The following is a 144179-nucleotide window of genomic DNA, read 5'->3' as shown; positions in this document are numbered from 1 at the left end:
ATCATGAAACACACATTTTGTGAACCTTATCATCAGTTTACAAATTTTTCACTCAACAGTGTTACATATAGAAGTTTACAAGGCTCACTACATGGTAGAATTAAAAGAGTACTAAATATATAATTTTGGATTTTCGTTACAAAATTATAGGATTTTTTAATTTATTTTTCCAACCAAAATAGCTACATTGTTGTAGTGTCATAAATTGTATACCTATACAATTTCACACTTAGTTTGAACCCACTTTCATAATTGTGCCTAATTTATCCCTAATTGTGCTCAATTTCATCATCATTTTTGTAAACTTGGTGAAAGTGTGAGAGTTGAGAAATACAACACCATAGGAGCCCAAATGATCTCTGCAAGCTGAATAAACTTGTTACAAGGAGAAGCAAGGAAGCAACAGAGAAAATCATAAACACAGGAAAAATGCTCAAGAATATGAGAGCTCTGTATTCACAAAAATGTGTAATAGAATAATAATACAAAGAAAAGAATTCAACCTCTAATAGGTAAAAAAAAACCTAAAAGGGAAAACCCTAGGCTTGCACATAATAATTAATAAAAGAATTAATTATTATGCACCTAATGTTAGCTTAAGTGTAAAAGATATAAAGGGGAACTTAATTAATTAAACAAATATCATTTAATTAATCAAGTAAAGACCCGATTACTCTAACACCCCCCCTTAAGCTAGACTTTGGGAGAAGCTAAAACCTAAAACAATTACTGGAAGTAGGAAAGATGGGTCTTGGCAACAAGGCCTGATCAAGTACCCAAATACAAGGAAATCTCTATGAAACGGAGAAAAATGAGAAAACCTCGTGGGAAAAAACTCCTCTCCAAAAAGAGATAAAAGAACATGTTGAAAGAAATAAGAAGGAAGGAAGGAAGGCCTCAAAAGACCCCCCAAGGACAACTTCCTTCAACCCAAGCATAGAGCGCAACTGAAGATAGCGCGGCGATGCAAAAGGTTTCATGAAGATGTCTGCAACCTACTTGACAGTGGGAATGTACTCCAAAATGAGAGAACCATCCTGAATCAACTGGCGGATGAAATGCATGTGAATCTCAATGTGCTTCATCCGCTGATACTCCACTGGGTTGCGAGAAATGTGAATAGCACTCTGATTATCACACCAAAGAATAGTGGGACTATCAGGAGGAAAACTAAACTCAGTCATCAACTGTCGAAGCCATAAGATCTCCTGACTTGCGAGCACAGCAACTCGGTACTCAGCCTTTGTAGATGATAATGCATGAGTAGTCTGGTTCTTGCAAGACCATGTGATACGACGAGAGCCAACACAAAAAAAAAAACCAGAAGTAGACTTTCGATCATTGACATCACCAACCCAATCTGAGTTAGTGTAGCCAACAATGTGAGGTTCCCTTGATGTGTAGTGAATGCCATGAGAAATAGAGCCCCAAATGTACCACTAAATATTTTTGGCAGCTTGCCAATGACTCTCATGAGGATCATGGGAGAATTGAGACACAAGGCCAACCACAAAGGAAAGGTTAGGACGAGTGTGTGTTAGGTACAACAAATTTCCAACCAACTACATGTAAAGTGTAGAATCTACTAAAAGAGTGGGGCAAGTAGTAATCAAAACAACCCCTGACTGAAAAGGAGTGGGGGAAGGCTTGCAATCAAGCATACCAAAGCGCTGAAGCATGTCAAGAGAATACTTCTACTGGTAAATGAAGATCCCATCAGAAGACTAAATCACCTGAAGACCAAGAAAATAGTGCAGAAGACCAAGATCTGTCATCTCAAACTGGTCCATCAAATTTCATTGAGCATGCTGAATCATAGAGGATGAGATACCTGTGATGAGGAGATCATCAACATATAGTACAAGAATTGGGATCTCACCCTCAAGATATTGAATGTACACTGTGTGATTGGAATAATAGTATGTGAAACCAGTGGAGAGAAAGAAAGAGTCCATCTTCTCAAACCAAGCCCGAGGGGCCTATTTGAGACCATACAATGAACGGCGAAGTATGCAAACCAAAGAGCCATCCTACACAAATCCCTGAGGCTGCTCCATATAGATTTCCTCCTATAGGTCCCCATGCAAGAAATCACTCTTCACATCCATCTGAAAAATGGGCCATCCCCTAGAAGTTGCAAGGGATAGTATAAAGTGAATAGAGTTCATCTTGGCGATAGGGGAAAATGTCTCGGAGTAATAAATACCCTCAACCTGCGAGAAACCCTTCGCAACAAGACGTGCTTTGTACTTATCAATCGAACCATCAACAACATACTTGGTGCGATACAACCATCGGCACCAAACCATCTTTCTGCCCTTAGGAAGAGGACAAAGATCCCAGGTATTATTCCTCATCAAAGAAGAATACTCCTCCTCCATAGCACAATCCCACTCAGGGTGTCTTATTGCCTCTGGAAACTTCAGAGGATCATCTGAAATGGCATGACTCAAAATAATAGAACCCACAGTATGAGAACGGGTGTGATGAGTATCTGAAGGATCACCGGTCATAGATCCTGCCGCCTCAACAGTAAAGTGAACCCACTTGGGCATCTGAGGTGGAGCAGGTGGAGGTGGGGATGGTGGATCATGAGCAGCATCATCAGAATCATCCTCAAAATAATCCTAAAGATATGCAGTGGGAGGAGTAGGTAGAGGGGTAGACACTAGAGACAGGGTATCCATTGTGCGAAGGCGCTCATCAAACTGAACATCCCGTCGAAATAGGACCTCTCTAGAATCAGGATCAAACAACTTGTACACCTTAACATCCTCACAATAGCCAACAAAAATGAGGGGTCGACTCTTCCACTCCATTTCTCTCCTCTGAGCATCAAGAATAAATGCCCAAGCCTCACTGCCAAATACTCAGAAAAAAGAAACATCAGGCTTGTCATGAGACCAAGCCTCCTCAAGAGTCATATGTCAAATCGCCTTATGAGGCATCCAATTCTGAATGTAGTTGGTACAATTGACTGCCTAAGCCCAAAAAGATGAATCCATGGACCTAGACTGAATCATACAATTCACCATCTCTCGTAAAGTCTCGTTCTTTCTCTCAGCGACACCATTCTGCTAAGGGGTGTAATGAATAGTAAACTGATGTTGTAAACCATGCTCAGTGCAAAAATCTCTGAAAGCCTGATTCACATACTCCCCCCATTATCTGTACGTATCCACCGAATAGAACAACCAGACTGCTTCTCTACAAATGTCTTGAAGATTGGAAATGAATCAAAGACATCAGACTTATACTTAAGAAAGTACACCCATGTGCGTCTGGAGAAGTCATCAATAAATGTGAGTACATACTTGGCCCCAGAAAAAGAAAGAGTAGGGAATGACATGAGGTCACTGTGAATCAACTCCAAAGGTGCCAAAGCACGAGGGGCTCTTCCCTTCGGAAAGGGATCCCTGTGATGCTTCCCAAGCACACAACCATGACAAACACCATCAATGCAGGAAATCTGTGGGATCCCAAGAACAAGTGCATGTGTACTCATCTGCTGAAGATATTTGTAATTGACATGGCCCAAGCGCTCATGCCAAAGCTTACTCACTGAATCTGCATTTGCTATAAGAGATGAACCTATACCCACAAAGGGCTCAAATCCATAAAATCTATAAAGACGAGATGCAGTATCAACACTCCCAGTAGCCACAACCAAATCAGAGTCATGGAGGTCCCGAATAACCACATCATGTGGTGAGAACTCAACTGTCTTACTAGAGCCAGAATGGAAAATCTGATAAATGGACAAGATGTTCGTCGATATGTCAGGAACAACCAAAACATCCTGTAGAGTACCCCCATCCAAAGAGACAGAACCTGAACCCAAGACTGAAAGTTGAACAAAGTCACCCACTGCAATCTATGAAGTACCACAAGAGGCAAGAGAAGTAACCAAGTGTTGAGTGTGAGTCATATGGTGAGAAGCACCAGAATCTAAAATCCAAGTGGACCCATAGGTTGAAGCTCGAGCAGTGAGAGCATGACCTTTCCCTATGGAAGGAGAAGACGCCTGAGGTGAGGAGATGTGATGTTGTTGCATGGCTTCCTCTAAAGCCTCTAATTGTTTCCAACACTTGGAAACTGGATGTCCTTCCTTGCCATAAAAATTGCAAGTATCTCTTGATTTCTTCTTAGTCTTGGAGGAAGACTCACCAGACTGCAAAGATTTCCCTTGTTTTAGATTAAATGGTGGTTTAGAATCAAACTTAGGAGGTGGCTTGGAGGAATTCTCATTGCCTGCAGAATTTTTCTTGGGCTTCGGTTTCTTCTTTTGCTTCTCCTAAGATGACTGAGCAACCAATACTTTGTTCTTGGACCCTAAGAGCATATCCAACTAACAAAGGTGAGACTACTCATGAAACAAATACTCACAAAACACATCAAAGGTAGGCATGGTAAAATGAGCACCCAAGCCATCCATGGTGGAGTAGAAAGCAGAGGCAAAAAACTGAAAGGGACCCCGAAGCTTCGAAAGGATCAAGTGAATGCACTCTAGGTCTGTCTTGATCTTTCCCCACCCTTGGAGACTAGATCTAGCAGTTTTGAATTTGTTCAAAAAATCCTCAATGGTGGGAAACAAATAAGGTGACAAGGAAACCAACTCTTCCTCAATCTGTAATGCCTAGATCTCATTAACTCTCCTGAAGAGAGTCTCAAACTTCAACCACATAGCGCAAGGAGTGAGAAAAGCATCAAGGTGAAACAAACACTAATACATTTGGACTAGATTTTCGACTGAGGTTTCCGACAAAGAAGGTATATTGTGGCCAAATTTGATTTTTTTTGAAAAAATGCCTGCATTTATCGTAATTCCGACAGAAATTTCCCATTTGGTTTCGAAGAAGGCATTAGCAACAAGAATTTTCTTTTTTTCAAAAAAGTGCTCGGGTTCGTCGTAATTCCGATGATAGCGGCCATTACAAAATAAAAAAAGAGGTGGGGAAATCATTTGTGAATTGCAATCCCGTGTAGGCGCCCTAGTTTTTAATTTCATGTTGCAAAAAATATACATGTGGTGGTTAATTGTCCTAGTTTAATCTCGTAAAACCATAGAATTGTGATTGAGGAGTGAGCGTTCAATTTTGTAGCAGCAATCCCTTCCTCCCGTATACGCGCGTGTTGATTATTCACATGAGATCGCATCTCTTTGCGGCATCGTATTAAACAATTCATGAGCCTTGTCCATGTTTCCACATTTTGCATTCATGTCAAGCAAGGGATTTGCAAGTACAACACCTAACAAAATTCCTCTATCCGCTATGCTTTGATGGATGTCCATACCCTGTTCCAAAGCTCCCATTTTTGCACAGGCAGGGAGGATGCTAGAAAAGGTTGTGGAATTTGGCATTATGCCTTCCAATTTCATTTGCTTGAAAGTGTCTAAAGCCTTTTTGACAAATCCAATTTGTGCATTTCCAACAATTATTGCAGTCCACGAGACAACATTTCTTTCAGGCATTCTATCAAATAGTCCACGTGCCTTGTCTATGCTTCCACATTTTGCATACATTTCTACCAGGACAGTTACAACTACAACATCTGACAAAATTTCTCTATCTTTTATGCTTCAATGAATGTCCATACCCTGTTCCAAATCTCCCATTTTGGCACAAGCAGGGAGGATAGTAGCAATGGTCGTGGAATTTGGCTTTACACCTGCCGATTGCATTTGCTTGAAACTTTCTAAAGCCTTCTCAACAAATCCATTTTGTGCAGTTGCAACTACATCTGACAAAATTCCTCTATCTTTTATGCTTTGATGGATGTCCATACCCTGTTCCAAAGCTCCCATTTTGGCACAGGCTGGGAGTACGCTGGCAAATGTAACTAAAGAAATGCAATGATCAGCTCCAAAGACATCAAACCACTACTAACAAAACCGAGAGTCTAAAATATGATAGGGAATAGTGTGAGCTATCCTAAAATAAAATATTTTATTTTCAATTTCAACTAAAACATAATTACTCAGTCATTTAATGTTATTAATAAGTGTTTAATTTATGAAAGAGATAAATGGTTGGCGACAAGTACATGAGTTAGTAAATGCACACAAATAAGTGAATTTGATATTCAAAACTATCTACAATGAATTCAATTCTTGTCCATTAGTCATTTATGTTTGCAATAAGCATGTTTCTTTATTTTTCTTAATCTTTATTCATAGTTATGTGCATATTTTACATTCTATAATTAGGATATCAATTGCTATGGTTGAACACTAGCATGATGTTTGTGTTGTGGTATATATGCATGGAAACATAATTATGGGATTGTTATATTATAGAGATCATAAATCTAGATATCACATATTAGTTCTAGCTCTTCTTGGATTGAGTCTAAAGTTGACATACAGTCATAAAGTCATTATTAGCAGATCTATCCATTTCTAGTAAAGACAATTGAGAAAGTCATTTTGATATTGAGAGTTTCTTATCTGTTTACCTATTGATCATTATTAAGCCATGATATTTAGGTCTATTTCTCTCTCTTGCAAAACCTTTGTAAGTGTCCTAGATTGTCCCTACTACTCACTCTTCAATGAAATAGTGGAGTTCTAAAGATTTGTTGCACAAGATGGTGTTGAACGTATCAACAAGGCTAGCATGGAAGGCATGTTCAAGCTTCCACTTGTACAACTTACAACAAATGATTTGTTGATAGAAGAAATTCTTGAAATAGGAATACAATCGAAAGACAAGTAAGTACATACAAACCTCCTCAGTTGAAAGTAAAATCTGTGTATAAAAAGAGTACATTGTGTTAGAGTATTCGGGTATGTACTTGATTAATTAAACAATATTTGTTTAATTATTTAAGTTCCCTTTATCTCTTTTACACTTAAGCTAACTTTAGGTGCATATAATTAATTATTATGTGCAAACCTAGGTTTTCCCTTTTAGGGTTTCTTGACCTATTAAAGGTTGAGTTCTTTCTTTTCATTGTATGAAGAAGGATTATAATTGACAATACATTTTTGGAGAATATTGTGGTCTCTCTTTTTGAACATATTTTTCCTCTATTTTTGTTCCTTCTGTGATTTGCTTCCTTGCTTCTCCTTGTAACAAGTTTTTCAACTTACAGAGATTATTTGGGCTCCTGTGGTGTTGTATTTTTGGAAAGCGTGTGTTGTGTACTTTCCAGCCATCTGAGTTTTATTTCCAAATTCTACTCCATGCATATTTTATTCAGTTTTTTGGTTTTCAGCACTCTGGTGGATATCTTGGTTGTTTCAGGTCTTGGGATCTCTTCTCTGAGTAGGATGTCTCTATTTTGGTTCTTGTTTCTATTTCCAGTCTTATTATAATTGTAGCTTGTATTTACGCAAACGCACTGAGATAAAGTGTCATCATGCATTGTTTACTTGGAATCTTGCACATCTTGTGCCTTGTTGTACATGCACTATTGATAAAGTGTCATGAGGGGGTTGATGTTTGCCTTGTTTGCCGTCTACCGTTGTGCAGTTCTTCTTGGTTGTTCTTTTCAGTGTTCTTGTCCCTCTCCCTCTTCAGCATTATGGGGAGGTTTGTCCTGTTGGTTCTAATACTTCCGTGGTTCGATTATCAACTCTTCAGGCTTTGGTGTTTTCATGCCATTTGTATCTTCGATTTCAGTTGTTTGCCTTGTTTGCCTTCTGATTTGAGTAGTGTCATTTGAGGGCACTCATACAGATTACAATCTTCTCTACCTGGTCATGTTCTATTTCAATGGAGGTTCTCCAGATCAGCAGTTATTCTTTGACAGAGTTTGTAAGTTCTTCATGCTTCAATGGTGTTCTTTTCCATCTCTTTTTGGAGTAGAGTTTTGTTCCCACGTGGTTTTCTCTATTTCTCCAGTTCATAGATATTTCATTGTATTTGGGTACCTGATCAGGCCTTGTTGCCAGGACCCATCTTTATTGCTTTCAGTAGCTGTTCTAGGTTTTAGCTTCTCCCTAAGTCTAGCTTAAGGGGGGGTGTTAGAGTATTTGGGTATTTACTTGATTAATTAAACAATATTTGTTTAATTATTTAAGTTCCCTTTATCTCTTTTACACTTAAGCTAACTTTAGGTGCATATAATTAATTATTTTAATTAATTATTATGTGCAAACCTAGGTTTTCCCTTTTAGGGTTTCTTGACCTATTAAAGGTTGAGTTCTTTCTTTTCATTGTATGAAGAAGGATTATTATTGACAATACATTTTTGGAGAATATTGTGCTCTCTCTTTTTGAGCATATTTTTCCTGTGTTTTTGTTCCTTCTGTGATTTGCTTCCTTGCTTCTCCTTGTAACAGGTTTTTCAGCTTGCAGAGATTATTTGGGCTCCTATGGTGTTGTATTTTCTCAACTCCTATGCATTGAATCCCAATCCATAAACACAATAGAGATACCAATGGAGACTTAATTGGATGTAGCATGTCGCACCAAAGTTGTTAGAGTATGCTAAGCTAGTACATAATGTTTCCTAAAGCCACATTAGTATTTTACCGAGATCATTATCTACCAAAACTAACTATAGTAATCCTTTTGAGGATTCATTTCATGGTGCTAGATCTTCATTTAGTTCCACTTCTTGTTGGAGAGAAGAACAATTATTTCTTGAGGTAGATGAATATCACATCAACAAAGGACAAGACCCTTTCTAGAATATAACAAATTCTACTCCAACAAAAGATCATGGGGGTTTCACTAGAGATATTGAATAAGAGATAGACTTCTACTGCTGTATTAAAAGCATTGGCATGTTCTTCATTTATTGATGTAAACTCTCTGTGATGCCACCACAACCAACAAAGGTGTAAAAAGTTGTTTGCAATGCATGGATTTTTAGGATTGTCCTTTGAGAAAACATAATTAAAGTATGGAAGCAGGATCTGCCAGCTCCTGAGGGAATCTTGATGAAAAATAACTGTAAAATATTTGGGCGAGCTTATATGCAAAATAAGCAAACTAGAAATCTAAATTCAATAAGATGCTCTGTTCAATGATGATAATTTCTATTTTCTTGCCTGTGAAGAAAGACCATGCCAGGCAATATCAATAAACAACAAAATAAGGAGACAATTCCTAGATTGTGGTCTAACTTGAAAAGAAAAGGTGATGGAAAATGTTATTGTCTGTGCAAAATTTGTAAGGGGTTAAAGACTAGAAGACTTCTAATAAAAACAACGAAGAAATATTGTAGGCTGCATGGTCACATTGAAGGTGGACATGATTATCATCCATTGGTAATTTTTTCATTATATCGTGGCGACAATTTATATACATAATAAATCACGTGATGATGAGATCATGTTCATGGTTTATTTGTTCTTATCAATTTTATCTAGGTCGAGCACCCCGGAGCACATGGTATGGATCAACACAACTCTGAGAGTATGGTTTTCGAAGTGGACGAACATGGAGGTGTGAATATCGAAGCTAAAGATAATGATCCCATGGAAGATGACGATCATGAGCCAAAAAACACAATTGAAGATGATGGTACAAATACATTGATCCATGACTCATTTAGTACTCGTGCGACTGATCATGATGATGAAGATGAATTTGATGTTTTTCATGATGTCCCTCTACTTGAGAAGGCATCTGAGGCCCTTTACAAAGGCTTGCAGGCAACTCTTCTCTCCAATGTATTGTTGTTGGTGAACTTGAAGGTTATGAATGGTTTATCCAACATAACAATGTCACATATGTTAAAGTATGTCATATATGTCATAATAATCTATGAATCATGTTGTACCATTAATATTCTTTATTATAACAAATTATATTTTTTCGTTGTAGATTGATAGGTGAGTTTTTGTTACCACCATCAAATATTCTACCTCGCTCATACCGAGAATTATCTGTCATTGTGAAAGATATTGGAATGTAGTATCAAGCAATAGATGCTTGTCCCAATGATCATATTATATATCACAAATAACATGAATTTCGAACTGAATGCCCTGAATGTCATATCAGTAGATATTGAACAGATCAAATAACAAAAAGGGTTCCTCGCAAGGTTCTTCGCTATATTCCCATTATTCCACGTATGCAAAAATTATTCAAGTGCACTAGCTTGGCACAATTTATGGATTACCATGCACGCAATAGAAGTCAAGATGACATTATTCAAATGCCTATGGATGGTTCAGCATTTATGGACATAGAGGAAAAGTGGCCACACTTTAAAGAAGAACCTTGTAATCTCAGGCTTTCATTGGCAGCGGACGGTGTCAATCCATTGGAGAGATGAGATCTGTTTACTCAGTGTGGCCTGTTTTTGTTATCAATAATAACATTCCTCCATGGATGTCAATAAAGAGGGAGCACATAATGTTGGAAATGATTGCTCCAGGTATTTTATCATTTAAATATACTCGTCTAAATTTAATTATAAATATTGTAGTAAAATGGTCATAATAATTATGTAATGTTTTTGTTCATTCGATTAGGTAAGTACCAAGTTAAAGATATGAATGTATATATCGAGCCTCTTATCGACGAGTTGCTGGAGTTATGGAATGGTGTCACTATGTATGATGTCTCTAGACCAATAGGACAAAGACAATTTCAATTCTGTGCGATGCTTCTATGGACAATACACGATGCCCCGAGGATAACACATTTTTGTGGTATGTTATAGTGTTTAAGTTGTGCATGAACATTATAATTCAAAAAATTATCATATTTAATCCAATTATATATTATCTTGTAGGTCTTCAAACAAAGGGAAAATTTGCATGTCCTATTTGTGATCCAAAGATGAAATCTCGTCATTCAAAAAGTTTACGAAAGCAGGTGTTTGATGAGTATAGGCACTTTCTTCACAAAAATCATAAGTATTGAAATACTAAAAAACATATTTTCAATGGGAAAGAAGAGAATACATCAAAGCCACGAAGAATGACACCTCACCTGTGGAAGTTGGAATATAATAGAATTAATCGTCAAGGTAATGTCATTCCATCTATTGGTTTCTCATAAAACATCTTTTCTATTTTGTTTTGTTTACTGATGATGTGATTGATGATCATGAACGTCGTGAAGGCATAAATGGCCACCTTCCTAAGGGAATAAAAAGTTATCCCCGACAATTTAGTAGGTTGCCCTACTACGAGCAGTTACAAATTGTTCATTTGTTTGATAGTATGCATATTGGAAAGAATATAATAGAGACAGTATGGAAAATAGTAGATGGAAGGCATGACAAAGAAAAAATTGTCAAAATATGTAGTGACATTCAGGATTCCAATCATGCAATGATAAATGTCATTCAATCAAATAGCCATGGAGACCAAATTAATATAAGTGAGCTTCCTTGGTTATTAACAAACCAGCAAAGCAATTCTATAAAAGAAGTCATACGAAAAATTTGATTTCCCACAGGATTTGCTGCGAACATAAACAATCTCATATCAAAGAAAAGTGAATTTGGGCCAGGGTTGAAAATGCATGATTGGCATACCTTCATTAAGGTAATTCATGTTCTTGTGTTTTTAGTATGTATTTAAGTACTACGCGTACGTGTACTTTTCATTATGTTACAAAAAAATGAAAAGATAATTTTATAATTGTTGCAGTATGTTCTACCTCTATCTCTCCCAGACGACTTCGACAATAATGTCAAGCAAGTCATATATGATCTTGGAAAATACATGAGGTAAGTAGTGATATTTGTTTAGTTTGTTGTATAGATATTATATTTGCGATTTGTTTTACTTGTTATGTAATATATTTTTTTGCGTCTTGAATACCTTGTGGGTGGTTGTCATGCAAAGAAATCCATAAAGACAATATAAAATATTGGAAGAGAAAAATTCCTCATTTAATGTGTGAAATGCAAAAGTGTCTAACTCCAGCTTTTTTCAATGCACAAGAACACTACCTCATAAACCAAGTTGAGGAGATTGAATTGTGTGGACCTGTACACACTAGGTCAATGTGGATGGTTGAGAGGCACTTAAAATTTTTGAAGGCTATGGTTCAAAAAAGAGCACATCCTGAGGGTTCTATGGTGGAGGGATATATGGTATACCAGACTATGGTGTACATTTCTGAATATCTTCCTAAGTTTGCAGCAAAGATCCACGTGGATCACATTTGGGATCCCAACACCATTAACAAATTCGAAGGGGAGTACTTGACGAGGAAAGGTAGATTGAGGAAAGTGAGAGGTAATTATAAGATGTTATTATATTTAATTAATTCTTAATCTTCAAAATAAATTGATTGTAAGACGTCTATTTATTTTTTGTACAGTTGGTCGAGAGTGGGATGCACTACATTTGTATATTGCAAACAATCTTGATTGGATGACAGTATGGATTGAACTTTGTCAACATTCTGGACGCACATTAACATGGGAAGATGTGGCTTCATTGGTTAAAGAAGCACATCGTAATGGAGATTCCAATGTTACGCAAAGGGAAATTGATTTAGCACATGGTTTAAGAGGTAAACAGGTACGTATAAATTTATTAATCACCCATATGTTTATCAACTCACAATGCAATAAATTTTACATGTTTAACATATCGCAGGTCAAACACCACAACGCTATGTGCTGCAATGTTCATAAATTTCACATAAAAAAGTTGGATGACATGAAGAAAACTTGTGATTCTGGTATCACTGCAGTCTTTGAGGTGACAAATATTTCATCAAGAAACGATATTCATCCTCAACATTCTCAAAATCGATACTATGACATTTTGGATGATATACTTGAGTGTGACTTTAATTCCTTCAAATTAGTTTTGTTCGACGTCAAATGGTACAGGCTACGATTGAATACAAATGATCCTGATAGAACTATTATTGAACATGATAATGGTTTTATATTGCTAAATACAAGGTCATTTGAACTAGTTGGGGATGAGCCCTATGTTCTTCCAAGCCAATGTGAGCAAGTATTTTACTCAGAGGTTCCACATAAACCGGGTTGGTCATTTGTTGTTAGACATGATCCAAGAGGAAGGTCGATAAAGTATAATGTGATGGAAGAAGAAGATACCAAAGAAGTAGAAGATGAAGTGGATGATGATCACAATCGACAGTTTCTCAATGACGATGAAGAAGAAGAAGAAGAAGAAGAGGATGATGATGATGATGATGGTGATGGTGATGGTGATGGTGATGGTGATGGTGATGGCGAAGATGTTGATGATGATGATGATGATGACAACGACGATGACGATGATGATGATGATGATGATGATGATGATGATGATGATGATGATGATGATGATGATGATGATGATGATGATGATGATGATGATGATGATGTTGGCGATTGTTTATTACCTATGTGATGGATGTTGATTTATGATACATATGTGATGGATTACATGTTTATGATGACACATGATATGTGATGCTAATTGTGATGCTCAATTACGTATATGATGACACATCATGTGATGCTTCCGATGCTTATGATATGTATGTATTTATTATTTATCAACTTACAAATGTAGTAATGCTTATGATTTTCAATTGATGGTGTTGATTTCAGGTATAGTCCCTGTGTGACACTGTCACCCTTGGTGGGAACAGGTCGTTGACTACAGACATCGTCAACCATTTAGTTGAGGATCCTGCATAGTCTACATAAAGTAAAGGTAAGGAATTAAAAAATTTACAATGATTTTGATGACAACATCTTTTTATTATTTAATACTCTTTTTGTCTACAAATTTCATGTTGTTCATGTTGTGTACTATGTAATTTTGCTAGCGTTTTTTATACTTTTTCTTTGTCACAGGCTGACATGAATCCATCACATATCGCAGACAGAGATGTAGCTTGCGACACTTCTACCGAGCAGGTAAACCTCATTGTAATTGTACAAATTAGATAGAAGCAAACTATTACATTATTATGTTCTTTTTCTTAGTGATTTATACTAATTTTGTAATTGTTAATGATATTCTTGACACAGATGGATGTTCGGGGAAAGAGAAAGGGAGTTGCAGTACCTGAGCACCTTTCTATGGATGTGGAATCATTAGGGTTAAGCAATGATGACCCTGAAGATCCCACAAACCTTGTAAAATTCTTTAAAATGCCTCTTATAAAAATTAGAAAAGAGATTGTTGCTTTGGCAGCTGTGCATCCTACCACTGATGAGATATGACAGAGGGTGGAATTATTGTTTAAGACATCAGAAAAATTGCAAGTAAGCAGTAATGAAAGCTTTAATTATAATGAAAGTTCAATAATGGTTTATATTTTATTCTCTTTTATGTCATTAACTAAAATATGTACGTATTGTTTTTACAACAATTTATTTGGCCTCATGAAAGTCATTCCCACGATCAGGGTGTTGCAGGATCTTTACTTGATGACGATTTTCTTGTATTATCACTTGCTTGGCTTATCACTCTGAGTACCCAAAACACATCATACTTGATACTATCAATTTTCAAAATAAAAGTTCATCCTTGTTTACAATTCTTGCACTTTTCATACATTTAATGTTTGATATATTTAATGTATTATTCTTTAGGTGCTGGCAATGTTACTATGCAAATGCTGCCACCGTGTCATCAGAGGTCACCCTCACCTGTATTTCCGACTGCAATGTCGGCAACACGTAGCATGCAGACATCCTCTAGTGCACGTCATATTGGCCCGCCCACTGTTGGTAGATCCCTCTTTTGCTCTATCTTCTGTCATGTGTTTATTTCCCTTCAAGTGTTCTTCCTTGAATTCTAATGCCATTTCATAGTGGATTCATTTTTTGCAGGAGGAGATGCACATGAGGATGTGCCAGGGGTGACTACTGCTGATAACATACCATCATTTCCTGGATCTTCTCGTATTGCTAGTACGAGAATGTTGCAGGCCACATTGGTGGTGAGCGACGAAGAAATGATTCCCTTAAAGATACAAAAGGTTCCAGGTACTTTAAAATTATTATTATATATACTCTAATTATAATTTCCTTTATGATCACTCATTTTGGACTAATGATCCCATGAATTTTTTGCAGGCAATGATATTTTCTATAAACATCTTAGTGACATTGCATTGCAGATATTTGGGCCCACCATACGTAAAAGGTGGTACATCATATGTGAACCAACCCTAATCCACTATTTTCATTTCATATCATTGCAACAATAGTTTTTCTTTGATCCGTTTCTTGAAGTGTAATAAATGTACCTTCAGTTCATTTCTGAATCTAATAGGTTTGTTTTTGCTTTAAAAGGTGGAATGACCAAGAAAAAAGGTTAAAAGATGAATTGACAAACCAAATGGTTGAGTGGTTTGGAAATGACACCTTTGACAAAACCAAGCTCCTTGAAAAAGCTGGCACATATCTAAAGTATGTGAGGGACCAATACATGACCCATTTGGAGAGGAACCCAAAGTATTAGCATCCCCCCATGATTCCAAAGAGGAAGTGGAAGGACCTGATTTTGGATGCCAAGGAGAGAATTGAAAGGAAAAAAGGAAATACACCACTAGACGCCAGAAGAAGGTACGGGATACTATTAAGAATGTAATTATGTACTAATTAATTACTCTTTATATTTATATAATCTAACATATTTCAAACTTTTTATAGACTGAGTGACACGTCAAAGGCAACCAAGGCAAGGAAAGAAAAGCACAGGCAACACAAACTCAGCCCTGGTGGTTACATGAAACTTGCTACATGAATTGTAAGTATCTCATGTAAACGAAATATTGCATCAAAATATTAATAAATTGCAAACATTTTTTTTTTATCAAACAATGCAAGCAAAATTCACGGTATCAAGCAAAAATGCAGGGCTCTGAATTCAATAGAGCGCCCACAAAAGATGACAAGAGAATTGCCTACCAGCAAGGCTATTTAGCCATGGCTAATCAGCTACGAGAATTGAGTGGGCATACACAACATTCGAGTGCATCCGTCACATAGGTAAATACGGTAAATGGAAGTTGTTTCAAATTGAATACTTTACCAATAATCTAATTGATGTTGAGCTCCAACATAAAGTGACTATATTTGTTTTAAATAAGCAAGCAATGATAACAATGTGCATGTCATTGGAATGCAGCCTGCTAATTGTGAAACACCACCTGCACATGAAGGTCCGAATGTGCATCCCAATAGTGGAGGTATTCATTTGTTATTCAAATTTATTTATTTAGCTATTAATACAAGTATATATATCTTAATTTGTAATTAGAGTACTAGTTAATGTAACCTTTTTTGTTAATATTTTAGAGCATGTAGTCGATGGTGAGCAAGTGGAGCATGATCTGGGTACACAACCTCAAGAACGTGATGTTCCCCACTCAGGTAAAGAGGACCACTATTATTACTTTAAACAAATATAATTGCAATTGGTGTTCAGCATTAATGTAACCTTTAGTATTTCAACTCCAGATGATCTAGAGGGTGTTCAACATGTTGAGGTTGAGGCTACACAAAATGATGTGGCCCCATCAGGTAAAGAGCACAACAACTATGTTCTCTAAATTAATGAAATACTTGTAACAATAATAAATTTTTTTTGAATTTAACCCATTTCTTTGTTATTGTAGAGGACCCCCCTTCGCATCAGTGTCCTCGTCCTCGGTATAGGACTACGCATACATTGAGATCGCGGGCAGTTTGTGGAACATCTGCAGAGGGGGGAAATGATGAAGAAACCGATGTTCCACTTATTCTTTTCATAGCTTCAAAGAAAAAACAAAGAAAGAAATGATTGTAATCTAACTAATTTGATAATGACTGATTTTTATGTGTTAGTGAATGTAATTATGTGCTAATTAATGGTTATGGATGATATGTGTTAATTAATATTGATGAATGTTGTGTGTTAATTAATGTTAATCAATGTTATGTGTTAATGAATGTTATGTGATATTAATGAATGAATGCTATATTTTATTAATGGTAGAAATAATTAATGAATGAATGTTATAAGATGTTAACGGGGAATTTAGAGTGATGTTAAGGGGGGGGGGGGGCGCAGGGGCCAAATGAGCTTCCACCTTCACGTGGTTGGCCCTGTTAAGTAGAGAATATTAGACTATTCTTGAAACCAAGCGAAGCTCAACAAGGTAACACACTTTTCAATATTTCATTATGTTGCACAGTTAATATTATTGAATCTTAATTGCAAGGTGCAAGTGGAGCAAACACGAACAACAACACCACAAGTTGCTGGGTATAATGAACTCCCATATTGTCTTGTCTGTACACGAACAATATGAGTTGCTTCTAGTATTGATATCCAAGGTAGGACTGCAAAAGTTATGAATATGCCTCATCCTTGTAAGTTTTTTTATTACTTGTAAGTAATGAATATGCCTCATCCTTGTAATTTTTTTATTACTTGTAAGTCATGAATATTGCTCTTTAGTTGATTAAAATTAAATGAAAATCTTTAATGAATACACAAAACTATATACATATGAAGGCGCACCATGGTTGAGATGGTCCAACTCCCTAGTCTCTCTCTATGACTAAGCTCATGCCATATCTAAATCAAAGACATCTCAAATACATGGTCGGTGGAAAGCTGCAAAATGTCATTTTCATACATAAGCAAGACATACACAATTGGGCAAAATCACCAAGAGAACGGTAAAAAGTGTGTTTGAGATTGTATCATGGATGCTTTTAAGGATTGTATCATGGATGCAAAAAATCTCTTCATTAATCCTTGACTCATGATTGCTATAATACTTCTTTAGACTTCTCATGTCATTTGTTGCACTTCTTCACTATTTTGGATTGAGTTTCAACTATGAATTTGCCTTGACTTATGATTGTACCTAGCTTTGTCCTATCTTTGTAAGCTTCCTCTTTGAATTGTGGTTGTAGCTTTGATAATACCTTTTTAATGTTGCACTATTTGTAAGGATGACAACTCCTAATGAATTTTGCAAATTGTGTTCTAGTGACTGAGACTAACCTAATGCATCATAGAATGGCATAAATTGCTAGGATGGAGATATAGCAGATGAGTTCAAGATTGTTGTTGTAGAAATTATTCGATTTTTGTGCTTGAAATTTATGTATATACACTATTTATAGTCTACTCTATATTTCCTACTCAGCTACTCCTATTGCTTTAAAATAAAATTTGAACTAATGAATTGTATTCTATAGATGACCAGTGCCTTTCTTCGCTGTTCAATTGAAATAACCCTAAATTACCCAAATGAAACCAGTAAAATATTTGAAAGCATACCAAAAGACAACACAAATTTTAGGCTCAAAGTTAATGCTCTGTATATTTATATTCAATTTGGAAAATCTTACAAAACTTAGATAGTTTTTTGTGAAACACTAGAAAAAACGCAGATAAATTTCTGCAGAGTTTCTTTACAAATTCTTGTGATCATTTTTCCTCTGTCCTGGTATCCATTTATAACATTATGGATGCATACAAGCTTTGGACATCCCTAAGCAAAATTATTTACAACCATAGCTTCTTTCAAGAAGTAGTTACAAGTCTTTTTTTGTCTCAACGGCCTTTTCGGTTGGTAACCCTTCTGCAACATCTTCTAACTGTCCCAGAGTATCTTCCAACTCTTCTGGAGCATCTTCTTCTTGCACCGCATACCTTTTGGTCCACTCTTGGAACACATCATCAGTAGGCCATGAGTAGTCAACAATCTTTTTCTCTAACTTAAGTAACCTTTTCCAAGAGTTTCTTATTTTCCTCACCTCTGATTCCAAAAAACCATAATGTGATTTTATCTTTTCTATCTCCTCAATTGTTTTAACAAACGGAGAGGTGTCATCTTTGTTAACAATTTCATTTACCCTCAAAGACAAATTAGCTCCCAGCTCATCAAGCCATACCTGTTTGTCCTTCAACTGATTTTGGCTGACAAAACCCCTAGGAAATAATTCAAATTTATGATCAGTATATTCTTTCCTGTACAAGTTAGCTTTCCTCTCTACATTGGCTCTTCCTTCTGCTAACTTGGTCAAACCTTTTGCCAACTCACATGTGGATTTGATAGTAACATCAGATCTTGCTTCATCATAGGATGCACACATAAGTTCTAAATCCACTTCTCTTGGCATCCACTTATTCAAAATAGGCTCTAAAATAGCCTTATCCTCATTTAACTCACACAGAGTGTCTAAAATTCTTTTCATATTAGTGTGCACAGTGGGGTCCTCTACTGTATCAGCAAAACTCAAAATGGTGGCCTTTACCTTCTCTTCATACTTACTTGCAAACAAGGCTTGAGCCTGTTTCATTTTTTCCAACTCATGTTGAAAAGTCTCAGCTGTTGAAAACCAGAAGGCATAGGAGAAGGGGGGAATTCTATAATAGGACTGGTAGGTGGAGGTCTTGCTAGAGAAGAAGAGATCGCCAGGGTAGAGGACTCATTTCTTTGGTGTTGTCCTACCAACTGACTCTGAAGTCTAGCAATAATAGTATCCCTGTTGGCTACCTCCTTTTTGGCTTCATTATAATCCTTTAAAATTGTCTCCAACTTGACTTGGAGATCAGCTTTTTCCTTTGCTTCTTTCTCTGCTACTGCCACATTAAACTTTGCAGTTTCTAAGATTGTACTGGCAGCTTCTACCACCCCTATATCCTGGACTCTTTTTACTATCATACCTCCTAGAAGATTAGATCTCGAGGTATCTTTCCTTCTTCTACTTTCATCCCTCTTGAGGGACCACATGACCAGAGAAGCATTATCTTTGCTAAATGTCACTCCCTTCATTGGCTTGGTTTCTTTTCTAACTGCTTCAAGAACCAATGCATCTGCTATATCCCATTCAGGGAGGATTAGAACACCAGCCTTTGACACCATCTCTCTTCCAGCTTCAGGAGTGATATCTTTGAATTCAGCCATCATTTCTTGTTTAACCTCTTCTTCCACTGAATTTGTATCTTTGTGATGTTGCTCACTCATTCTCTTTTCACATCTAGCCTTGAATTGTTCAATGTTTTGTTTCCATACAAATTGCATGAAAGCCCCTATTGTGACAAAATTGTTGTCAGCTAGAAACTCTTCACTAGCTTGTTTGACAGTGAGGTCTAATTCTTTTCCCTTTATCTCACCATTAGTTATATTCATTTCAGCACTAGGTGGCTCTTCTGGCATTCCCTCTTGGGTCTCATCATAGGTGTATGCAATTTCACCGAGACTCCCTAATTGTACCAATTGTTCGGCCACTGCTTGCTCATCTCCTATGTGAATAGGGGATTGAGATGGAGAGTATTGAGGCTCATCAGTTTCAACTTCCTCCCCTACTCTTTGCCTTTTAGGGGAATCTTGAATATCAATGACATCTTCAATGGCCCTTTTTCCTCTTGAAGTGGAAGGCTCACTTGTCACTGGCATCATCACAGTATATTTAGATTTTTTATGCATCATATAATTACCAGGTGGGATAGCCTTAGCAAAGGCAGGCTTAGCTAAGACCAATTTAGCCCTATCAGGATCATTTTGCATTATAGCCTCCCTTTTTTCTTTCAGGGTTTGCATTAGGTCTTCAAAATAAAGAATTAAGAATTTAACCTTCTCTTAAAAAGGGGTAAAACTAGAAAGAGGGTCATAACTAGAATCAAATTGATGAATAAAATCAAGTCCTCTTTTGTATGCAACCCACTTCTCCTTTCTTAATTCCTGCTCATCTAAGCTGAATTCATTTCTAATTAAATCTTTAGGAAATTGAAATTGGTGAGGCCTACTTTTACATACTACCCTCTTTCTAAACATGCCATTGAAGAAATCCTCAGGGTTTGCACACCTTGAAACTACAATTGACAACATATATGGCTTAAATAATTCTTCAAAGTATTTCCAGCCACCTTTGGTAATTACAAAATGATGGGCCATGGTAATAGTTGGGAAAATGGTCCCTTTACCCCTATTGGTCAGCTCAGCCTCTTGTACTCCTCCAATCTGTCTCAACACTTCTGCAATCCCTATCTTCAATGGGACTTGATAGGGAAGTAGATAGGGGGTTCCTCTGAAGCCATATACTCTGAAAATAGTAGAAATATAGTACAAATACATGTCTCCCCATTTGTGAACAATCTTGATATCTTCTGCAAACTCTTTAGGCCTAAGGAATTCCAAAAGAGCCTTAGGAATCCTAGGGTTTTCTGCACATAAAAGAACTCTAATCTTAGATGCAAAGCATCTATCAAACTTCAGAAAACTAGCATCCTCTCTATCCCAAGATAGAACAGTGCTCCAAATTTGCACATGCATCTCCTCTTTATCTTTAACCTTGACCAAATCCATATCTTTTGCAAAATAATCAGCACCTTTGAACAAAAACATGTGCATTAACAGGGAGTACCATCCAAATGGCCTATCCACCTTACCATTTTTAATCCCTACAAGCCCTGCATGAATAGCATCAGTGAGGTATGTGGCAAAATCAAATGTTATTACCAGGGAAGGGTTTAGAATTTGGGCAATCATCAGCATATAATGGGTTGGCATATGTTTCTCAGCATCTTCTCCAAAGATCTGACACAGTGTCCAATACATACCCTTAGCTCTTAAAGTAAACAAATTTGGGGAAAATGGTTCCATTGTACTGGGGCCTACAACTGTTAACCCTCCTATTTTAACAAAGAATTCTCTCAATGGGCCACTCCTAAGATGATCTCTTTGTGCATTGTAGACTTGAGCTAATGCTTCAAAATCAATAGGCTCAAGATAATTTGAAGCTTCACTAAGCTTGAAAACATTTCTAAACTCATCATCTTTAATTTCAACTAGGTTTGATCCCTTTATATTTCTAATACATTTGGCAGCAGGGTCATAATTCTATGCGATCAAGGTCAACAAATCTACATCCATGAACACACCAGGGACGACAAGATTCCCCACATCCAGTTCCCTGATGCTATTCAAAGGGGCGGGGGCATGTCTTTGACCAAAACCAACTTTAAAAAGACTTAGACCTGATATCCCTATTTCGGGGTCCCTTAACCAATTTCCTTTGTCATACAGGCCATCCCCAATTTTCAAATGAGGGTTTTTTGGTACTAACTCTTTGGCCCTAGCCCCGACATTAGTTGACATGCTTAACTACTCTAGAAAGTCATCACAGATGTTTCTGTCCTGATAGTTCACCTTTCCTTTCAATTCCCATCTGGGTGCCATTTTGAAAGTATGCAACTATGCCAATTATCAATCAAAGCAGTTCTTTAACAAAACAAAACCACAATTCAACAATTTTCAAGCAATGGGTAAGCAAAGAACAAGAAAACCTGATTTCGACTTGAAGAATTCTGCTCTGCACCAACTTTCTCTGCAACAACTTCTTTGAAATGATACCTTCATTCAATTGATGCGAGAGTATATACGGCAATTGGGCTTCTTAACTACGACATTAACACCACAGGCTTTGGCCGTCCCTTAATGCTGCATGCTTCGGCCATCTCTTCAGAATTGAATTCATGAAAGAATTCAAAAATTCAGCTCCAACGGGTCAAAACCATCCTGAGTATTTTTTCTTTTCACTCTTTCGCTATTTTGCAGAGCATAAAACCCTTGCATGTTCATCTAGCGAAGTCACGCCAACCATCCGATCAGATAGAACTTGCATTGCTTTTACCTTTTGACTTTTCCTCATCTGGCAACGGGCTAAAATTCCTTTCGCTATTTTGCGAATGATAACCATCGTGCACTTTAACCCAACGAAACCGCGCTAGCTGTCTGATCAGATAGAACTTGATCGGTCTTTATCATGTCCCGACCTGATAGTTTACCTCACTAACCATGCACCAAGCGGTTAAGGCTAACAGTCTTCACTGTTTCGCGAACGGTAACTATCCTGCTCCTTCGGGCTGTGAAATAGCGCCCACTGTTGGATCCTCCTCGAGATACCCGCTCTTTAACAACTTTAATCTGGTAGATATGGGCCCTCTAGTTCGGCACTATCCACCTTGGCATTCGATCTCCTAAGAAATCAATGTGGCAACTTCTTACTTGCCGAAAAAAATTTTAGTCTCCTCGAAACTCATATTCTCATCGAAATCTTTTTGATGTCCGTCGGGTTTCATGTCGAAGAGACTTTGGACTTTGGTGACTTTTTTTGTCCTCCCATCGAAACTCATAGCCTTATCGATATCATTCATCGATGTAGTTTTCTTCTGTTTTATCGATATCACTTTTTCGATGAGAATGCTTCTTTCGGTGAATCTTCTTTATCTTGCATCAATGATATTGTTTCTTCGAAAGCCTTTTCTCATCGATGGGGGCCACCTCTGCTCTCTTCGATAGCTTTTGTTGGTGGGACCATCTCTTTCAGTGAGTCTTTTTGCACCGATAGTGTTATATCCTCGAAGACTTTTCCACTTTCGAAAAACTTTTGTGGGATACACTTCTAAACTGCCACCTGTGCCTGACAGGTCACCTCTTCATTGGCGGTATGATTCAATCTATCTGTTGGGCCCACCACCTGGTCGCCAAGTTTATTATTTGATTTACTTAACCTCAAGGCCACGTGTGACTTTCTGATTTGCCACCTAAACCACCTGGACCGCTAACTAGACTGCCATGTCATTTCGCTACTTCGTGAAGGCTAAATCTCAAGCACCTTTTGGCCGCGAATCAACGTGGGCCGTTGATCATTCTCTGAACCAGCCACTCTTTACTCTTTGGAAAACCTACCTGCTTCTGGGACCCGCCACTTTTTTCTATTTCGTGGAGGGTAAAACTCGATCATCTTCATCCCACGAAACCACACGATCCGTCCGATCAAAAGAGAAATGATCAGTCTTTAACTTTAGCTTTACTACCGCATGGACCCACTTTCCTTTTCACCATTTCGCGATAGGTAACTCGCGATCATCTTCATCCCACAAAATAACGTGGGTCGTTAGATCTCAGGGACTTGCACTGCATTTATTCCTTCTATTGACAACCTCGCCCGGGCCTACCATCTTTTCGCTGCTTCGCAATAGGTAAACCACGAGCATCTCCTGGCTACGAATCAACGCGGGCCGTTGGATCAACAAAGAGTTGCATGACACTTACAGGGCCCGATAAACATTAGAAAAAAGGCAAAGTAATAGGCGTATAAAATTTAAAATATTTAAGGGATCGCCTAGGTAAATAACAATGGGGGGACACTTCTCATGACAAACGGACCCATCACTTAAGTGGTAAAAAGTAACGCAGAATTAGAACCAGCTTTTTACTCAGACAGTTTAAAGGTTAAAACTTAAAACCCTTAAACCTTCCCATTGGCTTACAACAAACAAAGGTAACAAGGCCAATACCAGACTCAAAATTTTGACAAAATTAGCCAATTATGGACCGAGAACATCCATTTTTTAAAATAGTGATAACAGGACCATCTCTTTTGGTGAGTCTTTTTGCACCGATAGTGTTATATCCTCGAAGACCTTTTCTTGTTGATGAGAACCATCTCCACTTTCCTCGAAATCTTTTATCGATGGAGTTACTGTCTTCGATGAGTCCTTTCTGAAGTTGATCGACGTTTTCTTTCTTCGATGCCCCTTTTACATCGATGAGACATCGCTGGGTCTCATCGATACTGTTTGAATCTTAGATACTTCGATAGAATGCTTTTAGACTTGTTCGATAACTTATGGGTTATTACGGTATCAATGAAAATGATGATTTCTTCCAAAGAGAGATGGCTTCTATGATTTAATTTCTCAAATCAAGATATTTTACTTAATTCAGATTTGATGCTCAACAGAATGACTACACTATCACCAATCTATCTTGAAGATTTGACTACTCTTTAGATTATGATTATGACTGTCATGATATTTCATGAGACTGCTCTATTCCCATATGAAACCCTTTTTTCCCACAAATCAATGCTTTGAACTTGACTGCAACTTTATAGTGATCATTGTCTTTGTACAGTAAGCTTGCTACTTTCTCAACTTTTGATATATTGGAGGCTCCTAGGATGGTTTCTATCTTATAGTCACAATACCTTGCTATAATCTGTAGCTATTGTATGTTTATTTGTTTTCTATATTTATTTGTTTTCCACTCTTAACTCATAGTTCAACTAAATATGGTTCATCTTGGAATCAATGCACATTGGTTATAATCAGATTATAACTAGTCTCCATGGTTGCAAGACCTGAAGAAGGATTCTTATCATCAATTAGATGCATACTTTTGGGAATATAGAAAGACAAAAAAATATATTAGAACCGTATTTTTTGTTGAGTCATAATATGATGTGTTAATTTAGCTAAATAAGGGAACCAATGTTGTATTAGGTTTAATTCCATGATGACAGTTGAAGCTTGTTAGAGATAGGGGATTTGTAGTAGTTGGCTTGTTAGGTTATGTCACAATCCTATGAAGGTCCTTGTAAACCGTTAATGTTAGTAGACATGAGACTATTATGTAACGAATTGGATCAGTTAAACCTAGAAGTTTTGTAACCAATGAATCAATTGACTCAAGTGTATGTTAATTATCTTATGATGGTCATTTATGACCGTTATTCTTAGTAGACATTAAGCAGTTCGCTAGATAGTTGGTTAATAAACCAGTGAGTTAGTTGGCTCAAGTGTATGCCAGATGTGGAATATTACATGTGGTATCAGAGCAACCAAGTTCAACATTGAACCTCAGGCTTTCCACCTATAAACAAAACTATATACATATGCAGGCGCACCATGGTTGAGATAATATGCAAGCGCACTATATAGAAAACTATATTCGCAAGTAAATCTTTTATTCAAATCCACAATATGAAACACAATTTTACTGGAAGAACACAACTAACCTTATCTCCTTTAGATAATATCACAAGCAACTACCTACAGAAAGATTTAGTAATCCACAACATATACACAAAGGAAAGACAACTGATTATATTATGTATGTTCACAAAATGGTACAATAGTAAGCCTGAGGCTATATTTTACTTCTTCTCTAATGATCCTTATTGTTATAAAAGTTCCCTCATTTATATGAGGGTATACATTGTCACCAAGCATCATGGCTTTTCAGCACATAACTATTAATTAGCACTTTTGTTAACAAACTAGAAGATAAACAAGTTCAGCATTCCTATGTGTTCAATGTACTTATCACCTTTATACATTAGAATGTCATTGTTTAGTGTCCTCATGTCACTTTCTGTCTGAAAATGATTGGATAGAATATGGTTAACACAAAGTGACAATTCTTTGTCCCGATCCAACTCTGGTACTGCTCGATTATTCTCATCAATGAACTCTTGTTTCCACTATTCGAACGATACTAACTCACCATTACTGTAAAAAGAGGGCACCCTAGGGGTATTCCCATCATCCAGCCTCTGAAGCTCTTTCCTTAATTGATTTGCCAATTCATCATGGGACTTCAAGTAAGCCTCGGCTTCAATTTTCTCACCTGGATTAATCAGACTATTGTCATTCATCATGTCTCCCAACCGAGACCTGAGCCTTTCATGCTCTTTCAAAGCTTTGACTGTTCCAGTGTATGTTTTCCAATAGATTTCTGCAACTTGCATCATACTTCTAAACCTATGTTCAATGATCTCCAAAATCAACTTATCCATCTTTTGTTGTACCTTTTCTACTTGCCGAGATGTCTTTTCAGCCCTGTTCCTCCAATACATAGTGTCTGTCAAGGCATCCATGGCATCTCTGTCAACACCGTATGCCATCCCTATTTTACTGGTACCTGTATCAATGTGAAGCAATCTTGCTTGCAGCCTCTATTTTTCTTCATTGGTTTTCTCATATAGGCTTTTGTATGTAGAATTTTCTCGGACCAGAAACTCTATCTGATCTTGGTTCAGTTTAGCGACATCCAAATTTAGTTTGGCAATCATTCTAGGGTCAGTCTTTCCAACCTGCTGCACCATCAAATGTCCAAAAGCTTCTTCTATATCAACCAATATAGGTCTTTTATCTTTGGGATAGATAGCCCACTATAGAAGAGCCTTCTGATCTGGATCATATCCTGATCCTCTAAAGAGTTTATCAATCTCTTTTGGCATCATTTGCCTACTTGGGTCCTGTTTCTTGAGGAATTCATCAAACAACAAGGCAGAGTTCATGTCCCATCCAGAGTATAATAGCACACCAGCTTCCTTAAGAAATTTTCTTCCCTTCTCAGGTGTCATTTCTCTCATCACAAGATCCATCTCCTCTTGTAACTTTTGAAGCTGCTGCTCTTCTTCACTATTTCTCATGTTATTCCTAATTTGAGATCCTTTATGTTGATAGAGGAATGCGGTGAACTCCTTGGGAGCAATGAAGTCACTATCAGAAATGAAATCCTCATGCTCTAGGAATCTGATGTCGGCCACTTCTCGGACATTTAGTTGTCTTGTTGCCAAGTCTATCGGTGTATCCTCTTCATAACCAGGGGGGTATTCCTAATAGTATCAATGTAATCCCTAAAAACATGAGGCGGGACTCCCTCAAGTATTTCCAATTCATGCTCCACAAGTTTGTTGGCCAAATCCAAGGGGTCTTCAATCTTTTGTAGCATGTTCTCATCCATTTTCCTTCTAAAAAGCTTCCATTCATAAGCCTGCATTGCTTTCTCAAACTTTATTCGCTTCACTCTGGCCTCTTCTCTGCCAATGTTCTTAATGAGGTCATCTGGTAGGTAAGATTTATGCTCTCCAGCCTTCAGCTTTTGTGATGACCGGGCTATCCTTATGTATCCTTCAGGATCGAAATTGGGCCTTGGATCCCCCATAGCCATGCCATCATAATCCAATTTTGTCTGCAAGAAGCCATAACTCTTTGAACTTTTCACAATAAAATCTGAAAATACTAACAACCCAGGTACAATTGATTGTTTCCCATGGCTTATCAGATGTTCTGTACTCACTATTGACAGTTGCCTCATAATTTCTAGACAAGCCACTCTATTAGGGACTGTAAGTGGTATTAAGTATGGTCTCCCTCCGAACATGTATACCCTGACTTGTGTACAGTCTGAAAAACAATACCAATCTCCCCAATTGTGTTCAATTGAGGGATCTTCAACGAAATATTTTGGTCTTAGGAATCTTTGAACCTCCGGTGCAAGGGCATGATCGCATGGGCATCCCAACAGTCTATATAATGGCTTGATAAAGAACTCCCCAAAATGCCAATATTGATTATTCACATACCTCTAGTCCCATGAAGAAACCCATAGTTGCACTGGTTTTCTCCTCCCAGCATTGTCATATGTCCTGACACATAACTCTTCCGACCATAACCCTTCATCTTGGCCCACATACAATAGCATATGCATAAGTAAGGAATAATGTTTGAAATGAACATTGATGACATCCCCCTTTAACTTTTCTAACCCACGATCAAAACCTCAACCAAATAAGCAGAAAAATCAAAGAAGCGGGGGTCCTTAGACTGCAAATCGACACAAATGACCATGGCTGCAACATCCACCAAAGGATGGGATTTTATCCCTAGCACTTGGGAAACATAGTAATAGGTATACTTGAAATATGGATGGAAAGAGTTGACATCATAGAGAGCTTTGTCATCCTGACCTAGTGGCACTAAGGACCCTGCATTCCTAGGTCTATGTATAGGGAGTCTCCACGTTTTGTAATTGTGCTCTAGGTTAAAATATTCACTTGTTAACTTCTTGAGGTCAATCAATTCTTCAAATCCCCAATCCAACTCGAACACGGTGTCAATAACCTCCTTTTTGATTGCAAGAATTGGCTCACCCATGTAGCTATATATGATCCTGGTTTTAGGGTCATAATTATTTGCCAATGCCTTCATGAGCTCCACATTCATGAATACATTAGCCATAGCTAACCTTCCTAAGTTCAATCCCCATAAATTGTTGATATGTTGAGGGGCAACTCTTCTGTTGTACCCATATATGAATAATTCATACCCTCACAATTATGTCCATATGTCTCCAAGATCCTCAAACCGGTCCTCTAGGCCTTCCTCATCAGCTCTAATCTTCTTGGACCTCAAACTGGATGATGGCCACTGGTCAATCAGGTCCTAGGCCAAAGAACGCCCTTCCCTTTTCTGTCTTTTAGGTTTTTCTTCTGCAGTGATAGGTTCTTTTCCCTTTCTGGTCATATTAGTTTTAGATGATGATTCCATTTGAATTTTAAAAAAGAGGTCTATGTGCAAACAACTTACTTTGAATTACTGAGCTTTATCTGTGAATTCACCCAATTCCTGCTTTTAGTTCGTCGCCTGTGAATTCCTTAATGTTGTGTCCTTTGATGTTGATCCACTACTTATGGCGTATTTAATCAGTTAGTAATGGCAGTTTGGACAACGGTCACTCGGGCACACATTTGAATTTAATGGCGATGTGACCTTCCGTAGGATTTGTTTCTGATTTTGGCAGCAATCAATAATCATTTCGATGAGGATATGTCTTTCGATCATTTGTTTCTTTAGTCCATCAATCTCTTTGTTTCTATCGACAATACTTTTGTTTCAAATATTACTTCGATCAAGTATTTTTTCCCTTCATCGAAATATTGTATTCGATCAGTATGGTTGTCTCCTCATTGAAACATATCTGATATCCATTAGGTCTTATGTCGAAGAAACCTTGGGCTTCGGTGTGCTTCTTTATTTTCCCATCGAAATACTTCTTTCATCGATATTACTATGCCCCGTTGATGAATGAGTTGAGGAAATAATACTATCGGTGCAACATAAAAAGGACCCACCGAAAGGAGCATTTTCATCAAAAGAATAATATCGATCCCAATTCAAAAGGTATCGATGAGACCCAATGATGTCTCATCGATATAAAAGAGCCATCGAAGGAAGGAAATGCCAATGAATTCCAGAAAAGACTCACCGAAGATAATAACTTCATCGACAAAAGATATCAAAGAAAGCAGAGAGGGTCTTCATCGACGGGAAAAGTTCTCGAGGAAATAATACTATTGATGCAACATAAAAAGGACTCACCGAAAGGAGCGTTTTCATCAAAAGAATAATATCGATCCGACAAAAGGAAGCTATATTGATAAAAGATATCGATGAGGATATAGGTTTCGAGGAGGTTAAAAGGCATGTTCTCGATATGCATGGTTTTGCCGATGTAACTTTATCGGTGAGATAATAGACTCATTCATCGATGGGGCATAGTGATATCGATGAAAGAAGTATTTCGATGCAAAAATAAAGGAGCACACCGGATCGATGAGACCCAGCGATGTCTCATCGATATAAAAGAGCCATCAAAGGAAGGAAACGCTGACATCGATAATAATAATTATTTTTTGATAAAAATTATCATCGTTGGAATTACGACGACTATCAAGCTTTCGAACGACAATGTAATCGACGGACATATAGCGTTGGCAAAGTCCATTGGATTGTCGTATTTCTGACGGGTATGGCATCGTCGACCAATCCGACGCTGAGTTTTCGATGGTTGATTTTGTCGGCACTCCGACGAAAATTCATCGCAAATCCGACAAACGGTCGTCAGAAATTAGCTCCGAATGTACTAGTGAAAAGACTATTGGAGACATGCAATGAGAGCAAACTCATGGCCTCATCCATCTTGTTTATGTGTTGAAGAATCTCAAAAGGGTGCTGCAACAGAAGCTGAACCTCATCCAAACAAGACCACAACCACCGTGCCCTGAGAAGCCTCGTGATGCGAGGCTTCCAAGTGTGATAGTTGTGTGATGTCAACAACTCAACTGAAGAATCTACCATGAAACTCTGCACCTGTACCTGCTTGTGTTTTTTATTATTATGTGCTCTTTCAGAATAGACAGAAGATGCAGAAGGGTTTGTTTGTTTTAAGAGTTTTGGTGTTTTAGATTTCTGATATAAATGACAGAAAATGAGAAAAAAACACCCCCCCACAAGAGATAAACCCAAACCCTAGTACATACTGGTGAGAATGAAGCAGTGCATAAGCAAAAAAAACTTCAAATTCAAATATCATGTACCTAATGAAATATCTGAGAAACAAGATCACAAATCTGAATAGAGCATGCTAAGAGATTTCCAATGGCTATTCATTTTCGAAAAACAAAGTCCATTTGCACATTCTATGGCCCCAAAAGTGCAGAAAATTGACCCCACTTTAACTGGAAAAAAGTATAGTTAAACAGAAAAATTGGAAAAAAATTCCAATACCATGAGGTCCAGCTCAGAACCAACTTTCCGACGCTTATTAATTTTTGAAAAAATGACTCTGTATGCTCAAAACCAACCCCCCCTACAAAGGCAAGAGGGAGGTTGTCTGGTGGCAGGGTCAGGCGGAGGTGGCCTGGGGGTGGCACTCTAGTGGTGGAGTGGCAGAGTAGGGACGGCGGTCGGGCTACGGCGGTGGCTAGGGTGGAGGCCGGTGAGAAAGTGACTGGTGGGCGGGGGCTTGACCTATCAGGGCTGGTGGCAGTGCAGGTATGGGCTTGTTGCAAGGCAAGGGGCCCACGATACCCTACGTACCGTGGGTTGACCCAAAAAAATTGAATTTAAAAAAAACAAAAAAAAACGGCCTGCATGCCATAAAAAGGCAACAAAAAAATTCTCAAACTGCGTGCCAAGGTTGTACGACCTGGTATGGAACAAAAGAAAATACCCCGAGAGGTTCAAGTGTCGAAAATGACCAAGCTTTATATGACCATTGGGGTTTTTGGGCCTTCTGAGAACGATGGTGAGGTTCGTTTAGGCCCAAAGTGCTCAAAAGAAAGGCCTATCCCTAGGTGCACAAAAAAACTTCTGAAACCCCAGATCTGCTTCCAATGCAAAAAAAAACTCAAAACAAGAACAGGTAGCTTAGATCTGAAGCTCTGATACCATGCAAGAGTTGAGAAATACAACACCACAGGAGCCCAAATGATCTCTGCAAGCTGAATAAACTTGTTACAAGGAGAAGCAAGGAAGCAACAGAGAAAATCATAAACACAGGAAAAATACTTAAGAATATGAGAGCTCCGTATTCACAAAAATATGTAATATAATAATGATACAAAGAAATTAATTCAACCTCTAATAGGTAAAAAAAAACCTAAAAGGGAAAACCCTAGGATTGCACATAATAATTAATAAAAGAATTAATTATTATGCACCTAATGTTAGCTTAAGTGTAAAAGAGATAAATGGGAACTTAATTAATTAAACAAATTTCATTTAATTAATCAAGTAAAGACCCAATTACTCTAACAACATGCATTTCCCTATTCACTTCCTTTTTCACAACTCAAATTGTTAGGACTAGGGTGCTAGGTTCTCTATCTAAGCAAATTAGACCCAAATTTTGAAATATGAATGTTGCTTTGCAAATAGAAATAATTTTCCCTCATAACTTGGCCTTCCCCAAAAAAATTATTTGAAAATGTGTAATTTTCATAAATACAACTCCCTCTCTCATTTCAAAATTTAAGTCTTTCATCTACATCCTACTAGCACATTCAATCAAGCAATTCAATTACAAATCTACAATCAAGGAGAAAAAGAATTCAAGCATACAACTTTGTTACAACAATCATGATCAACTATATTTTGTTTCTCCATGATGATAGCATGAAATAACATGTTGTAAGACTTCATCTCAAGCCTGACTTAATCCAAGGGTTTCATACTTGAGGTAACATTTGTAAATTCCACCATTTTGTTACTACTTAGCCTTTGTCCTTCTGAGGAAACACACTCTTTTTCATCATCATAGTTGTTGTGGAGGTAGGAAAACCAACACGAGATTTGTCTTAGGAAATCCCCTATATAACACAACCCTTCTTTCCCATTTTTTGTGCGCACAAGTTTGTATTTGATAGTGAAAGTTGTACAAGAGTGCAAAGAAAATTGTTGCATGTGACTACAAATTTTGAGCAAACAAAAATGCCTAGAATATGGTGCCCAACACCCCTATCCTACTATTTTGAGCTAGATTTTTTAGAGAAAAATATTTAAAGCCTCTTGTCTGCATTCCTGATCCTCTCTGTCAAATTTGGACACATTCAGAATAGGGAACCCAATGTTTGTGTCTAGCACTAAATTGACTATAGTTTTTGGATCTGGGTCCCTTTTTGTATCTTCATTCTAGATCTAGCTTATTGTGTTTGTTTTCCTTTATGTAATTCACTATTTATGATGAAAACACTCATTTATTTTATCATTAGCCCTAGACCTCATTCACACACTTCACAATCTCAATTCTCTTGCAACAAAATAATATAATTTTAGTATTTACCTCTCCTATCAAGACTACAACTAAACCTATTCATGTCCAATGCTATACTATGATATTTGAGATCTTAGTTTGCATTCATGGGCCTAGGATCTCATTTCCATACATATCGTTTTGATAAATCTAACATGAATTGCACTTTCATGCATTTTGATATTAAAGCATAGATCTAATTGACTTGCATATATTTCTTATTTGGATGCATTCATTTGTTAAATTAAATTTTTTTTGTACTCACATTTAATTAATTTGTTAATTCATCATATAATTTTTATCTCATATCAATTAATTTATTGGTTAATTAATCACATCACAATATTGCATATCACTTAATTAATTGGTAAATTAATTACATCAGTGAAATTTCATATTACATTTACAATTAATTTTGTGAGATAAACCAAAAAATTAAAAAATGTATAGAAACTTCCCTTATACTTGTTTATGAGTTTTATAACCCATTGTTCTAAAACTGTGAATCTTGTGAGAAAAAGTTACTGACTCCTAGCTTTTGATTATGATTTGAGTAGTAATAGTGTTGAGCGTGAGTTGCATTTTGACTTGTTCCCACCAAGAAACTCAGGAGAACAATCATCTCTTGATCCAACACACATCTTTCCTAATCTCATGATTCTCATGATGAAGATTACCTTACAGTTGAAGTGTTTAATTAACAATTGAAGAAATTTGAAAATAAATTGGAAGGATTTAAATAATAAGTGCAAAACACTTGGTTGGAGAGGCAGACCCCTTGATTATTAATCTAAAAAAATAGTACAAGGTGATTCACACGGTGTGGATATTCTATGTAGCACAACTCATATAGTGGATGAAACACTATGACTGTAGCTAGTTGTGCATAAGGTCTTGGATAAATAGCTCCTCAAAACCAAACAAATATGCAAGTATTGATACCCATAATGATAACTTATATTCCTACATTCACTTCCTATATCATGTCTACCATTTCCATGCTAATTTTGGGCCTAACCCTATTAACCAATATACCTATGTTCCACCTTCATCCACTCTCCCTTTTGTTTCCAAAAACAACCACCAACCTTTACCTCTCACTTACCACAATTTTCCACCTACCTATCATAATGTCCCCTCACCTATATATTCAATTCCAATCCACTTTCACATTCCAACTTCTCACAACTCAATTCATCATTCGATTCTCTCATTAACCAATTGTTGCAAAATGTGTCGTCATTACAACAATAATTAGCCAACATAAGCCAAATCCAATCCCAACCAACTCTTCCATCATATTGCATGAGTATCCCACTTCATATACTATCGTAAAAACTCCTATCCCACAACACATAGAGGTACCACAATTTAAGAACTACAATGGGAAAGAAGACCCTAACACTCATGTTATAATGACCTCGAGTCGTTTCACACAAATTATGGGTATTTTTGGGGCCCTTCTTCTCTGTTTTCATCTATGGGGTCAACATTTTCTTATAGTTTTCCTATTATTGTTCTAGGTGTTTACTAAGATGGGTGGTGATAGGAGCAGAGTTGAACCACTCTCATGTGATGACTTTAGGTGTAAAGGGATTGTTTGGAAGATTCTTGAGGAAAGTGGAGTGACTCCCTACCTAGAAAAACTCCATGGGCATGACCCTGAGGTGATGAAAGCCTTCATGAAGGGCTGGATGGACCATACTCTTTTAGTGGATAGTCAGGTGATTTCCATTTTTGAAGACCTCATTGCAGAGATTAGTGGTCTCTCTACCCAAGGGGGGAAATTTTTAGGGATAGAAAAACTTTTGAGGATGCTATCAACTAGTTCTAGAAGGACAATGGGCAGAAGAGATTAGTTCAGATTTCATCTAGCAGCTATGATAGACTCTCAATCAAACCTATCTAGGCAAAAAATTCCAAGGTAATACTGTGCTTCTTCACCCTGGATGGATTCCATTATACTGAATGATTTCTACCATAAGTATCTCATTTATTTTCCTTTTTACCTCCTTTCTTTTTTAGAATTTGGTTTAAAGGAGCACAAAAAGAATGCTAAAATGCTTATTTTACATGAGGGTCTCATACTATTTATTATGGAGAATTTGAAAACCTTTCCCTCTCCTATTGAGATCAAGAAACATAAACCTATTTGTAAGAAGCATGCCAATGTTGTTTCCTCTAATACAGAGACATAGATAGTGGAGTTTGATGAAGAAGAGGATTGGAGGGTTGATGATGAGATTGAAATGTATTCCAATCTTCTTTTGGAGGAAGATAAAGATAAGAAGGTTAAATCTTTAAAGAAGACAAACAAGATCTAGATGTCTTGGACAAGTGGATCCTATATGGATCAAGCCTACACCAGTGAGAACTTGATTTCAACTACAGAGAAAGGTAAAAAGAGTAAGCCTAGTGATGGAAAGGAGAGAGCCCATTCCAAGGGAAATGTGAAGATGGATGAGATTGGTAAAATCCTCACTAGTAAAACAAAAAAAGCCCAATTTTACAACCTAATAATGCAAGAGGGGGTCAATGTTTTTCTCTTGAAGATCTCTCAGAGAATTTACCTCAACTTAACACAAATAGAGAGGAAATTTAGAATGTCCTTGGGCTAGCTATAGATGGTGTGGTTGGTCAACTCAAGGTTACTAAATGGTTCTTTTGGAACTAAATCAAATTAATTTGAAGTTATGCTCAATGTAAAATAGGACTGACTCTAATAGGGGTGTTGAAAGTTCTCTCAGGGACAACAAAGAGGATAGAGAGATCCAATACACACTAGATGCATTAACTACAAATGTTAACCTAATGATAAGTGAATTTGAGAGCCCCGTTAAGGGGCTAGAGGAGAAATTACAATAGGTAAATCAAAATTTGGAAAGAGTTATTAAGGTCAATCTATGCACTATCCATAATAGTGCAAAAGGAATCCAAATCTTGACTAAGAAGCTAAGGGAGCTCAAAGAAGAGCATATTGTTGGTATTAATATTGCTAGGGAGAAGACCAATGATAATAATAAGACTATGGGTAAACAAAGTAGCTCTTCCCAATAAGGGCCGAGAGCTAAAACTCATGGAAAGAAGAAGTCTTTTGAAGAGGAATAGAAAGATTTGTTGAATCTGGTCGATCTACATAAAAATTATCAACAAGAGTTGGAGTGACTAAATACTCTTAAAATTTTACAAAATCTTCTTTGTTGTTGTTATCTCTTTTTTGTTGTGTTCTTCTTGCTTGTCTATTATCGGTAGGTTGGTTGGATTTTATTATCTTTTAAGAAATATTCTATGAAAAGGGTTTTGGGTCCCTTCAAAACTTGTACTCTTAATAAAAAATACTCATGTGTTGATAATTATTGCCCTATGCGGTGATTTTATTCTTGAGGACGCTCTTCTTACAAAAATATTTCTTAGTTAATTGAAAGAAACAACTATGGAATGGTTTCTCTCTCTACATAGTAACTCAATAAACTCTTTCTTATAAATTGTTAATCAATTCTTACAACATTTTCAAAATAAATTAGACCTCAAGTAGCATTAACTAATTAGGTGAATTGTAAACAAGGTGTAAAATAAAAAGTGATTGATTTTATTGGTTGATATCAAACTTTGTATTCAAAAAGTTCTTATTCTCTTCTTGTGTTGATGTTTAAAGATTTTTTATTGGTAATTTACAACAAAAAATTAGAGATCAGATGTTGTTTATGGAATTACCTTCATTTACACAGTTGTGTATAGTCCTTCGTGATTATCAACTTTTGGTTTATGAGGGTGCTTCCTCTATGAATCAAATAGAAAATTTCAAGGAGGCTCCTCAAACTTACCAAGAATTTAAGAAAAAAATAAGAAGTTTTTTAAGATAAATTCTCATTCTTCTAATAACATTGAAACTCAAGTGGTAGTTGCAACACCTCTTAGTGCAACTCACCGTTCTTCTAGACCAAAGAATTGATACTTTACACAACTTTTTGAGTCCTTATGCTCTATGATGCTTCAATTTCTAAAGAACAACTTGATTAAACTTCCCCCCCATCCATCCTATAGATACTTCCAAACCTTTACCTCCTTCATCTAATGTGAAAGCCTTTTGTCAATTTCATTGTACGCTTACACATGATATTGAGCAATGTATGCATCTACAACATGAAGTTCAAGACCTTATTGACTCTAATATCATACAAGTGGCTGGTGTGAATGATAAATGCAATAAATCTGTAGATCAAAACTTGAAAATTTTCGCTAATCCTTTTCCTTGTCATTCCATAAATGTTGTTAAGCCTAATTCTAATTACGTATACAATGATTCCCAAACCAACCCAGTTGAGCATCTAGTTAATATTATATAACCTTATCCTAAACAAGAGAAATATAAACCTAAGCTTGAACCTAGTATCACCTTTACCTAAATTGATAATCAATGCATGCACCCGATGGACCACTATATGAATTATTATTGGAATTAATGGCAAACCCACATGTGGGGTGCACATTGATCCAATATGCATCATGAATGTCATTACAAAAGAATTTATTTATGCATATGAGCTGTATCAAGACACTTATGATAAATTTGAAGATTTGATTAAGGTGCATGACAATTTCACTTGTCCCACTATTGAGTCTATAACCTTTCAAATACTTGAAGTTGGACCTAAAATCTTAGATGTTCCCTTTACCATAATCCCTACCTTGACTAATTTCATGTGAATTTTGGTCATCCTTGGATCACCTCCATGAAAGTAGTCTGTTTCATAGTCCACAAGTGTTTAAAATTATCATTTGAAGGAAAAGTGCATACTATATTGTTGTAGGTTCCATCCCTTGTTTGAACATGGAAACTATACACTTGACCACTTTTGGCCTCAACAACCTCAATCCAGTCGACCCCGAGAAGACTTGTTTTTCCTTTCCTACCAAAAGTTTAAATCCAAAAGAATAGCTAATTTATCCTTAGGTAGTTCCTCTGGTCCTACTCGAACTAATACTCCTATGGATCCTATAATGTCTATGGCTATTGAAGAAACTCTTCCTACACCATAGGTAATGAGTGAACCATATCTTGGATTGGGAATCCTTCCCCTTCCTAGAGTTTCTACTGTCTATGTTGTGATTCCACCTCCATGGTCCTATAAAGTAAAATGAGGCGAATGCCCAACACCATTTGGACCTCCTCCTATCTCTCAATTTCTAGTTGTTCCTTATGTTCATCTTACTCCTATAGAAAAGGAAGAAAAGGAATTGATGTTGAGTGATATCCTACCTCCTTCTACATAAATTCTAAAACATAATTGATGAAATTATAGTGCAAGAGAGCATCACATAAAATGTTATGCTATGGCTCATGGGATTACTACAAGAAGTGATTCTTCCCCTAAGTAGTTGGATGTTGATTTCACCTTGCCTCCTCAACCTTCCTTACCTTCACCCTCTCCTAAAGATGATCCTTACTTCACCCAACTTAACTAAAAGATAGAGTCGTCAATTATAAGGAATTATTTTCCTCCTTCTATTGTACCACCTATGGTAATAAATTTGGATAATGATCTAGATGACATGGTTGAAATTGTAGAAAATGATTCCAAGTTGTCCTTGATTTTTTCTAAAGCATTTACTCTAGCTCCTAGTGACACACATAGTGATCCTTCCTTAGGGAATGGTCCATGTTTGGAACTAGACATAGTTCCTTGTATTGTACTATCCATAACTCCTTTAGCATCATTCTCAACATCTCTTTATCATTATTTTATCTGTCATATACATTTTATGAAATAGATGTGTTTTTTATTGTAAATATGCTTTTGCATTGTCTTTTAAGGACAATGCAAAGTGTTGATTCATTTTTGGTCTCTTCTATGTTGACCCAAAATCTTTGTGTTCCTTCTCACATGCTCTTCCTCCTATGTAATCATAGTTCCACTACATTTTGGGGATGATGTCAATTCAAAACAATCACATTGATATACATTATTTATCCTATGTGCATATTGACCTTAGATCTTTAGATCCTTTATGTTCTCTTACATGATCTAATTTGTATGTGATATCACCTATGTTTGGGAGCATTTTGTTATGCAACATGATTGTCTTTGAAATTATACTACCTTAAAGGAAATGTCTCTTGTTTGGCGTGTACAATTACTTTAAGATGGGGACATACATTCCTCTACGTGTTCAATTCGTGCATAGACCATAAGATTGGTTGTACACTTTGACCAAACACCATGAACTTGTTTGTGCTATCACAACATCCTTTTGGAACATTCTACCAAGATTGCCCAACAAACAAAGACTTTTTTGGTCTTGTAATCTCCATTTCCAGGAAGTTCACCTAGCATAACACAACTTGCTAACCCTTGTGAGGTCTTCACTTGTTCATGAGCCACCTAGCATAACACAACTTGCTAGCTTTGTGAATCCTTGTGGATATGACACCTAGTAAGTATCTAAGGATCTTACTAGTCCTAGATGTCATGCCTTGTGTTTTTTATACGGCTCATAGTGAGAGTTTGTGGATCTTACTTGTCCTAGATGTGATATTTTATGTTGTGTATGCTCCATTTATGTTACCAATGTTGATCATATTGATCACTTTGTTCTTCCCCTTTTATCTTGATATTGTAGATTGATAAGATCCCAAGTCTTGGGGACAACCACTTTGCCAAATTTAGAGTTGCCTTGTCTCTTCAATGTCTTGATGAAGGAATGTTTGGCTTCTCCATACTTTATTGAGGGTATGAGCGTAAGTTCATACTCCCACTAAAATGGGGGCTAAATGTAGTGTCGTAAAACATATACCTTTAAAATTTCACACTTAATTTGGACTCACATTGGTGATTATGGTTAATTTTTGGGATTGTTTTTGTAAACTTGGTGCAATCCCCTATTCATGACCTTTTTTATGACTCAAATTGCTAGTACTAGGGTGTTGGGCACCCCTGTATGAAAAATTTGGACCCAAATTTTGAAAGACAAATGTTAGCTTTGTAAATAGAAATAATTTTCCCTCTCATGTCAGTCTTCTCCAAATATTAAACTCTTATTTCAAACTCTAAGTCTTTCATCTACACATTCAATCAAGTAATTCAATTACAAATTTGCAATCAAGGAGAAAAAAAATTCAAGCATACAACTTTGTTATAACAATCGTGATCAAATATATTCTCGTTCTCTATGATGAAAGCATGCAATAACATGTTGTAGGACTTCATATCGAGCCTTGTGTGAGACTTCATGCCAAGGGTTTTGTACTTGAGGTAATATTATTCAATTTGGCATTTTCATTTAGTTTAGTCTTTGTCTTTCTAAGGACACATTCTTTTTCACCATCATAGTTGGTGTGGAGGTGGGAACAACAACATGGGGTTTGAATCAGGAAAGCCCTGTACAACACAAACTAACCGTCTCTAGAACAAACTAACAATGAATCTAGAGAGAACTCCAATAGAAAAATAAATATTTGGGTGGGTAGTTGTTGCATAAATGAAACTTCCAGCAAGTTGCCTATGTATTTGCATCAACCAATGTTGTAGGGTCATTTAATGTGAGATCTAAATTTCGTTGCCAAACTTATTGAGTTCACCAATATATTTTTGCTGGGTGATGCAAATATACTTGGATTTTTGAATCACTTCAATACCCAAATAGTAATGAAGGTTACTCAAATTAATCACTTCAAACCCTTGCTTCAATTGTTCTTTCACATTTTGATTATACTCCTCATTATAACTAGTGAGAAATAAATCATCCACATAAACTTCAAGATAGACAACAATGTCATCAACCTTTTTAACAAAAACGATTGCATCATCAAATTCAAAATACTTGATGTTCAACATAAAGAAATACTTGATGAGTTTTTCATACCAAGTTCGGGGTACTTGTTTTAAGCCATACGTGATTTTACAAGCTTGCATACCTCGTGTTCTTTACTATTGAATATGGAATATCCTTTTGGTTGAGTCATATATATTGTTCCTTTGAGAATGTAGTATTGGTATCTATTTGATGAACTTTCTAGCCATTTTGTGCTGAAAGAGTCAATGAAGCATGAATGATAGCCATTTTACTATAGGTGTGAAAGTTTTATCATAATCTATGCTCTCTTTTGAGCATAATCTTTTGCAACACATCGGGCTTTATGTACATCAAGTGAACCATTTGTTTTATCTTTGTTTCTAAAGATCCACTTGCAACCAATAAGTTTACAACCAAGTGGAGGATCAACCAACTCCCACGTACCATTTTTCAAAAGTGTCATACTCATTTTCCATAGGTTGCCTCCACACTGCAATATCATTAGCTTCTTTATAGAAAGTTGGTTATCATTCCTTTGTGATATTGAACTCGAAATTCCTTCAATATTAGATTGAGCTTGCTGACTTGCTTTATAGGAGCTTCTTGTGTCCGTTTTACCTAATTGTCAGGTCTTAAATATTTCAAAGTGTGTTACACTTGTTTTGCCACTTGTGGGAAGATTTGGGTTGGACTAAATGTGCTTCCATTTCTTGACTAGAAGCTCCATCAATGTTTAATTGATTTGAAATTTCAAGCTCATCTAAAGAGGGAAGGCCTTTATTTTCTTAAAGATCTTGAGGTTAAACATCTTGTGTTGGAGATTCTATAGATAGATCCAACAAGGGTGGTTCTAAATGACTCCCCCCTCCCCTTTGTGCAATGAATAGTGAGGGATTTCACGTGGATGTTCTCTCAAAGTAATAAACTTAGCAAATTTGTCAAGTTGTTTTAACTAGCAATCAACAATTGCATCATTTTTGGAAGATTCACAAAATGCAACATCTAGTGCAATAAAGAATGTCTTCTTAGCTTCATCATACAACCTATAAGATTTTGAAGACTCAAAATAGAAAAGAAAAATGCATTTATAACTTTGGTGATGAAACTTAATTATTTTTTCCTTGGGAACCAAAGCATAGCAAGTGGAACCAAAAATTCGAAGATACCGAATAGACGAAGGATAACCAAACCAAACTTCACACGGAGTTTCTTGGTGAAGAGCAGATAAAGGAGATCTATTGCGAAGATAAATTGTTGTTCTTGATGCTTCTTCCCAAAAATATAACTTGATGTCGTTGAAACATAACATCACTCAAACCATATTCATGATAGTTCTATTCATTCTTTCAACAACACCATTTTGCTGAGCAATACCTAGAATAGTGAGATGGTGTTGAATCCTATTTTTGATGTAGATAATCTTGCAAAACTATGGAAGTAAATTCTCCACCATTGTCTATTTGAAGAGTACCGATTTGAGATTGTGATTGATTTTCAATTATTATTGCAAAACTTTTTAAAGCTTCTTATTTTTGTTGCAAGAAATAAATCTGTGTCATGTGGCTATAATCATCAATGAACAACATAAAATACTTACATCCTCTAGCAGAAGTCACTAGTAAAGGCCCACATAAATCGAAATGCATGAATTGCGATTTTCTATGTGCTCACCAAGTGGAGCGAGGGAAAGTCTCTATGTTGTTTTGCAAGAGTACAATCTTCACATTTTTCAATTATCTTAGGTAAAACGGACAAAACTACAACATCATTCTTTTGCATAATATGAATGCTATCATGATTAATATGCCTGAATCTCATATGCCATAAAAGACTATTAGATAAATTACCTTCTTTGGTAGGATATGCAAAACTCCTAGAAAGGGCTGAAGTGCCATGGAGTTTTAATAATTTGCCATCTTCATCACCAGTAAATGCAACTTGATTATTTGACTTCTTCCCAACAACCACTTGTACATCTTCCAACGAAATGGAGTGGCCTTGTAGTCAAATCAATACTAGTGACAATAAATTGTGTTGCAATTGAGGAAGATAGCATACATTGTGAAGTACAAAATCTGGAAGGTTTGTCAAATTGATCTGAACGGTTCCTTTTCCAATAGGCTTGAGGCTTGATTTATCTACCAAATAGATTGTAAAACAAACACCTTCATGAAATTCTTCAAAATAATTACGCCGAAATGTCATATGTTGTGTGGATCTACTATGTAACACCCAAGCATCATGCCATGAAGTATTAAATGAATTATAATAGGCAAAATCTGAAACAGAAAGTACATATTGATCATTATCAATACCACATGCAAATTAGGATGTTCCTGAAATTTTATGACCACTATGCATTTTATCTTTTTGTTTAAAAGAGTTTTCTATTTTATCCCATGAAACCTTGCATTCATGTGCTTTATGACTACCTTTTTTATCACATCATTTACAATACAAGTGGTGCCTATCATTTTGGTTGTCATGTTGGGAGTAGCCTTTGTCATGTGCACATTCTCTTCCTCTATTCTTCCGTTGACCTCTATCATTTCCTCTATCACAACGACTGTCTCTAGAAGAGTTATTGTTAGGAGACTTGCCTTTTTGGTGAGCAAACAAACATTTTCACCAATGTTATCAATTTTTTTCCAAAATCTTTCTCACATTCTGCCAACTTGTCAACCAATTGACCAAAACTGATGATCTTCAATTGGTTGGAAGAAGTGCCTTTATGAAAGCAGTGAGATAAATATCAACTTTCACACCAGCAGCATCAACATCTTGTTTTATGACTTGAAATTTAGAAGGCAAACTCATGACATCTCCTTTCTTCAATTCAAGTTTAAATAATTTCAATTGTAACTAAATAAACTCCAATTCAGAATGAGAATCATATGGATCTCCCAATTTTTGAAGGGCATCCAAGCAAATTTACACCCTTGTATGTGTCTAAACAGATCTCCATTGATAGGAACTCTAATCAAAGCCAAAGCTTTGAGTTTTTATATTGCCATATTTCTATCTCTTTAACTGAGTCGTGTTGTAGGTTAGACATCTTCATCACAAATATTACACCATAAATCATTGAAAATGAGACTGTTTTCTATTTTTCTATACTATTTCTATCCAATTATCCTTTCTAGTTAATGTTTCCCCAATCATTGATACAACAGATTGCATTGTGAACTGTAAAAAAATGCACACAGCTTGCACAGTTTGCGGAATCAAATTTATCTATTAATTTTTCTTGCTTAAGCAAGATAAAAGAATCTCTGTGACAAAAGATAAATAACAGAAGATTAATTTGATTTCACCTGAATCAATTTTTTCCGTGTCATCTTAAGCAATTTCTGTAGCAGGGGCAGTCAGTTACCATGCGCCAGAATATCCTTTTGTGGGCAGTTAAGAGAGAAGATGAACATTTCTTTTAAACTTCGAAGAGCCTCTTTTGGAAATTATAAGCAGGCGCCAAATTTTGATATTAACAGGCATTGTCTCCTTTTGTTGTAATGGACACTTTATGAATTGGCAACTGTTAGGGGGAATGTAAATCCTGTGCTCTGATACTGTCAGACCAGGAGTTACGAACGGAACAGGAAAAGGCACAAAACATTATTATTTAATTTAAACTTGAGGATAAATTTAAAGGCAGTGAGAAGACACTTAAATTGCCTGAACAGAAAACTGCTAGAACAAACAAAAAATTGAAAAAGAAACTAAAACCCGATGATTAATACATTAACAATAAACGCCATGCAACTATCCAGTAACAGAAACAAATTGGTAGCAGTATATTAAGGGTATGTATAACTAATTTACAGAATGCAGGTATTGCGATGGCCATAAAAAATTTACAAACTGAGTAGAAGATGCAGATACAAGTCTATGGCTATAACACACCAAATTTCTGCATTATATATGTTAGGTACAGTGAAATTTTGCATTTAGACAGTACAATTTTCTTAAACTCTTAGTAAATCATTCTTTGGACTCTCTAAATCAATAATGGATCACATATTTTTAAAATATAATACAAAATTGGGCATCATGGAATAGTCCATAAGATTCTAGTAGTATACCACTCTAAACGAGAGCCTATCACAATCCCTATGAGAGAGGCGATTATATACAAAAACGATTAGAACTTCTAAACATGGAATTTGGGATTATTCATTGTTCACATTTACTTGCCTGGCTTAGCTCTGCTTTCAATTTCTATAGATGGTTTCTTATTGATTTATTTTCACAAGGCATTAAATATTGGCCATTGTGATGCATCTGTTGTATGTAAATAATCCAGAATATCAAGGAGAGGATCACACCAACTGATATAAGTGCCAGCCCAATGTATACCCACTTAGTATGTAGCTGAAGATGAGGACAATAGAAATGAACAATTACTGTGAACATCTCATGCACAAACTTGCAGTCAATTAGGTCTAAAAGAAATGGAGTGAAATGTTTCAGTCCATAACTAACATTGACTGCTGCCACTAGTTGTGCATATAGATCTGGTGTTAATCTACCAGGTGTAATACAAACACCATTGGAAATAGTGCAAATATAATTTTTCCAGACCTGCAAAGAGCATCTACATACATCAGAACCTAATTATCGTGTGGGAAACATGTGCTGAATAATGCGAAAACAAGGGAGTCTTAAGAAATATTTAAATATAAATACCTGAGATGCACTCGTGAAATTTGCTACACACTGCTGCTTATTGTGTATCAAATGAAATGGTCTACAGAGCTCAGGTAATTGTGGACCAGATTGGTTGTAATAAGCAGGATTGTTTGGTGGTACATCTGCATTTGCAACATTACCTATCACTTGGTTAACAATATTCAACAAGTCGTTGGTGACTTGTTTGCTTCTATACAATGTTTGATTTGTTATGGATTGATTTACGCAAGAAAGAATGTGATCAATATTAGTATATGCAGTGGGATTGACCGCCCATTCTTCCATGGCCACACAGGTATCAGCAATAGCACTGGAAAGAAAGAAAAATCAAGATAACTTAGTCTCATGTTTTGCAAAGCATAAACATTTTGCAATTAATTTGTCAAAAGAGAATCAAGTGAACAAATTAGGTTCTCTTGGCCACGCAAACTAGCATACATTAAAAACCCATGGTAATGCTTAGTTAAAGATAGAGAAGGATAATAAAGGCCTTAGTTTATTTGTATGGGAGATGAAAATAGAATTGTAAACTTTTTTTTTTGTAGAGTAGTTTTTGAATCAATGACAATAGTAATAAATAAATGTCATCTAAATTTCTAAGTATTAAAAATGACAACGTAAACTATTTAGCATCTAGCACATATCTAGAATTATCAAAACTTCTATCTGCAAGAGCAATAGCAAGATTGTTAGAGGTCACATCTGGGACATGAAACAAAGGGTTTTGTCTCAACATGCATATGTTATTTACTAAACAAGGAATATTTATACATGCGCATACACTTGGGGCATAGCACATATCTTCATTTATTCATGCAACCTCGTAGCAGAAAAGAAATTGGAATGAAAAGTCAATTAATGTCCTCTACTAACTAGAAATAGTTTGACGTACTGTAGATATATCATATAATGCACAGCTGGTAAGGTCAGGGGAGTGCTCCAAGCATCTCCAAGACAACAATTTTATAAGGAGAAGCGACAAATGAGTAAACAAGAGAAGAAAGCTAAGACATCACTAGTTGAGTGTCTTCTTACAAGTTAGTCCAAGCATAGGCTTCCTCTTTCTAACACTTGCTCTTTTATGTTTTTGTATCCAGCTCAGCCTGATGATGTTATTCCCAAACTACATTTCCTTTTTCTTCTATTTCATGCATATTCATATGGTAATCTCATTTCCATATGTTAAGCTTGAAAAATATTACTAATAAAATTGAGAGAAAATAGCCTTTGAGTAGGAACAGAGAGACAAGAACTGAAGCTGAAAGACTGTGAATGAAGGCTCTCGAATCTGAGGATGAGGGGAGGAGTCACTGGACTATGGAAGCACTCCTCTCCTAAAAGAGGAGAATATCACTTGTGTGACCCTAAGGTTGCTTGGCCTCTTTTCTGAGATGAAATGTATAGTATTTCCAACTTTTTTACCTGAGGGGCCTGTCTATTTTGCTTTTGGCTCTCTTGAATTGCAAAGATAGTTGCTTTGCAGAATCTTCAGCTTCTCTTTTTTTGTCAGAGCTTGTCTTTCTTGTAATTTAGATTTTTTTCAGAACTGTGTGGCTGATTTTGGCTTTTTTGTTATGGGTGAGGGTCCCCATAGATTCCCTCAGTTTACCTATAAAAATAGAGAGAAGAATTATTCGATAAGTCATTTCTCATTGTTATGTTTATCACTGCTATCTTCTCTTTTCTGGCAGAATAGTATGACATATGGTCTTACTAGAATTCTCTATTCAGTGTCACTAGCCCTATCTCTCCTAAGTCCTAACAAACAGGCTAGGATTTGAAATAAAAGTGACACAAGAAATGTAGGCATTAAAGCTGAACATTAATATGGAATGCACATAAATAGAGTAGCAATATGTATAGAGTCTATAGACAGAGACAATGATTTTTTTTTTCAAATTCTAATATAAACATCATCACAATTTACTGGATCACAAAAAATAAAGAAATATTAATGGAATATCCTCATCTTGTGTCTGTTTTGTGTATGGTTGCCAATTAGAACCAGGCCTTACATACATAATAATCTAGCAGTAGAATTTGGATGGAGATCCCAGCTCCATTATCCACACCCCACAGATATGGGATCACTGTGGGAGTAGGTGGTATAGTTGATCCCCATGGCCCCATTAACAACTACTTCAAACTAAAAAACCAAATTAACACTAACGTTCGTAATTTCAACACCATAACACAAAGGCAATGAGACTACTTTATTATGTTTTATTCATTCTTTTTTTTTCCTTTAGTAGGGGCATATGCCATTTACAATGATAATGACAAAGTACATGCTGTGATATAGATTTGCAAGATCTTTGATAGTTAACCACCAACTCTTTTTTGATCAAACTATCTGTTGACGTGGCTAAAATCGCGGAACTACGACTTCATCCGGCCAACGCAGAATAGAATGCTAAGTATCCTATCCGCTCTTGAGATAAGGAAATCCCTAATGCTATTTTAAATTGATCAATGGGGGATGACCTCAAGGTTTCGGCTGCCAGGTCTTGACTGCAGATAGCTCAGCAGTTGATGTGTTTTGCTGGAAACACAAAGGGGACTTACGGTTGGACGGAATTGGTTTTGTATAGGTTCCCTAAAATCTTACAGTCTTATTTCATCTAATTTGCTTTTAACTTGATGCTGCTTCAGCTTGACTTGCGGGTTTCTTTTTTAAAAAAGGGAAAAAAGGGGGGTAAGGATAGAGAGTAATAAGAACGGCTAGCTAATCTTAACTAAGACAACATATTTGAACACATAGACGGAAATCTTAAAATAACCAGAAATTACGAACTTTGAATTTTCAAGCTGCTGAATAAAAATGCTGGACTTCTACACCCATTCATTCAAATTTAACAACCGAACTTAGCATAAAATTGGGCTCAAACTAACCATGTAGAGGGAATAAAAATCAATTATTTCCCAATGGTATGAACCGAGATTTCCATCAAAGACATGCATAAACAAACTGTCTGAAAATTAAATACAGTTGCATAAATTTAAAAGAGGTGGAGAAGAGGACCATGCACTCACAGTAAAAAGGACACATCTTTAACATCCATTAAAATCTATATATATTTTGCCAGAGTTTTTGCAACAATCTTTTTTTTTCTGCCTAGAATAAAGGAGAAATTAACTCCTTTATATAGAGTTCTCAAAATGGATGGATGGCCAAGATTAAACTTAGACAAGTGCGCCAGATTCATCCTCTAAAGAAAGCTGCCCATACCCATAAATGGGATGCAAAATATCAGCAACAACCAAAAGGTAACCAATAACTACCAAACATAAAGCTGCTCCAAAAAGTGCACTTGCACGGAGCTCGAAATTTACAATAACTTTGGTAGTTGGGAAAGAAACTTTATGTCTGAAAAAGTGCACTTAAATTTTAAAAGAAAATATATTTTAGGAAAGCACTTTTTCCTTCCCCTTAATGGATTTTTTCTCCACAAATTCGTCCTCTTCATGCAGGTAACCTTCCCAAATGTCCCGGTGTGCTGCACGTTCCTCCCGAACGTACTCTTGGAATTTTATACAAATGGGAAACAATTCCTCATTAGGAGGAAAAGGAGGATTGCGCATTTTGAACTTTGTTCCTTCAAGATTAGATTCGACTATCCCTAGTCGCTTGCGCCAATCCGATTGCTGATCCTCGAAGCGCAATATGTCTGAATGCAACTTGCTGATGCACTCTCTGTCCTCCACAGAGTATGCAGTTTTACCGGGCCTCAACCTGGCATCCCATCTTGACAATACATCTACATCCTTAATGGCATCCATCCAACCAATGACCAGGGCCTTATGAACATCTTCACCGCCATTTTCAATATGGGATAGGTCCATCTCACATTCCTCCTGTATCCTCTTAACAGTAGCCGCCATGTCCATCTTCATGCAAACAATCCAATACCACTCAATGAAAGTATTGATATTATGGGGATTTAGGATAGACTGGATTGCTAGAACCCAAGCGTGAGTCCAAAAAAGGGCTCTCATGATTGGTTGAGCTAAGGCAACCACCTCCTGGATTTTGGCGTACTCCTCTTTTACCTCCAACATTTTGATCTGTGTTGCTTGTATTTCCATTGCTACTTCAAATACATCACCAATAATCTTCTTTCCTTTCCTTTTAGTGCTCTGGACCCACTCCCTGACGGCCATGGCAGTGTCACGCACTTCTTCAAATTCAATTGTAGTCTTTTGTGCCAGTGCCAATGGGGAAACATGGGATTCAGAGGCATGCTGCAGCGATTTCAACAGGTGATCAATGTACCCTTCGGCTTGCTTAGCACGAACTTGGTACATATCTCTCTCAGCGGTCATTTCGTCGAGCTGTCTGAGCATATTCTGCACAGCACCTCTGAATTCTTCCCTCTCCTGCTCTTTGGTGGCTCGCCCTATTGGGATGGTCGCAACATTGTAATCAGCCAATGCAATCTGATCTATTGGTTTATCTGCAGGTGGGGTGGAAATATGTATCGTGTCGTTCCTTTGCTCATCTTTAGTGATCCTAGAGTAAGTCTTTGGCTTTTTCTTGCCTTTGGATTTTATTTCTCCTATTTGAGAAGATATCCACCAAGTTAATTGGTGGATTGACAGCTGCCTTTCGCTGTGCACGAGCAATTAGCCAGTCCTGAGGGATGGTCTGTCCAGATGTAATTGCCAGATTCCCATTCTGTTCCTTGGAGGCCTTAGTTGACTCACTGTCTACCTGCAATTGATCGGTCATAGAAGGAACGGATGCAGTATCCAATCCCTTAGTCATGGCTGAGTTCTCTCCTACCTCACTGAACAACTGTCGAGTATCCTCCTGTAATGGTTGCTCTTCAGTTTTGTTGGGTTCTTGAGTCTCATCCCCTTTCTGTTCTCCCTCAACAGTGGTGTCATCCTTGTCGCCGCTATTCAGTTGCAACTCATGCCTACTTCCCTGTGTGAGCTCATGCTTGCTAGTCTCCTGATCAAGTGCAATCTCTCCCTCTTCAACCTGATTTCTAGGTTCATCAGGGCCAATTACCCTTACCTCTGCTTCTTGCTCACTTTGTGTTTGAGGATTATTTGCCTCAAATGCAGCAAGATCACACTGTGAAGGCGGAGTGGGTATGTGGTTAAGTTCAACCACACCATCCTCTGAACTGGGGTCCCTGGATGATGAAGTAACCTCCGGCCTTCTGATGGGGATCTTTTCTCTCCTTGTTCTTTTTGATGTTCGAGTCCCTCTATTGGCCCTTGCTTGCTTTCTTTCTCTTCTTTTCAGGTTTCTCAACCTCTTCCTTTGGCACGATTGAGGTTCCTTCATCGTCTGAAGACTGGGAATCGAGACTACCCATTAGATTGTATGTGAATTGGGTCCCTTCATGGGCCAGTCTCTCAATTTGTTGGGATAACCAGTAATTGATATACCTCCTTTGAGCTTCCATCACTGCCTCAAAATCTGTGATTGGGTCCTAAGTCCAATCAATGCCTGGCAAGAGGTTCTTGACTGCCTCAAATTCTCAGACTTGCAAGCAATTTCCATAGTCCATCACCTGATCTGGGACCTAGCGGTACTCATAAAGCCGCATTTGTTGAACACTCAGCCTAGAATATTCACGCTAACGGACCTCAAAGTCATCAGAACAGTTGCTCCAATAGTCCTCTATCGACGCCTTGGCCCTGTAGTGCCTACCATAGGCTCTTTTTGCCAAATTATCACGATCAAAGCATTTCCTAGGGAAATGTTCCTGTAAGCCATAAGACGCCAATTCAGCAAATGACTCTTCAGCTTGCACCGAATTTTTGAAATGTGCATCAAGAGTACCCAAAATCATGAGGAAGGTGAACCCGGATTTCTTCTTATCTCTGAGTAGACTGCCTGCTGGGTGTGTCTGTCTTGCTACCTCCATGAGGACTATTTTATCTAATGGATAGCGCGGAAGCCGGAATGGTGTTCCCTCAAAGCTTTCTATTCTGATGTAAGTGAACCTGGGAAACTGGATGAACCACACACCATATCTCTGGATTAGAGTAATAGCCTTCTCTAAGAGCTTTATATGCAATCCTCCTTGCATTAATCTGACCAGGCGCATTGTAAAGGCATCATTAACACGCTCATATTGACCAATTGCATATGCAATGTTATTCTTTTCTCTTTGGGCAACGTCATAATAATGCAGCTGAGGGTAGAATTTGTACACCTTTACCTGATTCGGCCCATTCCGGATCTCACCTTCCTTAATTAACCTCGTCAACGGCTGGTGTCGGGCAAACATGTAGACCAAGTAGGAAGTCATGGCAAAGTAATTTTTTACTTCAAGCTCAATCAACTGTGTATGGATATTGTCGCTGATGATCTAAGCCCAGTCGAACTTAGACTGATGAAAGTATTGTCATTGATGTCAAAAACAAGATGAATCCAGAATATTAATAATACATTTCCAGAATATCTTATCATCAGCACATCAGCAATACATCAGTCACAAAAGCAGATCGAATCCTCTCAGACTTATATACAGGCAGCATACAACATTTTGAAATATACAGGTTCTATTAAAGACTCGGATTTATATATATACACCTACAACACTATATATATCTTGCTGGCAGCTTAGTTGTATTGTACAGTTCCAGACTGTATTATTATACGGTATTATATAATATGATTACATTAGCAGAATATAAAAATATTGTTGCAGATCCGGATGCAGAGGATTGAAGACGTATATCCACAGTGTGATGGGTATGTCCAACATGATCAAATACAACGATTCCATAATACAGGGTGCTGGGCTATACGAGATGATATGGTACGTGGCTAAAGAATGAAAGGAAACTGATTAATATTTGCCATACAAACATAGTAGACAGTGGTTCAGTATATTCACAAAGCCAGTATGACTATATACGTACAATGTATTAATGATAACTATATTCCATATCCAGCATGGCATACAGAATAACTATATTCACACAGAATGACTGCAAATGTCACACAAAGCCAGTATGACTGTATATATTCAGCACGTCACACAAAATTCACACAGAAAATACTGACCAATATGATTACATACATCACACAAAGCCAAGACCAAAGGAGCTCGTAAAAGTTTTTGAAGACATATACAGTGCTGTAATAAGAGACAACTTTTTGTCAATTCCCAGCAGTAATAAGGTTATTGATTATTGTTTCCCAGCATGATGTAGTATCGAAACATTTATAAATTTTATAAGTATCGAAAATACTTATAGTAGACCAAACTTATGATCACTTCCAAACAAATCATATTCAGTCTAACCGATAATTATCAATAAATTGGTAATAGTTAGTGAGGGGTTGCAAATATCAACCATTGCTATGATTCGATGGGAAAATAAAAAACTTGTTAAGAAGAGACGTGTTTGTTAAGGAAATGTTTATATCAAAAGGTTACGCTCTTTTAAAAAGAGGTATAGGAAAAGATATAAATATAGATTGATTGAAGGATGTACCTTTTTTTAATATATGAAACTATACGTTGCTTAAAATCTGGAATTTATGATAAGGAGGCAGACCACAGAAGAAGTAAATTTCAGGTGTATAAAGAAGAGTGGATATGAATTAAGATAAGGAAGTATATGCAAAGTGTATGCGTAAGAAGATAATGAAATAATTCTGTAAAAAAAAATACTGAGAGGATAATACCAAAATCAAAAAGGGCTCTCAGACTACATGCTGATAAAATAATCAAAAGAAGATACTGCTGTGTTTAAAGTACAAATCAGGCTGAGAGTATATAGATCAGTCTCTTGTGAAAGAGTAAATGGAAATAAATAACAGACTTAACTGAAACTGTGGGAAGTCCATCTATAGGCATTTGAACAGTTTTGGAGAAAGTCACAATCAGATCTACACAGCAGAGTCATGACAGAAAGTAGAGAAGTCATTCATATCAGAATTAGGTATTGAGGTTGGTGCCTCAAATTTGTGAAGTTGGTGCTTCATATAATAGAAGTTAGTGCTTCATTTTGCAGAGGGTTGGTGCTCATAAATCAGTGGGAGTCGGTGCTTCCAGTGGGTTGGTGCTCACAAACAGAGTTAGGGGTTGGTGCCTCCAGTAGGTTGGTGTCTACATACATTGTAAAAGAAGAAATATATATATATAACATTCATTTTAGTGGTTTTCTCCCGCATTGGGTTTTCCACTCAAAATTATTGTGTTCACGTGCATAACTATTTTTCAGTGATTGATTCTATCATATAAAATATTGAATTGGCAAAAAGTTTCATTATACTGATTCACCCCCCCCCTCTTGGTATAACTGTGTGCTCTTCATAGACTTCCCAGCGAAGACCTGCTCAGTAAAGTAGAATATCCATTCCACAAAAAGATTAGATTGAGGAAGTCCCATGACCCGGCTGAGTAAGGTAACCATATCACCATACTCGTTGTGAAAATCACTTCTGGGGGTCTTTTTACTGATTCTAATGCTTGGGGGTCTTCTTTCTTTGTACCATTCTTCGTTTATCAATGTTTTTGCATTTATCAGGATTCATGGCATAAGCGACCTATGCCTCATCAATAGTTGTAGCAATGGGATTATCTAGAAATGGGATATCAAATGCCTCCCAAGGGCTTCAGGCGTGAAGTCAGCTAGTACCATCCCCTCTAGCACCACTAATCTGGTTTCTGGTTGATAAAGTTTAACAGCCTCAACCACTAATTCATAATTTTGCACGACCAGAGGGAAACTAGCTACCTAAGCAATACCACTCTCCATCATTCGTCTGGGCCTGCCATAGGTGTTTGGAGAGTACACCCTGTTCCTGAACTCTTGGATATCTATGTGGCCCAAGTCCGTGTCTCCTATGTTCTCCCATACACTCTGGACCTTCGACTCCCTAACTCCCCCCCATTGGTATTGGTACTTCATTTCCTACACAACTCGACATGGATTACGAGACGAGATAAGGCAACCAAAAGAGGTTAGCCAAAACAGAGGACGGCGCTAGTGCTTAAAATTAACAATCAACGAGGAAATCGGAATTTGAAAATATTGCTAAAAGCATGACATTTCAATAAATAGAGCCTGATCATCTGGAAACTAGATGCTATTTGAACCTGAAAATCAGGTTGCTTTTGTTTAACTATTGCTGCTTGGAGCGGATTTCAAAAATGCTACTTGATCGATAATGGCAGAAAGTTGCCAACATTCTGACTTGCAACTCAGTGTTTGAATATTTTGATGATTGCTGATCTTTCGAAAATGTACTTGGAAAAGAGTTATTCTAGTTCAGACTTGAATTTCCAAAATATCTTTTTAAGTCTGAAATTCCAGTCTAAAGGTTGATTTCCCTAGCTGGTTGTTGTTGCATGCTATGCTTGATGTTTCTTAAATCATAACCTGCAAAGTTTACTCTTTCACCTTACACTCTAACCCTTGTCTAACCATCATGGCCATTTTGCACAAATTTAATGACTTAAAGGAGAAATCCGAACTTACCCAGTGGAAGAGCTTTGCCCAATGTAAAATGATCTTCGGCCAAACGCTGATGTTTGCGATTTTGGAATCCCTGGACGCTCTGGTGAATGAGAGGATAACCCCGTGCTTTTGTAAAGACTTCGGTCTGGAAGAAGCGCTTGCAAATTTGACCCCCTCCGTTCTACAATTTGAACACCCCTCTCTTGCAAAACTCGGTCTTAAAGAGGTTTTCGGGAGAACTCGTGCGACTATGGAGATTTCGGCCAAGAATGACACTCAAATTTCGGAGCTAAAATGCCCTCTCTTGTGCGATTTCTTCAAATTGGGAGACTTGGGCGATTTTGCAAAGCTTTTTATCTCTTTTTGTAATTCGGCTAACTTAGTCGGAATAGTCTCCTTTGTGAGAATTTTAAACATTAAATTGCGAGACTTTCTGACATTTTCTCCTTTGCATTCACCCTTCGCCTTGCAATTTAAATTAAAAAACACCCTTTCTCTTCATACGGTTCATGATTCAACCTTCTCTTTACAAACGGGACCATGCTTGACATTTAACACGAACTTCTCAGGACTTAAGGAAGTGGGCAGGCTTACTCTCCTGTAGGATCATCTCCTCATACTTCCAACTGCTGCATCTCCTTAGCGAATAAAAATCAAAATTTCCCACACCGGGGGTGAGACGAAAACCAAAATAAAGGGGGACCCTGTCGGTGACGGGGAGTGTGTGCAGAGCACAACACTATCTTCTTTAGGTATAGTGGAGGTAGCAAAGGAATAAGCTTAGAAGATAATGCTGTGAATTTCTGGTCCAAACCTAGAATAGTAATGAATTTCAAGAAATCTTTGCTCATAACAAAGTATGATAGGTTGACATGACTCTAAGGCTCCCAATTTTTTAACGTTTGATTACCAAAGCAGTTACCTACCATTCATATGAACTAAGAAATGGCTGATCTAGGATAAGTCACTCAGATTGTAAGAAGAGGAACAACTCTTCAACTTAGATTCAACAATTTCAAGAATACACAAAGCAATGTGACAAATGATGAGAGATCAAAACCTAAGGGTACAGAAATTGAACAATATATAACATAATTATTTCTTCTTAAGTAATTACTTTTGTGTTAAGGTAGAATTGATAAAAAATATTGAATGCATATGCTTAGTAAGTTGTCCTTCTTGCTAAGTTAGTTTACCCCACATGTTTGGATAAAAATACTCGTGTTGGTAAGTAATAGTTATGTTGGATAGAATTAGTATAAATAGAGGGTTTTGCTAGTACAAAGGGTATCCATGAATTTTAATGTATTGAATAGTGCTCAAAGGAGGCTGCCCCCTTGAAGAGGCCAATGATATTTTGTGATATTGTCCATTGTGTTCTTGTTAATTTATTGCAAAAAGAAACATCACATCTAGTATCAAAGCTCTTTCAAGGGCCATGTTTTACTGCACTTTTTTTCCCATGTAGCACCTTACACAATTTCCTATTTTATGCTCTCACCTTTCCCTCTCAAGACATTAGTGATCCAAAAGTAGCTATAGAGTTATGGAATTGAACAATTGCCTGAAAATTGTCCTTTTTTTCCTTTGCTAGTAGTTACTTTTTGGTTTTTAACTTTTTAGGGTAGATACTCTATATCAAGAGTTCTAAAATATCATAGAAGAGTTTTCATTGTAGAAAAAGCCAGATTTGTAATAGAAGTTCTAGTGAAGGTCAAAGGGGTTAAACTACCAAACCATGTCATTATATAGCCTTTGTTTACCATCTTGTGCTTCCACATACCCTTAGGTATATTGGAAAACCCCTTAGGATTGTTCAAAACCTAGCATTAGGAGGCCATTGTTGTTTGCCCCTATGATGAACTAGTAAGCAATTAGCTCCAAGAAGTTACTCATGCCATACTAGATCCCTCTAGATCTATATGTTTGTATGCTCACAAACTTGACAAATCACCCTTTCACGTATTCTCTCTTCCCACCCCAAGCTTTTTGGAAGATGGAGAAAATCACCACTAGCACCTATTGTTTTTGGTATTGGTAGAGAACTATTTATAGAGACAATATTCTATAGGGGTGTTGTAGCAAGAGTAGATACCGATCAATAATTGTAAAATTGAGAGCTCTACTATAATTTTGACAACAAATTTCGCTTGAAGGAATTTGAAATTGAAAAAAAAATTATAATATTATTTTTTTCCATGTGTTTGATAGTCTCATTTCAATCCTTGTTTCAAGTTGATCATTTGGCATTTACTCTAGCACACATTTTTAGGCCACCTCAAGACCCCTTAAATGACGACTTGTTCTAAGGAAATGGATGGAACAATAGCAATAAAACTAGAGGAATTTGACTCTTGTATATGTTCCTTCAATGATGGACAAGCCCAAATATTGGAAATTGTAAATGGAAAAACTTGTCATGACTAATCCCATGAACACTCTAACACTCATAAATCTAGCTTCTACTCTAGCCACCTACCTTACAGTCCAAAGCTTGATTTTGCTAGTTTCCATGGCATAGACCTTACTAGTTGGATCTACTGAGCTAAACAATATTTCACTCTCCATAACACTCCTTGGGGCAATATGGTCCCTATTGGCATATTATTCCCCCTTGTGGTTCATCAACTATTAGGCTAATTACCCTCAAAGATACTTGTTGTGATGTTTTCACACATCACCCCATTGCAAATGGGGACCCCCTACTTTTTAGGTCCTTTTGGTCTTTTGGTTTTGGATTTTTAGGTCTTTTTGCAGAAGTCCCTTCAGTCTCCTTGGTTTGAAAGTGTTTTTGATGAAATTTGATCAAGTCTGCAAGTGCTTTTGATGAAATTTGATCAAGTCTGCAAGTGTTTTGAGCAAATTTGACTAAGTCTAAAACTTGTTTTGCTTAATTTTAGGGTTTTGCCCCTTCAGACTTAGGTTTGAGGTCATTTCCTTAGGGTTTTTGAACATATGAACATTGTAATGAAGCCAGGACCCTTCAAGGAAGTTACCAGTGAAATTTGACTGAATTCTAAGCACTTACTATTTTTAGTAAGTTTCACTGCATCCCAAATTGGCCTATCTTTGCCAAAAATCAAACTTACTCCTTTTAGTAGTTTTTATTTTTAGTAAGCTTCTATTTTTAGTAAGTGTCACACTGTCCTGGTTTGCCCTAATTTGAAGTTTGGAAGTACTTACTATTTTTAGTAAGTCTATTTTTGGCAGGTCCATCTTAGGCAATGGTCACGACATTGAAGGCAGAACAATCTTGAAAATCTTTGTCTAAATCCGGAAAGTTGAAAAAGTAGACAGATGGTCAGAAAAAGCAGCTACGTATAAAGTTCTTTCTTGAAGTGGAAAAGCATGAAAAATCATTCTAAGGCAAATAAATCTACTTCATTCCAGTAATAGCATCCAAATCTGGAAAATGAGCAAAAATATCTAAGGCAGGGAAGAATTTCTATATTTGTCATCTTTATCAAAAGGCATATCAACTCAGGATTGGGCGCCAAATTAGGGAGGTGAAGGAATTTTCTTCCAAAGGCAAATATCCAACACATAGTGGAAATTCCGCCCAAGGAAAAGCAAGAAATATTCAAAATCTTCCACATCATGAAATTAGCGCCCAAGTCTTGGTGAGAGCGCCAAATTGGGGTCATGGAGGAATTTTCCTCCAAATGTCAAATTCCCGCATGAGGTAGAAAATGTGCTCTTGGATGGAGATGGGCGCTAGAGCATGGTACAGTTGGAATTTCCTCCTCCAAACCAAAATCCTCCACTACATGAAAATACCGCCCAAGCAAGAGGAAGGGTGCCAGAACAGGGTCTAGGAGGAATTTTCCTCCAAAGTCCAATTTCCTCACATAGGTGAATTAGCGCCCAAGTTGGAAAGGGAGTGCTAGAGAGAGGTAAGGGAAGAATTTTCAAAATTCCAGAATCCTCAAGGTAAAAAATGCTCCCAAGGATAAGAGAAAGGAAAATGTGGAATTCAAGGGTTAGGAAAAAATTCTAGATTTCAAAAATTTCTTCCCAAGGAGAAAATTACACCCAAGATAATTCCAAGAAAGTGAAAAATTGACTAAGTGTTCAAAATTCCTTCCTTCAGGAAAAAATTCTTGGAAAATGTGAAATTTGACTAAGGCATGAAGAAATTCCTTCCTCAGTGGTAAAGTAGAATGAAGGTCAAGATTGGGCACCAAAATGAGGTTAAGGAGGAATTTTTCTTCCACATCAAAAATTCCTTCACCATGGAGAAAATGTTCTCTAGGCAAAAAATGGGCGCCAAAATGACATCAAGGAAGAAAAAGTCTAATTTTCTAGAATTCCTCCACTTCCTAGCAAATGCGCTCCAGGACAAGTAGAAAATGCAGAAACATGATGTAGGAGGAAAATTTCAAAATTTCAAAAAAATTCCTTCCTTGGGGAAGAAATGCGCCCAAGGTGAAGAATTTCAAGGCACGAAGAAAATTGGTTGTGTGGGAATTTTCTCTCTCTAAGACTTAGGACAAGACAAAATTCTTCGAGCATGAAAAAAGTAGTCAATTGATTGAAAATCTTTCTCCAGGATGAGGTATGCACGAGAACACAAGAAAATTCCTTTAGGACAAAAATCTCTCTAGAGAGGATTTCCTCTCTCCAAGAATTCTGGATGTTCAAGAATCCTTCAGAAGTGGAAAAGATTGTCAAAATTCTTCCAAGGCAGGAAAATCTTCCAAAATGTCTTTTGTGAGGCCAGAATGGAAAGATTCTTGTAAGGGATGAGTTGGCGACATGCAAAGATAATAATTCGTATTAATGAAGAACATCTCGAATAATTATAAAAGTTCCTATGACAGCGGGGTCCATTTGCATGTTGAGAATAAATCTCCTTGAAAGTTATAATTTTGTCTAAATATTCTTCGAAGTGTGCGTAAGTCGCCTTGGATTACCAACAACATCACCACACGAGCTTATATCCACATAAAGTTGCTAGTACGTAATCAGAACCTTGGAGTCATCGTATGATCTTCTTGCAATCTTAACATACATTTGACTTTGATCAAGAGAGGATAAGGTAGTCATAGGGAAACTTTATTCTGTGTTGGGCACGATCACAAAACGCATGTCAACAATACCCTATATGGGCCACTTTACATTGTTTTGCCTTTGCCCCTTGCGCAGATTCTCTTGTTCATGCCTTAGCCTAAAACCCAAGTTGAAAATTCCCAAGAATCAGCTTAGTGTCTAAATATTTTGAGTCTTCCATCTGATAGAAGATCCAAACGAGTACCAAAAATTGTAAGTTTGAAGAGGAATAGATCAAAATTGGCCAAGTTATGGCCAATCAGAGGTTTTAATGGTTCTAGGAACTGTTGTCGGCACCAATAGGTTCTCAGTCCCCTTCTGCCTATTGACTTTTCCCTAATGAGGTGGAAATTGCCGATTTGGAGGAAACTATGGCACGTGCAAGTTTCAAGCACCATCATGAAGAAAGGTTTAATGGGTGCTTCCAATTTCACTATAGCAATTTGAAGGCAAATTTTAGCCAAGTGTGAAAATGTCGAAGGTACCAAAGGTTCCAAGAACCATTGGAACCATCGATGATATTCTTAGTTCTATGTTGAGTTCCAACTGCCTACTCTAAGGAGCGCTGGCGCAAAGGAGAAGAACAAGGACAAAGGAAAAAAAGAACCAAGGTGCCAACATGAAAAGAGCTAAAGAAAAAGGCCAAGGCACAAAAAAGAGAAATTTGACTAAGTATTGGCGTGTCAGGAGTTTCCGGAGTTCTCGGAACTATTGGAACCACCGATGGCACTCCAAGTTCCTTTGAAACCCCCTATTGTGTTTTCACAACTCACGCTCCATTTTCTCACTTGAAAATGGGGACCCCCCTTCTTTTCTTTTGTGCCTTGCCTCTTCCTTGTTTTCGTTTCTTTCTTTCTTTTCTTTTCCTTTATTTTTCCTTGTTTCCTCCTACCCTTATTCAGTCTTTTGATGATCAGGGTTGGGTGTTTCTTGTTCCCTTTTGGGGGATAGGTAGCCTCGATCCCCGACCCTCACTATTTTCCTAGTGTTGGTCTTTAGGTGTTGGGGATAGTGTGTCCCCAACCCTCGATGCCCCTTTGGGGGATCAAGCATCGAGGGTGCCAGGTGTGCATATCTCTATGTACACCTGACATCCCCGACCCCCAAACTCCAAAGGGGCGCAACCCTACCTACCACTCGAGGTACATTCAATGCACTTAAGGTCTATAAAAAGGCCCAAGTCTAGGGCTCATTTTCTCATTGTGTTTTGTTGGTTTTGTGTTGTGCTTGAGCTTTGTTCGGAGGTTTTGTGTGATAGAGGTGTTGCATATCATGTGGGATAGATTAAGCCACCCCTAGGGCTCATCATGAGAATAGTCGAGCTTCAAGTTTATCAATTGTAGGACCGGATGTAGGGTTTTTGGTGTCTTTTTTTCTTCTTTTCATTTTTTTGTTCTAGTATTTTTTCTTTGTTTCTCTGTGTTGTCTAGGAGTTCTTTGCACCACCTCACTTCATCTTTTGTTTCGTTTCCTTGGTGCAGCCTCGTAGATGTTCCACTCCCCATCTTTCCATAGTATGAAGGATGTGTTTTAGGGTCCTCTTTCTTTTGGCCTAACATTTCTTTTCATAGTTGTGTGTGCCCTACATTTTGGAGTTTTGTTTTGACCTAGCTAGGGTTGGGTGAGAGAACATTGGAATGCCCTTGCCTTCTTTGAGTTCAATTTAAGATAAGTTTTAGGTGTACAAATCAAATGCAATACAACATTTGAAATTTAATGACTAAACTTCAAGTCCAAATGGTTAGACTCAACAATTCGACCCACATTCTAAGGCTAAAGAGATACCCATCGGCCCTTAGGGTTTAGAGATACGAAAGCCAAAGTAGGTTGGGAATGTGAGGTCCCCGAACCCCGATTGAACTGTCCCATAGCCTTCGGGGATCAGGGATGTTACATCGCTAATACCCTAAGAGGGCATTGGGGATGTGTTTCCCGCGACCCCTGAAAACCCTATATACAAAGGTTTGAGTGGGGGGATTGAGGATGTGATACCCCCAACCCCCAAAGTCTTGGTTCCATATTTCTATGTGGGGATCAGGGGTGTCATATCCCCAAGCCCCAAAAAGAGGACTTGGTTTTCTCAATGAGGTTTTTGAATAATTAGATAGGAGTGTGTTAGTTGTTAATCTTAGTTCTACTTTTAAGTTTGAATCTTCAATAAAGTGCAATAGGTAGCTAAAACTAAAAATTGTCTTTTTCCATAATGATATAATGCTAGCTTGGCTTGTTTCTTAGCAGAATCGGTGATGTCTTAGGAGAAAGTGGTACCCATGAAGTACAAATTCAATGGTCACCGCCCTCTGACCAAGTTGGTCTCAGTGGACAGAAATGTTAGTGATACTGATCTAGGACACATAGACCTACAAGATTTCTTAAGGAGGATTTCGAATCCTAATGGTTGGACGGTTTGGGCTACATCCTTGGTTCATTTAGGATTGGTACTAGCTAAAGGATTCCTTGTCTCCCTGCAATCTCTATACTTGGTGCTAGCTTGTGCAATGAACTACGAATCAAATGAGAGAAGAGTCTATGGCCCGTTAGAATAGATTATCTTGGATATCTCTCTTGACGCAATTGAAAATGTGTTTCACATCCCTCGGCCTGACCAATATGCCAAAGTTACAGTGACACAGGGAGAGCAATAGTATGCTGCTAAAAAGAATCCAATAGCATATATCAATGACCAATTATTTGAAAGTTCAAGAAAGGGCTTGCAACTAGAACAAATCTAGGTGATCCATAGAGCCTACTTACATATAGATGCAAGGGATTATGTTACTCTTTTGAGTAGAGTGGTCAGCTTACTGGATAAAAAAGAGCTCAAGCCTTGGATGCTCTTATTCATAAAGACAATTGCAACCAAAAAGGAGTTCACTGATTGGGGTAGGATGATAAGTGATAACTTGGATGAGCAACCGATTAGAGTGAAAAGTAAACCTAAATTCTACATGACATCCTACTTGGTTTACCTACTAGTTGCTTCAGCTACCTACCCCGGACATAAGAAGATAGGGTCACTCACTGACCCAAACATGAGTGTACAATCATTATCCTCAATTGACTTTGGAGAGGAGCATGAATAACCACTATACAGTCAATGAATTTTTTTGTGTTTTCTATAATAAGGACGCAAGGAGATTTTGCTAAAAGATTATCACCGGATGTCGCTGCTGAAATCCAAAGGTTTGAGAGCTACTTCATTCAGTTCAAGACACTCACATACATTAGAGTAGCAGGTTGCACTGTAGCTCCAAACAAAGTTGCCCCAGTATCCATGTGATAGACTAATTGTCTTAGATCTCTGCAGATAGGCGGTTGATACTCATACGCTGGTAGTCAAAAAAATTAAGACTTGCTTTTAGTTGTTGATAAGAGTTGGTGCTCATGCTTGCTTAGAAATGAAGGCAGCCAAGAACATAGAAGCTACACTATTAGATTTTTCTTTGAGACCCTTGCAAATAGAAAGAAGCAAATTTGATCCCACTGGAACATTTAGCAAGGTGATCAGATCTCATTTTAAACATGTGCCAGATATTGAAGATCATTGAGCCAACTGTGTAGACGAACATGAAGTAAGAATAAGGGATCATTGCAGGTTGGACCTAGACTTGGCAAGTCAAGTAGAAAATATGTGGATCCCAGATGAGCCTCAGGCAAAGGATAGTGAGAATAGGTTGCACCTAATTTACAATAAGAAGAGGATCTTTGACATTCCTATCCATAATGTGGACGATAATTTAATAGAGCCTGAAGATATGCAGTTATAGGCCCAAGATGGTATATATTGGACTAATGAATGGATTTGTCATCCTTATGACATGCTTCCCATCTTCCAGGTTGAAGGAAAGCCCCAATAGGAGCAAGCAAGCATCTCTAAAGGAAAAGGGGTGCCTTCTACCTCAAAGAGGCCACCTCCTCCAACTCATCCAATGGGCTATGCTAGAGAATTCACTGAGAAAAATCCACTCAAGGTGGCAAATGAAGGTCAGTAAGGGAACTCAAGAGGCACCTTCCACAAGTGTTGAACCGCCTAAGAAGAGGAAGGAGATTCTTTCTCTTGCTGCTGCCACTACTGCAACTTATGGTCCACCCTCAATTCACCAAAGGACTACATCTGCCAGGGCTAATGAAAAGACTAAAGAAGTCTTTGAGGATACTCGAGTTGTTTGTAAAAGGTTGAAGAAAGGACCACCTCCCATTAGAACAATAAAAGATTGGTCAGAAGAAGAAGCAGAAGAGGAAGGCCCACAGTTGCAAAGAAAGAAGAGAGAGAGGGTAGAAACACCAAGTGTAGAAGAACAAGATGCTCCCTCTACTCAAGCCAAAGAGGCAATCCCTCCTCTGCAGAAGACCGCAATAGATCAAGGAGAGGTTCCACCTCCATCCTTCTTAGTCAATGTGTAGGAGAAAGGCAGTTGAGCAATAACATCAAGATTCCATTGACATTGAGGATGATGAAGAAAAAGTAGGAGGAAATGGTATCCCGAAAGCTCATGAAGGGGAGAAAACAAAAGGATTAGAAGAACATGTAGTTGAAGAAATCCTTGTTGAGGAGAATACACAAGAACCCAACTTGCCACAAATGAATGTGGAAATTGAAGAAATGGAAAAGGATGCTGAAGCAGGAAGAGTTGTTGATACAACAACTGATATGGATGCTTTGAACCAAGAAAGTGAAGAATCTTTGTGCTCTATGCTAGGAGGAGGAGATACAAATGAAGAAGGCAATCAACTGAAGGATGAGCCTCCACACATCAGTAAAGAACATCAAGAAGAAGAGCTTCCGAAGAATAATCAACAAGAAGAAATCCACAAAGAACACCGAGAAGAACTCCCAAGAGATAGCCATGAAGATGAAACTTTAGAAGAACATCATGCAGATGAAAGCTCTGATACTATTTGTAATGTCCCCTATTAGGGGATAGCCTAATTTCCAATAATTAAACACATCTCATCATACTTATTATATTTTATTATGCATTTGTTAGCTCTAGGGAACAACTAGCATACATCATAGAAGGGATAATCAACATAGCCAGGTCTAATCCCTAATCAATCCTAATGATCAATCTTAGCGGATATAGGGAAGTATCTTTGTTAGGGCGCTAGAAAACCATCCTCCACAAGTAGTGCCTTTTTATGATTTAACATATGCCCATTCCACCGAAGGTCTTATCTACCTTGTGAGGTTTTGACACTGCATTTCCCTAACAACTCCACATCCAATCATCCATGTGGGGCAATAGGTAAAGATTAAGTAATTGGGCTATGAGTATGCTAACTTCTCATGTATTATGAATATATATGAAATTGAGTATGACTGTCATACATATTGCAGTCTATATTAATATTACTATTAAATTCTGCATAAAAACATTACCAGGCTTCAGATATTAAGCATTACTGCCTGTAACTTAATAACAGTTCTCATCTGATCTGATCAATGGTGATGTCCCTGGATGCTTTTGATAACTTTCCTTTATATCTCTCAATGTGAGGGAGAGGTCACACCTCTTCATCATGTGCGCCCTTTGGCAAGAGACACACCCTTTCCACCATTAGCAACCTTTGAAAGGGACACAACATTTCACAATCAGTTCTGCACTTCTTATGTAAATCAGATCTGCACTTCTGATTCCCAAATTATGCCCCCGAAATGAGGTTCTCTTCTCCCTTTTATATCTCATGTTTGAGGGAGTCACAACTTTTTATTTCATGTCTTCTGACCATTCATTAACTTAATTAAAATTAAATTATATTAAACTATATTCTTTTATATTTTAACTTAATTTTTAGTATTTTAATTTTATTATTATTATTTATTTTTAAATTCTATTTCAAAGTGGGGACATTACACCAAGAGCAGCAACATGATGAAGAGCATAAACAAGAGTTAGGCCAAAAAGTAGGAAGTGAATTCCCCTCATAACAAGATAAAGAACAAAATTTAGAACAACCTCATGATGAGAGGGAGGGTAATGAAAATGAGCAAAGGACAGGTAATAGAGACAATCTTGCTAAAGATCATCCTAAGACAAATGAAGAATAGAGATTAAAGGTTAGAAATCACTCTGAAATTGTGTCAGGAACAACCCCAATGTAGTTACCAAGAACCTTTGAACAAAGGCAAAGGAGGTATAAGGAAATTGACAAAGATGACTTCACAATGTTTGAACAAACATTTAAAACTTCGGAACCAAAGAAAAAGTTCGCAAACTATTAATTGTCACCACTGATGCCTCTGGCCATCAAAAGGTCCAGATTGTTGTACCATTAGTAGATAAGCCCACAAATGGAATGGAAGCACAAGATTACCAAACACAAGAAATAGATTTGGATGAGCAAAATAAGGAAGGGGAGAAGCATTCTTTGAGGCAGGCGATAGACACCATCTTCCACAGATTGGATAAATAAGAAGATAGTAAGGAATAATTAAAAGCACAAATTAGGTTATTCAAGAAATATATTAGCCAAATCACGGGGCCAATAGATTCAAGTGCTCCCTTTACCAGCATGTAGTCCACATTTGCACATGGCATCACATCTTCAAGTGGTGATTCTTTTGTTATAGCTGTGTAAGAACCCACACCTGGTGGACTCTAACCAACCACAATTTTCTGCCTTTGTTTGATTTTTCAATGTTTTCAGTGTTTGGGTTTTTCTTGAGTTTTCAATGATGTTTCACCAAGGAATAAAGAAAGTGCAAATAACATATGCTGCAAACTAGAGTATGGAAATGAGAGCTACAGCCATAAGCATTTTATCGAACATTTGCCATGCAATTCCTATTATGAAATGTTGGACTTTCAGCTAGGGACATTAAGACAAACAGTTATCTTGCAAACTGAAATAAATACTACAAATATATCATATGCAACTCCTTTTTATTGATGTCCCAATTACCACAGATATGAAAGGGCCAAGACTCTTGGCTGACAGCTGAATATGATATGAAACAAAATACCCAGGTCTGAGTACAATGGCAGCATACAACCAACTTCGAATGTCTATTAAATACTGAAATTAAATGCAAGAGAACCTGATCCAATGAAGCGCCTACGTTGTGGGTAATGTAGCAACTCAAATACCATGTAAATTGTGAAGCAACATGTGTGGCTGCTGCTGCTATAGTACGGCCTCCAACAATTATAAATTCTGCCCAAATTCCAATGTCATGACAGCAGCAACTAATCTGGAAATGAGCAGCAACTAAAACCCTTGAAGAACCCTTGAGTAGACTCAACTAAGATGCAATATACTATAGCGATTTTACTATTCACGTATCACTGTGGCGTTTCACTATTCACGAGTTACTGTTCATGCGCACTGTTCACGGCACTGTAGCGCACTGTTCACGGCACTGTAGCAGTGGATGAAATAACTTGCAATCTGCTCTTAAAACCTTGAATAACTTGTTGATAATCTCTCCCAACAAGAATGATATAACTCCATGTGCCAAAGAAGGATGATTCACAACCAACTATAAATGTTCTTCAACAATAAACTTCAAACCCTTGTAGAAAACTTCACCAATTTGCACAAATGAAAAAACTGAAGTATTCTTTCCCACAACTGCAATAATTCAGATGTTATTTCACACCTTCAAAATTGCTATCAATAGGAAGTTTTCGTTTCCTATGATCAAAGAAGAAAATTGCGAAAGCCCTAGGCTCCACAATAAAAATCAATCAAAATACTATTCATCAACTGGATGCCGAGAATGAACTCTTGCCTTTCCTTTTATTCTTTCCTTAAGAGAGCTCAAACACCTTCCTGGCCAATGTGGGATAAAAGATTTATTCCCACATTAAATTATTCACTTAACGCACTTTATTATATTAAAGTGACTTTATTATTATAAAGTTACTTTAGAACTTTATAATAATATTAAAATATTAAATAAATCACTTAAGTCACTTAAACTTTAATATCTCTTGATGTACTTGTCTGATTGCTAAGCCGTCTGAGCCAGGAGTCGACTCTCCCTGTTCTCCATGTGATTGGATGCCTGTCTAAAAATAGAAACCCTGAATAGTGACTTACTATAAATAGTAAGTATGTGGAACTCAGTCTAGAAATAGCTGCAAAGGCCCAATCAAGGTCGACATTGCCAATAAGCTCTGCTCAGGTGTCTTTCTATTAATAGGAACCCTGACTCTCCCAAAATAGTAACTTACTATAAATAGTAAGTGTGCCAATCTGAGTCAAAAAACCTGTGCAAAGGCCAAAACCTAAATCCAGCTGAAGAGTAATGTCTCTAATCACCAAGTAACTGCCACACGAGGCCCTCTATCAATAATTGTTAGCCTACGAGGGTCAAATGATAGGCTAATTCTTACAAACTCTGATGCTCGCAAAATGGGGACATTACAAGCTGCATTAACTTGGAGGCACAAGGTTGAAAGACAAGGAGAGAAAGTGATCCATAAGGTGATGGGCTCATATCATGCCATCCAAGACCAACTAATAGTGCTACATGGTATGTTGACAGGGGAAGATAAGGAGGCCATAAGCATAGAAGATACAATCTTCATGTGGGATGATTACCTTCTAGTCTATGTTACCCCAAGTTTCTAGGACGAGAAAACGGGTTTCTGGGATGGATGGACAACATAGTGGACAACTATATAAAAAATAGGGAAAATTTAAAATATCTAGGGAAATTTCTTTTTCTTGAATGTTGATATATCTACATACCAAAATGAGAACCTTCATCTTCAGGCATGGTATTTATTGATGCATATACACAGCAGGAGTTGTACTAGTTGCAAAGATTACATGTCTATAACAACTTGTGTTGATTCATAGATTCTTGGGAGGATGATGAAATGTATTATATTCAATATATAGAAATATATTTGATTAATAACACATATAACAGAACATCAAATATATCAAGTGTCAATGTATATTTTCAATACACTTGGTATCAGGAAATGACGATGAAGAAGAAATGGATAAATCTGAACGTTGGGTTGCAAAATAGAAAAATCTTACTAGATGTGTTTTTTTACTTCATTTACTCGATAAAAACAAGCTAGAAATAATTTGTTTTCATTTCAATCATGATTCTATGTATGATTTCTCATATAATAATAATGGGGCTAGTTTTTTATGTTTGGGTGTATTTCTTAAAAAAAAAATGCACGCTCGAGGATGGCCAGCCATCCCCGAGATGGTCGAGGGATGTCTTGGATGTCCATGGTCGTCCCCCCGGGCTATGTCTATCGCTTCCCCACCTTGAAAACGTTTCCTACATTTTTCCAATTTTTGGGGACGGCAAGGGGACATTTCGCATCGTCTCCCCATCCTTGAGCCATCCCCTTTTCCAAAACACCTCCAAGGAAATGCATCCCTAGGTAACCTTGCTTTCAGTCCTTCGAATCATTAAGAACGTAGATGATTAGGCATTAGTAGAGAAGGGAGTCCTTCCTAATTCAAATAAAGGAATAATAATAGAATGGATTAGAGCTATCAAGATGGTGATAAAGGAGTATAAGAAGTCAAAGGAAAAGGTGATTGAACAAATTAATGGTGCAAACGCATTGATGGCCAGAGCAGAAAAATTCATCAAAGGTCTCCCATGCACATTGTTAGATGACAAGATGCATATCAATGATGTTCAACATATATGAAATAATTCGAAGATAAGACGCATCAGGATTGCACTCTAGAAATTATAGAACTAATGATGCCAATGAAGCAACTGATCCAAATCACACAAGCTAAGCTCTTATAGTTTGAAGATAAGACGAGAAAGATGGAGGTCTTCATTAAAAATTTGGTTGTAAAATTGAAGTATACAAAAACACCTGATGTTCAGGAGTTGCATAATATGGTAAATATATTCAACCAAGAATTTCCAGAAGCAGTTGCTCACTTGTGAAGTGGAATTTTGAATAGATATGTATGTAGAGAATAAAGTTGTAGCCAACAAATTATTGGATAATGTTTTCAGACATAATCTTTGACAGTACCACTCAACTCCAACTTTCACATGGCTGAAATGATCCACCAAATGGACTTTTTGTTTAGCTTTTTCATGTCCAAGAGATTGCAGATAAGTTCTAGTTAAGTGGAGGAAGAATGGAGGAGATTTAACCCATGTTTTTGAAGGAGAACCCGTCAGAAATAAATCGGTAATTAACTAACAGTAAAAAATGTGATAAAAGAGCTTGTTTTCTCTAGTTTTAGCGGCCCAAATCGGCCCTATATCATTTGCACAAGTTTTAGATATAGCTTTCTTCAATTTTAGAGCAACTTTTGGGTAGTAATTTTTCCGATTTCAATAAATTGACCCCTAATTTTGCCCATAGACCCTAGTTTCGGGTTTGCAGATTGGTCTTGTAATTGCTATATAAACTCTACATTTTGTCTTTGAAAGGGTTGGATTTTTAATGCAAACATTATAGTGGAATGTTTATGCAATTTTGGTGTGTAAACTTCTACCAGACTTGTGAAATTTGAATGATTAAAGTTCAAGTTTCTACATTTGTAGTTTGTGTTAATGATTCGAACAACTTTGGTAGATGGTATTGTTGATCATTTGATGATTTAATTGCAAAGGGTTACTGTTGTGCGTTGCACACGCTCCCTATCGCCAACAGGGTCCCCCTTCCCTTTTTTGAGCCTTTTCGTCTTCGCCCTGTTGAGTTTCACGCAGAGCCTCTCGCGTCCTTTCAAGCGAGCCTGCGTTCAATCCGTGAGGCAGCATTGTTAGCAAAAGAAGCCAGTGATTCCATTAGGTCAGTCGAGCCCTCAGGCACGAATTCCAAGAGATTGTTCAAACTTGTGAAATCGCCTTGAATAGGCGTAAGATGATAGAGGTTAGCGAAGCCCACCAAGCAAAGGACAGCGCGTCTAAAGGTCGCATGAGGACCCAAGGTTGCCTTTTTTTCGCGTGAGAGCGATGAGATAGATTGCATGAGGTTTTGTTTTTACAGAGTTTGCGAGATTTGAATGAATGACAACTTTCGCCAGCTGGAAGAGAAAGAGGAGTGAATTTTTTTCTGCAAAGTGCCAAGGTTGGCAAACTCGCCCTAGTGCCAAAACTCACTTTTTTGGTTAAATTTTCAAAATTCGCAAAAATTGGCAAAATCGCCCAGGGGGCCGAATTTCGGACCCTGGGGTTAAAATTTCAAAAGGTTTAAGAATTGGCAAAATCGCCTAATGGGCCGAATTTCGGACCCTAGGGCCGAAATTTCAAAACTTTAAAAAGTCGCCAAAAATGCCTTATGGGCCGAATTTCGGACCCTAAGGGCAAAATGAGAGAATTAGTGAAAGGTTGACAAAAGCGTTCAAAGGTCTGAAATTCACTTAAGTTGGCGAAAGCGTTCAAAGTTCCGAAATTCACTTAAGTTGGCGAAAGCGTTCAAAGGTCCGAAATTCACTTAAGTTGGCGAAAACGTTCAAAGGTCCGAAATGCCTTAAGTTGACAAAAACGTTCAATGGTCTGAAATTCGCTGAAAATTGGCAAAAGTGCCAAATGGTCCGAAGTTTGTTTAAAATTGCCAAAATGTTCAAAAGTCCGAAAAAGATGAAGGCATCCGAAGTTCGCACTTAGGTTAAAAAACAAAGTCTAAGTTTTAGAGGGCCTCCATATCCCCAGAAGTCGCGAGCTAGGAGGAACATGAGAAAAACAAAGGTGAAAATTGGCGAAGGTCCGAAATTCGCCATCTAGGGCAAAATCGCAACGCATAGGGCAAATATAAGGAATTCGAAATTGGCAAAGTCTCCCATTTCTCCGAAAATCAAAGAGCAGAAAGTGCAATAGGCGATAAAACATGAAAGCACGCAAAGTTCGCGATTTAGGAGAGGGAGATGTGAAGTTTAAAAGTCTACAAACCCCCCATACCACCAAAGTTCGCATGAGAGAGGATCGTGTAGGGTTTTAAAAGGTGGAGCCAATTTTGCACGATTTGCATCCAAGGTAAAACACTGACATAAATCCTTCCAAGCATCCAAGTTCAAATTGCCATTTCGTCTAAGGTAAAAAAATCGCTTAGTCTAAAACTCAAAATGGCAAATTCCTTTCAAACCGCAGCCGCGAAAATTTGAATTAGAAAGATAACCGTTGGAATTCAAAATTGCAGACCCTCCCATTTAAAATTTGCAAAACTATCCATCCGTTCTTGCACGGTAAATCGGGCAATTGCTCGCCGTCCATTTTTACCAAGTACGTACGCTTTGTCTCTCTTGATCATCTGAAATATTTACAAATTGGATGCATGTCTGTGCAAAATTGATTAAAGTGCTTAAATCTTCAAAATTCGCATCTTTTTCTGCTTGTAAGGCGTCATGCAAAGCAGTTGAAATCAGAGCTTCCTCCTAAGAATCAACTAGAAAATGCATTTTCGAACTTAGGAAAGTTTCTCCAACTTTGTCCATTTTGAAAATTAATCCTGAAAATGCTTAAGTATAAATTCGCGATCAAAAGCTTCATAAATACTTTGGTTTAAATCAATCGAGCTTTTAGCTAGCAATATCATGCCGTTTCCAATCTAATTTTTGAATTAATCCTTGAATGCTGGCATGTTCTCTATCTAACCCGCCTTACTTCTTTTATATCGCCTCGTAATCCACATCCGGCTGTGCAGGATAAATGCCTAAATCGACAGTGGAATCATCAAAAACGCCCGCTACAGCTGAGGCATCACGAGCATCCAAATCAGATATCCCACCCAAAGTTGAAAGGATGAAATATCAATATCAAAGAGGGGGATTGAGGGAGTCAAAAATTCAGAGTGTCTGGGACAATGTTGGTGATACCGACATAGGCCATATTGATATCCATGATTTCAAGAATCAAGTCTTCTCCCCTAACGCCTATGGCAGTCCCAGATAGATGGTGGAAAGTGGCATCGCCCAAGCGGCGAGATTTCCTCCAGCAGTACAAAACTATGAGTTAGTGATAGAAGCTGCCCGACATTACCAGCCATTCCAGATTGGTGCTCCTCGAGAACATGACCCTGACTAACTTCACTCCTGAGGCCATTGGTGACGCATTTGACATTCCCTTTCCAAACAACCCTACAACAACAACTATGGACGAAGCACAGGGGTGTATGATATGAATCCCACCAGGTGCAGAACACTAATGAATGAAGAGTGGTACAAAGAGAGATGACCTCCAAGCATCAAAATTGGGAGAAAGACCCCTAGAAGCGACTTTCACAACGAGCATGGGGACATGGTCACACTACTCAGCAAGATTATGGGACTTCCCCAATCCAACTACTTTGAAGAGTGGATGTTTTACTTCACAGAGCAGGTCTTCGCTGGGAAATCCAAGTTTGACTGGGCCCAGATCATAAGCGACAACATCCACACTCAGCTGATAGAACTTGAAACAAAGAAATACTTCACTATGACCTCCTATTTGGTCTACATGTTCGCCAAGAACCAGCCACTGCCAGGTTTAATAATGAAAGGTCAAATCGGGAATGGGCCTGGTCAGGTAAAGGTGTATGATTGCTACCCACAGCTGCATTATCAAGATATAGCTCAAAGAGAAAAGAACAGCCCGGCCTATGCGGTTGGTCAATATGAGCGTGTCAATGACACCTTCACAATGCGCCTAGTTAGGCTAATGCAAGGAGGATTGCATATAAGGCTCTCAAAGCAAGCTACTGTTCTGGTACAGAGATACGGAGCCTGGTTCATCCAGTTCCCAAGGTTCTCCTACATCCGGATAGTTGGCTTTGATGGTGCCCCTCTCCGGCTTCCACGGTACCCAACCGACAAGATAGTTCTTATGGAGGTTGCAAGGCAGTTGCGTCCGGCGGGCAGCTTACTCAGAGACAAGAAACTAGCTGGATTTGCATTCCCTATGATTTTAGGCAATCAAGACGTCCATCTAAAAAACCCATCCCAGGTGGAGGAATCCTTCGCAGAACTAGCCTCATATGGCCTGCAAGAGCATCTTCCGAGGAAATGCTTTGATCACGATAATCTGGCAAAAAGAGCCCATGGCAGGCGGTACAGAGCAAAGGAATCAGTTGAAGATTATTGGAAAAACTGCTCTGATGACTATGAGGTCCGAAGGCATGAATATTCTAGGCAGAGTGTGCAGCAGATGTGACTCTATGAATATTGCCGGGTCCTAGATCAACTCACAGATTCGGGGAGTTGCCTGCAGGTCCGGGAATTTGAGGCAGTAAGGCATCTTTTGCCAGGCATTGATTGGTCGCAAGACCCGATCACTGATTTTGAGGCAGTAATGGCAGCCCCAGTGAGATATACAGACCAATGGTTGCATCAGTAGATTGAGCGACTAATTCATGAAGGAGTCCAGTTCACCTACCACTTAATGGGCAGCCTCGATTCTCAGTCCTCCGAAGATGAGGGAACGTCCAGTGCACCCAAGGAAGAAATTGAAAAACTTGAGAAGAGAAAGAAGGCTAAGGCTTGCAGAGGGACTCAGACGTCCAAGAGAACAAGAAGGGAAAAGATTCCCATTAGGAGGCCAGAGGTCACTTCATCGTCAAGGGACCCTAGTTCGTCCGACGATGTAGTAGAACTAGACTATATACCCGCTCCCCCTTCCCAGAGTGACATTGATGCATTTGGAGTTGATGATCCTCCCGCACCCAACATGCTAGATGCCGAGCTAAGAGCTATTAAATCAGCTGAGTCGAGCAACCAAATTGAGGAAGGAGAAATTCCATCCATTCAAGGGATTGAAGTGCGTGAACATACCCAATAGAGCCGCCATGAATTGCTGCTCCATAATACAACCAAAGATGACTCTACCGTTGAAGGAGAGCAAAGGACAAAGGAGACCCGCGAGCTCGAAAGGATTGAAAAGCAACCATCACGCGAAGGCACTAGGCAATTGTTCAGTGAAGTGGGAGAAAATTCAGCTGCAAGCAAGGAACTTAACACCTCCTCCACCCCTCTGGTAACGGAACAGCTGCGAATTTGTGATGAGTCGGCTGAAAACATCAAAGAACAAAGTGCAAATTTGGCCATATCATCAGCCCAGGCTGTACCTCAAGAATGGTTAATTGCCAGAGCCCACCGCAAGGCCGCCACCAAACCACCTATTGATTTGGAGGACATCTTCTCACGCATGGACCAAGCTAAAGCTAAGGGGAAGAAAAAGCCCAAGGCATATTCTAGAATGACTAAAGATGATCAAAGGAACCGCACTCTTCACATTGCCACCCCGCCTGTAGACAAGCCAACAAATCAGATTACACTGGAGGATTATAGCATTACGACTATCCCCATTGGACGAGCCACTAAGGAGCAAGAAAAAGAGGAATTCAAGGACTTAGTGCAGAACATACTCAGGCAACTTGAAGAAGTAACAGCTGAAAAGGATATGTATCGAACTCGTGTTGAGCAGGCCGAGGGATACATTAATCAACTCCTGAGACCATTACACAATGCTTCTGAATCCCATATTCCCCTGACGACATTGGCATAGAGGACCACAACATAATTTGAAGGAGTACGAGACACCACAAGATCCGTCAGGGAATGGATACAAGGCATCAAAGGAAGGGGAGAGCAAATCCTTGAGGAAGTAAAAGAGATGGCCCACCATCGAGAGCTCACTTTGGTCAAGCTATTAGAGGTAAAAAGGGAATCCCTCAGAATGCACGAAGTGGCTGCCACAACTCTCCCCCTCATGAGGGCTCTTTTCTGGACCCACGCGCAGATTCCTACATTGTCCGCCATCCTGGATCCATATAACATCAACACTCTTAAGGAATGGTACTGGACTATCACCATGAAGAATGACACGAGGGAAATCATTGATAAAGAAAATGACGCATGCGAGGTGATTCTGAGAGGCATGCAAGAACTCGGTAAGACAATCCTCCGATCAATGGTTTCAGGATGGAAAAATGACTTGTCCGATGATGTAATACGGCCAGACTGGGAGGAAAGATTGGGAACGAATAGGATTACCTATTCCGCTAAGAACTTAAGTGTTGTTGGTCAGTTCCATTCGGACATGTTGTGCTTCGAACATAACTGTTCCAGCTGGAAGGATGGTTTGAAGCACGTGGACCAGTACCTCGAAGGCATGCAATATAAAATTCGTCATCCTCCTATGCCTCCATTCAGTCTGCTATTCCAAATATGCATCAGGTTCCAGGAATATGTCCATGGGGAACGTGCGACAAGTCGTGATCTTTGGCAGGAATATTTGCATGGTGAAGATGAATTTCTAGAAAAGGAGTGTGAAGCTGAAAAAGAGAAAGTACTTTCCTAGAAAGTGCTTTTACTTGAAAATATACTTTTGGACCAAAAGGTCATGTTTGACTTCCAAGTCAACTAAAATGTAAAATTTTATGTATGCACCTTTTTGGATTATTTCTGGATATGTTCTAATTACCTTTTGGGTGGTTGTTGATATTTGCCGCAGCCATGTTTTATTGATGAATCTAGGCCACTTGTTTAGATTATATCTTGGCCATTCATCCATTTTTGAGGCCTATTTAAGGGACTGGTTTTCCCTCATTTTGTAAGAAGTTCTTGGATTGTTGCAAAAGCTCTAGCGAAATTTACAGGATTTAATGCAAAGTTAAGACTGTTTTCAAATTTCCTTGTGAGTGCATGGTCTCCTTCATTAATTTAGGAATTTTTCAGTTATGTTTCTTTCCTTTATATAGCATTTTCAAATAAATATCCGATAGAATCCTCGCTGTTCACACCATTAGGGAATGGCTAATTGTCTTTCCTTCTGCATGGTTAATCTGAACCTTTCATATGCTTAGTTCGGTTATTGAATGCTCACTAAATGAATGTAAAAGTTCCGATGTTGTATTTGATAGCATGAAAATCCTATTTTCCTTTGAAGATCGCACTAGATTGATGCAAGTATTGTGCTTAAATGGCTGGTAATGCTTAGCCTAGTTATTTGGAGGTGTCCGTCTGTTTACTGAATCTGCTATCCTAGTTAAAATTTATATTTTCTGTATCTCTCTCCCTATCCTTCCCTTTTTTCCCCCTTTTTTACCAAGAAAATCTGAAGTCCTGCTGAAAAACAGTATCGAACCGACTGAAACCATTTGATAAGAAAGACCATTAAAATTCCAGGGAACTCATCCAGCAATTACCTATCCTACCGTAAGTCTCCTTGTGTTTCCAGCAAAAACACATCAAACCATTGAGCAATCCCGTAGTCAAGACCTGACAAACGAAACCTTGAGGTTGTCCCCTTTGATCAAACGTAAGAAATAGCACTAGGGATTTCCTTATCTCAAGAGAGGATAGGATACTCAGCCAGTTTATTCTATTCTGCGTTGGCCGTATGGAGTTTGCAGCAATGCGATTTCAGACACGTCAACAATTACCTGATTAGATCGCGTTTTAGAGAGCTCATAAGGATCCTATATTTGTGCATAGGTATGCCCATATAGTTAGACGAATTTTGAAAATCTGTTGATCAATTTGTTTCGTTGGCGATTGCATCATATTTACATGAATTGAGTTAATCTGATTTATATTTATGTGATTTCTTTCAATCTAGTCTAATCATCATATGCAGTAAATTGTCAGATGGTAAACATTGTCTAGTAGTAAATTGCAAGTTTATTTGTTCATCTCACAAATCCCTTCAATTTTGCGAATTATTTATAATCTTGGACAGAATAGATTGTTAGAATTATATTAGTTGCTATCACATTCATTTATGCTTCTTTTGTATCATCAAATACAAAAAAGATTGTCAAAGTGGTGAGAAGATCGTCAAGCTTTTTTGCACAATTCTCAGTTTGAAGTATTAAAAATACCAGCAGCCGCCTTGAATACACTCACATTTGTTCCCACTGATCTTCCCTACTCGGCTAATACCTAGCCTTCCGTAACCTTGGAGTGAGAAATCTCACTTTTCAAGAGAGGATGTCTGTCCATGGATCTCCTGCCATTGTCCATGCTAATACCGCAGTCAACACCCCGATCTCCATTAGGTGGGATCCTAGGAAAAAACTTAAGGAAGAAGAAAGAAGAAGGGGTAAGGGCCAGGCCCGAGGCCCAACCCCAATGATGAGGGCAACAAAAAGGGCTTAAGGAAAGCAAGGCAAGGAGGGTATAAGGTAGAGGTTGGGCCCAACTCACAACCCTCGAAGATGGAAAAGACTTAAGGAAAACTTTAAAGCATAGATGTCAAATGCCAGTGATTCTTAGAATTGTCAAAACCCTTGATGGGGTTCTCGGTTCCAGTTGAACCCCAACCCCATACTGAATGGGTAAAGTTTCAAAGAGGCCTTGTGGAAAAGGAAAAGAACGAAGGCTTGATGGATGAAGTAGGGCAATGCCTAAGCATGATAAAGGTAAGATGAAGTTAGCAAGGAAGAAGAGGTGTCATTGCCAGTTCCAAAGGTTCCTGGAACTACTAAAACTGCCAAATGAGTTCCTAAGTGGCCCAAAATTGCTAATGGTGGCAATTTAATACTTGAAAAGTGCAAAAAGAAAAATTTAGGCATCAAAAAGGATAAAAATATTAAATCAACTATTTTAGACATCAAAAGGGTAGAAAACAGAGCCGATATCTATTATGAGGCATCTAAGGCACATTTCTTCCCACCAACCTTTCTTGTGCACGATTAATGTTTCTTCGATAGCTCCCAGCTACCCAATCCAATGTCGTGAAGCTACAAGAAGCCAAAATTCAATGCCTTGCAGTGGATTTCTACAAATTTTAGTGGAGTCGTGTTGCATTTATTTTTTCATAAATGGCTTTTCCTATCAAATGGCCATGCCTAGTCATATTTTTCAGTGATTTTGGGGGGATTTTTCTCGTAGATTGTTTTCTTTTCATTAACACAGATATGGAAATGGTAATTTTGAAATAATTTCCATGCCTTCCAATTCAAGGTTTTAGGACATACCTATCAATTTCGCTAGAGTATTGCATCTAGGACTTCCTTCTGGCTTCTCTCTCTCTCTTTCCCAGCTAACGAATAAAATGAAATTTTGTGCTCATTGTCAGGATTCTTCTTCCTTGAGTTTTCTTTGGAAGACTTATTCATTTTGCACCTCCACAACTATAAAATTGGTTTTCATGCCTCTATTTTAATAAAATCACTATTTTTACCTCTTCCTTGTGCTTGCATCTTGTGTAACTTTTGATGCCCCTATACATGCATAAATACTTATTTTCTTTTTGGGTTGCATGACTATGTTGAATTGTTGTGGGCATTAATTGTGGTTATTTCTATACTTTTTGATATCACTTGGACCCCGACCTTCATATTTACTTATAAGAGTTGGTAAAGTAGAGAATTGTGTAAGATTTCGTAGTGATTTTGTTGGTATTTGATCTCTCAGACCCCAACCTCATATTTACTTGTAAGATTTGGTAAAATAGAGAATTGTGTAAGATTTCTTAGTGATTTTGTTTATTCTTTGCGCATCACCACCCTTTTTTTTTCTTACACATCTCTCTCCTTTTCCCTTTGTAGATAAATAGAATAAGGATAGTGCTAGGATTTTAGTGCTGGTGAGTTCAACACTTGCATCTAGGTTAGAAAGGAAGCCAACCTTCTCCAAAGGTTTGATCTTACTTGTAAGGTCCCACACTTCAAGATCAATCCCATCGTGTCCTTTGAATGTTGAACCCAAGTTTAGCAGGGTGCAATTTCATGTGACAACAGTTTTTGGCACGTACAATGGGACTATTTGATGAACTTTATCTCATCCTACTGAGGAGGTGGTTCAACTCTCAACATATAGACTTTAAGAGGCATTTAAAAAATACCTAGCGACATTTATAACAATTCAACATCTTGATTCCATACCAAACTGTAAGATTCATGCCCAAGGTAATAACCAGAGGTTGTGTAACACCATAAGCTTCATACCCGCCTTCTAAAGCTAGCTTTTAGTACATTGAACTGTAAGATTATTCATACCGCCTTCTAAAGCTAGCTTTTATACATTGAACTATCATTTTCCACTTCTAAAAGAAGTAGACATTCTTATCACTAGTAATAACCAGAGGTTGTGTAACACCATCCCCTAGGGCTCATTCTATACCTACATTCAATAGACTATCAAAGCCTAGGATGCCTACCATTCAATAAACAAATCATTATTTCAAATGGATACCCCTAGAAATCAAGTATTTGTCATCTTTAATGGTGGTAGTCATCTAGTATTAACCCAAAAAAATGAAATACCAATGGCTACTTTGAAAAGTATATCTTACTTCACTATGGAAACAACCACTACTCCAATAGATTATATGTAGGATATAGACAAAATATTTTCTATTCATAATGTCATGGAAGATGATGTAGCTATTAGACTTTTACCCTCGTCCTTGAAAGGTAAAGCATTACAATGGTACAAAGGTTTGCAGCCTAATTCTATTCATAATTGGGATGAGTTAGGTGAAAATTTGTGAACAATCAGAAGACAAGAGTGATAATATATCACTCGTTGAACAAATTGATAAGAGTGAGACTTTAATTTTAGATTTCAAAAGATTTGGGATAGAATCTTTGCCTTGGGGAAACCATCTCCTAATTATGCCTTTCTATACTATTTGAGGGCTCTTAACAATGATGTTATGATAGTCTATGGGTGGAGTGACTCTCCCAATTGCATACAACATTTCCATAAAGGCAAAAAATTGTCTATACATGCTAGGAAAATAGCCACAAGGCCTCCAATGCCTCATTTCTAGAATTTCCACCTCTAAAGCCTCCTTTGGAACCTCTCCCAATTGCATCTACCAATTAGCCATCTACTTTTTTCGCACCCTCAAATGATTTACATGAGCTTAAAGACTTATTGCATAATTTTGGTAATGAGTTAGTAACAATTAAGAGGCAATATGCTCAAAATAATAGACGTTATCAACATCAAAATCACAATTACTAGCAAAACATGCAACTATATCAAGGGAAGAATCAATGGAATTATGCTAGACCCTTGAACAATATCAATCCAACCACTACCAAAACTTCAAAGGCACTTGTTCCAGTAGAGAACAATTTATCTCAAGAGCATGACTGGTGTCACCCATGCAATGAGCCACACAACCAGAATACTTGTCAAAATGGAGAGTTTATTCAAACTATAATGGTTCAAAATGAACCCTCACCTTAAAGATAGCAATTTGATATAAATAAAGTAGTTAATGGTAGGAAAGATCACATGCCAAGATATTCCACTTTGTTCAATTGGTGTGAAGTATAATCTTGTGGCAGAAACCAATCGAGCTATGATGTAGTGGCCCAGAACACAAGATCAAAGAAAAGAGCAATGGAAGGTGGAACATCTTCTATAGTTGGTTAACATCAACTTCAAAATGACTTAAAGGAATCACACATGCAGATACAACACATAAAACAATTGTGCCACAGCCAAATCAGATTGCCGGTAAAGGTAACAAAGTACATCATCAACCTCAGATCAACCAACCAGCAAAAGTAGAGTCCACTGTCCCAAAAGTTTCTTCAAAGATTAGTAATGTCTCTTTCAATATAGTTGATCATCTGAAGAAGGATAACATGAAAGTGACCATGTGGGAAACTCTCTCCATGCAATTCCAAAGGGATTTACTTCAGGAAGCATTGGAGGCTATGAATCAGTCAGCTAAAGTAGTGGTCAAAGAGAGAACAACTCCAAACAGTCTAATTCAACCCAAGGAAGAAGTGAATTAGAGTAAAATCGGTAACCGCCCCCCTTTTATATGTCCTTAAGTATTGGAGATCACATAGTCCATTATTGCATGATTGATTTTGGGGCTAGGAGCTCTGTTATGCCCAAAAATATAGTTGATCTCCTTGGCATTAATAGGAACCTATGACCAAGTGAGTTGTTCAATTGGATGGCACTATTGTTAAGATAGTGAGGGTCATTAAAGATTTAAAATTGACATTGCATGCATGCCCTGGTTGGACTATGTTGCGAGATGTATGAGTCATAGACCTCCTTGCCTTCTTTTCTATCTACTTATCCAAGGAGTTCACTATCAAAATTGGTGGGTACCTATCTTCTGATTAGTCTCACATGCTATACAAAACAAGGTATGGTACAAAATAAACTATTAAACAAAGCATTATTAATAACCCTACACTTCTAACCCCTTAAACATGAATTGCACTTTCCATAAAGAAGGGGATGAGTGTATTGTTTGTAAACCTACTACCCTCTTGGAAGAGGACCCTAATTATTTGCTAAATGAAGGGGGAAATGCCTTGCATTTTGTTTAAATGAATGAGGCAGAAGAGACTAGGCTGGGACATATTGCATACATGAGGAAGATATTCCTATCCCCAACCTCATAAAGGCTTAAGAAGATCCAGAGGGGCTAGGGGCTATGCCAATTATGAAGTCCTTATCCAATTAAGAATGGTGCCAATGCTAGTGTAATGTTGGTATCTCCTAACAAAGAGAAATATCTGTTGGTATGTTTTTCGTTGCGCCAAAAGCTCGAGCTGTCAACGAACGTCACAAACACCAGACTTACCCAGATCCACGAGAGGCGGTTAAGCCATGTCGCGAACCTCGAAGGAGGTGCTGAACACCAAGTCAACAATCTCCCCCTCAGCACCGACTTAGGGTTCCGCACCAACGGAATGAAGGAGACCTCCCGGGATTCGTACCCATGACCCAAGGCTCTGATACCAACTGTTAGTATGTTTGCCGTTGCGCCAAAAGCTCGAGCTGTCAACGAACATCACAAACACCAGACTTACCCAGATCCACGGGAGGCAGTTAAGCCATGTTGCAAACCCCGAAGGAGGTGCTGACCACCAAGTCAACAATGAAAATCTGTTGCTGTATGTTTTAATCAGATCGCACTCGATGAAAAAGTCTTTGTCCAGTACATAGTTGTTGTCTATATTGCTTGACTTTAGCGATAGAACAGTAGATGATCTTCGGCATAAATCTCTTCAGAAAATACGCTGCCATGATTAAGAAAATAAATCGACCAACATCTTAGTATGTGTTTTACCACCTTTTACTAATCGGTCCATTACTTCACATTGCATTGTAATGAATCGCACTATGATAAACTTCTTACTACAAACCACTCAACAAGTATGAAGTCGTCTATAATGTTTTTCTTAGTCGCTGCACAAATATGCCCATACTATAATTGATAAATGATTTTCATTCCACTTGCTATGTATTGTTTGTTCAAGTCTGTTTGATCACGTCTCCATATGGAATTTGGGCCATTAATTTAGTCGCTGTTGTTGACACGATCATGATCACTATCTCTTTTCCTTAATCGCTGGCTATATGCTTTTCCAATCTTCATCAATGTCTTACTAAATCCTTCACCGCTGTCTCAAGAACTTCTTCACACGTATTACTAGATGCTGGATATTTGAATTGCATCGTGTCTTTTTCTAATTTTATTTCTCCTTTATACTTCTCAATGTTTGACTTGGCTATTATCGAAGATACCAAACACAATAATTATCATATACTAATTTTGCTTACTGGGCCCCACATTTTCAAAACTATTTGCTGACTGGGTCCCACTCATTATTGATAGAGTAGATTTGTTTATTGCTTACTGGGTCCCACTCATTATTGATAGAGTAGATTTGTTTATTGCTTACTGGGTCCCACATTGTGCCCAAACTAATTGCCGACTGGGTCATGTTTGCCGAGTTGTTTTGACTTTCTAAATAATATCTCTGCCTTTTGGTAAAGCAGTCACTCTACTATATCCTACGTATGAGACTATACTCTTTTCTGAGACTATACTATTGTCTATATATATATATATATATTCTGTCTCTATATATATGCTGCTGCCTTAAGAGTATGTATATCTGAGTCTGTCTTTACTATGACACACCTGTATATATATACTGCAGTCTGGTTCATTAATGTAGCCTGTATATGCCGATTTTATGTATACAGATGGGGCACACATGCCTATTGGAAGATGTGTGCCCTGTTTGGTGGTGAACGCTGTTTTTTGTTCATTAATGTAACCTGTATATGCTTTCAATGGTTCCAAGAAATACCATTGGCACCAACAACAATTCCCAAAATAGTCGAAATAGTAGTGCCTTCATGAAGAAAGGCTTAATGGGTGCTTCCAATTTCAGTTTGTTGGCTAGAAGAAAAAATTCAACTAAGTCTGAAAATGTCAGAGGTTTCAAAGGTTCTAGGAACCACAGGAACCACCAACAATGTTTCTAGTTCCACGTTGGAGTCCAACCACCAACTCTAAGGCATGATGATGCAAAGGAGAAGAATAAAGACAATGGGAGAAAAGAACAAGGGCATTGGGGTGAAAAGAGCTAAAGGAAAAGGCTAGGCTATAGAAAGATATATTTGACTAAGTATTGGAGCATCAAGAATTCTAGCAGTTCCCAAAACCGCCATAACCCTCAATGAGATTCCAGGTTCCTTCAAAACCCCCTATATTGAACAAAAAGAGTCCTAGGAAAAAGCAAAGAACAAAAGGTAAGGGTTGGGCTCAACCCCCGAAGATGAGAATGAAAGAAAGGATTTAAGGAAAGAAAAGTGAGGAGGGTATAAGGTAGAGGTTGGGCCTCATGCTTGACCCCCAAAGATGGAAGACTTAAGGAAATGTCTAAGGCATAGATGTTAGTGGAGCCTAGAATCAATCAAACCCCTCAACCGAATGAGCAAAGTTTTAAAGGGGCTTCATGGAAAAGGAAAAGAACAAAGGCTGATGGATGAAGCTAGCCAAGGCTCGAGCACAATAAAGGTCAGATGAATTCAGCAAGGAAGCAGAGATGTTTTTGGTGGTTCCAAAGGTTCCTGGAACTATCAAAGCTATTGATTGAGTTCCTAGATGGACCGAAATCATTGATGATGGCAATTTAATACTTGTAAATCACAAAGAGAAAGATTTAGGCACCAAAAAGAATAAAAGGTAAAATCAACTATTTTAGACACCAAAAAGGTAGAAAAGGGAGCTGATATCTGTCCTCTAGGTTACATTTCTTCTCACCAACCTCTTCTGCTCATCATTAATGTTGGTTCAACGAATCCTAGCTACCTAGTCCAATGTCGTGAAGCTACAAGGGGCCAAAATTTAATACCTCGCAATGTATTTCCAAGGATTTTAGCAATGCCATGCTACATTTATTATTTCACAGATTGCTTTTCCTATCAGATAGCCATGCCTGACCATGTTTTTCAACGATTTTGGGGAGATTTTTTTGAGATCACCTCCTTTTCATTAATGCAATTATTGCAAGGGTATTTTAAAATGATTTCCATTCCTTCAAGGTCATGGTTTTGGGAGAAACCTACTGGATTTTTCTAGAGGCTAGCATCTAGGGTCTCTCTCTCTCTCTCTCTTGGATAATGAATTAAATTCAATTTTGTTCTCATTGTAAGGGTCCCTCTTCCTTGAGTTTTCTATGGCAAACTTATGTATTTTGCACCTCTACAACAGTAAAAATGGCTTGAAAGCCTCTATTTTAATAAAATCACTATTTTTACCTCTTCTCTACTCTTGTATCGTATGTAACTCTTGATGCCTCTGTAAATGAATGAACTTTATCATCTTTATAGTTTGCATGGTTGTGTTGAATTGTTGTAGGTATGTGGGTTATCTCTATCCCTTTTGATATCTTTCAAACCCCAACCTTCATTTTTACTTAGAAGAGTTGGTAAAATAAAGAACTGTATAAGCCTTCTTAGTGATTTTGTTGATTCTTTGTGCAAAACATAAGCAGGAAGAAACACTTCTATTCTAGTGCATCACCACCCCTTTGTTTTCTTGCATCTCTCTCCCCTTTTCCCTCTGCAGATCAATAGAATAGGGTTAGTGGTAGGATTTTCATTGTTGGATTAGTTCAACACTTGCATCTAGGTTAGAATGGAAGCTGGCCTTCTCTAAAGGTTTGATCTCACCTAAAAGATCCCACACATCAAGATCAATGCCATTGTGTCATTCGAATGTTGAACCTAGTTTCAGTAGAGAAAATTTCATGTAACAATAGTCCCTATCGTCTAATTCAACTAAAAAAAGAACCAATCTAGTGGTGCATATGGTATGAAGGCCAATATTGAACATAGCTGAACTCAACTTGCAAAGCTTATCTTGGTCTATTTAGTCCTAGTGCATATGAATACTTTATTGGAGCTTAAACCAAATTGAGGCAACTTGGTTCTATTCATGATTACCAAACTAAAGGATTGATAGATGACTTCTTAACTAGCTATTTTATAAGTAGCCTCAATGAGGAAATTTGGGACAAGGTCACAATGTTCAAACCACTTAGTGTCGGTTTTCCAAGTTCACCCTATTCAAGAACACTATGTTGACATGTCTTGTCCCCACCCCTAACAATTACTCCATGCCTATCAAAATTATCATTGTAGTAGTCATGCAAGCTTATTGATAAAAGAGGTTATAATTGTGATTAAAAATTGACACCAAGACTAGTTGTGTTGAACAAAACTTTTTTATTTTATTGATGTAAAATCTCCACTGGAAGTTGAGGAATGGGAAGATGGCAATTAATCCTAAGATAAGGTGCAACCACCAATTGAGGTGATGCAGCCGAGGAGGAGTATGACTCAAACTAATCACAATCACCACTTTGCAAAGGTACCACTTTCTTATCAAGGGAGATCTTTCTCCCAACTCATTTATTCAAACTTGGGTATAGGGTTAGACAGTGATGTGTACTATTGATACAGACTTCTCTCACACCTTAAACAACCACGACATCCCCAACCTTGACTAAGGTCTGATCCTTTATAGAAAGATGTAACAACAGTGTATGTACAACTAGCCCTCCCAAGGGCACCATTTAACAAATGGACTTCGGATTGCTCCACAACCTTGCCAAAGGTCTATCTCATGTGAATATGATGTATTCAACCCAATTTTGCCACCCAAGTAGTTTGATGACACCTTCTAAGGCCTATTCACTACCTTGCTCCTAGAGGCCTAGTAGCCCTTCCAGTGAAGACTGTCAGAAAGAACCTTTTACACAGACTTTTCCTTCACAAACAGAGACCAGATTCAGTCACCCATTAAGGAGTTTAAAATTATATCTCCAAATGGCTATGTGGTCTTTTGAAACATGTCAACCAAAAATGAGATTTCTCACTGTAGCAGGACTTAATTAGGCCACTTTTACAAAGCAAACACTAACAAATCAGTCTTCCAACTTCTCTCGCGAGTTTTTAGGGTCTTGGCACATCACATATGCTCATAATCCACCACTAATTTCACTCAATCTCCTCTCTACTTTGCTTTCCCCACAATTTACCTTCCTAACTAGTCTAACACAGAGAGATGTTAGGCTAGGGTTTGGTAAAACCCCCCCAACTCCATTCACTACAATTTATGTCAAAAACATTAAAACAAAACCAAAATCTTCCATTCCACCGAGTTTGACCAATTTGTACAGTGGAATGGAGTCTTATTCACATTTTGTGTACAAACCCTTGTCACCTAGGGTTTACAGGCAGTCTGCAAAGAAACAGTTAGAAATTGCTTATTTCTATATGAAATCCAACCAAATTTGATGCAAAATGAAGTGGAATCAGAGCCCTTTCATTTACACTGGGTCTCACAATCCTATCTGCTTGTATGGACTGTACAACACAGAAAATACAGAAAAACAGTTGAATTTGCAGAAAAACAGTGTTTCTTATTGTTTTATCCTCCAAAAACGTTCAACAACCATGCCTCGACCATTTTGAGGCTATTTAAATAGGTTTGGCCTGAATTCCAACTGCCACAACTGATTTTTGAACAATATGACCGTTCACATTCCAAAGTTGTCAAGTTGCTAAGCAACTTTGACAACTTGAGCACTTTTGCACTAAATGACCCTACATGAACTAAAACATGCAGAATGGTCTTAATATGACCTTATTACATCAAATGAACAATAAACATGACCCTAGACCCCTATATGCATTCTTTGACCAACGTTGACTTAGGTGCTCCTGCACCATGAGGATTCAAATCTTGATATTTCTCCTCAAATTTCAATGCATGCATTGGCTAAGATCTCGACTCCATAGACAATGAGGTCAATGGTTTTTTTTAAGAAAAAAGCTCTCAATATTCTCATCGATTCTGGTAGCACTCATAATTTAGTAACCCAAAATTGGCTAAATGAGTAAACAATTTGTCCACCCCTATTCTAGCTTTGAAGGCATGATTGTCAATGGAGGAACCTTAACTTGTTAGGGTAAGAACCAAAATGTTTTTATTTTCACAAGGGACTACACTCAATTTTAATATGTTTGTCTTTCCCCTAGAAGGTTGTGACATTGTTGGAACTTGGAAGCACAATTACTCTACACTGTTGGTCCTACCCTGTGAGACTTTTTTGAACTCTAGATTCAATTCATAGCTGATTGTCAACAACAAACTTAACAAGGCCTAACCCCTGATCCATTAATCTCATTAACACACATTGCATGGAAAAATTACTCAAAAGGGGGTTTCATGGAATTATTGCACAACTTTCTATTGTTCAAGTTGCTAAATCTTTTGCCTCAAGCCACCCTAAGGATCTCCAAGAGCTTTTACTCTACCATTCAATGATCTTTCTAGAACACACCATCTCACTTGCAAACTACACTAAAGATCATGCCATCCAACTACTTATTGGGGGTGCACCTCCAAATAAATTCCCTTATAGGTACCCATTTTTACAAAAAAAATGTTGGTGTCTGTTTTATCATCTACCAAACATTAGGATAGGATACTCGAAGGTATTCTATCCTCTCCTGAAAAATCACTACTGATTCCAAGGTCTATATGTGCGAACGAGCAACTTTAGTGCAATAGCTTCTTGGGTAGTGTATGCTGAAATTTCAAGGGGGACTTACGTTTGACAAGTATCTTGAACTGCTGGACTTAGATGGATTTAGCAATTCTAGGCTCCTTTTTTTTGGGGGAATTTTCTGGGATTTTGGACTTTCAAAAAAAAGGGAAAAAGAGATAAGGTTCAGGAGGGCTAATCTAATCCTATGAATTCTGGAGACGGTATCAACTGGGTGTTCTCGAGAAACCAAACCTTGCTTCGCCACACTAGGGACAACTACACAAGGCCGGTGCAATCTTCAATGGGTTGTGCTTATTAAATGATAATAGATTGCTTTTTGAATTTAGGCGTTTTTACGGGAATTGTCCTTTTGTCCAATTGTCGAATGTAAAATATTTTAAAAGAGATTTATGAATCTTTTAAAAATTATTAATTTAACTTATGTTTTTCTAAATATATATAATTTAGTTATTTTAATTTTTTTTTAAACTATTTAAATTTTTACGATCGAGATATTGGGATGCACAGGGGATGGGCTCAGACTAACTTTACACGGTAGAATGGAAATCATCCATTTACCAAAAGTATGAGCGGAGATACACCATCAATTGACACTTATCAAATCCTTCATTCAAATTAACAACAATGAAAGAAAATCTAGATTAATTCTAACTAAGTGTTGAGGCAATTGAAACCATGCAAATCATTCAAATAATAGAGATTACAAAGCAGCGCACATGCAATATATTATCTGGAAATGACCTTAAGCAACAATACATCAAAAACCTCACACCTCCAAATGAGAGGAGGCAGCCTTATATAGTTCTCAAAAATAAATGAATGGCCGAGATCAAACAGCGATCAAGGGCCAAGATTGAAAGTCCTAAACCCTAATTAGGGTTTCCCGAAATACTATCAGTTCAAACAAATGAAGGAGTGACAAGTAGCGCAACTGCTAATTTCACTGAGGTGAGTGGCCACTTTCTTCTTTCAGAGATTCAACGTATCTGGACACAATGAGCTTGACCTCCTCCATGGTGACACTTGGCAAACAGCCAATTTGGAAGTCGATGAGGTCCACGTCATCGGTACATGTGGCAAGGATGCCTTCCCACTCAACTGCTTGGGTGAGGGAATAATCATCGATGGAGAGGAAGTTTGCAATCTTTGAAAGATCGCCTTTGTCAATCATCCTTGAATCCCTGAAGAAGCTCGCCTGAATCTTGGCTCTCAGGTTCTCTGCTTGTAAATGCTTCTCCCTTAGGCTTTCCTTTTTCCAGATTTCTGACACCACACGCAATACCTTGCCCAGGATCTCTCTAACACTTGCCTCTGTTTCAAAACACGGTCTCGGATTTCTTCAGAACCTCAATCCGAGTGACCAGAGTATAGTACCACGTGCCGAAGTCGTACTTGTCTCCTGTCTGTATGATGCCTGCATCCACTAAGCTTCTCTTTGACATGCCTCGGATAACCTTCAGATGAGGGAGTATTTCATTCTGAATTTCATCCACCTCTTCCCAACTGGAGGCTAGATCCTGGATACGATCAATCAACAAAGAAGTTGCCTCATGTGTCGACACTAAGTTTTCCACCAGGGCGTCAGCACGCACCGAAGTGTCTGAAATCCATTCCTTTTCTTGAGTGTATGAGCCCTTCATATCATCATAGTCCTTCATTGACCCCTGCTGAAGAGGCTGTGGCGGAGTGGCCGAGACTTCACGGTTGAGTGGGCTGGTAAGATGGAGAACATACTTCTTCCACTGTTGGTTCTCTTCTTCAACCTTCTTCCTCTTCTCCTTTTCATGAGCTAGCCTAGCCTTTAGAACGTTGTAGGAGCCATCAAAATATTGGACCTCTTGGTCCTGGGTGGGCTTACCCAGCTCTATGGTGGTAACCTTGTAATCATCCGCGGTGACATTGTCTCTAGTCTTCCCTTCTTTGGGATCCGCTATTTGGACTGTCCTGAATCCGGCACTGTCTCTCTGAATTAGGGAAAACTTCCTGGCGGGTTTGGGTGGTTTAGCTATAGCGGGCTCATTCACCTTCTCCAGGAATGCTGCGGTGACTTCCTCGGTTGAGTGGGCCTCCTTGGGAACTTTGGCCTTTATCCTTGCTCTCAGCCAATCCGGAATGGTTGATTGCTCTATGGTGTTCCGATCAAACTCATCATCCGCCTCTCCTGGGTTTGTTGGTATGCCATCCAAGAAGATTGTAGGTGCTTCAATTTTCTCTTTGTCTGGACCTTGGAAGACCTCTTCCACTACTTCCTCAACTGGCTGGGAAAGCACTCTTACTTCATCATCAATCACACAGATGTTCATCTCTTGCTCCCCAGTTGCACTTTGATCGGGCGCAATGGAAGCAACACTTAGGATGGAGTGACTCTCGTTGGATTCTCTTCTCTCACCTACAACCCTTTTCCCTGTGACCTTTGGGGAGCTTCCAACCAACTCCTTCCTCTTTCGAGACCCAACACTTTCTGGATTTCGTACATCGCCGGTGGAGGTACAAAGATTGACGGACAGAGTATCATCTACTCCCATTAATTCATAAGTCAAGGTCACACCTTTGGCCTTCAACTGTTTTGTCTTTTCAGCCGCCCACCACCTTGAATACTCAACCACCGACCTCATGAGGCCTACTAGATCTGATTTCTCTCCCTCTGTCCAATCTATTAAGACTAAGGGTTCATTTTTCATCTTTTCAAAGCCCGGCTGCTGAAGTTCTAGGCTTTCTTCTACCTGATCAACAACTCTGAATACTTCCATTGCTCTCACCATGCTCAAAGGGATTCTTGACCAGAATCTCTTCCTGATCTCAAAGCTATCGGCTGCATTAGCCCAGTAGTCTTCTAGATCCAGTCTGTGCTCAAACGTTGTCCCTTTGATCTTCTTTATCCTATGGAATGGATCGAAATCTTTTCTTGACTTGTATTGGTAGAAGGGATACCAGGCCAACTCCTTCTCCGTGGTTGCAGCAGCTTGTGATGATGGACATGTTTCCAACCCATTACCAATTGTGAGCGAGGACGTTCCTGCCTTCTTCTGCTTATCCCTTTGAATCACTATATACTCCTCCAATTGTCTCACAACCTCAAGCAACACCACTCAGTTGGTAGCGTAAGTCGGAAGCTTGTATGGAGGCCCGGAGAATCCTTGAATTCGGAGGTAAGTGAATTTTGGATATTGTATGTACCAACACCCGAACCGACCGATGAAGTCCATAGACTCCTAAGAGAGCCTCTAGTGCAAGCCACCTTGAAGTGTCTGGGTGATGTGCATCAGGAAGGTATCATTCACTCTTTTAAAATGGAATTTCTCTTCCATGTGGAGCCGGGGATAGCAATCGTACACTGGAAACTGGTTCTCCTTGTTCCCAACTTCTCCTCTACAAGTGAGACCTCTGTATCTGTAGGTCCTGGCCAATGAATAAAACAAGTAAGAACTTATGAAGAAAGTCATATTCGTCTCCAGGTTCCTTAGCTGGCTATCTAAGTTGTCGCTGATCATCCGGGCCCAGTCTATCATCCTTACTCCATTGATTATTTCACTGATGAAATAATACATCCAGGGTTCGAATGGAGCTCCCTAAGGATTTCCTATTATTCTATTGAGCAAGACAATCATGTCCCCAATGTCCTCCTTGAAGTATGCTCGCACTAGGCTCTATCTCTGGAGTTTGGAGGCACCCTTCCTTGGCTTGTCTAGCTAGGAATGGTTAACTATGGCATCATATTCCTCTAGGTGGTCCTGGTACAGATTGTCAGCTTCGTCCTTTGTCATATACACTATGTTGTGGTACTCTGGGATCCTAAAGGCCTCTCTGATGGCCTCATCGCTGACATTCGCCAACACTCTTCCATCAGGTGCAACAATGTCCTTACTGATGGGGTTGTAATGTTTGGCACATTCAACTACTAGTTCATTGCACTGCATGGTGGGGAGGAAGCCAGCAGCATGCACGATACCACTCTTCATCATTTTTTGCGCAATGGTGGTAGGCACAAGGTTGTCCAGACCAAACATTCGCTTCTTAAACTCCCTCAGATTGATGTGTCCGAGGTTGGTGTCGCTGATGTTCTTCCACTTTGAAGTCATCCTCGACTCTGGAGGAGCATCTTTATCTACTTGGAATTTCATAATGTCTAGGGCCTGCAGGCAAACAATGAAATTTTAAAGTTCGAAAATGATTTGCAAAGTTTTGAAAATAACGGGGCTGCGAAATGGCTAAGTGTTGGGAAATTTTCCATTTTTTTTTTATTCTCATACTTAGCCATAAAAATCGAATTTTCCACCTTAAAACCCTCAGTCTTAAGGCTGGTTGTGATTACCACCAAGTGTCAAAACTTTCAAAAAAAATTCATACTTAGCCAAAAAAAATGATTTTATTAAATTCTAGAAAATATTCAGAAAATTCATAATTTTAATTTCACCTCTGACTTGGATAGAAGTAAGGCTAGAATTTTCTCCAAAAGACTCAGAAAATTCAGAAAAGTTTGGATGATTCTTCCTTGTACTAGTTGCCTTTCTCCAGAAATCTGTAAACTTTTTGCCAAAAAATATTATCCAACTTCCGGCAATATCTAGAATTTTCTCCAGATGATCTTCAGACTGACATACTTTACTAAGCTCTCCTTAGTAACTTTGAACTTCTTGGTGTAATAATGAAGTTGATAATGAAGTATTTGTAGACAAGGTTAAATCTTCAAGTAAAAACCCCTAAAATCATCCAACTCATACTTCTAATTTTAACTTCATGTTTCCCAGTTTTAAAACAATATCTCAAAAAAACTTTCCATTTTGATTTAAGTTTGAAGATATTTATCAATTCTCCAATATTCCCTTTCAAAAAAAACTTTCCATTTTGATTTATTTTGAGGATTTTTAATAATCCTTAGATATTTTCTTCATTTTGGATTTAATTTTGAAATCTCAGTGGATTTTGTGACATCACTGGCATCTTGTTGATTTTGTTTGACTTTTCAATGCATAGGTGGACTTTTGAAATTTATTTCCATCTTCTCCATGGTATGGTGGACTTTGCGTACCTCTCTAAGGTATGGCGGAGTTTAGAGGGTCTTCTTCATAAGGCGGACTTTGGAGAGTGCTCCCACATGTGGCGGACTTTAGGCAAGGTGTTGGTGGCATCACACACATGGCAGAGTTTAGACTTAACTATCTCCCATGGCTTAGGGTGGAGTTTGGAACACATCCCCCTAGGGCGGACTTTAGGGGGCCCTCTAGCTTGGCGGAGTTTAAACTTGGCTCCTTCATAACCCTCCTAGCCTATGGCGGACTTTGGGCATCCCTCCTCTGGGCCTAGGCGGACTTTAGAGACCTCTCCTCTTGGGCGGACTTTGAAAACCTCTCCACCTTGGGCGGACTTTGGAAGGTCCTCTAGCTTGGGAGGATTTTGAAGGTTGCTCCCAACACTTAAGACCCCCCTAACCTTGGCAGACTTCAGACTTGGCTCTTCTCATGACCCTCCTAACCTTGGCAGACTTCAGACTTGGCTCTTCTATCACTTGGCAAGCATGGGGCGGACTTTGAAGGTAGCTCCCACATGACCTCTCTAGCCTTGGTGGACTTTGGTGAGTGCTCCTTCATGGCCTCCATCAAGGTGAAAATTTGGCTAAGGCATGGGGCGGACTTTGAAGGTCCCTCCTCATGACTCTCCTAAGGCATGGCGGACTTTGGTGAGTGCTCCCACATGACCTCTCTAGCCTTGGCGGACTTTGGTGAGTGCTCCTTCATGGCCTCCATCAAGGTGAAAATTTGGCTAAGGCATGGGGCGGACTTTGAAGGTCCCTCCTCATGACTCTCCTAAGGCATGGCGGACTTTAGAGTGTTCCCACATGACCTCTCTAGCCTTGGCGGACTTTGGAGGGCTCTCCACCTTGGCTCTCTAACCTTGGGCGGACTTTAGAAGGCTCTCCACCTTGGGCGGACTTTAAGCATAGCTCCTCCATCACTTGGGCGGACTTTAGGCATCCCTCCTCTTGGGCGGACTTCAAGCATGGCTCCTTCATAACCCTCCTAGCCTATGGCGGACTTTAGAGTGTTGGCCATCATGGCCACTTTAGGCTGGGCAGACTTTGGTGAGTGCTCCTTCATGACCTCCCAACCTATGGTAGACTTTGGATGATCATCAACACATGGTCTCCCGCATCATTGGTGGAGTTTGAACCTGCAATACTCCAAAACCCTTGTTAGCTAGACTTAGAAGAATTTTCAGAGCAATTTCAAAATTTCACAGCTTAATCAAATTTAATCGGATTAACTTGAAATTTTGAAATCCATGCCTAGGTGGATCATCTGAAGCAGCAAAAAGCCTAAAATCTAGGGATTTAGCTTTTTAGGTCGAAACTTGGAGTTTTTGAGTTCCGGTCGAAGCTGGTCAGTGGTGCAAGTGTAAACCCTAGGTTTGCATCCCGAAAAAGCAAAAAGCCTAAAATCTAGGGATTTAGCTTTTTAGGTCAAAACTTGGAATTTTCGAGTTCCGGTCGAAGCTAGTCAGTGGTGCAAGTGTAAACCCTAGGTTTGCATCCCGAAAAAGCAAAAAGCCTAAAATCTAGGGATTTAGCTTTTTTAGGTCAAAACTTGGAATTTTCGAGTTCCGGTCGAAGCTGGTCAGTGGTGCAAGTGTAAACCCTAGGTTTGCATCCCGAAAAAGCAAAAAGCCTAAAATCTAGGGATTTAGCTATTTTAGGTCAAAACTTGGAATTTTCGAGTTCCGGTCAAAGTTGGTCAGTGGTGCAAGTGTAAACCCTAGGTTTGCATCCCAAAAAAGCAAAAAGCAGACATCCCTAAAAAATGGGAAAAACTTTCTAAAAATAGCCATACCGGGGATCGGGCTGAAAATGCCAAAAACAAAACTTCCTAAAAATAGGAAAAAACAAAAAAGCAAACTTTCTAAAAATAGAAAGTTGTCCAAATTCGTCCAAATCAATTGCGATCTCCGTCCTTTGGCCTTTCTAAGCACTCTGGTGGTGTTCACACTTCGAAATCACATAACATGGAAAAACTAACTTTCAATCGTCAGGGCCTGAAATGCTCTGAACTGGACAAGGCTTGGTGAAACTGCAACAAAAGGTCACAGGACACTAACAAAACCCTAGAAAGCAGGAAAAGAGAGGGTCCCCATTGGCAATGGGTCGATGTGTGAAAAAGGTCACAACAAGACTGAGATAGAGAAATTTAACTAGGAACTACTATGCTAAGGGATCATTAGGCCAAGCTCTAATACTTAGTTTTCCCCAATCCTATTACTGTGCAAAAAGGATGGGTCTTCACACCTTTTCATTGATTTTTCCACGCTAAAAACAATGACCATCAAGGATAAATTTCTTGTTTTGGTAGTCAATGAGATATTAAATGAGCTCCATGGTACCTACTTCTTCTCCAAGTTGGATTTGTGATCAAGCTATCATCAAATCCACATCAAAGAAGACATTCCGAAAAAATCTTTCCATACTCGTAATGGTCATTATTAATTTCTTGTCATGCCATTAGGACTCACCAATGCAAAACCTATCTTTTAGAATTTTATGCATAATATTTTCCATCCATTCTTTTTAACGTTCATCTTAGTCTTCTTTGATGAAATTTAATTATAGTCAAACATGGACAAAGAACCTATTAAAATTGGACTATTCTCTTCAAATCCTTTATACTAACCACTTATATCCTCAATGCACCAAATGCCCTTTTGGCCAAATCAAGATTCAATACCTGGGGCACATTATTTCTAAGGATGGTGTTTAGGTGGATTTAGCAAAAATTGTCATCATGTAGAGCTAACCTAAACCAAAAACGCTAAAGATCCTATTGTGACCTAATCACACATCACCCCATTCCAAATGGGGACCCCCTACTTTTTAGGTCCTCTTGGTCTTTTGGCTTTGGTTTGTTGGGCCTTTTCACGGCAATCTCTTTGGTCTCCTCCTTTTGTAAGTGTTTTGGGGTCAATTTGATCAAGTCTGCAAGTCATTTGAATAAATTTCGCTAAGTCTGGAGCCTATTTTGTCCATTTTAGGGTTTTGCCCTTCAGACTTGGATTTGAGGCCTTTCCTTTAGGGTTTTGGAAAAACTGAACATTGCATTGGAATCAGAACCTACCAATGAAATTTGAATGAATTTTGAGCAACTTTCTATGTTTAGAAAGTTCCTATTTTTTAGGGATTTCACTGTCTCCAGGATTGTCTTTATTTTGCCAAAAATCAAACTTACGATTTTTAGCAGTTCCTATTTTTAGTAAGTTTCTATTTTTAGTAAGTGCCATCCTATCCTATTTTGCCCTAATTTTGACATTTTGAAGTACTTACTATTTATAGTATGTCCATTTTTGGCAGGGTTTTTACAAGAAGGGGCCGTGACACTGACGACTGAACATTCCTGAAGATTTGTCTAAATCCGGAAAATCAAAAAGTAGGCAGTTGATCGAAAAATGGCTATGTGGAACTCATTCCAAAAGCGAAAAGCACTGAAAAATCTTCTCGGTTTGACAGAGTGAAAAACCACTTCATTCCCAAGATGGCATCCTGATCTAGAAATGAGCAAAAAATTGACTAAGTCTGGAAGATAACCAAGAAAAACCCTTGACCCCATTGAAACACATATCGAAAGTGGATGGGCGCTATCCTGTTCTAGAAATGAGCAAAAAATTGACTAAGTCTAGAAGATAACCAAGAAAAATCCTTCACCCCATTGAAATGCATATCAAAAGTGGATGGGCGCTGGATCATGGTCATGGAGGAAAAGTTTCCTCCACAATACTGTTTTAGCGCCCAAGAGTCAGGTAGAGCGCTCAAGCGTGTGAAGGAATTTTCCTTCACACCATTTTTTTCCCCATCATGCCAAAATAGCGCCCAAGTTGAATGTAGAGTGCTAGGTGGGGGGTGTCAACGAAAAGAAAGTTGTAATGTTCCTCCTCGACTTACCTTTTGATTTATGCGTGGATAGACTTATCTAGACTCTTATATGATGTTTTGATTCATGATTATGACCCTATTTATATTTCAAATGGTATTGATGATGCTAGACATTTTATGTGGACATATGTTGTTTGATGACTTATGTGGACGATGACATTTTATGCTTGATTATTATGATGATGGATTCATATTTGATGATCTCTATATGTGCTTATTGTTTAGATGGATTATACTACTCATGGGATTTTGGTGTTATGGCGGTTATACTAACCCTATTTTATGATCATGGTGATTGAGTTGATGCTAAGTGACTGTGATTGTCTTCTAGTGTCTTCGTGATAGCGACGATGTCATATCACTCATTGCGAGTAGGATATGGCTTTGCGATTCTCTATCACTTGCTTGTTTAATTATGATATATTATTGTGTACGTCATATTGTGGTTATTGGTGGTTGCAGGATTGCAGGTACTAGACATCGACTCCACCTGGTTTTACTAGTCTGAGCATGTCTTAATCTCAATGGCAAGTTGTTTGAGATGGCATGAGTTCCCTCTTACACTCTAGGCTTAAGTTGTCATCTTTGTCAGTCAATTGTGTTGGCGTGGGTCATCATGCTAGTGTGTTGAGTTGTGGCTGTCTTGTGGCATTGTGAGTATTTGACTATTTATTAAATTAATGTTTGATTAATATAGTTTATTAATGTTAAATTAAATTATAATAATTTGGTTAATTAAATATTATTGGGTGATTTATTATTATTTGATTATGGCTATGTGGATTTAATAGTTGTATTTATTTATTTATTTGGTTTAATTGATTTATTGTTTAATTAATTAATTGTTATTTATTTATTGTTTAATTAATGGTTTATATTTAATCGCGACTTCACATTTATTTATGTCAGCCTTTTATTTTATTGTGGCTTTATATTTTATTTGTGGCTTTTATTTACTAATAACCCCTTGGTTTATTTTATTGGGCATAGTTAGTTATTATTTATGCATTTGTTTTTAATATTATTATATCATATCTCTTGTTACATGGGTAAATAGATATATTATATTACTTACCTACCCAAAGCCTTGGGAAAATAAAAATGTAATATTTGGCATGGTAGGTTGATTATATAGTATTTTGGATTATTCTTATTGGTTGGATTTTGGCTATGGTTTTTGAATGAATTTTATTTATTTGGCCGCCTGTGCTTTTTGCCAGGTTAGCATTCTTGGAGTTTTCTTTTGTAAATTTTATTCTTGGCTAGAGATTTGGATCTTGGTGTTGCTTGGACTTTGGTTTGGATTGTGGATTGCAGTTCATCGGATTCATTTACCATTACTTCAAGTTCCAGGTCAGAGATTCTCTTCTCCCAGTGTATTTTATTTTACAGGAAAAGATTGTCTGCACAGTGTATTTTGAAAAGATTGTTTTGGGGAAAGTTTTGGGTTAAATTCTATAGAGAGGATTAAGTATAGTTTTATTATATAGTTTGGGGAAATATTGGTATTTTAATTTGTGTATTGTCGTGAATGGTTGGCACTGCTCTGTATTGTTTGTGCATTTTTATGGTTTCCCCATATTGAGATGTATTTAATTGGTGTGAGTGATTTTTTCTCTGTATGCTTTTGGTTTGGGTTTTATAATTGCTATGTTGAGTCGGCAAGGTTTGTAATGTGCCAGTAAGTGTATTTATTTTGTTGAACTGTCGGGAGTTTTCTTCTGAGAACTTCAATTTGTCTCCTATATTGATCTCTTATTTCAGTTTAAGTTGTTGCCTTAGATTCTCTTTGATTGGGTGTCTCCTTTGATTGTATTTTCGGCACCTTGCATCGTCTCAAGAATTTTATTTTACTTGTCGAAATTCTACTTTCTGTCTGTTCGTATGCACTAAATCGTCAAATGCGCTAAAGTATTTATCGTATGCGCCATTCTGTCTCTTGTGTGCGCTGATCTAGATTTCGTATGCGCCATTCTGTCTTTTGTATGCGCTGATCTAGATTTCGTATGCACCATACTGATCTTCATTTGCGCTACTTTGTCTGTCTGATGCGTTATTTTAGTATGCACTATGGTATTATGAGTATGCTTTGTTTCATGAGTCATATGTGCTATACTGAGAAGTATATGCATTGATCTGTTTATCGTATGCGCTATTTTGGCTCTCAGATGCGCTAAACTATTCTGTAACTGTGTTTCAAAGATTTTGCCAATTTGAGTTTTTTTCTCCGATTCTGTTCTTTTACCAGAGGCTTGTTTTGATGATTTCAGAGCTTTCCAGCATGACCTTATGTCCTGTTTTGATTATTTTATATGCTTCTGTGCTCCAGCAAGTGATTTGGCCTTGTCATAGAGGTTGTTTATGTTGCTCCAGCATGTTGATGTGGTTGTTGTTAAGGTTATGATCTTGTGAAGCTCCAGCGAGTTGATGAGCCTCGCTGTAGAGGGTTTATTTACATGTATGGCAGATTTATATGGATTATTGCATGATTTTGGCCATTTGTTTCATGTTGAGGCTCTAGTTCATATGTTGGCATTGATGGCTTTTGGCTATTGGATTGCATTGTTGATTGCTTATGTTATATGGATTCTTATTGATGTTACATATGAGCCTTGTGGTTATTGTTGTTATTTTTCCTTATAGTCATGGAACATGGTTAGGGGGAGTGGGCTTTCATGTGATGACCGGGGTCGTGAGAGATAGGCTACTAGGAGGTTTCTAGTAAGGATGCTTAGAGTCTAGACCACCAGGGCACATTGAAATTTTTCCTTGTTTTAAATAAGTGATAACATTAATAATTAATTATATGGGTTGGGTAATTAGGATTCATCTAATCAAGATAATAATGGTTGTGAGCCCCAAGACTTAGTCCTAGGGAGGATGTTTTAGGATAAGCTTAGGAAGGGAAATGTGATGGCAAGTCAATCTCCCTTGTTCTCTCATAGGTTGAGATGGCTCCACATGTCTATCGAGATGATGCCTTCTATTTGAGAATAGCATGCAGAGCATAGATTAGAAAATCGCCCGAAACTCGCCAAACTCGGTGAGTCCAAGCCTGAGACATGTTTGCCGAGTCTCTGGAGCTCGAACTCAGGCTCGACCGAGTCTGGTGAGCAAACTCGCCAGAATCGCCAAGTTGGCGAGTTTGGCAAAAACTCACCAAACTCGGCGAGTCCTGTGCCTGGGACTCGGCCGACGTCTAGCTTCAAAAAAGACCCAAAAAAACATTTTTAAAAGATTTTTTGTTGAGACATGGACCAGCTAGGACTTGAACCTAGGACATTCCATACACTGCTGGAGTGCTCTACCACTGAGCTACTGGCCCCTCTTGGACCAGTCCATCGTCGGTCTGGGTGTGGCTTATTTCCAACACCAACACCCCCCCTTATGCCACACCTCTCGTGTGCTTGGGGCTCCTAGCCTAGACCTGGCTCTGATACCATGTTGAGACATGGACCAGCTAGGACTCGAACCTAGGACCTTTCATACGCTGCTGGAGTGCTCTACCACTGAGCTACTAGCCCCTCTTGGACCAGTCCATCGTTGGTCTGGGTGTGGCTTATTTCCAACACCAACATTTTTCAAGTCCGTTTTTTTTGGTTAATTATCTCCTACCCCTAAAAGTGAACTTCATTTCATTCACTTGCAAAAATAGGAGGAGTAAAGTGAATTGGGAAGAAAAACAAGGGTGCATAGAAGAAAAACCAACAAGGAGGAAGCTCAAGTTTTCTTCAATTTATCACATTGGGGCTGCATTGTGTTTGGATTTGGTGCATCAAGAGTTGGATAGGAAGAGTGAGTTGGATAGGAAGAGTTTGCAGCTCATTTCAAGCTTGTTGAAAGAGGTAAGATTGTTTTTTGAAGATTTTTTTGTTTCTTGTATGCAAAAATTCCATTTTCTATTAATTTATTTTGAAAGTTTTACATTTTCTTCCAAAATCTTGTGTATGTTTGTATGTAGTATGTAGTTGTACTATGTAGGGTTTGTAAAAAAAAAATTGAAAAAAGTAGGGTTTGACAAACCCTACAATTTTTTTTTATTAAAACAAATTTACAAACCCTACCTTAGTTTTCTTGAATGTATGTATTAATTTCATTTTGTATTTGTAATGTTTTATTGCAGCAAACTTCACTTTCTTATTTGCCTCAACTTCAAGTTTCACAAAACTATCTTACAATGTCTACTTCAGCTTCTAGACCCCCCATTAGAAAGGACCCTGCTTGGAAATATCACGAGGATTTTCCAGGGCAAGGAAAGGGGCAAACAAAATGTACATTTTGCAAAACAATATTGCATGGAGGTATATATAGACTGAAATACCATATTTTTGGTGTGCGTGGACATGATGTCGAACCATGCCTAAAAGCAATCCCTGAGGCTGTACGTGATTGTTATGTAATGGTTGAGGAAATTGAAAGGAAAAAGAAACAAAAGAAGGATCGAGCGGCCATTGGGAGAGAGGCAACTTTAGGAAGAGGGACATAGTTAGGTTGTGTTGGAGGCCCTTCTTCCTTACCTCCATATCGTCCCACTCAGTTTGCTACTGCTAGTGTTGGTGCTTCCGCTTCTACTTCTGTAAGTGGCAATGCCACTGCCACTTCTCATGTTCCTAGCACTGGTAGTTGTAGTCGGAGTGTTAGCATTGGACCTAGGAATCATAAATCTAGGTTGAATACCTTCTTTGTGCCTCACACTACTCCTATGTCCCAACAGTCACTTGAGAGCATGGGTTGGAACAAGGAGGTCCATGATGCCGCTAAAATAGCAGTTGGTAGGTTTTGGGTCTACGGTAGTGTTCCAATCTTTACAGCCAAGTGAATGTTTTATGTTTGATTGTTTTAATTTTTATACTTTGATTCTTCATTTTATTTTTTCTCGTACATTGTACATACTTAACTTATCTCATTTAATTTATTTGTGACAGGTCTCATTATTGGCAAGAAATGGTTGATGCCCTTACCATATGCGAGGCGGGGTTCAAAGCCCCTTCTGAGTCTGATTTGAGGGGACCCATTTTGACTCAATTGGTGAATGATGTGAAGAAGGAATTAGGTGAATAACGCCAGATATGGAGCACTAAAGGTTGCACCATCATGGCTGATGGTTGGACGGATAAGAGAAATATAACTCTCCTTAATTTTCTTGTTTTTTCTGCAGGTGATTGATTAATTTTAGTTTCATTTAGTCATTAATTTTTTATTTTTTATTTAATGATTTATTGAATGATAATTGATCTTGGTTTTTTTGGTTTTTTTTTCAAGGGGCACCATTTTCATCAAGTCCTTTGATGCCTCCACCCATTGCAAGAATGCCACCTACCTATGTGAGCAGATAGAGGAGGTGATTGATGAGGTGGGTGAGGAGAACGTGGTATAGGTGGTGACCGACAATGCAGCAAATTATGTTGCTGCAAGTAAACTTTTGATTGCAAACTAATTTTGTTTGCAAATTAATTACTATTTTGTAACTTCATTAATTACAATGCAACAAATTATGTTGCTGCAGGTAGACTATTGATGGGGAGGCACCCATCTATAGTTTGGACTCCATGTGTCGTCCATTGCATTGACCTCATGTTGGAGGATATTGGAAAACTCCCATGGGTCAAGAGATGTGTAGAAAAGGCGAGAAATGTGTGCAAATTTGTATATAATCATTCATGGGTGTGGACTCTTATGAGACAATACACAAAGCAAAAGGAGTTAGCTCGTCCAAGAATCACAAGATTTGCCACAAACTTCATCACATTGCAGTCCATGCTTCGTTGTAAGTCAGCCTTGAGATGTATGATTGTTGGTGAGGAGTGGTCTTCCTCATCCTATGCTGCCACCCCTGCAGGGAAAGATATGGCAGACTGCATTTTTTATGAAAGAGACTTTTGGATCCCTTGTGATGAGATAGTGAAGGTAATTTTTTTATAAATTCTACAATTTAACTTTTTGTTTTATAACTTCTTCATCATATTCTCTTATTTGCTCATTTTTCTAAATTACACAATATTTTCAATTTTGCAGTTTGTTAAGCCCTTGGTGGTTTTGTTGCGAGTTGCAGATGGAGAAAAGCCCGCAATGGGATACATATATGAGGGCATGGATAGGGCGAAGGAGGGCATCAAATTCGTCTATGAAGGAGATGAGAGCAAGTATGGTCCCATTTGGGAGATCATTGATAAGAGATGGCATCATTAGTTTCATAGGCCCATCCATGCAGCAGCCTATTATCTAAATCCGGCATTCCATATATATCCCTACTTTCAAGGCTGATGTGGAGGTCCTTAATGGGCTATCCTTGATCATGGAGAAGATGGCACCTGCTGGTACTACTCAGACAGAGCTTATTCGAGAGCTACAATTGTTCTCAAATGCATAAGGGGAGACCTTCTCTCATCCTATCGCCAAAGAAAGTAGGACAACTATGATGCCAAGTAAAAATAAATTGTAAGGCTTAATTTTAGTTTTATTGTATATTGTTAAATGTGTTTAAATGAGTTTATGAGTGAGACTAATTTTATTTATTTTTCTCATTTCAAACTTAGATAATTGGTGGAGATTTTTTGGCCCAATGACACCAAATATTCAGAAGTTGGCTACTCGAATCTTGAGCCAACCATGCAGTGCATCTGGTCGTGAGCGCAATTGGAGTATGTTTGAGCACATACACTCCAAGAGGAGCAATAGATTATCTGTAGAGAAGATGAATGATCTCGTCTTTGTTCACTACAACCTTCGCCTGAGAATGAGAAAGAATGAATTAGCTAACATCTCTCCTATCATTCTAGATGAGGTTGATCCTGATGTAGAGTGGGCCATTGAGACAGATCGTGCGGCTATCTTTAGTGATGATGACACTAATTGGATCGACTAGGTAGATATAGAGGTTGCGGTTGTAGCCATGGCAGAGGAGGAGCGGAGAGCACGAGCAGAGACAGGAGATTCAGAGGCAGATACTGATAGTGACACAAATGTTCTTGATGTTGGTGAGCATGGCATGGTGTCACGAGGAGCGGCTAGGGCTGCCGAATCAGCCAGGACCTACCTTAGACGCCTTCGCAGGGGATCGGGGCTAGAGGGTGCATGCTCCTCTGAGCCATAGGCTTGTAGTTGTATTTACCTTTGGTATTTGTATGGAACATTTGATGATGATCATATGATGACATGGATTTTTTATTCCATGAGTTTTGTAATATTGTATACATTTGACAATATTTATATATCTATGTTTGTTATTTCCTTCAACTACAATTTGCGTTTATGCTTATGTGATTGATGTATACTTGTGTATGTAATCAAATGATCCGAGTTTGATGATGTTATTGTGTCTTTAAGGTGTATTCAATAAAGGGTGCATGAAACAAGTTTTAAATCTTTAAAAATCTCTAAATTTCTTGAGTTTTTTACTTTCCCAAGTCCAGCCGAGTCTGACTCCGAGTCCCGAGTCCGAGATGAGTCCGAGTCCGAGTCCGAGTCCGAGTCAAACATCCACTCAAGGAGGAAGATCCATTCTTGTTCTTCCCACCTCTCTTTCTAAGGAATCCGTTGATATTGCTAAAGAAGTCAGGAAGAGGGCTCAATGTTCTGAGGAGTGGGTGGAGGATTTTTTCATTGTAGCCAAAAAATTTATCGAGGACTTGGCTCGCCTTCATTCTCGACTCCTTACCCTCTTAAATAGGCTAGAAGTGGCAGATAGTTCATGGAAGGATGTACACATTTATCAGGACCTGACTATTCTGCGGGCCAGAGCATTGATGAGAGTTCCTAAGAAGACACTGATAGATGGGAGGGTGATCCAAGAGAATGAAATTTATGACTTCCCGCAATGATTTTGTGTCGTCTACACTGGAAGGGAAGCCTTTGAAAGATTCAGCATGGAGTCTTTGACTTTGAAAGACTCAATTAGAAGGGTACAGGAGGAAATCCTCAACACAGTTGAGGCATTATTCGCAAGAGGGTTGGATGAAGATGGAGTGATAGTGAATTACTTGAGGGACCAGTTACATGAATTCTTCTTTGTGGAATCATTTTCCAAGGCACATCTAGAAAATGTTTCCTTATTTTCCAACACAATGCGGAGGACACGGGAAATGGTAGCAAAATGGGAGAAGTTTTTCTCCAAGAGTGAGGAGGAAATTTCCTTGATAGAGTTCAAGATGGAGAGTGTGCCAAGTGTCTCCGTAGGAGAATTGGAGGCCGTTGTCACCAAGTTCATTGCTTATGCCATTAATGAGCGAGATAAAGGTCGTCCATTTTTGGACGAGGATCTTCTGACCGAATGACATAGTGGCATATTTATTTCAAGAATATTTGACTGGGTGGTGACTGGGTCAACGCACGTTGAGATAGTGGAGCATCTTCTTGCATGTAGCCGTCGCATTTATGGCATCATGGTTGATTCTTGCATGTAGCCATCGCATTTATAAAATGATGGGCATTTATGGCAGCATGGGCGATTTTGCATGGAGGAAAATTTATTGCATATTGGGCAAATTTGATGAAAGTGGTGCATTTAATGCACAAGTGGATGCCATTTTGGGCATGTAGGAATTAATTTTATATGAGCATAGTGGGCATTTAATGAATATTCCCACCTTGTTGCATCATGTGGGGGAATCTTTTAGGGCAAACCCTAATTAGGGTTTTGCATGTAGCCAAGGTTTGAAGCCTATATAAAGGGGTGATCCCCCCTCATTTGTAAGGAGGAGAGATTTCTTTTGAGATTGTTGCAATACGTTGTTGAAGCTGTAAACTTAATACATTGTTCAATTTGATCGTGTATACTTGTTCTGTTTTGCAACTTGCATGATCTCGCTTTCTTCACATTAGAGTAGATTTGCTTTCAGTACTTAGATGAACGGGATTGATGAGATTGTTTGTAGTGAAATCCTTGCTCATACCTTTTGTTAGTAGTTGACTGTTATTAACTTTGTAAGGTTAGTCTAAACCTTTTCACATTGAAACTTAACTTCGATCATCGAGTGGTTATTGTTCATTGATGGTGTTCTGAAAAATATTTTGCACAACCTTTGAAGATTGCACCGCCTTTGTCTAGTTGTACGAAGTTGGCGAATCAAAGTTTGGTTGATTTCACTCAAGCAATCATTGTCTCTTTGTTCTTAGTTTTAGTAAAGCTTTTCTAATCCCTTCCCTTTTTATTTTCTGCATATTTCAACCCAAAAATCCTAAAAAGAGCTTTTCATTGACAAATCATTCGTGAATCGAATTCCTTGAAGGTTACAAAATGGTTTAAATCTTCTTCAAGTGTGTGTAAATCCCCTTGGATTACCAGCATATCACATTGAGCCTACTGAGTCACGTCCATTGCATATAGGAGCCTTGGAGTCGATTGTCTGAACTTACTGCAATCTTAGCATACAATCGTACTTTGATCAAGAGAGAGTAAAGTGATCGTTGGGCAACTTTATTTTGTGTTAGACGCCGTCATTAAAAACATGTCAATAAATCCTTTGTGGATTCTTAGGCCTCACTAGATGTTACTATTAGAATATTTAATTATATTTTAGTCACCTATATTTAGTTCCTTGTTTAATGGTCATTTAGCTTTTTAGTTAATTAGCTTTTAAGCTTTATTTAGCATTTAGCTTTTTCTTTTTAATTAATTAGCTTTTAAGCTTTATTTAGCATTTAGCTTTTTCTTTTTAGTTAATTAGCTTTTAAGCTTAATTTAGTTTTTAGCTCTTTAATCTTTTACTTTAACGTTATGTTCTAATTATAGAACATCGTCTTGTAACCTCTATATATACGTGTGTATATCGTTCAATGTAATTATCTGATTATTGAATCATTCATTCAATTTATTTTTCATGGTATCAGAGCATGGAAATTAAAAATTTCGAAAATTTTTATTATTAAAATTTTTTCGAAGTTTTTTTTTGAAGAGATTTTTTTAAAACTTTTTTTTTTTTTAAAAGATTTTTTTCTCTTCCTGGGCAGTTTTTTTTTGCAGGTTGAAAATTTTCCTAGGGTTTCTGCAATTTTCAACTAGGGTTTTGACCTTTCTGTTCAAGTCGAAATTTTATTTTGGTTGCAAATTCTTGGTGGGTTTTTTGAGAGCTCAATTGGGTCGTCATCAATTTTTTCTACTTGCATCGTTTTTCGTGCCTCGATTTTTGAGCTGTCAGATCTACATTTTGTTTTCAAATTCTTGGTGGGTTTTTTGAGAGCTTTTTTGGGTAGGTCTCGGATTTTTCTGGGTGCCTCATTTTCCATGCCTCGTTCACAATTTCTGCTATTTCTGTGGACGTTGGGATTTTTGCTGTTTTTTTGGCACCATTTATATTGTTTTAAGTGTGCAGAAAATTTTAATTTTTGGATTTCTTCCAAACCTCGAAATTTGTGCCAGAATTCTCCTATAGGGTTTCAATTTTTTCAGTTGTTTCTATTCTGATTTTTTTTAAATCAGATTCTTCTGTCTCTTGCTTTCACTTAGTTGACCTCGATCAACCTCGATTTTCATGATGGCATCATTAACCAACATCATGTTGGAACACAATCAAAAGTTCAACGGCCGCAACTACAACACCTGGAAACAGCATATGCTTACCATCTTTGAGTATCGTTGCCTTGATCAGCTTGTTTTGGGCAAGGAATCTCGTCCTACAACAGCAGGTGATGATCAAGACAAACATGATGTGAAGAATTGGGAGGCTGTCATGCTTATCAAACTCTCCGTCACAGATGATCAACTCCCACAGGTGCCTTCAAGTAAAACAGCAAAAGAGATCTGGGATCTTTTGAAGGATCTTCATGAAACGTCCGACAAGAGCCGAGCTTTCTTTCTAAAGAATATGTTGTCTCCTATCATGATGGATGAGAAGTCATCTATCCAGGCACATCTTACAAAGATCAAGGACATCCGTGATCAATTAGAAGCTATAGGCCGAACCATGGTGGAAGAGGATATGGTAGTGATCACGCTGAAAAGCCTTCCCAGATCCTACGAGCATTTCATTGATACGCTCAATATCTCCTCTACTAGTGTTGATTTGAAGTTTCCTGATCTTTGCAACAAGCTGCTCCAACAGGATCGATGGAAGCAGTTGTTTGGAAGTAGCGCTAGTTCATCCACTGAACAGGCTTTCACAGCCTCAGCTTCGCATAAGTACAAGGGTAAAGCTTCGTCCTTCCAACAGAAAGGACAAGGTCAAGGTCAACCTCAGCAGTCTTCCAAAAAGAAGAGCTTACAGTGTTCCTACTGTCATATATATGGCCATTTGGTGAAAGATTGCCGAAAATTGATAGCATCCCAACAATCCAAACAGGGAGTGTCCAAGCAGAAAGCCAATTCTACCACGCATCCTGATCAGAAGGAATCTGCCTTCTATGCGTTCATGGCCCAAACCTCCTCTGATGATGTTCAATCATCAACCTAGTACATTGACTCTGGAGCCTCTCGACATTTCACACATCGTCAAGATTGGTTTACAGAGTACATGCCTTTCACTGATTTCGTGATCTTTGGTGGAGGTGAATAGTATACTGTTGTCGGCAAGGGCAACGTTCAGATTTCATCTGGTGGGAGGGATTTAATATTCCTCAATGTATACTTTGTACCTGGTATGAAGCTCAATCTACTGTCAGTCAGTCAGATTATGCAGCATTCACCACAACTGGATGTCGTCTTCGGGTTGCACAAGTGCAGCATTGTTGACAACGAGACTCGCACTACAATTGCAGTTGGTATTGAGGATCATGGTCTTTATAGACTTGTTGATTCTACTAGTTCTCAGGAGCTCGCCATGGCAGCTAGGAGTACTTCCATCAGCACTCTTTGGCATCAGCGATATGGGCATCTCAATGTCCACTATCTCTCTCAGTTGGTTCGAGAGGATCTAGTCGTAGGATTACCTGAGATTCAAACTCAGAATCATGGAGTTTGTGGAGCGTGTCAAGCTGGAAAGCAGCATAGGACTCCATTTTCAGATGGAGACGCTTGGAGAGCATCCAAGGTCTTGCAACTCGTTCATGCAGACATTTGTGGTCCCATGAACACTCCATCAGTCACTGGATGCAGGTATTTTCTATTATTTGTTGATGATTTCAGCAGACGCATGTGGGTTTATTTTCTTAAGCAGAAATTAGAGATGTTCACCATGTTTCAAACGTTTAAGGCCTTAGTGGAAAAAGAGTCTAGCTGTTAGATAGTCACTCTTCGGTCCGACAATGGAGGGGAATTTTGTTCTACAGAGTTCACCAACTTTTGTGCATCACATGGCATTAAGCATTAGCTTACCACACCTTACACCCCACAGCAGAACGGTGTTGTTGAGCGCAGGAACCGTACAGTCATTGAGATGGCTCGGTCTATGTTGGAGCATAGAAATGTTCCAAAACACTTTTGGGCGGAAGTGGTCTTCACTTCAGTCTACCTTCTGAACCGGTCTCCCACAAAGGTCGTTAAGAAGATGACTCCAGAGGAAGCTTGGTCTGGCAAGAAGCCCAAAATCAGTCATTTGAAAGTTTTTGGCTCTACAGCTTATGTTTGGATTCCAGATGCCACGCGGACCAAACTGGATCCAAAGAGTCAAAAATTGATGTTCATCGGCTACAGTGACAACCACAAGGCATATCGGCTAGTTGATATAGACACTAATCACCTCATATGCAGTTGAGATGTAGTATTTGATGAAGAAAGAGGGCCTTTTCAGCCTTCCTCTCCTGATTTGAGCACTGAGGATCACCCTCCAAAGGCTGTAAGTATGGGTGTTCATCTTCCCTTAGCTCCACTTGATGGGAGGGATTTAGTTGACTCTGAAGTTGTGGGGTCCCCCAAGCATGACATTGCACCCCCTGACTTTCCTCAAGATCTTCTCGATCCACATCCAGAGGAGCTTGCTCCAGATATTCCAAGCACTCTTCATCCTGCAACAGATGTTGGTACTTCTACTCTCTGGCCTAAGTGGTGGGCCAAGACCATTGGTGATCTTCATGATGATGAGCTCATTGAGGGTAGATCTGTTCGAGGTAAGAGCCAACAACACACAGTTAATTTTGCTCTTATGGCCAACATTCACAGTATTTATGAGCCTCAAACATATACAGAGGCTAAAGGTGTACCTGAATGGGAAAAGGCTATGGCAGCGGAGCAACATAGTCTTCTGAAAAACAACACTTGGGTATTGTCTGATCTTCCTCCAGGAAAGAAGCCCATTGGCTGCAAATGGGTGTTTAAAGTCAAGTATAAAGCTGATGGAAGTCTTGATAAGTACAAGGCTCGATTGGTGGCAAAAGGGTTTTCACAAAAGGAGGGCATCGACTATGAAGAGACATTTGCTCCCACAGCCAAGATGAGTACCATTAGGCTTGTCCTCGCTCTCTCAGCTCAATTTGGATGGAAAGTCCATCAAATGGACGTCAAGAGTGCCTTTCTCAATGGTGATTTGCAGGAAGAAGTCTACATGATGCAGCCTCCAGGTTTCAAGGTTGCCGGTAAGGAACACTAGATATGTAGACTAGTCAAATCACTCTATGGCCTCAAACAGGCTCCTCATGCATGGTACATCAAAATTGATAAGTACTTGATTGATCAAGGCTTTCAAAGGAGTCCTTCAGATCCCAATTTGTATGTCAAACATACTAGTGATGATATTCTATTTCTAGTAGTCTATGTTGATGATCTCATCATTACTGGCAATGCAGCACATCTGATCATGCAAGTCAAACAGAATTTGTGTCAGCATTTTGATATGACAGATTTGGGACTTCTCCATTATTGTCTCAATGTAGAGGTTTGGCAGACTGATAGCCACATATTCATTTCTTAGTCAAAGTATGCCAAGAGCCTATTAGATAAGTTTTGAATGCAAGATTGTAAACTTGCATCTACACCTATGGAGATAGGGCTCAAATTATCAGCCAAATCAGATTCACCTGTAGTGGATGAGTCTTCATTCAGGCAACTAGTGGGCAGCCTCATCTATCTCACTGCAACTAGACCTGACATCAGTTATGTTGTGAGCTATATTTCTCGCTTCATGTCAGCCCCAAAAGTTGAACATTGGGTTGCAGCGAAGCATGTGCTTAGATATGTGAAGGGCACTCCTGATTTTGGCATTCTGTACAGCAGAAGCAAAGATCCTAGGCTGGTTGGTTTTACAGACTCAGATTAGGCAGGTTGTGTTGATGACAGAAAGTCAACTTCTGGGTATGTTTTCAGCTTGGGTACAGGTGCAGTCACATGGACCAGCAAGAAGCAACAGGCAATAGCTCTTTCCTCGACCGAAGCAGAGTATCGGGGAACTGTTAAGGCAGCATGTGAGGCAATTTGGCTACGTAGGATGCTTGCAAACATGCAAATGTCTCAACTAGGACCTACTCCCTTGTTTTGTGATAATCAAGGGGTTCTAAAATTAGCCAAAAATCCAGTCTTCCATGAGCAAACAAAGCATGTGGAGCTTCATTGTCATTTCATCTGCCAGCATGTTGAAGATGGATCAGTGATACTGCAGTACATTCCTTTAGAAGATCAAACTGCAGATATCCTCACCAAGTCCTTGAGCCCGGCAAAGTTTCTCAAATTTAGAGGGCAGCTTGGTGTGATGGATAGCATGACCATTAAGGGAGGGTATTAGAATATTTAATTATATTTTAGTCACCTATATTTAGTTCCTTGTTTAATGGTCATTTAGCTTTTTAGTTAATTAGCTTTTAAGCTTTATTTAGCATTTAGCTTTTTCTTTTTAATTAATTAGCTTTTAAGCTTTATTTAGCATTTAGCTTTTTCTTTTTAGTTAATTAGCTTTTAAGCTTAATTTAGCTTTTAGCTCTTTAATCTTTTACTTTAACGTTATGTTCTAATTATAGAACATCGTCTTGTAACCTCTATATATACGTGTGTATATCGTTCAATGTAATTATCTGATTATTGAATCATTCATTCAATTTATTTTTCAGTTACTACTAATTTGTAAAATATTATGGCAAGATTGTTGTCCTTCTCATAGCCATATAGAAAAAAGATTTCTTCTAGTGGTCTTCAACTATAAAAGTAACATTTGATCTACTTAAAGGGGCTATGTGCACCACACCACTTTTTTCTATGTTGGATTTCTCCAAAACATGTCATTGAAAGTGATACTTTGGTTTCTAGATTGGGTTTTGTTCTCATGCAAGAAGGGCAATCCCTTGCCTTCACTAGTAAGGTACTAACTAGCAAAAATCTCGCCCATTCTATGTATGAGAAGGAGATGTTAGCTATTCTTTAAACAGTCAACAAATGTCACCAGTACATTGTTGGATGACACTTCTACATTAAAATTGATGGGAACAGTCTCAAATCTCAAGTATTATTCAGACCAACAAGTTTCCTCTCTAGAGAAACAAAAGTGGGGTTGGGGTATGACTATGAGATAACCTACAAGAAAGGAGATGATAATGTGGTAAAAAATGCAATATCATGTCAATTTGAGGACCATCGTACTCAAACTGCTTTATCAATGTCCATGTCTACTTGGCTAAATGATTATGTCTGCTTTATCAGTCTAGGCTAGGAGCCCCAAGCACACGAGAGGTGTGGCTTAAGGGGGGGTGTTGGTGTTGGAAATAAGCCTTTACAAATGAGGAGCCAGGGCTTATATAGTGCCCACAATACAATTCAATGGCTCAGATCAATTTGAGATGAATGGCCGAGATTTTACAATAAAAACCCTAATTAGGGTTTGTTACAACAAACTCAATTCTGACCAATGAAATAATTGCATTATTCGGACACATGTCTTCTTTGGAATATTCGACCAATGGATAACCAAGGTAGGTACATCGAAGTTAGTGCCATCTTTGATGAGTCAGGTACATTGAATCTGGACAAGCTGAGGTGGACCAATCCGACTGGAGGAGTGATGACTGGGATGCCACCTTGTCTGACACTTGCAACTTGGTAGATATTCAATTTGAAGATGCTGAGAAGCTAACTTTAATTAACTCTTCTGAAACTGTCTGCTTCTTCAACGAACCCTTGCTTTAACCTCCTTTGTCTTCGATGTGCAGGATGGATGGTGTACCTTTCCTTGGAATGCTGGACTGGAAGATGTCGTCCCTGATGATGCTAGATTGGAGAAGGTCGTCCTTGTTGATGCTGGACTGGAGAAGGTCGTCCTTGTCTTGGCCTGGTCTTCTTTTAACTGCAAGACAAACCAAAAGATGATTAAGGACACATAATAAATCCATTTCAACATAGCATTTTCTACCTTAAATCATCAACAAGAAGATGTTAAAATGAAGCTTGCTCAATATTCTCTCCAGGGACAGGCCCTATAAGAATTTCGCCCTGGACCCTCTGGAAGGGTCAGGAGCGAAATTTGCATTCCTGGCTCAAATTGTTCTCACTTTGCAACTGTACTTTCTTAGATACATGCCCAAGGACGCCCTCATTCTCAACCAACACCAATCTTGATGCAAATTTCGGGCAAAAGAGGTTTTTAAGAATTTCGCTTTGGACCCTTTGGAAGGGTCAGGAGCGAAATTCACCTTTTAGGACAAAATCTATCATGTTTCCACTCCAAAATACCTTCCAAGGTAAGCACACACTAGTTTTCCTTCCTCCAGAGCCCAGGGATCCATGCCTTGACCTCTATCATGAGCAATTTGAGTGAAATTGGGAATTTCGCTCTGGACCCTCTGGAAGGGTCAGGAGCGAAATTCCTGTTTTAGGCTTATTCCTCCATCTTCTTCACTTTCAATTTATCTTGCAAGTCTTAAATAACCTCCCTCCAGTCTTTTCATGCCTTAGGAATCAAAATCCTATCTTGACACAAAGGGGAAATAGCGATTTTGATGAATTTCGCTTTGGACCCTTTGGAAGGGTCAGGAGCGAAATTCACTTTTTGCTTGCCCATTCACACCCAATTTGACTTGCTTCACTTCATCTCCTCTGGATTCCCTCACATTGAATTCATTTCCTAGCTTGGCAACATTGGTTTGATCTTCACAAGGCCTAAAAGGTCAAATTCGCTCAAAAACCTAGCCAGGGATAGGACCTATCCAGAATTTCGCTCTAGATCCTTTGGAAGGGTCAGGAGTGAAATTCTCATTTTAGCTCAAAATTCACACTTTTGATGGTCAAACATCTTTCCATGGCATTCCAAATAGCTTCTCTCACCCTAGTCTAAGCTTGACTTAGCACAAAATTTGGAGAAAAGGATAGTTTTAGTGTTTTTCACTCTGGACCCTTTGGAAGGGTTAGGAGCGATTTTCAAGTTTTGAGCATGTTCCTCCATCCTTTCAACTTCAATTCACCTCCAAGACTAAGGACACATTGCCTCACTCCTATCTAGGCCATAAAAATCAAAATTTTTACTTGTCTTGCAAAGAAAGTAGGTGATCCTAGGATTTTCGCTCTGGACCCTTTGGAAGGGTCAGGAGCGAAATCCTTGGTTTGCGCTAATTTCCATCATTTTTCAACATCAATTAACTTTAAAAGGCAAGAACATGTCTCCTTGCACCCATCCAAGCCATGAAAACCTAACGTTTGACTAGACTTGCAAGGAAAATAGGTGATTTTAAGATTTTCGCTATGGACCCTTTGGAAGGGTCAAGAGCAAAATTCACTTTTCGGCTCAATTCCTTCGAATTTGATAATCATTGATAAGTCAAATTCATTCCTAAGGACCTCTCCCATCAAAACTCACCTTAGTTAGCACTAGGCTTGGCACAAAATTGGGAAAAAAGGTGGTTTTGAGAAAATTCGCTCTGGACCCTTTGGAAGGGTCAGGAGCGAAAATCTCATTCTTGACTTGATCCTTCATCTTTTCAACTCCAATCTTCTCTAGAAGGTAACTAAACATCATTCTCATGCAAGGAACAAAGTCTTAAGCCTAAGCAAGGTCAAAAAGGTAGGCTTGTAAGGAATTTCGCTATGGACCCTTTGGAAGGGTCAAGAGCGAAATTCACCTTCTTGGCTAGAATCCTTCATTTTTTCAAAGCTTACAAACATTTCCAAAGTCCAAACATGTCCACTCTTCCCCTCAAGATGCCTTGCAAATCAAAATTTGGTCAAACTAGGGAGGAAATGAGCCTTAGGAGGATTTTCGCTCTGGACCCTTTGGAAGGGTCAGGAGCGAAAATCACAATTTGGGCTTGATTGTTCATTTTTCAAACTTCAATTTTCTCCTGGAGGCAAATATAGATTGCTTTCCATCTAAGGAGCAAGGTTTCAAGCTAAAACAAGGGAGCAAATGAAGTATATAATGAATTTCACTCTGGACCCTTTGGAAGGGTCAGGAGCAAAATTCTCTCCTCGGCAAAAACTTGATTTTCTAAAGCATCCCACTCCCTCTCAGGGCAAGAACATACTAAATCCTCCTTCATCATGCCAACGCCTAGCCAAAACGAGGAAGAAAACAAGAGATATAAGGATTTTCGCTCTGGACCCTTTGGAAGGGTCAAGAGCAAAAATCATGTTTTGACCTTGATTCTTGATTTTTCAAACTCTAATCTTCCTTGGGAGACAAACATAGACTACTTTCCTTTCATTTCCACCTTGGTCCTGACTTTGGCTAAAAGAAAAATGAGTGTTTTCAAGAATTTCGCTCTGGACCCTTTGGAAGGGTCAAGAGCGAAATTCCTAATCTTGGCCAAAATCCTTCACATTTTCACATCCCATCACCTCAAAACTAGAACGTTGGTCTAAACAAGGGAGAAAATGAGGTTTTCAAGAATTTCGCTCTAGACCCTTTGGAAGGGTCAGGAGCGAAATTCCTACTTTAGGCTAATTTCCATCATTTTGTCACCTCAAATCTCCTCTCAAAGACATATGTGCATCAAAACCTTCCCATCACGCCCCAGAAGTCAACAAACTTGGTCATGTCAAAGAGAAAAGTGGAGAAAAATGAATTTCACTCAGGACCCTTTGGAAGGGTCAGGAGCGAAAATCATCCTTGGGCTCAAATCCTAACTTCATTTTCACATTTCCTCATTCAAACAAGCGTTTTTACCTTCATTCAAGCCTAGGAATGCGTTAGTTCTAGGTTTTGGTCAAAGTAGAATGTCTTATGGAGAATTTCGCTCTGGACCCTTTGGAAGGGTCAGGAGCGAAATTTGACATTTTGGTCTCTCTGTCAGGGTCATTTTATGGAATATAACATTTAAGTATAAGTCACTTATACTTTAAGTTATATTCCATATATACTGTCAGGATGTTTGAGAGTGGTTTCGGACCTCCAAGAGTTATATTGCAAAATCTAGTTTTTGGAGGATTCTTCAGTTTTCCAGACTTAGTCAAATTTCAGGATCAGGACATTCCAAACTTAGCCAAATTTCAGGATCAGGACATTCCAGACTTAGCCAAATTTCAGGGCATTTGAAGATCAGGATGACATTCCAGACTTAGCCAAATTTCAGGGCATTTGAAGATCGGGATGACATTCCAGACTTCATCACTCACCAACTTGACCTAGCTCGGACCTTCAAGAATGATACTCACTCACCAAGCAAGACACAATTAGCAACAAGAGCAAAACCAGGCCCTAAGGAAGACTTTCAAAGAAACCCTAATTCTGGGGCCCCAAAGACTCACCTCGGCTCAAACAGAGCCTGCCATCCTAGTGATCCCCCTGGCAGCACTCAAAATGCAAAGGCTAACAAACAAAACCCTAAAAGACCTAGAAAACAAATCCCAGAAAGCAAAAAAAGTAGGGGTCCCCATTTGCAATGGGGTGATGTGTGACTACGTCACAACACTACTGTAATTCTCAATTAAGTTATATGATCATTATTATAGTCTCATATAGGTAGTTAAGTGGGCTTGAGTAATATCCAAGGCATAAGTAGGGTATGTATAGGAGCTAGTAATTAGTTTGTGATCATCATATTGCAAATTGTGTCCTCATTAGAGATATTGGAGGTTTCCCCCCTTGAAGTAGCTTAATATTTTGAACTATTATCAATTATTCGTAGCACATTTCTTAAAATATTCTTCTTTTGTGAAAGTTATTTCATTACAAAATTTTGCAACAAATTGGTTCAATTGCGTACAAGTTAGATCTTCCTCCCTTCTCCAAGCTCCACCTAGTTTTCCATGTTTCTTGTTTGAAGAAAGACCTTGGTCAACATATCCATACTCAATTTGCATTACCTAAGTTGGATATAGAGGGTTCTATGCTCTTGACACTAGAGTCTATCCTTGAGTGACATTCACAGCATCTGCAACCACACCATCACTAAAGTCCTCATCCAATGGCATGGCATGTAACCAGAAGATGCAATTTGGGAACCTCTTTTACAATTGCAACAATAATTTCCTCATCTCAGCTTTGAGGACAACACTTTTTAAGGGGCATAACATGTTAGGACCTACAATCCTAACTATTTCTTCTTAAGTAATTACTTTTGTGTTAATGTATAATTAATAAAATGCATTGGATTCATATTCTTTGTAAGTCATCCCTTTGCTAAACTAGTTATCCCACATGCTAAGTAGGTAATAACTCTCTTGGGTAGAATTAGAATAAATAGAGTGCTATGCTAGTATTATGGGTATCCATGAATTATATTGTATTGAGCATTTCTCCAAAGAGGTTGCCCCCTTGAAGCTTCAAGCCCTACGATATTAAATACTTTGATTTTATCAAATCAATACAATATTGTTCATTGTGTTTTAATTCAGCTTTCATTTTCTATATTTTGTAAATTTAGTTAATTTGTTGCATGTAGCACCATTATCCAATGTTCTCATAGAGAACCAAGAGGGCTAAGCGTTTGTGAAAATTATTCCAAGAGATTATGACCAAATATGGAGAGTAATAATTATGATTAATACTTTTGATCTATGGGTACACTTCAAGTAATGAGCAAGCCACCCTCCATGAGGTCAAGGAAAGCAATATGTGGCTACAAATAAATAAAGGAGCTAAGAATCCATGAGAAATTTTCTAGAGGGCAATTAGATATGGAGAGTCAACATTAGAATTAAATGTCTTCAATTTATGGGTATTGTTCAAGACTTCAAGTACTAAGAACACCACACCCTATGAGATCAAGGATGGCAATTTGGGCACTAATAAGGTTTTTTGGAAATTTATTCTAAATTTTTTCATCCAACTTAGTCAAGGAGGTGATGAATTACATATATATGAACAATGAGGTGGAAGGGACCTAGTTGAGCAATGACTTAGACAATCTATGGGTATGATTCAAGTACAACAAACAACACACCTTGTGAGATTAGGGATGGCAATATGGGCACTAATGAGTAAAGCATATTTGAAATTTAATCTAAATTTTTTATCCAACTTAGTTGAGGGAGTGATGACTTGAACATATGAACAATGAGGTGGAGGGGACCTAACCTATTTCCCTAACAAGAACATGGATCCAATTTTTTAACAGTAATACTGCAAGAGCACGATATGTTAAGGGTCTAAGATTTCTTTAACTGTAAAGGATCTAATTAGATAGACTATGAGAATCTCCAAGGGTGGGCTGAGGTTTTGATGCAAGAGTATGTGTGTATAAAGATTATCCATAAACTAGGGTGGTCATTCCACATGCTCAGTCATCACCGAACAAACCTAATGAGAAGAACTCAATCAACTACCTCAAGATGAACTCAAACTAACATAAGTATATTCAACTCAATGCAACATTTAAAGTACCACTCATAAATGCAGAAATAAACAATTATGTAACACAAAAAAAATTACAAAAACAAGGTAACACAAGAGAAACCCTCTAATAAGAATAAAACACCAGGAAGAGTGAGGGCCTACTCCTCGTACCTCTAATCCATAGTATAGCAAAAGTGTTTATATTGTCTCTTGGGCTTTACAAAGGTCTGCCTTCATACTGTGAGTTCCAACATCTCCACACTTTGTCTTGAAGATGACATAACCTGCAGCAATTCTTCATCGATAAAAAGATGTTATCAACTAGCAACACAATGCTCAAAACCAGCTAATTCAAACATCCACTCTCTCTCAAATGAGTTTGGATTGGTTGCACTAACCCCACTTGTTCAATAATGAGTTACCCCTCTGCCCAAACACAATAGTAATGGCCACTCAACGGATTCCACAATCGGAAAGGTAAGCTACAGATGTTTAACAACCATCATGGCTGCTACAAGCTCCCACACACAAGTTCTTGGATCTTCATTCAAGATGCTAATCATTGTCATGTTTCAGCGCTATGCAATAGTCTGAATAATGGCCTCCTGATCACCAAAAACAAGAGTACCCTCTCCTTTTTACTTGTCTTAAATTATTTTACATTACGTATGGCATAATAAAGCCTTACATTCCCATGGGAATATGAAACATTAGGAAATAGAGTGCCAAATGACACTTTTTTTGGCTATTTTTAACAGATTGTGACATTTCAAATCATTTAATTCTACTGCATATCAATTTGTTATGACACAAGGAAAAATGATTGTGTCAAACCAAGAACCCTACAAATGGACCCAATCATTTCCTATAGATCAAACACAGCCCATAGAAGTCAAAGTACACCCTTATCAGACTTGCAGCAAGTCTGAAAAGTCTGAAATTTTTTTGTAACGGCAAAAAATGAGGCCTGTATCCGGCCTATCACTAGCATAAAATTCCTCTTCTAGATGCCATAACTTTTGCATATGGACTTGAAATGAAGTTCTGTTTGTTTTGAAATCACGCAACTTTTCAAGAGGAATTTAAATATGCAAACACTTTCAGGTCTTGGCACCATATGAGGTTTGCCTTTAGTTTTGAACAGACTTGCAATTTATGAGTCTCACAGTGATCCCCAATGGTCCATCTTCTTGGACTGTGATGCTTTCTTCTTGCTTAAAGCATTTCCCTTTTCCTCATTTGTGCCCAGATTGAAAGAGGAATAGTCCCCAAGGTCATTAGAACAAAAACAGGAAACCTGCAGCACTATTGTAGGTAAACTTGCAGCATTATGAAACACTTGCAGTACTGTTTCAGGCAGTGTTCCACAGAAACGCGTTTCCCCCTCCCAGGCCCAAGTCCCCCATTCCCCGAAGCCCATACCCGCATCCCCCCTTCTCCCCGTCCCCAACAGCCGTGGAACAATGGTTTCAGGTGAACTTGCAGCTTGCTACAGGTGAGCTTCCATGGTTCACCAGTGACCTGTATTCAGAACCTACCAAATCCGATCAAGTATACCATGTTTCTGATCAAAAGAAGGCAAATAGCTTTAAATGGCAATTGCGCAAGCTATAATTCCAGTTGTACGAGATGAGTCCAATTCAAAGATAACTGAAGTGGAAAAAGAAGTCCATTTAAGAGTTTAATGAGATATAATGTGAGGTACTGGGAGTACGTCAATATTTTGCTATTGGAAGCGTGTCCAATAGGAATAGGGTTTGGCTAAATAAAACACATTTACAAGGTACTGTTCCATAGAGGTTTCTCTTCGATTTTTAATATAAATACCTTATTAAAAAGTTGTTGTCTTCTGAATATAAAGTATGTCTCTGGCCTCACTTCCTGGAAACTCCATTAGGATCATCTAAGCATATATACTACAAATGTAGAAAAGGAGGCAAGGGTTTTCGATTCTCTTTAGTCAAGAGTAGGAAAGTATTGTGCATTCTATATTTTGGAACTGTAAATAGGCACAGTGGATCTGGAGAAAGATCACAAATGTTTTAAAGTTTGGATAATTTGTAGCTGGTAATTCAGGATGAGAGGAGAACAAATGGGAACAACTAGGGCATGAGAAAGGACTGATTCAAAATTGCTGTTGAAGTAAAATATTTATTCTTACTGACAATTAGGGACCTCAGTTACTTGGTATGAAGTGTACAAAGCAATGCATATTTCCAAAACTGTGTAACATGTTGAATAAAGGATTAGAAAGCAGTTAAGTATGGGAATAGTAGGAGAGTCTGGGCTAAATTGAGGTCTAGATGCCTATAGTGATTCTTACCCATCTAAGCATTCTTCAGGCTTGTAGGTTCCTTGAACTAGGGATGGTGGTATCTACCATAGGTGAGCCAAAATGGGGCAATTGTTGTATAATATACTTGGCCATTATATAGAAATAAAGACTTCCACATTAGTTAAGACCTTGTTTACACAGAGGAATCTGGAATGAGTAAAGAATGTAATTGTGAAGATAATTTGGTCACCTATATTGATAAATTCAACTCACGTTAATCGCAATCCCATAAACAAGCAATACTTGGGAGATACAAGACGTTTTGATGGTTGTTGGAAGAATTGGTGTGCAGTCAGGGTCTACTCACATCCTGCCAGACGCTGACTTTTCTATCCAATCATGGCCAAGCAACCTTATAGTTGTTGATATACATCTTCTTAGCAAGTTACTTGTCAAATGTTTTTGCAGCATCTATATGTTGTTTTTATACTCTAATCTGGATGGTGAACTGTTCAAGGCAGCATTCTGGATCTAATACCAGATTTGTATGGTTGGACGGTATTTGTCTGATAAACTGTTGATTTTGTTTCAATAGAAATGGTCTTCAGTGAAATTAAATTGAAATACACTCTTGTATTTCTTTTCTAGTTTCTTAGAGCTTAAAGTACTATGTATTTGTACAGAGTTAACATTTACCTCAGTTGTTATGATGTGAATCCTCCTCTACCATCAAATCAAAGCAGCTCCCACACTTGAAAAACACACTTCAGATTTCAACAGTATAATTTTAACAAACGTAAGCATCTATATATGAGCTTGCATTCAACAAAATGGCTACCTACTTGTTAAGTACAATGAATGCCCCACAAAGAATGAATGTGACTGCTGCAAGTAACCATCCAATAAAAATCAATCTGCCAGAACAGGAAATTTCGTTTAAACTTATAGAATTATGAAAGTTAAGAACACAGGAAAATGTCATATTTTACAATAACCAAAATTAAATTTTCAAAGGAACAATGGTAAAACTTGAAAATGAATAGTACTTACGTGCAAATAATGTTCCTGAAACCAAGAGCAGCCAAAGCTGTTGGTCATAATCATCACAAAATCAGTTCAAACATCAAAACTTTTGAACATCATACGTGGGAAAACAGGAAGAAAAAACAGAGGAATCATTTCAGCTTCAGTTGTATACATGTGTTTGATAGCTAAAAGAAGGGCACATACGTAGACCAATAATGACTAGGAGTAGCATCGCACCAGTTACCACAACTAAGGCATCTTGGCTGCCAAAATAAAGATCCAAGTTGCCTCAGCTTCTAGAAATATCACATTAGTATAAACTTCTTATCAGATGGCTTTTAATAATGTGAGTGAAATGTCAAATAAAGATTTATATCTTACAGAGCATTAAGGGATCGCTTTAATTTGTCAGCATCGTGTGTTATTTTTTCCTCAAACTCAGCTGTTACCATTAACAATTTTTCATTCAACTCAGATATCTGCTGTTGCTCATCTTCTGGGATAAAAATCTGAGATACATTCATAATCTTTGCATCTGCTAGGTACCCTTTGACATTCCTAAGCTTCTCAACTGTGAAATCTGACTGTTTAACTACAAAATCAATGGAATGAGACATCTCATGATGAAACTTATCCTGCCCCAAGGAAAGCAATATGCATCCCACTCTGCAAAGAGACAATTAAATCCAAATTACATACAGTTATAACTTTAAAGCACACTTGAGAATGCAAATTGAAACAATATAATATCAAATAAATCAGAACAAGGATTGCAGTTTAGTAGGTAAGTACAAAGTTTACAAGCTTGAGAGCAAACTGTGAGCAAACAACCAAGTTTGCATCATGCCATAGTTTGTAAACCTTGAAATATTTTTACATATAATATGTGATCTGTAGTCATCCACGGCACTAAATAAGACATATCTCGGCACAAAAAGCAGATTTTTTTTACTAGAAATGATTCTAAATTTAAAGTTTGGGATATTTACAGGTTGAAGTCTTAAAAATGTACGGATATATCAGTTACCGTATCATGTAAAGTAGACTTCGTAATATAAGCATACATTTTGTAAATTTAAAGAGTAAAGCCAATGGAGGATATGACAGACGGATAGAACATTACACTGAAGCACATGTGAAAAGAATTATCAGTAGAAGTGAAATTCCATTTAAGATCTGTAAGTATTGTTGTTCGCCTTTAATTATTTGACTGCAGCAATAATGCACAAAAAAGGCCAAGCCAAATGCAGTAAACCACAGAACAGCAAGAATAAGCCCAGGAACACCAGTAAAACCAACAGACTGCAAAAGCAGACAATAAAATCAGTTCCCCATGTAAATATTGAAAATGATTAAAAGATGATAACTATCAGTTCCCCATGTAAATATTCAAAAATGACTAAAAGATGATAACTATCAGTCATATAAACTGTCTTGGGCTAGAATCAAGTAATTCAATGCTTGGGTTGCATTTCCTTTCCCTGAGGCAATCTAAAGACTATCAAAACTATGAAGAAATGAAGAAATCAATCATATAAAACATTATTGCACAAATATAAGTCTATGTAATTTCAAAACCAAGTAGGTTAGGTTTGGTATATTGTCAGCAGCAGCACTCACAGTATTCCAATTCCATGGTTATCCAATTGCCAAGAGGAAGCCCAAAGAGAAAATTTAAGACTAAACCTTGAATATTGGTTTGGGCAGTGGAGTGTTGCATTTTGAGAGCATGGTGATTTTAAATCCCCTTCCATTTAACGTGTTTTTCACATTGGGGATCTCAAGGTCATCTGTATTCCATGTCTCTTTTTCCTTTTTCTTTTGAATGGTTAGAAAAAAAGTCACTCATTCAGTGCACTGACACTATTTTGAGGTAATTATCAGATTGGGATGAGGTTGTGCAAAGGACTTACAGCCCAGTAGTGTTTGTTGGTAATGTTCCATCCACCTTTATACTGCCTGAATTTGTACAAAATATCAGGCCTCCTAGTTCGATGCTCAGCCAAAATCATAGAAATACTGGAATCCATGCTACTGCCGTCATCAGATGCAGGCACAGTGGGCAGCGCAGGCAGGATTTGTTTGAGTTCAAATGCATTTGAAGTCAAAATGGTCACATTTTGTTTTCCTACAAAATAGATTTACAATTAGATGCTCGAACTTAAAACCTTCCAAGTGTATTTCAGGGTGTTACCATAAAGCTATAATGCTGTGTGAATTGACCCTCCAACAAGGAGAAAAATAATTAAAAGCACAATTAGAGCATATCTTTTCTCCAACTTGTGCAATTTACAGAAATTCAATCTTCTCAGAAAGCCTTAAAAACCAAAAATTGAAGCAATCGTAAGTAAATCGGCAGGATGCAGAATTACCACTTATAAAGCTCTCCTTTGAGCGAGAGGCAACCCTGTCCGGTAAACAAAATAATAGCATATACAAAGGTAACACAATCGTCGACGAAAACTTAAGATCTCTGGTCAACATTTGCCACCTTTCACAAAAACCGAAAGGAATAATTTTTTGACAAATTTCCATCTTAAATGCCACTTCAATTCTCTAACAATCTCCTGAGAAATTTTACATACACTTCCAAAATCTGCATAGAGCTAAACTGAAATGATAATAAAAACAGTAAAGGTGGTGTTTTAGGAGAGAGCGTGCAAAAACCCGCATTTTGAAGGACAAAGAAAATATTGATGTTTGATTTGTTGTAGAATGAAAATGGGAGATGAAAGCAACATCTTGATGCTGTTTGGGTTGTCATCACTGCCATTTTATGCACGCTGATAATGCAGTTGAGTGCAAAACGATCTATGGAGACAACTGATCCCAGTTTTTAACTTTTTATTACAGTCTGATAATGCATGTCGCCCATCACGATGCAGAGCATCTCGTTGCCTTTTTTATTTGTGAAGAGTGAGGTTGGATATTGTTGTTTCTATCCACTATTTTATTTTTTATTTTTTAATGTATTCAGTGTACCTATCTTATGTAGGAAAAAGGACCCAGTAGTTGTGCACCCTAACTTCGCCTTTTTCAAAATTCTATGTGAAAATTTCAAATCACTCTGATTTTTTTACAGCAGCTTACTTGGCAAGTTCCCTGCTTATAACTAAGGTTTCGGTGCCACATCATCAAATATGATGCCACATCAGCATGTTTTTTGCCAAGGTGTCCAAAACAGCCCAAAAAAAAAGTGAGACCAATAGGTGTGCAAAAGGGCCCCAATACTTGTGCAACTGATGTGGCATCACATGATTGGTTACTTTTCACAACAAATGGTATATTTCATTCAATTATTGGTACTTATCATACAACTATTGGTGCAATGTTATAAAAAGGTTGGAGATTAAATCAGCAAGTATGGGGGTATTAAATCAACAACTTCTATCACAAGAATTGGAACACGCTCAACTATTGGGTCCTTTCCCCTAATGGTGAAATAAGGAAGAAATGTCTTCTATTGATATTCAAAAGGACTCAGCAATTTAGGGTTTTGTCTATCGGGTTGATAGAATGTATTGATCTTATAGTGTGTTTATAAGCGCATTTATAAATATAATATGGGGTCAGTGCATTCTGTTTATAAATACACTATGAGGTCAATGCATTCTATCGGTCTTATAGACAGCGTTGCAATTTAGTCCAGTGATTCATAGCTTAGCTCTTAGACAAGGGGAGCTTTCTTATATCCTCCAAGATTATAGATTAGATTTAAAGAGGCCTAACAATTAGGGCAAATCGGAACAGAGTGGTTTTGAGGATGTCACGTTGTGATAAAATATGTAATTTTGTTCAAAATTGGATCGGATTGGATTTATTTATCAAGTTTTTACTTATTTTATTTTTGCATGTACATATATTAATACATCCATTTTATATTGATTTGTTCACCTACCTCTATATATAACTATTATACACCCAAAGCCAAGTGTTTCTCACCTAAGGTCATTTCTATGGTCACTAACTTGACCCTCATTTAAAAAAACAATTAAATTCAAAATTTAGTCAAGTATTCATATTTATTTTCCCACCCTAAAACTAAACTGATTGTTGGTGTAAATTATGTCTCATAATTACACTTTACTTAAGTTGACTTAGGGCAATGCATTTCATAGTAGTTTGGATATGAGACATTTAGGGAAGTGTGCATATAGGGAAGTTGCTTGTAGGAAAAATTCCACCTTTTGTGGTTTTATTTTGTTGTTACATTCCAACTTCGGTGGATGATCCACCTCTTGTGAAATATTTTATTATTTATCCTACCTAGCCCTACCTACCCTTGTTTCTCATTGAGCCACATGTCATGATTGTGTGCTCTTGACCTTGTCTTTATAAGAAGACTCATCTTACATTGTATGTAACAATCAACAATTTCAATCAATCAACTGAGTCAATTGCGTATTTTGCGTCATTGATAGGAATACAGTTTATTCTTGTCATATATTTTTTTCTCTCTTGTTTGTGTTATCAATTGGACTATAGATCTTGGCAAATTTCCACATCCACCTTTTATGGTCTTATCTTGTTGTTACATTCCACCTTCGGTGGGTGATCCATCTCATGTGGAATATTTTATTATTTCTCCTACCTACTCCTACCTACCCTTGTTTTTCATTGAGCCACATGTTATGATTGTGTGCTCACATATCCATAGGGCATTGTTTATAAGCAAACTCATCTACATTGTATGTAATTTTTGATGATCTAGTTTATCAGTATTTTGCATCTTGAATAGAATACAATTTATTATTATCAAATCTATTGGTCTCTCTTTTGTACTATTTAATGTGCTCTTAATTTTGGCTATTTTCAACAAATTCTTACATGGTATCAGAGCCATTAGGGTTTCATTGAGTAGTCTATTTGGAGACATTTTGGAGCATTCTATTTTTGGATCTAGGGAACTGCACATTTTGAGAGCATCCTATAGTGATTTCGACCTCACTATTGTGTCTGGGAGGCCGTTTCCAAGAATTTTGAGTATAAATTTGCCTATATTTGGTGAAAAGTGAATTTCAAGCCTTGGAAGAAAAATTTGCCCAATTTGGGCGCATAGTACGAATTTTTTTAAAAAAATATTATATTTTCTGCAAATTGTTTTTTAATTTCATATATTATTATATTTGCAGTTTTTTAATATTTGTAAAAGATTAAAAAAAAATCAAAAAATTAAAAAATTATATAGTTTTTACGTGGGGTTTCTTGCCCCCCCCCTCCCGACACACCGTACTCTGCGTATTAAAATTTTGGCAGGGCCCACTGCCACCTCAGTCCCTCTGCACACACCGTACCTACTATCGATCGTACCAGCGTTGCCTCCTCTGAGCGTCGTACCTGCCCAACTGTTCACACTTTTTGGCGCCTCGGTTTTCTCCGTCTGCACCACTGTGCGTTGAAGTCGCCACGCAATGACAATTAATTCGCCCACCTTGCCATGCAACATAGCATTATTTGAAACACAAAGACATGTGGTTTATTTTGATTCGTCCATGCAGTGACCCTTTTGCCACCTCAGAGACACGTGTCCTCACTTGATTCATCCATGAGGAGCAGAGTTAGCAAGTTGTACAGAACAATTAGCAGGTCATGTCACCTGCCACATCATCAGACAGTATAGGCCACGTCACCTGCCACGCCAGATCTATCGTACTACCCTATCAGATTTTCGTATGACACATGGCATTTTTTGGTTGGCCCACGTCAAATTTACGTACGATACAAACACCTATGCAGAGGGTGCGACGGTCTGGTGACGACCAGATGGCCGTCAAATTTAACAAAATGAAATGTTGACATTAACCCATTTTTGAAAATTTTATGACCCCCTCTCCAATGAACTTTTTTATTTTGCAAGCAAACTTTGGAGGGCCATAACTTGGTCAATTCTGCTCCTTTTTTGGTGCAATTTTTTTTTTTATTTAGGATAATTTTTCGTAATCTTCATAGTGGTGGTGTAATTTTCTGATTTTGATGGATAGATTTTTCACAATTTTCAGTTTTTCATGATTGTACCTATCTAATCCTCCATTTTGAAACTTTAGAGGCTTCATTTAGGCTCATACGACCTCCTTTTCAGGTGTCATATTTTTTTAAGTGCATAATTTTTCGTCTACTTTCACGTGGTGCTATCGGATTTTCACCATTTTGAGTAGAAATTGTACTTTCAATATTTGGTCATTTTTGGCCTATTTGGTACTTGTATTTTGTTTGGATCTCAGTTTAGATCTCTTATATTATTTGTTGGAGTCTCTTATAACCTATTTAAAGTAGTTGTAAATTTGAAATTAGAATTCCACCTTGCTTTGTTTTACAAAAGGCCATTGTACATGCACTAAGTATAAAGTGGCAAATCATCATTTTTACTTATTTTTTATTTTTATTTTTATTTATTTTTTTTATTTATTTTTTTTTTTTTGGGGGGGGTTCTTTGATTGAGTGAATTTGGGGGGGTGTCTTGTGTGATTGTGCCTCTCTTCTCTTAGTGCTCTTTCATTTTGTTGCTATAGGTTCTCCTAAATTTTCCCTTTTAACTCCACATAACTATGCTTCATGGAAAATTGATGTACGGAGTAAGCTTATGGAAAGGAGATTAACTCATTATATTGATGGAACTATAACTGCACCAACTGATCCTAATGCACACATAGAATGGCTCACTATAAACATTATGGCTATTGGAACATTGAGGAAATACATATCAAAGGATCTCATCTTTCACATTGAGAAGTGTAAAACGATTAAGGATCCATGGGATGTCCTGGAAAAATTGTATGGTCAAATTGATGAGATTAGAGGCTATCAACTTGATAATGATCTCACCATGTTGGATCCCAAGAACTTTGATACAATCCAAGATTATGTTACCAAGGCAAATGAGCGAAGAGTGTAGCTGAAGGATTGTGGCATTGATAAGAAGGATGCACAATTGGTCTACAACCTTTTGGGAAAGCTTCCATCAGAGTATGTAGCATTTGTTTCTAGCTTCCAAACCCATCGTTTGATAGTGGGTAGTTCATTTACTATGCCCACATTTGATGCATTCACAAATATGTTGATGTTGGAGCAATCAAAGTTGTTGAGCATGGGGATTCTCAAGCCTTCCAAGTCTATGGCTTTGGTGGCTAATCAAGAGAATCAAGGAAAGGATTCCAACAAGAATCATAAGCAGTCTAAGCCTAAGACACAACAAGGTAGAGCACAATCTTCTTTTCCACAAAAAAAGGATTCTACATCCTCACCTAAGAGGAAATCATATAAGGACAATCTTTATTGTTCATATTGCAAAAAAAGTGGTCATGATGAGCAACATTGCCACACCAAGCAAATTGATGAATTAATCAACATCCTCAAGAAGAATGACATTGATTTGCCATCCACTTACAAGAAGAAGGATTCATCTCCTTCCCCTTCCTCGCAGTCAAAAGATAAGGGACAAGCTCTTTGTGCTACTACAAGTCATGATTCAGGGAGATGGCTTATAGATTCAGGAGTTTCTCATCATATGGCATCTTCACAGTCTATGTTCTCTTCATTTGAGCCTTGCACCATGCCACAAATTTTGATGGGTAATCATACACACATGGATGTGATTGGGAAAGGATCTATTGACATTGGAGATAACTCCTTCAATGATGTGTTGTGTGTACCCCATTTGACAAACAATCTTCTTTCCATCTATCAGATCACTCATGGGGAAACAAGGAAAATTGTGGAGTTCGCACCTGATTTAGTTATCATTAGAGACAACAAGAGAGACAATATATTTGATAAGAATACTGTTTTCTAATAAAGATGCAAAATATTGATCATCTGGCTCATCAAAAATTACATACAATGTAGATGAGCCTGCTTATAAAGGCAAGACCATATGGATATGTGAGCACACAATCATGACATGTGGCTCAATGAGAAACAAGGGTAGGTAGGAGTAGGTAGGAGAAATAATAAAATATTCTATAAGATGTGGATCACCCACTGAAGGTGGAATGTAACGACAATATAAGACCACAAAAGGTGGAATTTATCCTACATACATCATCCCTATGTGCACACTCCCCTAAGTGTCTCATATCCAAACTACTATGAAATTCACTACCCTAAGTCAACTTAAGTAAAGTGTAATTATGAGGCATAATTTACACCACCCCCCCCCACCCCCCCTTAAGTGCAACTTAGGGGAATGTAGACTTAAGCTAACAATGCAAGATGGGTCCTTTATATCTTTTGGCGACATTTTAATCGGAGGCATCTTTTTTTGCAGTTTTCTACAGGGCATTTTCTTGGTGGCATCATCTTCTTTAGTTTCCAGCTTTGCACATTTGTGATTATGTTGTATGCTCTTACATGAGGAATGTTGTACTCGCACTATTACAAAGTACCACACCTCCTTGTACTTTGTCATTTTTTATCTATTTGATGTGATCCTTTTATACTTAGATTAGGAATATTCATGTGAGACTTTTATTCTCTTGTTGAGAAGGTATTTGGATTGAGTACATCTATCATTGGTTCTCATCTGTTTGTCTCCACGCCTGATCCTTATTTTGTTGTAGTGATTGATTCATCATCATTGACATTGGTACTCGGTTTTGTCACAATTTTGTTGGACACAAGATGCCACTGAGAGGGGGGGTGAATTAGTGGTTTCCAAAACTCTTAACCATTTATTCCAAAGAGTGAGTAACAGTTAGCAATGCAAACACTAATTAAACCTATCAGTGAGATAAATCAAGACATCACAATGCAACCACACAAAGGCACATCTCATGACACCAGTATATACGAGAAAAACCCAAGATGGGAAAAACCTCGGTAAGAAAAGTTATTGAAATCTATTACTCCAATCCAACCTCACAATGAAAACACTGGTTACAACATTTAGGGCACCAACCCAAGGAGTACCACCCCTACTGATTTAGTGCACCAACCCAAGGAGTACCAGCTCTACTGATTTAGCGCACCAACCCAAGGAGCACCAACCCCTACTAATTTTATGGGCACCAACCCAAAGGAGCACCGAGCTCCAACTCAGTGAGATACAATAGAATAAATCAATACAATAATTATAATCCAGTTACAAATGAATTATGTAACCTCATAGATATGTCTCTTCACCGGTCCACCTCTGCTCACCTTGGCTCATTAAAGCTCCCTTACCGATTCAAGCTCTATCGGTTGTCTGCCTTTCCACCTAGTTACTAGTTACTTCCACAGTACCAGCTAAACCCTACTCAATCCTTTCTTGTTGCTACTTCTTTCCTACCGATTCTAACACTACCGATCGTCTTGATTGATGCACTTCTTCCAGCTTACCAAAATCTCAGACCTTTATCGGTTAGTCCCCTGCTAAGCCTTCTTACCAGTTGCACCTCCAAATGCTCAGTTGCTTAACTCTCACAGTTAGATCAACTCTTTTCTTTCAACTGGCATAACACCTTCTGGCAGCATCATCCTATCCGTTCTTTTGCCTACATACTTATAGCTAAGCTTTCCTACCAAAACGCAACTTCAAACTATTGGCGCGCTAGGGTTTCTTCCACCGATCATGAGGAGTGTCGGATCCAATCAAATCTCATTCTGCACGAAGAACGACAACCTACAAGGAATCGGGCATTTCCACCATATCTCCTTTCTTCCAAAGAACGTTTGATATACTTGACAAACATGGACAGTCTATCGGCTTGGCACTTGGTCAATCACCATAAATGGTTCGGCGGTTCGCATCACCAACTTTGATCTACACCTAGACACTATGCATCGATTGATGCATCCCATCGATCACCTCTTCTCGACCTTCCTCAAGCCGCACACCTATGCAACACATCCCTTGATTTACGGGGTCTGCATTTAATGTTGATCGACTTTGTAACAACCACGTCAGTGCACACTCCATCTACCACTTCATGCATGTTCGCCACCTGGATTCCATGTGTCCACACTGTCAGCATCCACCTTAGCTCACTATGTTAGTCTGACTTGGTCACTGACCAATTAAACACAACCGGTGTATGTTCCATACTACCGGTCCCTCTTTGCCTACTGACACTCTAATGCTGCCAGTATATCTTGCCTTACCGGTTAACCTTCTTTCCTTCACCTTCCTTGTGCCAGTGGAACATGTTAGCCCAGTCATCACACATGTCGGTTCTCATCTCTATGCTACCGGTATATCATATTGACTGGTAATTGTCCTTACAAATCAACATGTTCATCTTCATCTGATGAGAGCCTTTCACTTGTGCACTTTCTTGCATATGGTAGCCCTATTTACCGATGGACACTACATCTTCCTTCATGTCTGTAACATGCATAACGACATCATGCAAGCAGTCTTCAACTATCATTGCATCAATTTGCATATGCATTCCAATTGCACTCTCTGTTTGTAGCTGAATCTTTCCTTCTCCTTCATCTGACAAGTTCTCCTCTTAGCCAATTTGTCAAAGTGACAAACACATCACTCCTTGTTTGTTCTGGTGGCTCATCTTCTTACTCGGATGATCAGATGAACATCTTTGATCTCACATGCTGGAGGCTCACACTTATCATCCTATCGATGGAGGTAGATATACTGCGGTTTACAATCTGCCAATCACCAGTGAGAGGGGATCTATGTCACCTGTGAGCTAATGATGTGACTCCCCTGTTATCAGAAAGATGCAACTTCCCTACAATCCTCAAGCAGTATTCTTTCGTCAGTCTTCTCTTCATCCAAGGACATCTTCATTTACCGGTGGGAGTCCAGCTAGATGGCATCACACTAGCATACGAGTGGCATGTTCACTTTGCAGTCTTACCGACCATCATCTTACTGGTTAGCACCAACATGTATACTAACATGTTCATCCACTTGTTCACCGGATACCGGTTTCTTCATTCCCAACATCAACTTGTATATAGGTGACTCTAGCTTGCATATCAGTTGGCCTCAATTGCACATGCTTTCGATTGACATCCATGATAGTAAAATCAGTTGACATCAATGACAACATTGCACATACATCTCCCATAGAGGTTGTCATCCTATACTGGTTGACATCAATGACAACACAATTCCATCAATCTCCCCCTTTGGCATTGATGTCAACACATGTAGTATCTTACATACTATATTGACTCTCTCCCCCTTTGACAACAATGGCAATGGGCACTGATATCTGGTATACTACAGGCATTATTTCTCCCTCTTCCTACTGGTTGCTTCTCCATTTTTGACAACTATGCATGCATCATCTCAAACAACAACACTTGAGATGGAAGGTTTAGACACCAACTGACTCCAATCTTATATGCTAGTCTGAAATGAATTGTAGAAATACCCAATTATTCAAAGGTGTGTCAATGAATACTAATTTACCTATCGGTCAGACTACATATTCTTCATCTAATACCAATTGTTGATCCAGGCACTAATACCAATTGGTGCTAATCTGATACCAATGGTAGATTATTAATCAATGGAAGTTACACTGCCACCAAACTGTTGGTAGCAATCAGGTACCAATCTAATATATTCTCCCCCTGTGCATATAAATCTCCCTTTTTGTGCTCACAACCGGTTAAGTGAGCCCTTTTTTCCTCCTTTGCAGGTTGTTCTTCCTATAAACTAGACTGCACTTCTTGTCACCCGGTGGCTTAATGAAAAATGAGAACATCCTTTTCCTATTTTATTATACTCCTGGGTAACTTGATTGTGACTTTGATAGATAGACAAATTGAATATGCACCTTTCCAAAGTCACTAACATACCAGTATGGTCAAACAACTACCTAATCTACCACTTTGTTTGGTATGTCTGATATCAATCAGAGGATATGGTCGTGAACTCCCCCTGAACCATAGATCTCGGGTCTTCTCTTCATAGTAGGTCTTAACCCAATGCTTCAAACTACACCTTGTCTCGGTAGAAGTGAGCATCTATGATCTACAGATGATCTACCACTTCCATGATGTCCATCACACTCCTGTGACATCCTCTTTCATGACCACAATGCCAACCTACAACAACATCATGTCACATATCAAACCGATTGACTTATCAGGATGTTTGCATATGAGATCAGTTACTGGTTCAACACATTTCCAGACAATGCTTCTCCAATATTGCCTAAGGAAAACTTTCCTCTTTCCAAGCCATCGAAGTCACTACAATGTTACTGGAATTCATTGCATCACATATTCTGCAATACTGATTACTATCCTTACCAACAACACACTGCACATGTCGGTTTTTTGTACCGGTATAATATCTCTGCCGATATACTTTGACCACTGGCCCTTCTTCCCGTGTCACATCCCATTGCTACCATTTTGCAAATTGAACCATCCACTTCACACTTGCAGCAGTGAACCATCTCACCTGTGAGAATCTGTAGCCAAAATATTAATTTCACACACTCTGTCATCTCAAGTTTTCCCTCATACGAGTAACTTCCCGTCCTTTCCTTTGTCCTTATCATCATTGGGGATGAATGATTTGATCAACATGTAGCTCCCCCTAAGGATTTGCATCTCCTTTAAACTTTAAGAGATATCACCTGTGCATTGAATGCACACTGTCGGCCCATTGTCCTACTCTCTTTCTTCTTCCTCCAAACCTGCATGGTCTCAATACTCTTCCCATTTGCAATCATGGGAGAAGGTGTTACCTTCTTCTACTAATAAGTATTTTCTTTACTAGGTTTTGCAGTATGTCAAGATACATTTCTATGGAAGCATATTGCATTCATCCCAACTGGATGATTGGAAGACCTTCTATCGAACTGGTTTGATCTTCTTCTAATAATCATACCATTGTAGCCAGCTACCGATTTCAACTGACTTCTTGATCTTGCATGAGCGTTTCTCCTTTCGGCAGAGCTGTTATGTCGGCTCCCATGTGCATGACACATTTTCTTCCTGCACTCATGACTTTTATAGCCAAGCCCATTATAATGATGACACATAACATTTTATTTTCTTGGAGAAATAAATAGACTTTTGTTAGCATAACCGAGAGAGAGCATATGCAGGCTTCTACATTTTGATGTTCTATGCCCAAATGCATTACATCTTTTACAAACTGAATTTCTATTCCTAGACATCATTTTGCATTTCTCTGCCCTATGGCCATATCCTTTACAAGCAAAATAGTAACCGGAGAATGGAGACATATTACTTACAAATTTATTTTGCCAAACATGAGGTGATCTTAATGGTTTGGCTTCTACTTCTCTGGGGTATTGTATCTCTTTGTCTTCCGCCGATGGGGAATCTCTTAGGCTGCCTTCTTGTATTCTTGTTTCTATTGTACCTTTCTTCTCTCAGCTTTCATTTTCCTTTAGGATCTGCTTTATTTCTTCTTGTTGTACCGGTGTTCATCTTTCGCCTCATGTTCTCACCGGTTGTGGTTAGGTCTACCTTCTTTCTTGGTGCACTTTTTCTTGTGAAGGTCTGACCCTTGTTATCTCTATTAGAGGAGACAAGCTAAATGTCCTTGTGAAAGACATCCTTGCTTGTGGAGCATTCACTGACAACATATCCTAATCCTCTGCTATCCTTGGAGTGTTTTTGTTTACTCAACATTTTATCCAGGGCCTCAGTGCTGCCATCAGACCAGATCCTTACCTTGAGCTCATCTTGACACTTCTCAAGGTCTTTCCTGATGCTCTCCATTTCTCCTTTTAGGTCCTGACATTCTTTGTCCTTTGTCTCCACTTCTAGCTGCAACTCCTCACATCTTCTCTCCATGGCATCCAAGACTGATTTCAAATCATCAGCCATACCTTTGGCATCGTCAAGTTGAGTTGTCAACACACTGATGTTATTGTTTGATTGCTCAAGAAATATTCTCAACTAATTGCATTCATCGTGAACTAATTTTTTATAGTTCTTAAATTCATTTCTAACATTTTGCAGTTCTTCTAGTGCACTTACCAATTCACATTCAAGATCAACTTCAACCTCATCTTCTTCATCATTACCAAATAAATCTTGCCAGTGAGAATCATTTACATTATCACCTTCTGATGTGTGCTCCTCACCTTGAGTCTCTTGTGCCATGAAGAGATGAGTTTCTTCTTCACCATTTCTATTGTTGCTGGTTGATTTGTCTTCATCATTTGCAAATATGCTTGGTCTATTATTTTTCTTGCTTCCCCAAACTGGTTCTGTAGTGGTAGGATCATTTCTATAGAGTTTCTTCAATCTGTCCCACAAACTCTTTGTCAATTTGCATCTGTTCACCTATGAGGAAACATCATCTGAGAGCCCATAAAGTATAGTCTTCATTGCTTCATCATTACATTGGTACCTTCTTTCTGCTTCTGAACAGGTGGGAGGACTGACATGACTAGGAACGCCATTAACAACTGACATCCAAACGTCATAACCTAAAGAGGATAGATACCATTCTGCAACACCAAATGGAATAGTTAGACCCATTAAACACTAGAGTAGAGATTGAATCAAAACAACCCATTGTGTCCTTATAAAAAAATCTACCCAAGCTGGACAAATCTTATCAATCGGGAACCTAGGCTCTGATACCAATTGCTGGACACAAGATGCCACTGAGAGGGGGGTTGAATAAGTGGTTTCCAAAACTCCTAACCATTTATTCCAAAGAGAGAGTATCGGTTATCAATGCAAACACTAAGTAAACCTACCAGTGAGATAAAGCAAGACATCATAATGCAACCACACAAATGCACATCTCATGACACCGGTATATATGAGGAAAACCCAAGATGGGAAAAACCTCGATGAGAAAAGATGTTGAAGTTTACTGCTCCAATCCAGCCTCATAATGAAAACACCAGTTACAATATTTAGGGCACCAACCCAAGGAGCACCACCCCTACCGATTTAGAGCACCAACCCAAGGAGCACCAATCCCTAATGATTTTATGGGCACAAACCCAAAGGAGCACCAACCCCTGCATTGAGCTCCAACTCAGTGAGATACAATAGATAAAATCAATACAATAATTATAATCTGGTTACAAATGATTTTTGTAACCTCACAGATATGTCTCTTCACCGATCCACCTCTGCTCTACTCTTTGTCAGTTCTCTTCTCACCTTCTCTGACTCTTCCTCTACCCAACCTCTGCCTTGTCTACTCTCTTCTCACTCTCTTCCTCTGCTCACCTCGGCTCACTAAAGCTCCCTTACCGGTTCAAGCTCTAATAGTTGTTTGCCTTTCCACCTAGTTACTGGTTACTTCCACTATACTGGTTAAACCCTACTCAATCCTTGCATGCTACTGCTTCTTTCTCGCTACTACTTATTTCTTGCCAGTTCTAACACTATCGGTTGTCTTGAATGATGCACTTCTCCCAGCTTACCAGAATATCAGACCTTTACCCGTTATTCCCTTGCTAAGGCTTCTTACCGGTTGCACCTCCAAATTCTTAGTTGCTTAACTCTCACAGTTAGATCAACTCTTTTCTTTCAACTGACATAACACTTCCTAGCAGCATCATCCTATCCGGTCTTCTGCCTGCATAAGTATAGCTGAGCTTTCCCGCCAAAATGCAACTTCAAACTATTGGCGCGCTAGGGTTTCTTTCACTGATCACAAGGAGTATCATATCCAATCAGACCTCATTCTGCATGAAGATCGACAACCTATAAGCAATCAGGGATTCCCATCATATCTCCTTTCTTCCAAAGAACGTTTGCTATACTTAGCAAACACGGATAGTTCGTTGGCTTGGCACTTGGTCAATCACCATAAATGGTTCGGTAGTTTGCATCACCAACATTGATCTTCGCCTAGACACTATGCATCAATTAGTGCATCTCATCGATCACCTATGTTCGACCTTCCTCGAGCCACACACCTCTACAACACATTCCTTGATTTATGGGGTTGTTGACCAACTCTGTAACAACCTTGTCAGTGTACATTCCATCTACTGCTTCATGCATGTTCACCACCTAGAGTCCATGTGTCCACACTATCGACATCCACCTTAGCTCACTATGTTGGTCCGACTTGGTCACCAACCAATTACACACAACTGATCCCTCTTTGCCTATCGACACTCTAATGCTGCTGGTATATCTTGCCTTCACCTTTCTTGTGTCAGTGTAACATGTCATCCCGATCATCACACATGTCGATTCCCATCTCTGTGTTGTCGATGTATCATATTGACCTGTCATTGTCCTTACAAATCAGCATGTTCATCTTCATCTGATGAGAGCCTTTCACTTGTGCACTTTCTTGCATACGATAGCCTTGTTTACCGATGGACACTACATCTGTCTTCATGTCAGTAACATGCATAACAACATCATGCAAGCATTCTTCATCTATCATTCCATCAATCTGCTTTAGCATTCTAGTTGCACTCTCTATCCGTAGCTAAATCTTTCCTTCTCCTTCATCTGATAGGTTCTCCTCTTAGCCGGTTTGTCAAAGTGACAAAATCGTCACTCCTTGTTTGTTCCGGTGGCTCATCTGCTTACTCAGCTGATCAAGTGGATATCTCTAATCTCACATGCTAGAGGCTCACACTTATCAACTAGTCGTTGGAGACATACACCGTGGTTTACAATCTACCAATCACTAGTGGGAGAGGATCTATGTCACCTATGGGCTAATGATGTGACTCCCCTCTTATCAGGCAGGTGCAACTTCCCTACAATCCTAAAGCAATATTCTTTCTTCAGTCTTCTTTTCATCTAGGGGCAACATAATTTACCTATGAGAGTCTTGCTAGATGGCATCACAATAGAATACCAGTGGCCTATTTACTTTGCAGTCTTACCAGTCATCATCTTACTGGTTAGTACCAACATGTATACTAACATGTTCAACCACTTGTTCAATGGATACTGGTTTCTTCATTCCCAACATCAACTTGTATACCGGTGATTCTATCTTGCATACTAGTTGGCCTCAACTACACATACTATCTATTGACATCCATGACATTAAAACTAGTTGACATCAATGACAACACTGCACATACATCTCCCATACCAGTTGATATCAATGATAAAACAATGCCAACAATGTCCCCCTTTGGCATTGATGTCAACACATGTAGTATCTGACATACTACAATGACTCTCTCCCCCTTTGACAACAACGACAAAGGGTATTAATATCTGGTATACTACAGGCATTATTTCTCCCTCTTCCTACTAGTTGCTTCTCCATTTTTTACAACTATGCATGCATCATATCAAACAACAACACTTGAGATGGAGGGTTCAAACACCAACTTACTCCAATCTTATATGCCAATCTGAAACCAATTGTAGAAGCACCCAATTGTTGAAAGGTGTTATAATGGGGTGAAAAGTGAATGATGGGGAGATCAAGAGGAAAGGTTTTCTTCCCTCCGAGGAGAGATGAAAGTTTCACAACGAATTTCCCTTCATACACTTTATCCATATTACATTTAAAAGAGGGTAGATAATTCACTAGATCCAATCTAGGAGAGAGATTGAATACTAAATGAATTGATAATGGTAAGAAGATGACAAGCTAACCCCTCTTTTAGAATGAGTAATGGTTGAACTATATGTTTTGAGACTGTGTAAAAGTAGCAAAGAACTGATTATAACTTGAAATAGAAGAGTGGGATGAATCTGTGCACCTGGATCTGGCTATAATATGTCGAGACAAAGTTGCCCTATGAATTTGAGGAAAATTTGTCGAGACCGTATTGAAAGTGCACACGGTCCTCTGAAAAATCCGCGAAATGAAAAAAAAAATTTCCGCCTCTGTGAATGGAGTCCAAATCTGTAAATACAGTTGCACCCCTGCAACCTACACATGGAAAAGAGAGGAAAAGGGGTTGGGATTTGGGGTTTGCCTTCATGTCAAACCCTAGTTTTGGAATTACCCAAATGATGAAAGAAAGTACTTGCAAGTAAATGTAAATGAAAGACTGAAATGTAAATCACCTCAAGGGAGGTTTTAGATAGAATTGCTTGTGTGGAATCGAATGTTGAAAGGGATTTCCTCTTCAATAGTTGAATCTTTGACTTGAATGCAACACCTAGCCTTGAAGGGAGACTTGAGAATGATCAATGCTTAAAAGGGATGCTTGAATGCTTGAATGCTTGATTGTTTTAACTTATGCCCACTCTTCTCTTATTGAACTTATGCAAATGAGAGGACAAATGTGACTTATATATTCATCAATTAGGGTTAATTGACTGATTTTCATCATAGGCCGACACAGGAAAAGTTTTCCCACTGAAAATGCAAAGACCAATGTAAAGATAGGTCAAAGGGGACCCCAAAATAGGGTAGGGACAGTCCTGCCCTTATCCAGGATAGAAAGTAGGTTATAGGCAGTGCATAAAAAGTGCAGTTTTCGAGGATTGAGCAATTATCAAATCTCCGATCAGGTTTGGGGATTCAATTCATTAACGTGAAGACCCTAATGTGGTCGGAAATTGCAAGGGTCACAATTTTATGACATTACATTTAGCCCCCACTTCAGCGGGAGTATAAGCGTACACCAATACTGTCAGTAAAGTACAAGGAAACAAGATTGAAAGACTTCTACCACATCAAGGAGGCAAGATATACCAAGCCCCCAGTGGACTAAGGATCTTACGACATCGATTGACAAAGTAAAAGGGAAGATCAAGAGAGAGAACCATGACTGCAAGTAACAAGGTTCCCCTCACTATGAGTCATGACAAGCAGGGATACAAAAAAATTACAAAGCAAAGCCCAATTCACTAAGAAACTTTAAGTATCAAGAAGGAAAATATGAGCAGAGTGTATGCCCCCACGTTAAAGCGATCGCACATGCCTTATCGGGAGTGATTTATTTAAGGTATGATACACCTATGTGTGTGTGTGTGTGTGTGTGTGTGTGTGTGTGTGTGTGAGAGAGAGAGAGAGAGAGAGAGAGAGAGAGAGAGAGAGAGAGAGAGAGAGAGAGAGAGCATGTTATCGCAACGATTTAGCCTCCAATAGAGGAATAAAACCAAGGATAATGAACAAAAAACATGAGGTAGTTTCGCTTTCCTCAGGGTTAGTATGATGTATGATAGCTCATGTATATCATATATGTATGTGCATATAATAATCGTCATTCCCTAAAGAAAGGACACTACCTTGGAAGAAAGGGAATAGAGGATGTCTTTTGAGTCAACATGAAAGAGACCAAAAGGGATCTAAATGCTTTGCATCGTCCTCAAGTAGACATTAAGGGGAAAAATAGAAGAACAAGGATGCATAGAAGAATAGTCACAAAAGATCAAGAGAGGAGAGAAGGAGAAGATCTATGGTGCTAATGTTGCTAATCTAGCAGGTCATCCACCTCCTGATCTTGCTAATCACCATTTTGGGAAGGTGGGAAACACACCAGAGGAGTGACATTATGCACAACAGATTGAGCTATCACAAGATCCAAACAAGGACTATACTCATGTGGTAAGTCACTTTGTTCAATTTTAGGAGCTAGGATTAGGGTTTTTTTAAATTCTACTAATAAATTCTTGTCCACATCAACATATTCATAGTCACTATCAGAAGCATTAGGATTTGTATTTCCATCATGAATAACATTTTCACTCATTTCTTCATCTAGATTTATAGAGAGAGGAGTACGAACACGAATAGGAGTAAAACCATCATATGTTTTTTGAAATTTATGATTTGGAGATGTAGGCTCAACATCTTTCTTAGGAGAAAAGGGAATCATATCAACTGTTGGAGTCTTAGAATATTGAATGTTTTGAGGAACAACTTCACGAGCTCGAGCACGACGCCTTTGTCGGCGGTCTCTTGAATAATGATTTTGTCGAGTCTTAGCAGAAGGTTGGGAAGAAGGAGGAAAATTTGTTGAAGGAGGAATAGTCTCCTATTTGATAATTAAAGGTTTAGGTTGAGGTCTTTTAGGTTGAACAAGAGGAGAGGTAGGCCTCTTCTCTCTATAAGAGGAAGGAGGTGGAACTACACCATATAAAGGAGGAATATTTGGTGTAGGAAGGACAACAGGTCCATCATGAGGAGGTGGTACAAGTAAAACCTTAAGAGGAATGTTGTTGGTCTTGTTAGGAGAAGGCATAGATACATCCATAGGAATAGGTTGAGGATCTTCCATAGGAGGAAGATTAGTTCTATCTGTTAGGGGAATAAATTCATCTTCAAGAATGATAGGAATGCCAATTGTTGGGGATCTAGGTTTACTCAAGGATAAAATCATATCTTTCTTCTATTTTTGATAAGATTGGAAAAGAGCATCGCTCCTGGGTGGAAGAGATTGAAATTTTTTAGGCCAAAAGAAATCAATAGGAACACTAGGGCTTCTTTCAGATGGGTGAAATAAGCTATGGTTAACAGTTATGATTTATCCATTGTGAGGAAATTTCAAACACTTATGAATAGGAGAAGCAATAGCCTTCATGGAAGATAGCCAAGGGTAGCCCAACTTCACATGAAATTTCTCAAAAGAAGGAATGATAACAAAGTTGACATCCATAGATTTAGTGTGAAATTCAACAGGAAGGGTGATAAAACCAATGGTAGGACAAGAGAATCCATTAAATAACTTCACAACCACATTAGAGTCATCATAAATTAGTTTATGCAATCGTAAAGTGAAAATATACTCCTCAGTGATGACATTAACCATGCAAGAGGGATCAACAAGAGCACCACGATAAGGTATATCCTTATCCTTTGCAACTATGTATAAAGGGCCATCGGGTGCTTTAATTATCTCACTAGGGTCAAATATAATACAAGGATCCTTAGGCGTCTCTTGTTTCTCTACCATATTCACTAAATTCAGAGTTGTGGTAATAAGATCAAAAGGAGAGAAAGAGGTATGTTTAGGCTCAATCACGTTAGAGGTATGAGAAGGCAAAAGATCAGTGAAATTCTTAAGATTTTGATTAGGAGCTACTAATTTGTTTCCCTTATCATTCACACCTGTCACAGATATAGTATTATTATCAATCAAATATTGAATCTTACTTTTCAATGTAAAACATTTCTTAGTATCATGACCAGGTTGACGATGAAATTGACAAAAGGAATTGTTATCAAAATAAGGGTATGCAAGCTTAGAAGGATCAATTTGTTTTATAGGAGGGAGTTTGATAAAATTTATTTGTAATAATTGAGACATAATATTATGTAAAGATTCATTCAAAGGAGTAAATTGTCTTTCTCTTTTGAAAAATTTAGAAATAGGAGGCACACCTGTTGTAGAATTCACATTGTTGTTGTTTATTGTATCATTGAACTTGATGAATCATTTTGTAGGGTTTGAACTTCGCAAATGGTTGTTGAACACTCTCCTCCTTGAACACTCTCCTCCTTATCACTTGGAGCCATAGGAGTAGATTGCTCCATTTCACTCACAGTCAGTTGATAATTGTGGAGTGTTGCGCACAACTGGGGAAAGGAAGTAAACTCAGACAAAAGAAGCTTTTACCTAATATCTTTGTGCAAATTAGAAATGAAAATTCTTTGAATATCATTATCAGGTTTAGGAAAAGAAATTTGAGCACACAAATGCTTATATCTACCAATAAAATCAGCCACTTTTTCTTAACACCTTATTTACAATGCATTAAATCAGTCAAAGTGATTTTAGGACCAATGTTATTTTGAAATTGTTGAATGAAAGCATTTGCTAATTGTTGAAAAGAAGTGATAGAATAAGAAGG

At 38.2% G+C, this 144179-nt stretch overlaps 1 protein-coding gene across 1 annotated transcript; it reads right to left on the bottom strand.

Moving 5' to 3' along the window:
* Positions 1 to 44839: 44839 nt before the first annotated feature.
* LOC131046212 (uncharacterized) lies at positions 44840 to 125440 on the bottom strand. The gene is made up of 9 exons (XM_057979898.2): positions 124910 to 125440; positions 124451 to 124665; positions 123661 to 123839; positions 122919 to 123203; positions 122742 to 122800; positions 122562 to 122598; positions 122354 to 122425; positions 45555 to 45867; positions 44840 to 45449 (listed from the first exon to the last, which is right to left on the bottom strand). The coding sequence occupies exons 1-9, from the start codon at positions 125070 to 125072 to the stop codon at positions 45087 to 45089; spliced, it is 1686 nt and encodes a 561-aa protein (XP_057835881.2). The 5' UTR covers positions 125073 to 125440; the 3' UTR covers positions 44840 to 45086.
* Positions 125441 to 144179: the final 18739 nt, after the last annotated feature.

Source organism: Cryptomeria japonica, chromosome 2, assembly GCF_030272615.1.
Source record: "Cryptomeria japonica chromosome 2, Sugi_1.0, whole genome shotgun sequence".
NCBI lineage: Eukaryota > Viridiplantae > Streptophyta > Pinopsida > Cupressales > Cupressaceae > Cryptomeria > Cryptomeria japonica.
Note: the sequence above shows the minus strand (reverse complement) of the source record. Positions and strands in the feature narration are given on the sequence as shown.

What these genes read in the sequence shown, in the direction of transcription:
- LOC131046212 (XM_057979898.2), bottom strand. Translation starts at nt 125,072, where the DNA reads ATGGAAATTTGTCAAAAAATTATTCCTTTCGGTTTTTGTGAAAGGTGG. An exon ending in AAAGGAGAGCTTTATAAGTG is followed by an intron (nt 124,666 to 124,909) that starts GTAATTCTGCAT and finishes TCTATTTTGTAG; the next exon opens with GAAAACAAAATGTGACCATT. An exon ending in TTCAGGAACATTATTTGCAC is followed by an intron (nt 122,426 to 122,561) that starts GTAAGTACTATT and finishes CTGTTCTGGCAG; the next exon opens with ATTGATTTTTATTGGATGGT.